The sequence below is a fragment of the Fundulus heteroclitus genome, chromosome 17 (assembly GCF_011125445.2).
Source record: "Fundulus heteroclitus isolate FHET01 chromosome 17, MU-UCD_Fhet_4.1, whole genome shotgun sequence".
NCBI lineage: Eukaryota > Metazoa > Chordata > Actinopteri > Cyprinodontiformes > Fundulidae > Fundulus > Fundulus heteroclitus.
In genome coordinates, this window is record NC_046377.1 from 22,194,515 (window position 1) to 22,312,651 (window position 118,137).

At 41.4% G+C, this 118,137-nt stretch overlaps 1 protein-coding gene and 1 long non-coding RNA gene across 2 annotated transcripts; both read right to left on the bottom strand.

Annotated features, from left to right (window-relative positions):
- Nucleotides 1-12,023: 12,023 nt before the first annotated feature.
- Nucleotides 12,024-86,485, bottom strand: LOC105937130 (23 kDa integral membrane protein). The gene is made up of 9 exons (XM_036149105.1): nt 86,301-86,485; nt 85,388-85,444; nt 79,781-79,900; nt 79,563-79,637; nt 76,253-76,333; nt 75,973-76,083; nt 15,484-15,513; nt 15,232-15,315; nt 12,024-12,772 (listed from the first exon to the last, which is right to left on the bottom strand). Exons 1-9 carry the CDS (start codon nt 86,358-86,360, stop codon nt 12,680-12,682), a joined length of 711 nt encoding a protein of 236 aa, XP_036004998.1. The 5' UTR covers nt 86,361-86,485; the 3' UTR covers nt 12,024-12,679.
- Nucleotides 57,436-58,406, bottom strand: LOC110367788. The gene is made up of 2 exons (XR_002427712.2): nt 58,321-58,406; nt 57,436-57,773 (listed from the first exon to the last, which is right to left on the bottom strand). It is a non-coding gene; the product is annotated as an uncharacterized LOC110367788 (long non-coding RNA).
- Nucleotides 86,486-118,137: the final 31,652 nt, after the last annotated feature.

Sequence of the window (118,137 nt, forward strand, 5' to 3'; positions counted from 1 at the left end):
TTCACTTACACAGAATCAGCAGCATGGATGCTGTGACTGTTTTTCTTTTACTCTACTACATTCACTAGTGCAGTATTTGCTTTGTAAGCATTTAATCTCTTCCCAAAGAGGTGGTCTGATCTGGTCAGTGCCGTTGGTCCGTTATTTTGAGCCCAACTTTATAATTGACACAGATTGGGCCTAGAGCAGAGCGTTGAGGAACTACAGATGTAGGCAGTGGCACTAATTCCTTTTAAAACAAGAACAGGAAGCAATATTAAGAACATTATTATAGGAACATGGTTCGTTATCTGAACTTTGCTCCAGATTTTACACTGACCATGTCCAGGTAAGCTGATAATGCTTCGTTCATTGTAACTCTTCTTCCAGCGCTGTTATTTGTGGGGTACGGTATTTTATGAACAGTGAACACAGAAAAATGTGAATATAAACTAAGGTTTAAAAGTTGACCCTAAATTAAATGAAGTTGGACAACAGACAGAAAAACCTTACACTGGTTTTATTCTCCGTTACTGTTAAGCCGACCTGAAACTACCTGACAAAATCCAACCGTAATAAAATTTGATACGTCACAATTTCAAACATAATAATATAATTATACTTCTTAACCTCTGTGCACCCATTTCACCTGAGAAGTCAGTCTTCTGGTGTTTAGGAAGAGTTCTCTACAACTTTCCATTAAAAAACTCAATCATGACTTATCAGGGTGGGAGGAAAGCCACACAAAGATTAAAACTTTAGTCCACCTCAACAAATAACACCACATTTCCCTCTCAAGTTAAAGAAAAGACAACAATAAGAGCTCCACCAGACTTGAAGTGAGTTTTGCATAATTCTTCAGATCTCCACGCTTACCAGCTGATTGCTCAGTAAAACAGCATGAAATTAATTTAAAATTTAAACTCATTTTACCTCTTGTTAAGGTTTGATAGTTTGCAGTGAGATTAATGAGACCTCAATCTAACCTAAACTGAGAAAACAACATTTCTGCAACATGGCTCCTGTTCGCTTTGAGGACACAAATTCAGATCGACATTCATTAACGGCACGCCAGGGATTAGTCAACGTCTGACCCTAACTGGCAATGAAATTTCATGCATTCTTGATATTTGGCATGTTTTCCTGGCAGACATTTTGACTCCATATGCATGTGGATTCATTAACACTAATCAGGCCTTTTGGCTCGATTACATGGCTTGGAATCTGCCGTCAGTGAAAAAAAATGGGATTTTTTTTTTTCCCCCCAGGAATCTATTGAACGCAGCATTCACCCTGAATGTGCACCATGTCAGAACAACCAGGAGAGTGAAGGCAGGACTGGGGGATGGAAGGTGGACCGGGGCTCCGGCTCCTTTAATGAGGACTGACCGGGGTTGATTTGGTGAAGAATGACGTTGGGTTTCTAGTCCACCTCTGTTCCAGCGTCACTTGTTGTCATGTGATATGGATCATAGGTAAAAGAGCGAGAACCTCGGATACAAGGGCCTGAAATTAGCTTTGTCTGCAGAGTTGAGCAAGATGCTTCCCTTTGGAGGGTTTTTGTGTACACTCCTAACAGGACAGGGTTGTCCTGCATGTTTTAGATCCAACACAGGTGAATTTAATGCAGAACGAGTCAGCATGTCACCAGGATCTGGAGAGGACCGTTAATGATCCCGTCATTTGACTCGGGTGTGTTGAAATGTTGGACACCTCTGCATTAGGACTTTACGTCTCTTCCAGCCAGAGAACACACTGGGACTCCTCAGAAAGAGCAGGAGAAGGATGTATTGGTTTAAATGCAATAAATATACAACAGAAATATCCATAGAAGGAACACAGTAAGAGACAAACTGAGAAAGCAGTAGCTCCGTACATGCATCATGGAGCTTTTAGCTAATTTGCACCAATTCTCCCTTAATGGGCTTTTATGCACAATACTGTATCTAAAAATATGACAGTAAATGGAGTAATGATTAAAGATTTAACAGTGATGCTAACATTCAGATACAGCAGAGGGACTAAAACGGAACGTGATTACAGCGTTTTTGACACGGCCATAATTTGGTTTGTTCTTTTAAAAATGCTGAACATGATCAGAGACTTTAAATTGGTAGGCAGTGATTTCTCTGTACGTCCATCAGAGAAATCACTTTGAACCTACAAGGTTTCACAGAAAGGAGCCTCACCTCCCAGAGTGGTGAGTCTGTGACCAGACGGTGCGACGGACTTTAAGAACATTTCTGCACAAACCTCAAGCAGTTTTGGTTCTTAAATATTTAGAGTTTGATCCAGTTTTGCAGATTTTATTTAAATCACTTTCAAAATGTAACTGTGTAAAATTGTTCCTTAACATTTTCCCCTAATAATTTGCTCAGAAAACTAAATGACAAAAAAATGGGAAAATGGGAAATCGGCACAAAAATTAAAGCCATTAGGAAGATGAATAAAAGGGGAGATTAAAAAAAGATGTTAAATATTTAAGGGAGATGCAGCAGCAGGTTTATTTTTGCTTGTTTGCTCCAACATCTGCTTTGTTTTTCGTTAATTCTTCCGCACCTGTAAACTGTAAACTTTATGAAATGGCTCTCATGCATCTCTGCAGACTTGTGATAGCATCATTTGTTGTTACTCCTTTAAACCAACTTTAAGAGCAGCGAGGACCTTTGTGTGGATGCTGCTCAGCTGAAACTCAGTCCAAGCATCCCTCCCACAGAGCCTGATCAGGTTGGAGGAGCTGTTGTATAGCAGGAGCAGGTTAGACAGAGCATGTCAACCCAAAAAAAAAACAAAGAAGCATTCACTGAACACTGGCGCTTCCAGCTAAGCTGCCAGCAGTGGGGAGGAGGAGGAGGATTAGACAGGACGTGACTCCTGAGCTGCTGCGTTCAGATGGTCCATCAAAACCCTGGCAGCAGACAGGAAGCCCGACAGAGTGATCAGCGTCACAGAAACATCAGCTCTGATTCCTCCTAAAATATGCCACGTTAAATCTGACAGCTGAAAAACAAAAGACCCCCGGTCAGATCCTCTGATGTCTTTAAAGTCAGTTTGCCTGGTTTTTACTGCCATCTAGCGGAGGGAGAAAGGTTTCCTCATAATTTCACTCTGCTGTGTGTTATATATATCAAAGCTGCCTTTGGTTTGTTAATATTTTTTTATTTCCTTCAAGCATAACTTTGGCCTTGATTATGCAAGCCATCCATAATGTGAGGTTTTAATTATTTTTCCCCTTCAAAGCTTTTGTATTTGTCTTTTATTTATTTACTTTTAGTGTGATTGCCTCCCATTCCATATTATTTTTGTATGTTATTTTTGTTTCACATTAAAAAAAATAAAAAAATAAATTTAAAACAAAAAAGGAGGAAGACTCCCAGCCTGAAGGCAGCAATCCAACCTTCTCCAGCTCAGAAGCATTTCCTCTGAGTCAGAAGAACTCACTCTAACTCCTACTGCTAATTTTTCTGGATCATACTGAATGTCGTGGCTTTAAGATGCCAAAAGAACCACGTGATCACGCATTGGTTCAGAGAAGCTGTGGGAGTCCAACCCTGAGCTGGGAATAGGCCTGTCTAAGTGCTGAGGCTGCATCCACAGCTCCTTGTTTGGTTACGCAGAGACAGAAGAGCCTTGAAGGTTTTTAAAAAAAGGGTTTAACCTTGATTTAAAGGAACTCAGGTTTTCAGCATTTCTACAGTTTTCTTGAAGTTTGTTCCAGATCAGTGGAGCATAGGAACTAAATGCTGCTTCTCCAGAAGACCTGAGTGGTCTGGAGGGTTGATGCCCTGATAACAAGTCTGTGATGTATTTAGGTGCTAATTCAGGGATTTATAGACTAACAGAAGGATTTTAAAGTCTATTCTCTGAGATACAGGGAGCCATGGAAGGACTTCAGAACCGGGTCCATGTTCTCTACGTTCTTAGTCTTAGTGAGGACGCGGGCACCAGCTGCAACTGTCTGATCCACTTTTTAGGCAGACCTGTGAAAACACCGTTGCAGTGATCAGTTCGACTAAAATGACTGTAGTTCTGCAAAGGTAGTCTTTTTCCAACAGATGTTTGATAATAGCCGTTTTTAGAGAAAAGTCCTGACAGAAGGGACGTGTTTATTATCCAAGTCAAATCAGACGCTATGACAGTCAAAACCGTCTCTACCGAATCAGAACTCCTGAGCCTCTGCTTGTGCAGGGATGCTGAGAAATCTTTAATCTGCAGGTCCACGCCTGCCTGCTAATCAGCAGCGAGAGAGACACACTAACCGGCGCTAACCGCAGAACCCTGAAAAGATGGAAATGAACTTAAATTACATTTCATTGTAACAATATTTGAATCCTATATGATTGGTCTTGTTTATAATGAGATTTATTCACATAGAACAATTTAATCCTGCTTTAACAAAACTTATATGAAGCACTTTGTCTTCTCCAAAAACATAAATAAAAAAGGCAAAATTTACTCAAAAATACAGTACTTCCAAAATTCACAGAAAAATAAAAACTTTTTATGGACCCGAATGCACGTCTAAAAAGTGAGATCATAGAAGTCAAAGTCAACAACTCTGCAGAAACACATTGAAACATCACAGCAGTGCAAGGTGAACTCCTGCAAGGAGACTTGGACATGAAGAACAACATGGAGCCCCCTGTGATGAAAAGCAGCGACTGGCAGGGTGAACGAGGGCTAAATTACCATCGAGCCTCTCCAGACCAAACAGCCAAGGGGTAAACAACACCGAAATAGAAGTTTAATTCTCACTCACTTTACCTTCAGAAGACCAACTGCTGTCCTGCATCAGCTCCAGATGCACAAATTTAGGCCCAAAAGTACCACATTGTCCAGGGATCAAAGTAAAACCAGCATAATCAGTAAAGCCAAAACTCTACAAAAACACCTCAAAAGACCTATAGGTACATGGCTCAACGCCAGAAAAACAATCATATTTCATCACACTGCAAAAAACATCAGTTTCAGCACCCAGAGCAAACAATCAGTCACAGCTTGTGAGATCAAAAGTACCTAAAATATCCTCAGATAACAACTGTGTGAAGGCATTAAAGGGTTTACTCACATTACAAGGTCCCTGGTTTTCCAGAAAGCTGCTCTTCCAGCTCAGCAGTTGTCCTGAGTCATTCCTGCCTTCAGCCATCGCCTGACCTGATGGGAACACCTGTTCCCAATCCTCTAATTATCCTCCCATCATGCACCTTGCCTCTTCCCCCTCACTGTCTGGCTAATTTCACCAGCAGCTGCTTCTTCTCCATTCTTCTCACAGATCTGCTGTTTTCTGCCAGTCTTCACATAGTTTGGCTAATTTTTTTAATCAACTTTTAAAAACTGTAAAACACAGAAAATAAATCCACAATGTTTTGAATAAAAGTGTAAATTTAGCTAAATCTCTTCCATTTATCCTTCAAATAGTCGTGCAGTTTCAATGTATTTTACTTACAAATTTACCACAAGGCACTTTAGACAGGGCAAACAGATCCAATTGAACTCAGTTATATTTTCTTTATTCAGTCCACTTAATTCAATTCAGCAAACAGATGTTGGTTCAGTTCTTTCTGAAAATGTTTTGGCGCCTCTGCAGGAGTTTTTGTTAGTTCTGGTGGCTCGCACTTGAGTGAATAAACTGGAAAAACAGAGAGCGATCATCGCTCCTGCTACTATCATCTGTACCGAGGCGAGGCCATTCCATGCATGTATGGACCTCTCAGACCCATCATCAGCAGCATTAACTCGGTCACATACAACTCTAAAAAACATCTTGCAACAATTTTGGCTCCGCTGGTTGGAAACAATCCACACCACAAACAAACTTAATTTCCAAAGTCTGACACCTGAGACTGGCACCGGGGGAAAACCATTGTTTCCTTTGACGTCAGCAGTTGTCCTGAGTCATTTCTGCCTCTCTGTTCACTTCTATTCTGACATCAGAGGCAGCGAACATGTCAGGACTCAGCTGGAACACCAGGAATCACTAAAAGATAGAACCAGTTTAACACCAAACCAGATCTGTGACTTGTTGGGCCACTGTCTCTCCACCACATATTTCAAATACAGAGAGTTTACCGACAGAATCAGGGGTCTGTCATGGACTCTCCACTGTCACCCATCATGGCCAATTTACCAGAAGCACCGCCCACACTCCTACATTAGAGAAACTAAACTGTAGCTACATCAATGCATGGAGCAGCACAGGAGGGCCAGATTCAGCAATCCACCTCCAGAACAAAGAGCACTCTTTAGATGACAATGATGTCCAGAGATGACAGAGAGAACAGAAAGAAGCCGTCTTGGTCCAAACAGAAAAGCTTCCAGCTCCCCAGTGTTTACAGCTCGGTTCCTCCAACATTAGAGAAATTACATCAGCATCTCATCATGGTTCAGGTGACAGAGTCCTCCACTCACACCAAGCAGCAGCCTCTAATGACCCGGGACAGAGGTGGTGGGTCATTGATTAGCGTCTGACTGAGAATGCTCCTAGGAGGATGGGCCTCCATGTTTTTAAAAACAGCAGCGCTCCATCTGCAGGTTGCTCAGAGCGAACCAACAGAACTGACAGAGACTCCTGGAACGGTGTCCAAACATCTTCAGGAAGACCTGAACAAAGGTCCGGTTGCCTCCGATGTAAGCCTGTTAATACAGCTTCATCGTCCCTCCATCCGTCCGTCCGTCCGTCTTCTTCCGCTTATCCGGGGTCGGGTCGCGGGGGTAGCAGCTTCAGTAGGGAGGCCCAGACGTCCCTCTCCCCAGCCACTTGGGCCAGCTCCTCTGGGGGAATCCCAAGGCGTTCCCAGACCAGCAGAGAGACATAGTCCCTCCAGCGGCTCTACTCTGAGTCCTCCTCGGATGACTGAGCTCCTCACCCTATCTCTCAGGGAGAGCCCAAACACACTACGGAGAAAACTCATTTCAGCCGCTTGTATCCAGGATCTCTTTCTTTCGGTCACGACCCAAAGCTCATGACCAAAGTGGAGTATCTTCAATGATCACATGAGCTCATTGCTAACAATCACTAATGTTGCATTTCATTTGCAGTTGAAACTCAGAAGCTTCTGATTGGCCGAGATTGCTCTAAAGGCCCATTCATACCTCACGTAAAAGACGGATACGGATACGTGTGGAGTGTTTCATACGTTCTAACCGTCGATTTCGTCCGTACTTTGACACGAAAATTGGGAGCTTACGCTTACGGACGAAACGGATCAATACGGAGCAATACTACCGGAAACGGTGGGGGCGCTATTGAGTTTGTAGTACAAAATGTCAACAAAATCACGAAGAAGGTTGTAATTCTGGGCTTTAAACAATGGCGGGATTCGAGGAACAACTTGCGGAGCTTGTCCGCAACTACCCACACATATGATGTGTCGGGTTCCGGGGCACAGGGACAAACAAAAAGTTTACTTACGGAGCAAATACAACAAAATCACGTATTGGACCGTCGCCGTGTTTGATCAGTGACGAATCATTGGAGCTCAGCACTGCCACCTAGAGGGAATATTGGTTATTGCGCACCTCAACGGAAGGAGGTATGAAGGACTCAACGGATAGAACGTACGGACAGAAATACGGACGTGCAGGCCAAACGTAGGGTATGAATGGGCCTTCATGGCCGCTGTAGTCGGACTTTCCCCTCGGGTAGTCAGAGAGGAAGACTGATTGTGGGATCCAACATGGCTGCTCCTGTCATCAACAACAGGAAGCTGTGATAAAACGTGTTTATTTTACGAGACATCTAAAATCTATGTTGCATGTAGCGGCTGCAACTCTGAACCAAACAGATTAAAAGTGGTGTCTGCATGTGGAAATTCCAGCTTTAATTGATGTTTATAAGAGGCACTATGAACTCCACATCATCTTTCCTGGCTGTTACCTTATTAGAATCCTAACCTATTTGGGTTTTTTTTGCTTTTATTTTGGATTCCTGACTTCTCTGGCTGTGTTAACTGGAACACTTTTTACTCGGGTTTATTCCATTCCCAGTTCCTACTTTGAGTTTCCACGGCAAATGTGATGCAACATAAACACCAATCAATTAGCTCACAATCAATCTTCTTAAATCCGCTGAAGCAGGGGACACTTCTTGATTTTTTAAATTTATTTAGTGATTGGATGAAGCAAAACGAGGGAGTCCCCAGGAGTCGTTTTGCTGGGGGACTTCAACGCTCACGTGGGCAATGACAGTGGGACCTGGAGGGGCGTGGTTGGGAGGAATGGCCCACCTGATCTGAACTCGAGTGGTGTTTTGTTGTTGGACTTCTGTGCTCGTCATGGATTGTCCATCACAAGCACCATGTTCAAGCATAAGGGTGTCCATATGTGCTCTTGGCACCAGGACACCCTAGGTCGCAGTTCAATGATCGACTTTTTTGTCGTTTCATCTGATCTGCTGCCGTATGTCTTGGACACTCGGGTGAAGAGAGGGGCGGAGCTCTCCACCGACCACTACCTGGTGGTGAGTTGGCTCCGATGGCGGGGGAGGAAGCCGGTAAGACCGGGCAGGCCCAAACGCACTGTGAGGGTGTGCTGGGAACGTCTGGCAGAGTCCCCTGTGAGGCGGAGCTTTAACTCCCACCTCCGGGAGAACTTTAAACACGTCCCGAGGGAGGCGGGGGACATTGAATCTGAATAGACAATGTTCCACACCTCTATTGTTGAGGTGGCTAGTCGGAGCTGTGGCCGCAAGGTTGTCGTGCATGTCGCGGCGGCAACCCTCGAACCCGCTGGTGGACACCAGAGGTGAGGGAAGCAGTCAAGCTGAAGAAGGAGTCCTATCGGGCTTTTTTGGCCTGTGGGACTCCGGAAGCAGCTGATGTGTACCGGCAGTCGAAGTGGCAGGCGGCTCGGCTGGTCGCCGAGGCAAAAACTCGGGCGTGGGAAGAGTTCGGAGAGGCCATGGAGAAAGACTTCCGTACGGCTTCGAAGCGATTCTGGTCCACCATCCGGCGTCTCAGAAGGGGGAAGCAGTGCAGTACCAACACTGTTTACAGTGGGGGTGGTGTGCTGCTGACCTCGACTCGGGACGTCGTGCGTCGGTGGGCAGAATACTTCGAAGACCTCCTTAATCCCACCAACACGTCTTCCATTGAGGAAGCAGAGCCTGAGGACTCTGGGTCGGGTTCTCCCATCTCTGGTGCTGAGGTTGCCGAGGTTGTTAAAAAGCTCCTCGGTGGCAAGGCCCCGGGGGTGGAATGAGATTCGCCCTGAGTACCTTAAGGCTCTGGATGTTGTGGGGCTGTGTTGGTTAACGCGGCTCTGCAACATTGCGTGGACATCGGGGGCAGTTCCTCTGGATTGGCAGACTGGGGTGGTGGTCCCCCTATTTAAAAAGGGGGACCGGAGGGTGTGTTCCAACTACAGAGGAATCACACTCTTAAGCCTCCCTGGTAAGGTCTATTAGGGGTTCTGGAAAGGAGGGTCCAGTCGGATAGTCGAATCTCGGATTCAGGAAGAGCAGTGTGGTTTTCGTCCTGGCCGTGGAACACTGGACCAGCTCTATACCCTCAGCAGGATTCTGGAGGGGCATGGGAGTTTGCCCAACCAGTCTACATGTGCTTTGTGGATCTGGAGAAGGCATTCGACCGTGTCCCCCGGGGGATCCTGTGGGGGGTACTCCGGGAATATGGAGTACCGGACCCTTTAATAAGGGCTGTCAGGTCTCTGTACGACCGGTGTCAGAGTCTGGTCCGCATTGCCGGCAGTAAGTCGGACTCGTTTCCGGTGAGAGTTGGACTCCGCCAAGGTTGCCCTTTGTCACCGATTCTGTTCATAACTTTTATGGACAGAATTTCTAGGCGCAGCCAAGGTGTTGAGGGGATCCGTTTTGGTGGCCTTAGGATTGCGTCTCTGCTATTCGCGGATGACGTGGTCCTATTGGCTTCATCAGGGCGTGATCTACAGCTCTCACTGGAGCGGTTCGCAGCCGAGTGCGAAGCGGCCGGGATGAAAATCAGTGCCTCCAAATCCGAGACCATGGTCTTGAACCGGAAAAGGGTAGAGTGCCTTCTCCGGGTTGGGGAGGATGTGCTGCCCCTAGTGGAGGAGTTCAAGTATCTTGGGGTCTTGTTCACGAATGAGGGGAAGATGGAGCGGGAGATCGACAGGCGGATTGGTGCAGCGTCTGCTGTGAAGCGGGCGCTGTACCGATCCGTTGTGGTGAAGAGAGAGCTGAGCCAAAAGGTGAAGCTCTCGATTTACCGGTCGATCTACGTTCCTACCCTCATCCATGGTCACGAGCTTTGGGTCGTGACCGAAAGAACGAGATCCCGGATACAAGCGGCTGAAATGAGTTTTCTTCGTAGTGTGTTTGGGCTCTCCCTTAGAGATAGGGTGAGGAGCTCAGTCATCCGGGGAGGACTCAGAGTAGAGCCGCTGCTCCTCCACGTAGAGAGGAGCCAGTTGAGGTGGCTCAGGCATCTGGTTAGGATGCCTCCAGGACGCCTCCCTGGAGAGGTGTTCTGGGCATGTCCCACCAGGAGGAGACCCAGGGGAAGACCCAGGACACGCTGGAGGGACTATGTCTCTCTGCTGGTCTGGGAACGCCTTGGGATTCCTCCTGAGGAGCTGGCCCAAGTGGCTGGGGAGAGGGACGTCTGGGCCTCCCTACTGAAGCTGCTACCCCCGACCCGACCCCGGATAAGCGGAAGAAGACGGACGGACGGACGGACGGATTGGATGAAGACTGTGTCTGAGTCCGCAGTGTTTGGGGTCAACCGGCCCGGCCTGCAGCGCAGTGCATTAAACAAGTTTGGACTTCTTTTAGGCTAATCTAAGAGAGGCTGGGACACAACATCCGCTCTTCTCCGTACATCCTGAGTCAGGAAGTCCGGTCTGATGGATCCTGAGGTGGCTGGACACCATGAGAAGGAAATCTACGAAAAACTCCGCCTCGACAAGTGGAAATAAAACTGTTCTAAATCTTAATGCTCCTCTGCTTCAGGATTTCTGGCCTTTAATTAACCAGCATAACGAACATACAGTAAGAAGAACTTCTCTGCGGTGATTTGAATAGGTTAGAGCATCTCAGCAATAACCCCTCTAATGATTGAATAGTTCATTTATGGATTCTGCATGTAATGTTTGACAAAGAAACTCTACAAGCTCTAAATCTCTGTGAAAACTGGAAGAGCTGGGAAAAATGCAAAAAGGTCTTCAAAAATAGAACATATCCCTAAAAAGGCTGACTTCCTGTAGCTGTAGGATAGGGTTTCTGGGTACTTTTTGTGGGTTTGATGGAGGTAAATTATTTATCTGCACATTAAAGCTAATTGCAAAGGGATAACCTAACAACCGTCCCAGATTATTAAACATCTCCTCTGGTAAACATTTGATCCTCCTCCTGTTTCAGTTTTTGTGAAGGAAAAAGTTCAAAGAGACAGTCTAGCTACTCATCACATTATTTATTTTGATATTCCTGCAAACAGATGCTCAAATGTCCCCATCTGTATTAATTAACACTGTTTTAGTTTAAAACAGTGGTGAAGGATTATCACACCTAATCAACTAACCTCTGATCTGACTGTAACCAGCAATAAGAGCCCAAACGCTGCCTTGTGTGAGCTCTAAATCTGCTTTGCTTCTTTCAGTCTAAAATGACCATCTTTATTTTGTGTGTTTATGGTCACCTTGTTGCTGTAGGTTCTGGATTTCACTGCCACATAAATGCTGAGAATAATGCTGAGAGTCTGAAAAAACAAAACAAAATGTGGTATGGAAAATGCAGCTCATAAAACCTTATTTAAGCGCTTTCATGTGAAATTTGGAGTTTGGGTGTAAAATAGGATTTTTATTTTGCATAGCAAATAATTTCTGACTCTATATAGACCATTTTAGGCTTTTGAAAGGGTTTTATTCTTAGTATTCCCTGGTTTAACGTGTGCAATTTGGCTGATGTAATTTCAACAGAAGGACAGTAGAGGGAGACAAAGAGCCGAAAAAGACTAGATTCATCAACATTATAAATGAAACCAACAAATAAAAAAGAAGATCTTGAAAGACAATTAAACAAAAAAAAACTGTTGGAGACCAGATAGGGGGAAAAAAGTAGGCATTGACCATTTTACTTAATAAAAAAACGTATATCAAAATTAAATATTTACGAAAACTTCAAGTCAGTTAAAAATCAGAAGGACATGTTGTAAAATATAATAGAATAAAATAAAATCAAACATAATCTGCTTCGCCATCATGTGAAAGTTAATCAAAAAGGTTCACAAAATGGCTTCTTAAAATGCTCCAGGGCAAGAGCTGGGCACCATCTGGATTCAGCTGCATTAAATCATAATAAAATACATAGATATTTAATGATAATTATCAAATTTATTGTCATTGCCACACTACAATCCAATGAAATTCATCCGCTTTATTTAACCCATCCCTCAGGGAGCAACAGACTGCCAGGGAGCATTCTGGGGCTCAGGGACCCAGAGTGGTAGCCTGTGGGATTCAAACCCAGAACCTTGCAGCCTCTCCAGGATGCAAGCATCTCCTCTCTGACCATTAGGCCACCACTCCCACAGAGCATTTATGGTTGCAACATGAGAAAATGTGGAAAAATTCAAAGAGCACACTCTGGAAAGCATTTTTATGACAGTTTTACGAATACAAAGAGAGAAAAAAAGAAAAACGCCAAACTTTAAAAGACAAATCATGTTTTTGCATCAATCCACATAACCCTCTCTAGACATGAAGGTTAACCTCAATAAGCCCTCATTTCCATAGGAGTTCCTCCAAAGCTGTCGTGGAGACTGATCTGATTTATCATCTTGATGGCGATGATCAGTCCCATCAGCTGCAAGTACAAGAGGACAGACAGGTGGTCAGAAGACACTGGAGACATTAGGCAAGAACAAAAAGAAAGGTTTCTATTCTTACATCTGTAGGGCCTGCTGCCACAGATGGTGTACCACTGTTACTTCTCTTCTAAGAGGCTAATTATTTACTAAACCCCCCACTGAACTGATTTTCAGAGACCTGGAGCAGCTCTACAGTGCTACTAACGCACCGCTGCTTAAGGAAACATTATGCCGCCATGTTTTTGTCAGTTCCTGAGATGGGAAGTAAACAATAATGGGGTACAAACGTCAATGCACCCCTTCACCAGCCCCATACACCTGTACACATGCAGCGCCATTTCACAGATATTTATTTCTATTTCATACCTGCAAACAAAGCATTTTACATACAAGTGCTTAAACCAAGGCATATCAGTTTATTTCATGATTTTATACTTAAATGTTTTCAATTTATGGAGACTTATGGTCAATGAAATTTGTCCTATAAGTCTTTTTATTAGAGGCCAATCAACAACATTAACAGAGTTATCAGGGTCACGGCAACAGAGAGAAAGTTCAAAGCTGATAGTCTGGTAGGCCCAGTAGGACTGCAAGACCCGTCCAATGAACTGGACCTTTAAACTTTTTCCATCTGAGCTTTTAAGTCTTCCTTCCTCCACAGGTCCCGCTTCTCCTCGTCATTTGCTTTGGTTCTGTTTACCCACAATGCCCAGCGTTGAGGTCCGCTTCCAGTGCGGGACACACTGAAGCTCACCAACGCCTGTTTTTAGGCGGACCAGTGTTTGATTACACTTTAAAACTGAACTGGGCCTTTTAAGCAAGAGAACTAGAGTTGGATTCAGCCAGGCTGGTGTAGGTGCGCCATAATTACTGATGCCTGCGTGTAATGATTCTGTATGCAGAGAACCCGATATTTGGGCCAGAATCCAAAAAACCAAAACAACCCAAACAGGGCGCACGGAGGGAGACCTTGGATGGAGGGCAAGAGTCCATAAAAACCCAAAGATCCCCAAAAACAAGAGTACAGGAGGTCGACCCGGGGGCAGACCTCAGCTTGGCAGTGCTGTGCAATCAAGCCACGAGGAATAAAATCAGACTAAAGTTTAAAGCCAATGAAATGTGACACTTTTACAGACCCACAGGGGACACTTCTCACAGCAGGGACCCACTGTATAAAATCTCCTGGCCACAGACAAACGCGCTTTTTTGCCCATTCCAAAAAAAGTAAAAAATAAAACAACTGGACTTGTTTTCCGTAGTTGAAGACGTTTCGCTTCCTCTCCAGGAAGCTTTCTCAATTCAAAAAGTCTGGAGTAATGTGCAGTACCAAGCTTTATACTACTGCCTAACAAAGGCTTTGTAATGGCTTAGACAACATGCAAACTGAACCGAAACTGGTCCACTCCTCTGTAACGAGGAGTTGTTAGGGTTGTTATTGGCTTGGCTTAAAGGAACAATGTTTTGATCACCCGAATGATGGTGAGAACTTAGGTGATGATTGGCCGGAATTAATTCTATAGCTGTATTGTAAGTTTTTGAGAGTTGGAACCTAAGGCTTCTTAGGTCAGGTGTGATGATTCAGGAATCATCACACCTGATTGGTTTGGAGGGAATCTGCTGATTCTCAGTGAGAATGAAAGCGTCCCTTGAATCATTTACATGCATTTAATGCGCCTCAGCACACAGACCGGTGTGCACTCACATCTACACGTGACAAAAAGAGGAAGATTTACAGTTTATGTCTGATTGAGGTTGTTTACATCATTTTTTTAGGCGTGTAATATTGCTGTCTGAGACTTATGTGTTTAAATCATAAAAGCTCAAACTGATGAAAAAAAATATTGAGTTTGATGCTCCTTGAGTTAAATAAAGGGGGACCAAGTTATATTTAAGTGTTTATGGCTGAGCTCTTTTGGATTGTTATCTTCAGTTGGAAAGGTTTGCCTACACTGCTGCACATTTTATTGAAACGTTCTTTTTTGTACATCCCAGGCTGCGCCTCATGTTGTTTGGGTTTATCCATGAAGACCTAGGACCGGGGAGTCTCCACTCACTGTCGTTATGCTTTCATAAGGACAACGAAGACTCTTGATTATTTATCGTCACTATATTGACAATAAAGGTAGTTCTTATCTTATTTCATATAGTATAACCAAATTTGTTTTTTATATGATTTGTAACAAATTAATTATTGTCTCTGATTTTATCTGCCTCTTTAACAGAAATGGTGGCGCTGAGGATTCCTCTTTCTCCCAAGTTAATGAGGGAGTCATTGGAGCAACCAGTGACAGTATTTTCTGCATCCAAAACAGATATGCGATTTTAAATTTTACATGATGAGAGTAAAAAAAAAAACTCAGGCCCAAAACAGTTTTTGTCCTATTTCTCATGTTTTTCAGTCTTAGTGAGAATTATTTAGAAATTATGATAAAAAGAGAATATGAGCAAAACTTACAGCGATGAAAAAGAATCCAAAAAGAATGCCCAAGGTGATCGTGAAGCCTAATTCAGCATAATACCAAACGACGTCACGGCAGGACTGCAGAAGGGAATAAGGGGAATTAGGGATTGGTTTCAGAGTGAAAATGTGAAAGAACGGTACAGTAAAAGGTCTTAGCTAGCCTGGCGCCTTTACACCCCGTGGAAGTCATTCTGGCTGGCCAGGCTAGGTGTTAGCATAGATTCAAAAGGTAGCTGCACTGAATACCTTGGAGTAGATAGTTGATGGTTCCAATCCCTGTGAGAAAACAAGAATGTATTCAGAAATGGACAGATAGTTAATTTTTCATATACTTTTTTAAAGTAATTATAAAACTTTTGGAAACTCACCGAAGGTGCGGGTTTACATTTGTCTTGTTGTTCATATGAAGCGTAGCAGCTACAAGAGGAAGGGATGTTAATACCCCAGTCCTCAACACCATTCCATCCACAGCACTGGAGCTGCAACACGTAAGACTTTAGAATTAGCATTGCTGTCGGGTTTTTACACATCGCATCAACAAACAGCAGATCCTTTAATTTTAACACAATTATTTGTCCAGAACTGTCTTTTCACAAAAAGTTTATTTTCTGTGCTTCTTTAAAAAAAACACCAGGGGGAGCCCCTTGTTCTTACATGTTTTTGCAGGTTCTCAAGTTCTGATTTATGTTTCATAAACTTCTGGGTAACTTCAGCACTGTCAAGGGTTTCTTTGGCCTAAACGGTAAGAAAGAACACAATTAGCAATATCTCAGTTAACACACATAAACGTTTAAACCAAAAAGATACTTGGACATTTTATATTTTGTCATGGCAGATTCCCTGATAAGTACTGGAATCAGTGCAGACTGTTTATTTATTTCATGCCTCATTTTATACATTTTTATAAATAAAAGTATGACAGCATTTAGGTTTCATTGCACTTAAAGATATTTTGTATGTATTGAGTTAGAGACACTGTTGCAATGACCGATTGACAATGCAACCAAAAGATGAATAAAAACATTCTAAGCAAACATTAAGCAGCACCTTTGATTCCTATTATATTTCTAACACATCAAGTTAATCGTATTCAAAAAAAGTGTCTTCAAACTCCACAGGCGTGAAGGAGTGAATGCTCAACATCCTTGCTGAATATCTAGCAATCAAAACAAAGCAACTTAGTTGACTAGAGTAATAATTCTTAGTCTGATCAATGTTATTTTATAAAATTGTGAAGTGACTGTTAAATATTACCATGGCAAAGATAACAAAAAGCGTGGTTGGTCTAATCAGACTTTTTGGTAAATGAGCTTAAATAGTTCAAATCCTATTTAATAGACGGGGATTTATTTTTATCTGCCGTCAAAAACAAATCCTGAGCAAGGAGATCCAATGTGGGATTCCTCAAGAATCCATTCTCAGACCACTTTGATCAATTATCTATATTCTTTTTTCAGATTGTGGTGCGTTGAACCATATCTTGATATAGCTCTACTGATAATAAATGGTTTTATTTCTCAGTCCTATCATACCCCAGACCCTGAATACAGCTGTCCATAATGTTAATGATTCAACGATGCCCTGCGTAAGCTGGTCACAGCCCCGTATCAGCTGACTTGTAGAGGGGCAAGCCGGCTTCAGCCTAGATGCAAAATGTTAACCCTTGGTTTGTGCAACAGGCCAGCTGCTTTTGCATAGTCAAGGAAGACTCAGAAATAATTTAGGTCAAGATGAGTAAGAAGAACACCACCGTTCATCCACCGTTTCAATTTTAAGAAGAATGTTGTGGGGAGACCTCGAACACAAACTTCGTGCCCCGTATCAGCTGACTTGTAAAGAAGCAAGTCGGCTTGAGCCTAGATGCAAAATGTTAACCCTTCATGTTTGTTACACGCCAGCTTGTTTTACATCGTAACCAAGACTAATTTCAGTCCTGGTGAGTAAGAGGAAGAGAGGAAGGATTTAAACTTGAACCATTAGCTTGGCCAAGAACAGGATTGCTAAACTGAGTTCATCCACCGTCCCTGTTTTAGCAACAATGGTGTAAGGAGACCTCGATCACTGATGTCAAAGGCGCATCAAACCCCCTGTTGTTCCACACCGCCAGCTTCTTTTGTGAAAGCTCACAGCTGTGCAGGATATCAGCATCTTGACTTTTTTGATGTATGTGTGAGCAGAGGGAGCTCAATGCCAGTTTGCCTCAACGGGCTCACGACGGAAATGATTGCGAAAAATGCTACTACTGTGTTTGGTCTGTTCTTGGTTTGAGATCAGCAGATCAAAGATTTCTACACTGCTATGGTGTGAAGGACTTTGACTAGGGTGTCCCTATTCATATTCATATTTTAGCATTAAAAAGATTGGTTTCTTTGAAGGTGATGATTACTAGGGAATTAGTCTATTGTCTATTGATTGGATGTAAAAGAGGGTGAGGTCATCGTTTAGTGTGGTATGAGCCATGTGCCGTCCCAGGCTGAGTTGTAGTCTCAGCTCTGTCCATGTTCTTGTACCCTACAAAGCGTGTGGCAGATTACCTTGCTTTTAGAGACAGCAGCAACAATTCCACAGATCAGCATGAGGACCATTGCAATCCCCATAAAACCTGCAAACTGCACAGAAAACAACACGAGTAATTATTGAATTGTCAGACTACTTAATTTGGATCAGACTGCTTTTTTATTTATCTGTGTGTACTACGTTAACTCTAAAATCTTATGTTACATAACATGAAGTCTTGCACTGTACATACAACTTTGAGACAGGCTTTATTCTCGGTGCGTGCAGCCTGGCTTCCCAGCAAGGAGATCCCAAGCATGCCGATGGCAAACACCCAAGCCCAGACCACGCTCGGGGCATCCACTGTTCCCATCTGCGTGGTAAAGAGAGTAAAAACACCAGTTTTACTGCAGAGCTGAAACTGATTATTACAAAACATGACCAGTGTTTATCCGTCCCTCCAGCTGTGAAATTGAATCGGTTTTTAAAGCAGGGTTATGTGACGGAGAGATTGGAAGTTTATATCTCACCTTGGCACCTCGTATTGGGACAAAGGGATTCTGGGTACAAGTACCGATAATCAAATTTAAATATTGGGTTGACAGGAAAGATCTCCTGAAAACTACTGAGGGATAGCAACGACACAGTCCATGCTGTGGTTTGGTCAGACAGATTGACCAAGAAGTTAACATGGAGACCACCATGATGTCTGCTGTTTATTTATTTGTTTTGTTTGTTGTCTATAACCATAGAGTTAAACAGATAAATAAATGCTTTCTTTCACAGATAGTTACATGCTATTGCCCTATTTTTCTCAGTGTGTGAGCCAAATGTAGAGAGAATTGAACCGCCAATGCCATTGGAGTATTTTGACTTCTTTTTCATCGCAGCAGGGCCGTCACACTTTACATGTGGAACAATCGCTTGAATTGACTTTTTAGGACTTAACAACATTTTGCTGTGGTAAAACAAACTGTGAATGCACTGATAGTTTGGGTGGTGTAACACATGGTGTCAACGTGGTCAGTCCATGGACTAAGATTGACATGGATTGACTATGACTGCTTGAATATTTACAGCCAAACTCATTAATTTGAGTCAAAATGGAGACAGATGTTTGGAGAAATGGGAGTGAGTAACAATAAGTAATGATACTGGTCAGAACAGGAGCAGTAAAGGCAATATGTGTCTGAATGTTGTCTGTGTTTTAATTTCTTCCACTTCCTGTTTATTTCTCAAGGGTTCATTCTCCATTGTAGTGAACTACTGGTTGCTTGAGCTGGTTACAGAGATTCACTGTAAAGATACTAAGAGAGTTACCTACTGCAGCTTACATAATGACCACTGATAACAACCCTACCGGATCCTGCTTTAAACATATCTAAACCGTCTCCTCTGGAAAAATATTCAACTGACACAGTGAGTCACAAACCTTCAGGACATGTCAAACATGAAGCAGATCCAACAGTAATGTTTTTTGTATTTTACCTGTAGCTCTTCTCTGCTGGTCTTTACTAAACCAAAGATCAAAAGGCACCCAATGACCTGAAGAAAGAATGATGCATTGGTTTAATTCCACAAAAAACAAGGAATAGACAAAAAAAAAAACATTTTTGATTTGCAAAAAAAAAAGTACAAAAAAAAGCCAAACAATGTATAATACAGTCATAATAGTCTTTTCAGACTGCATTTTTTGTAAATGAGAGCCACAGCGTGGGTTTGCATGATGCTGCGTGGGTGTATGGTGAATTGTCACGCACTTCAAAATTTTAAGCAGCCGTTTTCTCTGCTTATGTTATCAAATATTTGTCATTTCTGTGTTAAAACACCAGAGAGCTAGAAACTCAACTTCAATGCAGCTCAACAATATTGAATATTGATAGATTTGATACAGGAAAAATAAATATTCCAATTACTTAAACAAGAGTCTGTCACTTTAAATCACAAGTAGGAGAAAAGTGATAATTAACTGAGGAATGTCTGAATAAAACTGCTGTAGTTGAAAAGTTATTATGCTTTAAATAGGACATACAGTAACTTCTTCAATTGACATGAAAAATTTAATTTCTTTATGATTACATAAATAGATAGGAGAACTTATATCGTCTCTCTATCGGAAAACAAAATCATAGCAGAATGTGTTTTCAGGCATTAGAGAATGGCATAAAATTGCTAAAGTATTTTTTTTTTTATTTCTACTTAGCTCTCTTTTTTCATGTTTTCTAAGTAGAACTCAAATAAATTTCTTATTCTCCCTATAGACATGTTACTTTTCTCTCTTAATAATCAACATTAAAAAATCTATTTGTGCTTTGGAAAAATGTTAGCTCATAATGTGTAAAAATAATCAATTTGTAGTATAGTATGAAATTAAACAAAATCATTTTACTTACCGTAAACAAGCCATTGAAAGAGATAAAAACAGCCTTCAGGCATCCGTTGATTTTCCCCATATTTTCTGTTTTACTTTGATAGATGAGAGACAGAGAAAACTTCACAGTAGAAACGAAACTTCAGTGAGCTTTTCAACCCTCTGCAGACAATCTGAACAATGAGGGGAACAGTTTCAACGCAGAGAGAGAGTCTGCAGCCAGTCAGCAATGATTAGCATACGGCGGTCTCAAATTAAGCGCATTACAATTCCATAAATAAATAAAACTGATAGATAAATCGTTACTGTCATTACTTTGATACTATGATGTTTTTCTGTCAAACTTTTAAGCAGGAGTTAAGAAATACTTCTTTACAATGCTACACAGAATCAATCGAAAAATAAAACCAAGGAAGAAACTGTGAATTTATGGGGAAATACAACTTGAAGCAGTTCTGTTTGAGTTCTCGTGGTTTTTCTAACTTTTAACTACAGGTTAACCACAAAATGTCTCTTAGCCATTTCCTGCTGTTTAAATTCTGCTTTTATTATTTTGTAATTAAACAAAATGTTGTTCTGTTTTTAATTTAAAATTTTTATTAACAAATGCCAGGTTCTATTTAACCTTCTCGCTAATCAGTGTAGTCTCTTTTACATTAAATCAATCAAACACTTGAGCAGCTTTTTGCAGGTTGTCTTCTGGTATCTTGGTAATTTCTTTATTGAGGAGCTCCGAGTCGTTCAGGCTGAAAGGCCTCCTTGCCATCACCCTAATCCTTAGCTAAAGTGTTGATTTGCGCTACAGTTCATTATTACTTCAACAATTGGTAACAGATTACAAATCATTCAATACTTTTGTTATTAGGGTATAAATTAGGACGTTGGGGAAAGCTGACATGCTAATGACATAGAAGAAGAAAAAAATAATTTAAATGTGAAGACTTACCATTAACAGTCCACATCTACCTGTATGTTAAATAAAGTCGGTAAAAAACAGGTTGATTTGATTGGGAACAGCTGAGACTGACTTGAAACACCAAGAAAAAGTACAGGGATGAATGCAGAAGATAAACTAAAAACTAAACAACCACTAAACACCAAATATAAGAACACAAATTATAAAGCTTACGAGAATAAATGTAATCCAGAAACAATACTGATGAAATATTGCTATAAATACCTTCAGATTGAACTAGATCAGGAGTGGTAAACCTACAGCCTCCAGGCCATATACGCCCCTCGTTACCCTTTCAAGTGAATAAATTGAACAATTAACAATTTGGTCACGTAGAAAGGAGAAAAAGAAATGGTATGATATATAAGCATCAGCAATGCACTTGTCCGAGTTAGGATTGGGGTCAGTGAACACAACATCGTTGAGATGGACAGCTGTCAATCATGGCGATGGAAAAAAAAAAGACAAATATTTTTTCATTGACGTGAAAAGCAAACCCGTGTTTAGTTTGTGGGGAGGCGCTGGCAGTGATGAAAAAGTCCAATCTGGAGTAACATTACAGGAAAACAGGAATAAGCATGTTAAACCGGAGGAGCTGAGAGGGCAGCCGCAAACTTATAAAGTTACTCCGCTTCATCAAAGTTTGGATGCACATCAATCTGCGTTTAAAAGATCACAGTGCGAAACAGAAAATATTGCAAAAGCAAGTTTTATGGTGAATGAATTAACAGCTAAGAAGCCAAAACCTCCTGCAGAGGGAGAATTTATGAAGGAATGCATCGTTGCTGCTGCAGAGCTGCTAGTTCCTGACAAAGTAAAAATATTTCAAAGCATCAGTTGGTCCTGAAGAACATTTGCAGACAGAATCACTGATGTGGCAGATGATATTCAGAAAACGCTTAAGGACACTGCAAGAGATTCTGAATATTTTTGTCTTGCCTGTGATGAGACAACAGATGTCACCAATACTGCTATGCTAGCGTTTTTTGTACGAGGGGCCACAGCAAGCGTTGGCACAAAGGAGCTGCCATCTTTGCAAGCCATGCATGGAACAACCAAAGGTGAAGATCTGTTTCATCAAGTTGTCCTGGCCATAAACAAATTTGATCTGCCTTTTCGGAAGCTGAGTGAGCTTGTCACAGATGGAGCACCAGAGATGGCCAGTTAACAAAAGTCTTTGACAGCATTATTGAAAAATTAAACGAGTGATCCTGGTCTCGATCCTGGTAACTTAGTTGTATGACACTGCCTTGTGCATCAAGAGAGACTGTGTGCTCATTCCCAGAAGATGAACCGTGTGATGAAAACTGTTGTCTCCATTGTGAACTTCATTAAAAGTAGAGGGCTAAATAGCCATCAGTTCAGGGAGCTGCTCAGTGAACTGGAGTCAGAAGATGGAGATCTGGTGTTTTATTGTGAAGTGTGATGCATGCTTGAATGATTCTATTGTCTGTGGGATGAAGTTAAAAAGTTCATGGAGATGAAGGGGAAACCTGCAGTGGAGCTCAGTGATGACCACTGGCTCTGGGATATGGCCTTCATGGTGGACATGACCAAGCACCTGTCAGAGCTAAACATCAAGCTGCAAGGTTTGTTGGAGAGAAATGAACTTGAAAAAAGACTCAGATAAGTCGAGATGAGACAAAGCTGCTCCTTCTATCGGCCACCAAGGGAGACCTTATATTCGTACAAACACGAGTGTCACATTCACATTTCCATTCAACAGAGTCAACACATTACAAGTCTTAATCATCCCTAGATGGAATGCTTATATAACGGTTGTACTGTGTATAACAGAAAATAGATAAACATTAATCACTCTTGACATTGTTAAGAGGATGTTCAAAAAAACAAATTTAATTTAATTCTTAATGCCACATTGCCAGACAGGACAAAAAAAGTCTGTTGTTTGGTGTGAGTTGTGTACTTGTTCACCTGAATCCTGATGAGACTGCTTATTACTTTAGAATCAGTTTCCAAGCTGGGTTTTAGATGTTTGGACGCTGAACCTCCCCCCATGTTCAGTGTTGAGTTTTCTCTTTTTACACACCATCCCTCAAACCATCTGTTCTCTCTGTCCGAAATCTGAACATCATTGTCATCAAAAGTGTTTCTGGTGTTTCTGTGTCTGACCTGGAAAGTGTCTAGGAGGATGGGCCTGCATTCGCTTAAAATGGCAGCACTTCAACTGAACTTTGCTCAAGTGTGAGCAACTAGAACTGACAAATGCTACATTTACACTGCAGGTCTTGGTACTCAATTCCAATTTTTTGCTGAAATAAAAAAAATTTGATAGCCGTTTTTTGGTAGCCGTTGACTGTTACTCACCTTTTTGATATCCAGCTGAATACTTCCTAGCGTATTTAAGTTTCTGTTTTCTGTTCATTCGTGGCTGGATTCTCTGTTGATGCTACCTGACATTCTGCCCTGTTTGTCAACCTGTCACTGTCCTCTAATTTTTCAGTTATTAAATATATTATTCTTCATGATTGCTCGGCGTCACTCTTGCTGGACTTTGGGTCCACAACCTCCGCAAATCATGGCAATATGTCAGGACAAGGTCCAATGTATGAAGGCAAGAGTGTGTCGGTTTATGCACATTTTGAACAAAACAGTTGAATCTAGGATAGTATTAAAGGGTACACTGAGGTTATCCCATTCAGTGTTAACATGAATGTTAAAATCCCCCACTACAATAACCTTGTCAGTTTTTAACACCTGATCAGAGAAGTCTGACAACTGGTCCAAAAACTGAGAGTAGAGGTCTGGTGGACGATGCAAAACAACAAAGAGAAGAGGTTTTATTGCTTTGAAGTCTGGATGAGGGAAACGGAGGGCTAAATGTTGAAAAGAATTCAAGTTATTAATTGGACTGGGACTAATTAATAAATCAGACTGAAAGATGGTTGCTGCTCCTCCTCCTAGGTTGTAGTTAGGTTTCTAAGACAAAATAAATCAATCTGATTATCAGAATTAACTAACAAAGTCTTTGTAGGGAGAGATTTATATCTAACGAACCACACTTAATTGTTTTATTTTTTGGTTTAAGTTGAGTTGTATTGGTTTTATGAGTGTCACAAGTTGAGGTTGGCGAACCCGAATTCAGTCATACACAGAGTTTCGTCTTAAGAAGTTTGTTGAAGAAGGTGGATTGTGGAAGTAGAGACCGGAGGACTGTACCAGACAGAGCATGAGCAGGCGGTCAGGGATGAGCAGATGGCCGAAGGGTGCAGCTCAGAGCGGCAAGCCACCCGAGCCCCACAACAACCCCCCGCCAGGACCCCGGACCTGGTGGCCCACTCCTCCTCCAGGCCCCAGACTCCGGGCGGCAATGGGAGAACGGGTGTGTTGGAAAGACCCCGATCCTCCCTATGCCTGCTCAGATGTTGTGTTGTTGCATGTTGTTTTCAAGTGTGTTTAAAACTGGGAGTACAGAAGGGGGTGCCTGGCACAGTCCACCCCCCTCCAGAAGGTAGCTGGTGCCAGCGCACCCCCTCCAAGCCACTGCCCAGAACCCTCAATGTCTAAATGCGAGAGGGGGTGGAGGGAGCCACCTGAGGCGAGGCTCACACAACATAAGCCCCCCCCCCCCCCCCCCCCCCCCCAGATGTCTTTACCCCCCAGCCCCCCTGCAATGGCCTACATGTATGTGCATTGTGAAAATGTTTTGAGTGAAAGTGTCTAAAATGCATAATAAAATTGGGGTGAGAGACGTCATCAGAAAGTGACAACCTCCAGTAACGCCCCCCTCCCCAAGGTCCTACATGTGTGGCAGCGTGATGGAGCAGGCAGAGGAAGGAGTCCGGGGATGGGGAGAAAAGGACTGGGAAGCCTATTGCACTCCCAGGGAGCCAGCTCACCTACCGACTCTAATAGGCAGCCCCGCTCCCCGAGAGCCCACCCGGAGAACGGGGCCCCGCCAGCGGCACCACCGTTGCCCGGGGGCCAGGGATAGGCTGTAGGGGCCGCGAGCCAACCACCCACCAGTACCAACACCTCCACAACCCCCCAACCCACCCACCAAACCTCCTGGAGGTAAATTGAAAAAAAAGGGGGTGGGGGCTGACTTGCCTGCCCGCACAAACCATCCAGGACCCCTCCCCCCAGACAAACCCGCACCGGGAGACGGCATGAACCAGGACCGAGACAGGGGTCCGGACACGGAGCCCTCCAAACGTCCATATCCGTCCATATCTGACCAAAGGCAGTTCACCTCAGATTTCACCTTAAAGCATAAAAATAAGGCAAAACTTTCATTGTTCTACCCTTCCGTCATAACCATGTTTTTCAAGGATAGTTAAAAAGTATTTAACAGGATATTTTCCCTGGACTTTGGGTCCGCCTTAATGTGGGCAGTGGCAATATCAACCACAGATATATTGCTTTGCACTGATCTGTGCTTTCTTAGGGGAATTTAGCCACAGACTTACCAGCACCAGACAAAAGAGGTTTCATAAAAGGTTTGTTGCTCAATTTAAAAATATCAAATATCAACTAGTTTCCTATTTTAGAAAAATCTGTTATATTTATTATCCTCAATTCTGCAGACAAATGCACATATTAAAATCAGTTGAGATTTAAACACTGTTAACCCAAAATTGGCTAAATTATTTCACAGGAGAGACGCTTTTCCGGAATAGAAAATGTTACATTTGGTCTGTCTTCTATCAAATGATTTTCAGGCTGGGGTCTTTTCCGTGTGGAGTTTGCATGTTTGCATGTTCTCCCTGTGTGCAGCTAACAGCATTAATCACTAACATGAAAACCAAGGATAGTGGTTAAATATGGGGTCGACTTCTAAAGTAAATATTAAAAAAGCGTTTACTTTCTGTTACATTCTTGTTCTGAAATGGTAATCTGATTTGCCTGAAACTGGTTTAAGGTCAAAGATTTACCAAACCCAGACATTGGAGGTAAGCCCCAAATCTCTGATTAGTGCACCTCTAAAAGCTCTTATCCTATTTGATTTGAGCCTATCTTCTAGTGTTAAAGGTTATGCACATTAAACAATACATTACAGAATTATTAAGAGTAATGAATCCGCTTTATAATGTACCAGAGCTCATTGTGTCCTCATGTTGTCCTGCAGGGATCAGGACAGCCATGGAAACAAACACCTCCATCCATCACAACACCACTGTAAATTCCATCCCCTCCACAGACAACTTAGCCAAACTGAAATATTCTCTACACATCATGTCACTTTGTGTTTACGGCGTGGCCTATGTCCTCGGCATGCTCGGGAACGGGGCTGTTATCTGGGCGACAGGCTTCAGGATGAAGAACACCGTTAACATACTTTGGTTTCTCCACCTGGCTGTAGCTGACTTCCTCTTTACAGCCTTCCTTCCCTTTGTCATCACTTGCCAGGCTTTAAATTACAATTGGGTGCTTGGGAAATTCATGTGCAAGCTGAACAGCACAGTAAACTTTCTGAACTTGTTTGCCAGCGTCTACACCCTTGTCTCAAACCTTGTCTACACCCTTTATCTCTCAGCCTTCCGTATTTTGTCTTCAGAGATACTGAAGACTTCCAAAGCAATATCATCTGCTACAACAATTTAGCTCTCTCTAATAACTACAGCAATCCATCTGTGATTCAGTTAGTCCATTTTCGACACTGTAGGGGTTCATCTTCCTCCCTACAGTGTAATCATTACCTGTTACGGCATCATCATCCACTGCCTCAGGAGCAACCCCATACTGGCCAAACAATCAAGCCGCTCTTTTAACATAATTGCTGCCATCATCATCACATTTTTCCTGTGCTGGGTTCCCTTTCACATCTTCAGTATAATTGAATTGCTGAGGTTTCATCCCAACAACCAAGGCGATGCACTGTTACATGTCATCACCATAGGGATGCCGTTCACCACAAGCCTGGCCTTTGTTAACAGCTGCCTGAACCCAATCCTGTACGTATTCATGGGCCAAGATTTCAAGGATAAAGTCTGCAGTTCCATCCTGAAGGTGTTGGAGACCGCATTTCATGAAGAAGATACCAAAACTCACACAAAGTCTGTCTGCACCAGCAAGAGGAACAAGTCTGATCAGGGCACTGCAGTGTAGAAGCAGTAGTGAATTTTTTAAACAGCTTAACTGCAAAGAGTATATCAATTCTGCATTTTCCTTCTGATGTATTTCTATATTGGTATATCGTACTGTAATGACATAAATATGTGTTCCAGACCATTGTGCAACAGCTTTTAGAAATAGCTTAAAAGGGTGCTGTTTTGTTGTTGTCAGCACATTTATGTTTGATAAAACAACAGGAATTAAAAAGCCATTACCATACAATTTCCAAGAGAAATTAATTTTAGCCCCATTAACTTAACATTTCTATTTATGTATTTATTGTATTATGAAGCTAAGCGAAAATTCAAACTGAAGAAACTCTATTGCCTATCTCCATCAATCAGAGACTCATCCGCCTCTGACACAAGCCAATCAGCTTTGAACTGCTCCTTCTCGAAGCCAATCAGCATCCTGGGTTCATCTTAAAAGAACTCCACATCATCGTCTCGGCCTTCTGCTCAGCGAACAAGCGGTGGCTGGGCGTGTCCGGTTTAGACTCTGTTGACCGGTTTCAACCCACCTCCATCCCCTTCTCCACCATCGTAGCAAGCTTCGCCTGGCTTTCCTACGGTCCTCCTTCAACATCGTCCCTATCAGAGTGTAATTCCTCCTGGACTCTTATGGAATTCCCAGTCACTCCTTAAAACGGTCCGGCAGAAGACCGCCATGTTGAGCCTGGTTCTGCCAGAGGTTTCTTCCCAATGGGGAGTTTTTCCTCTCCACAGTCGCTTCATGCTTGCTCATCATGGACAGTTCATGCAAACCTGTGTTTATCAAGTTGGACATCAAGCTCAAACAGATCATCATATGGACTGAACAAACTTTATTTATCTCCACTCCACCACCAGTTTCAGACCTGTGGGGGAAATATCCCTATTCTCATACGCCTGCTTATGCATATTGAAGAATAATTCAGCGTGAATTTTTCCTGCCGAGGTCTGAGCGCCAAACTCTTAAAATATTGTATCAATAAAATTCTTCTAATTGCCTTTTCTTTCTCTGTGAGTTTTTCAGATTGAATTAGCTTGTGCTGTATTTTACTTTTTGATGTAATGTATTGTAATGTATTGTATGTGGATATGAATGACACAAAGTACAATAATAGTATAAAGTAAAAATAAGATGAAATAGGCTTACCAAAATATTTTTTCATTAAAGAAAAATATATGGATTTTGTATTCATCCCCTGGTACTCTAATAACCCCAAACACAATCCTGTCATCTGAAATATGTGCAAAGAATAACATTTTATTTGTACCCTGACCCTTACATTTAGTTCTGAAGAATTGGACATATATTCACAATACGTATGAAGAACACATTCTAGATTACAAGATCTAGCAACGTTTTATTTTCATACTTTTCTAATTAGCTCTTTTAATGTTGTCATTTCTGATGATCCTGGAAACTTTGTCCCGCAAGGTCTACCAATACATGCACAAAAAGAAAAAAACAGGGGTTGTCTTTTATGACAGCAGGAAACAGTCGAAACCACATCAGAATTTGTTTCTGGACTGTTACACTTTCACTAAATTAAAGCTTACTTTTCCCCAAATGTACCCTTTTTGTTTACGACAAAGTTGTACGAAATAATAAAATAATAGGAGAGGCTGAAGCTGTGACGAGCAAAATGAAAATTGACTTTCGTTCAACAACAGACTTGAACTATTCAAGGATGCTGCTAAAATGTTAGGGTTTGCACTTGACCAGTTTGAATGTGGTTTTCAACACAGGCCCTTAAAGGAAATATGCAAACATTGAAATGAAAATAGAGCTGAGTGCTCTGTATAAAAAAACAGTTGTTGCTGATGCAGCACAGCAAGATCATGCACGGAGGATTCTACACGTAGATTTGTGGTATAAGTGCCCTCATTTTGGTCCACTCCTCTGTAACGAGAAGTTGTTAGGGTTGTTATTGGATTGTCTTAAAGGAGCGATGATTTGATCACTCGTATGAGGGTGAGAATTGAGGTGAAGGTTGTAAGTTTTTGAGAGTTGGAACCTAAGGCCTCCTCCTCTGTTTAAGGTTGGTTTCTCTCTTAACGTAGATAGCTTCCTTCACTCCCCTTTCAAACCTTCTGTCTTCTTTGTCCAAAATGTGAACATTTTGGTCCTCAAAAGAGTGTCCTTTGTCTTTAAGGTGTAGGTGGACAGCAGAGTCTTGACCTGAGGAGGTAGCTCTCCTGTGCTGAGCCATGCGTCTGTGGAGCGGTTGTTTGGTTTCTCCAATATAAAGATCAGAACATTCCTCACTGACTGAACCGCATACACCACTCCGCTCATCTTAGGTTTGGGGGTTTTGTCCTTGGGATGCACCAGCCTCTGTCTGAGGGTCCTATTTGGTTTGAAATGTACTGGGATTTTGTGTTTGGAGAAAATTCTTTTGAGTTTTTCAGAGACTCCAGCAACATATGGGATGATGATGTATCTAAGCCATTACAAGGCCTTTGTTTGGCAATGGTATAAAGCTTGTTACTCCACATTACTCCAGACTTTTTGAATAGAGAAAGCTTCCTGGAGAGGAAGCGAAACGTCTTCAACTACGAAAAACAAGTCCAGTTGCTTTATTTTTTACTTTTTTTTGGAATGACCATGACCTGGATGACTGAGAATCTTCACCAGCACTTTACGATCTGAATAAAAGCTTAAAGCTGTGTAGTTAATGAAAGGAGTTTCTAGGAGATTTTTAACTATCTACACTTTGAGTGGTTTGTTCAAGACCTGTTAAAATAGTTTCTATTATCAAAATAATATGTGCCGAATACTTGTAGCAAGGTTTAGGTGGAATATTGAGCCAGAGCAAAGCAGACAGGCAACGGGCAGAGTAAAAAAAAAAAAAAAACAATAAATATCTAACAAGACGTTCAGCTCCATCATGTGTATCAATTCATTCAGTTTAACATTTTGGTCTCTGCCCCATCACAGGAGTTAAAGTATCTTAGTGTTTTGCTCATGAGGTGATGGTACGGGAGAGTGAGAGATTATTACTGCAGACTTCATTTGCAGCAATATACATCAGTCCCTTATTGAGAAGAAAGAGCTTAGCTAAAGATTGTTGATCCATGTGCCCATTTATCTTAGCCGCTATGATGCTTGACAGGACCTTCCATGTTGTGGAGAGCAGCGTTGTATAAAGTACTGAAATCTCAGAGTCAAGTAAAAGTATTTCTCCAAAATATGACTTTGGTAAAAGTCCAAGTAACTAACTGAAATGTTACTTGAGTAAAAGTCTTAAAGTATCTGAAATGTCTTGTACTTAAGTATGAAAATTACTGTAAAAATAGATGTACTCTAGTAATGTAATAAAAAGTATAAGTAAAAAGTAAAACAAAGCAAATGCAGTTTGAATGACATTTTTTAGATTTTGGTAAACTTTGAAAGTCAAATTCACTTAAAATAATATGAACAACTAAGTGCGGGAGAAATTTAGACCAAGTTTAGACAGACCTTTTTGTAAGCTTTCAGTTGTCCTTCTTCAAATAAGGTCAGTGCTATATACTTTAAAATTGTACAAAACCAAGTGCAGGCAAATGGGGTGCATACTAAGAACACGGTTAAGTGATAAACCAGGCTTAGTTAACCTACAGGAAGTGTTAAACCTGCTAATAGATATACCTGCAGGCAGGCCAGCTGACAGCTTTGCTAGGGCCTGGGACAACACAGTCTTTTTGTGCCCCCCCTCTACACCTGCCGCCAACACACCACGCACACAAATCTCTGTATTTTATACTGGATATTTTCAACCCAGCTATTGAATTTAGTGCACTAGTTGATCTTTTCTTCATAAGAGAACAGCAAGCACTGCAGCCTAAATATGGCCTTTTTTGACCTGCTGTATATCAGCCAGCCCATAACATTTTTTCCCTTCCATTGCAGAAGGTAGAATATGTTAGATCATTTTGAAATTCTCTGCCCTCTGAATCTGCTAGCTCCGACCATGGTTTATACTATTTTGTTAATGGACAGTGTGGAAATCTATGAACAATAAAACCAATGTAAATTGTATTCCTTTGTTTTATTTGTCTTTATCCTAATTCTAGTAGAAGAATTAGGATAAAGTAGAAAGTAGAAGTAGAAATAGTCAAATGAATAACACTATTATTTTGTGGAACCCTAATCATACTATTATAACTACGCAAAGGTCTAAACAAGAGTAGCAACTGCCTCAAATGGTCGAAAATAAATGAAAGCAACAATAACAACAAAATAATGGTAAAAGTGACACTCTCACCTTTTTCAGACGGCTGTGGCTAAGAATCTGAATTTTTATGACCTACAGTCTTTGCTTTTCCATCTTTCCAGCAGTCTTCAGAACTCCTGCCTGGCACAGAAAATGTAAAATTTTAAAAGAGATTAGGGTTTTGTTGATAAAATGTGTTATATTTCAGAATTAAATGCTATTTTGAGATATTAACGTTGGTTACTTACATTTCTCAAGTTCAACAATTCAAAACTCTATCCTGCTTCTGTTCAGAACTGTGCTCAGCAGCTTAGTGCAGATAATATTTAGTTTCTTAACTGGGACTAGTTTCGTAGTCTGGTATTAATTGTGGTAACAGCTGTATGCTAGTTAAAATCAAAACTGAAATCTCGAAACACCACTTACGCTTTTAGAACTTAAAGAGGCATTGGGCTCAATGCAAAAAGGGAAATCGCCTGGCCTTGACGGACTACCCCCAGAGTTGTTTTTAGAACTCTGGGATATTATTGGGCCACTGCTTTTAAATTCTCTTAACCATGCTTTGGTCACTGGCTCCTTCCATCGTGACCAAAATACATCTCTCATATCGGTCATACTAAAGAAAGATAAACCGTCTTTAAAATGCAGCAGTTACAGGCCAATATCACTTATCACAACAGAACTGAAGCTGTTTGCCAAGGTGTTAGTCAGAAGACTGGAACCATATGTAGATAAATTAATCCATTGTGACCAAACAGGTTTCGTAAAGGGTAGACTAGCATCTGACAACATCCGACGACTTTGCCATATATTACATGCTTCAGAGTCAGTTACACACCCTGCAGCTGTTTTCAGCTTAGATGCACTTAAAGCGTTTGATCGGGTCAGTTGGCAATATCTGTGGCAGGTTTTGGAGAATTTTGGATTTGGCAAAACATTCATATCAATGATCAAAACACTTTATGCTAACCCTTATGCAGTAGTACAGACAAATAATCTTTTGTCCAAGACATTCTTATTACAGCGTGGAACTCGGCAAGGCTGCCCACTATCTCCTCTTCTTTTTGCTTTGTCACTCGAACCGTTAGCCCAGACAATCAGATTAGACGTGCACATTTCACCCATTATTGTACAAGGAACACAGCATAAAATTTCACTTTACGCTGATGACATATTACTTTTTTTTACTGAAATTTCTAAATCTCTACCTCAAATAATCAAAGTCTTCACACGGTTCAACCTATTTTCCGGTTTACAAATTAACTGGGATAAATCCCTCCTCATCCCCCTAAATGCCCCTGCAAAACAACTGACTTTACCGGCCGTTCAACATGTTCAATGGCATAACTCCTCATTTACATATCTAGGCATAATTATAACCAATTTCTCAGCTATATCACATGTAAATTACAATAAACTTAAAACAGAGATTGCATTGGACACTCAGAGATGGTCCGGTCTCAAGATGTCATTGCAAGGCAGAATTGCGATACTAAAAATGAATGTACTTGGCCGTCTGAATTTCTTGTTCTCTATGATCCCTATCTCTCCACCAATTAACTATTTTGATGAGCTGAAGTCCTTGACTACAAAATTCTTGTGGAATGATAAAAGAGCTTGTATACGCCTTTCCACATTACAACGACCAAAACGCTCTGGAGGTTTGGCAGTGCCTGATTTTAAATTATATTATTGGTCTTTTCAAATAAAGCATTTGACAGTTTGGTGTAACAGAAATGTTGTCACTCCCTGGAGACAGATAGAGGAAGAACTGGTAAAAACCACATAGGCTGATGGACATATTATTTTGCGGGCTGAAACCTAGGTCTGTGTGCAAAAAATTTGGGCCAATCGTAGGTAACTCCTTGAAAATTTGGTCGTCTGTCCAGAAACATATGGGATGTAATTTAAAGCTTTGTAACCGTTCTCCTGTTTGGTATAATTACAATTTACTGCAGCATTCTGGCCCCTACTTTAATGGCAGTTGGGCTTCCGGAGGAATTCACACTCTCCAGGATCTGTATGACAGAAATGGTCTGATCTCACTTCAAGAGCTTAAAGAGCGCTATTCTCTACCTGGGTTTCCCTGGTTTCTGTATCTCCAGTTGAGATCTGCAATACGTGCCCATGGAGTCCCGTGGAATTCACCTTTACCCTCCCATCCGTTAGAAGTTTGGATTTCCTCTCAAACGTCCTCTACTAGATTAGTGTCAACTATTTACAACGAAATGCTATCTAAGGGCGTTAAACCATTGGGAGTCATCAGTTCTTGGAATCGTGAATTTGAAGGTCAGGGTTTTAATCTGGACTGGGACAATATTTGGATCAACATACCCATCACGTCTAGGAATCCAGCACATCAACTTATTCATTACAAGTTTGTGCACAAATTTTATCTCACACCATTAAGACGTTTTATCATGAAACTGACAGATGATCCCCACTGTCCAAAATGCGATCAGAACACTATTGGTACATATCTTCATGTATTCTGGGAGTGCCCCCCTGTGTATAGCCTGTGGTCCAAGGTGCATAGTTGCCTTGAAAATATTGTAGGATTTCCCATTCCTATGCATCTCCCACTGCTTCTGTTCAATGATGACTCCGTTCTTAGTGACAATATCAGATTGACTCAGAGGAAAATTGTTTTCGCAGGACTAACTGCTGCTAAAAAGACTATAATACACTCATGGTTTTCCCCGGACATCCCATCAGCAAAAGAATGGATAAATCACTTTAGGGACATTGCCATTTTAGAAAGGTCATTGGCGGTTGTACACAAAGCACGAACATCTACTGTGCAGGCATGGGACACTCTTATCGGTTCTTTGGCTGACATAACATTGTTTGCCTGTGTATAAGGGATTTTCTGCCTGTGTGATGTTAGAAGTTCGGATCATCTCTTATCCTCTACCTCTCCTCACGGTTTATTGGTGTACATAATGTGTACATGCTGGACTGTGTGTTGATAATTATGTGGATTGATGTGTATGTACATGCAGTTAATATTTCCCTTTTCTCCAGTGGAAAGGCAATGGCACTGTTTTTGTAATATGTTTAAATTGTTCAATAAAAATAAAAAGTCAAAAAAGTCAAAAAAAAAAAAAAAAAAAAAAAAAAACTGAAATCTCGTGCTCCAAGCACGTACGCACATGCACGCACACATAAACATCATATACGTAGACGCCCCATTGGATGCCGCTAGGCCGACGTGCCTACAGGGCGGCCATCTTGGGTCAGACCACAGATCAGACAGCTGCTATCAAAATGAATAGGAGGCAGCTCAGATCTTATTTTAATCATATGTTCACAATGCTCGTGACCTTTCAGACAGATTACATATATTTATTCAGAACCAAAACTATTTAAACTGTAGTCAAACTGGATGAAAAATTTACATGCACTTACATATTTTGCATATACATGTTAATCTAATATACACACAAATTATACACATGTAAATCTCTCTCTCTTTCTTCCAATATATATATATATATATATATATATATATATATATATATATATATATATATATATATATATATATATATATATATATGAGCAAAACTATATACAGACAAGTGAGAGCAAAGGTGCTCATAACAGCATTTAAAAATGATATAATACAAACCGCTATCTTTAATGTGGCAAATCTGCAGTTACTCAGTCACTTAAACAGTATCAGAGGGACTTTAATCTCTGAATATACTTATATATTCGTAGTATTTTTGTTTTTGTAATATTACACGTTTATTTTCGTATCCCTTTAGCTTCATTCTCCTAAATTTATTCTTCTAAAGAATATTTAAAATAATCTAACCTGGCCATATTACTCCAGGAGTGAAATAATTCTGCAAACTGTGACTATTCTAGAAATGTTCCCCCTTAATTCTCATAATATGATGGTTTTCTGATAACATTATCACTTTTGTGTTTGTTTGTTTGTTTGTTTTTTTTCTTTATTGACCTAGGACTTTTTTATATATATTATTAATTTTACCTCTTTAATACTCCTCCAAAAAGTCTGTTCCTAAAGGTTCACATGTGACATGGTTTTATTAATTAATGAAGACCACAATGTTTAGATTTAACAAATTGATCCTTATATTCATAACACATACACACACACGATTAAATAAATTGTACTTCTTCCCACTCCCTTAAAATATATGAATTACACATCATACATTTGAGGAATTAATTTGATTCTCTTCTTTTCTTTAAATGTTTGAAATAAACTTCCCTAAACTTTAACTGTTGACCTAGAATAGGAATAAAGTCATTTCCAGTCATTGTGAAGTCTGCGTCTATGTGGTTATAAAAAAGATGGAGGTGAGGAAGTGAACTGTAGAGGAAATGCTACAACTGCAATATATGCGGTTGAACAGACAACTGCGCGTGAATAAATAATGTCAGTATTAAGAGTAAAATGTAAGTAATGAAGAATGGAGAGAAACATCTTGCCCCCCCCCCCCCCCTCCACACACGCACACACACACACACACACACACACACATATACATATATATATATATTAGGGCTGGGCAACGATTAAAATGTTTAGTTTAGTAGTGTAAAGAGCACTTTTATTTTAATGTTCTGCTGCCATATGAACAAAAGTGTTGTAACATTTGTAGCACTTATTAGTAACACATATTTAGTGTAAAGCTCAATTTAAACATGTAAAACAAAAATTAGCAATAATAGTAAATTAAATCTTATTGCCACTGACTGGAAATTCTCTTTATGGGGAAAAAAAATCTACCAAAAACAGGCAATTTCTGAGGTAACAGCAGAAAGCAGCATTACCATTTTATGTTCAATACCAAAGTGTGAAGCACAAAAAAAGGTCTACAGTAGCTATCCACTTCGCCATTACATTGGTTAGCTTCTCTGAGTCATTGAATTGTTTGGTGATGTCTGCAGTGTGTTTGGCATTTAAGTGATATGTTAAGCTGAAGGTGCTCCGGTGATAGGAAAGTTTAACTTGGCAGTGGTTACAACTAACTTGTTTGTGTCATATTCGTTGCTGGAAGAACTTTAAACTGAAATGCTTGCTAACTCGATATGCTTGCATGTTTATTTGATGTTAACACGTGTTTTTTTGTTGTTGCTTTTCACGACGTCGATGCAGACCCCACCGCTCCTCGCAAAACTTGTTCCGGCCGTCAACTCACCGCCTCGCCTAAGCAAATTCCTGCGGGAAACACCGCCTTCCGCATGTGGATCATATCCGGGCCTGGTACTGTCCAGTTCTTCATACCTGAGAGTCTTTGTTTGATGCATGCTATAGAGATGTTCACTGGACTTTGTTCAGGGAGATTACAGTGGTCTGCTCTTAGATCTATTAGCCACCGTGCATCATTGTTATATGATGCTTCTTTCTCCCATAATCCCTTTCCTGTATTGCTCAGTGTCTTGCCTTGATGGCTTGGATCATGTGTTATTGCCCTACCACATCTCACTAGTAGTGTACTGTATATCAGGTCATTGGTCTCTGTGATGGTCATGGTAGGCACTATACTTAGTGCTTTATTCACATCATCTAGTAGATCCTGTGGAGGCATTTCACTCAGTTTAACAAGTTCATATCGGGGGTGACAGGCTCTTAATTTAGGCATGATCTTATCTCTTATGTCAGACGCTCGCATGTTCAGTTGTTCCTGCACCATATATATATATATATATATATATATATATATATATATATATATATATATATATATAGTTATGTATATATATATGTATGTAGTGTATGTATGTATGTGTGTGTGTGTGTGTGTGTGTGTGTGGAGGGGGGGGGGGTGCAATGTGTTTCTCTCCATTCTTCATTACTTACATTTTACTCTTAATACTGACATTATTTATTCACGCGCAGTTGTCTGTTCAACCGCATATATTGCAGTTGTATCATTTCCTCTACAGTTCACTTCCTCACCTCCATCTTGTTTATAACCACATAGACGCAGACTTCACAATGACTGGAAATGACTTTATTACTATTCTAGGTCAACAGTTTAAGTTTAGGGAAGTTTATTTCAAACATTTAAAGAAAAGAAGAGAATCAAATTAATTCCTCAAATGTATGATGTGTAATTCATATATTTTAAGGGAGTGGGAAAAAGTACAATTTATTTAATCCCACCCCTTTTGCAAAACTTAACTGTAGTGTATTACTCCATTTCCATATTTTAAATGTTAAGTTCAATAGGACTTAAAGTATTATCAATTTGCTGACTCAGTTTTATATCTATATCAATAACAAATAAAATGTTCCATTGATATATATTATTGTAAAGAATCATTATCAAATATGAAAATGTTATAAAATCGTGTTTTATTGTTGTTCAATCTATGCCTGATTTGTCTTGTTTTTTATTATTTTGTCTTTTGTTCATTTTATATCTCGGTCCGTGAACTAACACAGTTTTGTTGCAATGGTGACAACTGTGTCTTATCTTAGGCATTTCCTCTCAACACCACATTACTGTAAAGGAAGCCCTGATCCACTTGTCCTCCCATCACTTGTTAAAAGGGGAAGATTGTTCCACAGCGATTCAAAAAAAAGTTCCCCCTCTAACCCAAAAAGGGCAACCCAACCTTTTCTTTTTCACACCAACTGACAACTGTGAAACACTTTGGAAAGTGTTGTGTGAACTTTTCTTAACGAAACAGGTTTGTGGGCAGCTTAGAGCAGCAGCTTAGAGCAGCAGGTGCTGCGCTGGTGGGTGTTGGATGATAGACAGTAGTAGTGACACTGTTGATGTGTTTGGCCCTCTTAGTGCAGCTGGCCCATTCTGATTCTGCCCTGAACCGCTCCAGGTCACACTGTTTATGTCTTCAAGAACCCAGTGGAACAAAATCACCACCAAAAAGCTCACATCCTAAGTTTACCTAAGCAGGTACCTCCCCCAATAAGCTCAAAATCAAAAGGTGTGAAAAAGAAGATGAGGGGAAACTACGAGTATGGCACTGCAAAAAGTACAGTGTGTGAATTGTGGCTTCTGAAAACAGGTCAAGGGGTTCTTGAGCAAACCCTGTGGCTGACATGTCTTTGACCACCTTCAGCTACCATAGAAAAACTGGGACATTATTTGGTTGGTAGAAAGTTTATACTCGCTTGTTAAATGCAAATGCGTATGCATCAATGAATCTAGACCGTTACATTAAGGTAATTCAAGCAGAATCTCACTGCAGCTTTTAAATCTTCTGACAGACTTAAGCAGTCACTAAACGTCAGAGACATTAATAGTATCTGCTGTTATATGAATTAAAAGCCAAGCAGTGATGCATCAAAATCTTCCTTCTTGGTTTTACTGAATCTAACGTCTTCATTTGATAAACTGGAATATAAAGTCTAAAAGACATTTTTTATTGAAGAGGATCATGAAAGCTCCATTCTATACAATAATATACACATACTGATGTTTTTTAAGCCTATTTGTCTATTGATTAGGATTTTTCTGCTGGCAGTTACTGACAAAACAACATTTACATTTGAATATTGCATCACATCAAAATAAAGAAATTTAATTCAGAAATGTGTGTTTATTACCTGCTTAAATGCAAGGCAGATTTATTTATATAGATCATTTCAGGACAAAGAAAACACAAAGGACTTTACATGATTAAAACATAGGAAAATTAAAACCGAATAAAAGCAAGTTGAAATAAAATGTAAAAAATTTAAACAAAATAAAACAGAGGAAAATGGACAACAGCAAATTTTAAAAACAGTTGGACTACAAACTTAAACTAATGATGTTAAACTAACAGTTTAACAAGAACAGTCAAAGGCAATCCTAAACAAATGTATTTTTAATCTTGATTTAAAGGAACTCAGGCTTTCAGCACTTTTCCAGTTTTCTGGAGGTTTGTTCCAGATCAGTGGAGCATAGGAACTAAATGCTGCTTCTCCATGTCTGGTTCTGGTTCTGGTTCTGCAGAGCAGGCTGGAGCCAGAAGACCTGAGTGGTCTGAAGGGTTGATGTCCTGATAACAAGTCTGTGATGTATTTAGGTGCTAATTCAGGGATTTATAGACTAACAGAAGGATTTTAAAGTCTATTCTCTGAGATACAGGGAGCCATGGAAGGACTTTAGAACCGGGTCCATGTTCTCTACGTTCTTAGTCTTAGTGAGGACTTCAGAACCGGGTCCATGTTCTCTACGTTCTTAGTCTTAGTGAGGACTTCAGAACGGGGTCCATGTTCTCTACGTTCTTATTCTTAGTGAGGACTTCAGAACCGGGTCCATGTTCTCTACTTTAAGAACACGGAGGGAGCATGTTGTCAGAAATCCCACTGACCTGTTGGCATATTATGATGAGTGACTTATTGGCTGGTTCAGATTGCTCAGGGCAGTTATTGTGGAACTGGTCCCACCGTTACTGAGGGAAACCAGAAAGAACCATCTATGTGGGGTCACGAGGGGTGACCCCACAATGTTTTCTACAACTGGAAACGTGTTTTGACTGTCCAGAAGTCCCAGACCTCAAAGGTGCAAATCCAAGCCTGTTTCCAACTGTGTTGCAGCACACTGAAGAAAACCATGACACACATGTAAAACATCTGACTGAACCTATTGGTGTGGATTCAGAATCCCTTTGCCTTTGAAAGTCCAGGATCTCTGTTGGATTTAGGACTAACGCTTGGAGAAGAAACAGAGATGTCACAACTGATTCAGTGCTAAAGGGAAGACATGGATGCATGAAATTATCCTCGTTTTGGACAAACGTCTCATCTGAACATCCTCTCTTAAGTATCCAATTCAATTCAATTCAATAAAATTGTATTTATATAGCGCCAATTCATGAAACATGTCATCTCAAGGCACTTTACAAAGTCAAATTCAATCATATTATACAGATTGGTCAAAAGTTTCCTATATAAGGAAACCAGTTGATTGCATCAAAGTCCCGACAAGCAGCATTCACTCCTCCTGAAAGAGCGTAGAGCTACAGGGAGAGTTGTCTGCATTGTACTTGGCTTTGCAGCAATCCCTCATACTGAGCAAGCATGAAGCGACAGTGGGAAGAAAAACTCCCCATTAACGGAAAGGAAAACCTCCAGCAGAACCGGGCTCAGTATGAACGGTCATCTGCCTCGACCGACTGGGGGTTACAGAAGACAGAGCAGAGACACAACAAGAGAGACAAAAAAGCACAGAAGCACACATTGATCCAGTAATCTGTTCTACATTAGATGGTAATAGCGGGTGATCTGTCTTCTCTGGATGATGTCACAACTAACAGGAAGTCAGATCAGGTGTACCTTCTATGAAGAAAAAAGAGAGAACAAAAAGTTAAAAGCTGAAATGACTACAGTTATTTCAATGTAATGCAAAACTGGAGAACAGTAGAAATCAGTAGAGTGAGAGAAATAGACCCTGATGTCCTCCAGCAGCCTAAGTCTATAGCAGCATAACTATAGAGGTAGCTCAGGGTAACATGAGCCACTCTAACTATAAACTTTGTCACAAAGGAAAATGTTAAGATTAGTCTTAAAAGTAGACGGGGTGTCTGCCTCACGGACCAAAATGTCGATTCATGGCAAGTATTCTGCTTGTCATTTCTCTCACAACTACAGACAAAGGTGAAGCTGGATTCTCAGTTCTCGCAAAAATAAAGACAAAACACTGAAACAGACTTAATGCTGCACCAGACATGCCTGTTGTACACCTGTCAAATTAGCAAATAAAACTGAAAATCTTTAGTTATTTGTATTTTTTCCTTCATCAATGTTTATGTGCCAGTCCTTTTCTGTGTTCAAAACATATTTTTAATGTACGTAAACATGTTTTGTTTACATTGTTCTGGGCAATACTGAGATCATCCAAGGTTAAATGTATTTATTGTTATTCAAGAGAGAAAAACTAAGAGCTTATTGCCAGAGGTGGGTAGAGTAGCCAGAAATGTTACTCAAGTAAGAACAGCACTACTTCAACATATTTTTACTCGAGTCAAAGTAAAAAATACCCAACCAAGAAATTACTCAATTAAGAGTAAAAAAAGTGTTTGGTAAGAAGGCTACTGAGTAAATATGTATAACAACTGATTTAATAAATATAAAAAGATGTAGTCGGTCAGGCAAAAATATAAAATTATGTATACATTCTGGTATTTTAATGACTACTGGTAACATAAAAATTTACAAACAATAACAATTACAAATTAACAAATTTAGGCAGAAGCACTTTTCTAAACAATGTTTTTCAACATAAATCCAAGCAGGTAATGTAAATGCAGTAAGTTAGGACAGTGCAAAGTACTTCCAATAACAATATCTACCATTTACTGTATGGTTACTCGGCCTAGAAATGGCTCCATGAGCTCAGCAGGTAAAAAATACCATCAAAACAACAACTTGTGTACAAACAGGAAGTCTCACCATAATATAAAACTCTAGATGAGTCTCTGGTGCATTTTTGGTTAAAACAAGTTTTTCTTTATTGAGTAAAGTTACACATAGTGGATAGAGTAGACATTTTACTTAAGTAAGAGTAACAATACTTTTTCATGATGGTTACTCAAGTAAAAGTAAGAAGTACAGTGCAGTAAAAGTACTCCTAGAAGTACATTTTGTTCAAAAAGTTACTTGAGTAAATGTAACTAGTTACTACCTCCTCTGCTGATTGCTTATCTGTCTTGTTCTGAATTTTTTCGTTCACTTAGATTTAATGTGTACATTGTTTCCAAGAAGTGCATTTAAACTGAAGGTAAATTCTGAGATTACGGCTTTATTTTCAGTAAATAAAGCCTCATGCAAATGGGGTCACAATGTTTTGTATTTTTCAAAATGGTCGCTCAAGTAAAAGTTTGGTCAAGAGCTCCGATATCCTCTCCTGGACGGATGTTGTCTCTGTGGCCATAAAGAAGGCTCGGCAGCTTCTTCACCTCCTGAAAGTTCTCAGGAAAAACAAGCTGGACAGGAAGCTACTGCTGACCTTTCACCACACTTGCAATGAGAGCCTGCTGACGTGTCCACATGAAACGGGAGCTGCACGAGGCAGGCGGAGGGAGGCTAGATAGGACGGCCAAAGCAGCACAAAGCATCGTTAGCTAAACCTCGCCCCTCCCTGGTGGACATCTACACCACAGACATTTATACATAGACGGCTCATTTTGGCGCAGGTTTGCACGTCGACGTCACCGTCATATTGTATGTAGCAGAAAGTAGCGAACGTCTATGTTCCCTGTATATAAGTTATATATAGATGGAGCTTATATATATACTTGTAAAGAAATATATATAAGTCCAGGCCTAAATCTGTGCCTGTCCTGAATGCATTACATATTGCTACGCACCCGTCATATTCTGCATCCTCACTGACAGGTTCAGGACCATCCACTGCTGGTTGCCGGGACAGAGCATCAGCTGCGGTATTACATCGACCAGGACGATATTTCACATCGAAATCAAATACAGCTAACTGAGCGACCCATCACTGCTGAATGGCTCCTAAATTGGCGGTGGAGAGGTGACAACAGAGGTTGTTATCTGTGATGACAGTAAACTTAGAACCCAGGAGATAACTGCTAAATTTTTCTGTGACCGCCCACTTTAGCGCAAGGAGTTCCAGCTTCATGCTGCTGTTGTTTCTATCATTTTCTCAGCCCCTCTAAGTCTCCGACTTGCATAGGCTGTGACTTTCTTCCTACCCCTCTTCTCTTGGTAGAGAACTGCACCCAAACTTAAGTCGCTAGCATCTGTCTCTAGGCTTGTTGGCTCTGTTGCGTCCAGGCTGACCTGAACTTCTGATTAACCATAGCCTTGCTACATTCCTTGATACAGGCATTTACCACATCATGAAGAGGCCCTTCAATTTGGGAGAAACCCTCAATAAACCTCCTATAGTAACTGCAAAAGCCTAAAAATGACCTAAGCTGTTTTACAATAGCAGGGGTGGGCCATGACTTCACTGCACTGATTTTATCAGGATCGGTGCCTATGCCTTGGGATGAGACTTGGTGACCCAGAAATCTGACCTCAGACTGAAGAAAGTGACACTTTTCCACTTTTACTTTTAGACCCGTTTCCCTCAGCCTCTTAAGGACAGTCTCTAGTCTCACTAGGTGATCCTGAAAGGTTGGTGAAAAAACCAGTAAGTCATCCAAATAGATTAACACAATCTGGAAAACTAGATCACTCATGGTGGCTTGCATTAGACGTTGAAATGTGGCAGGCACGTTACACAACCCGCAAGGCATCCTCAGATATTCATAGAGGCCAAATGGCGTAGTGAATGCTGTTTTGTTCCGGTCTTTCTCATGTACTGCAACCTGGTGGTAGCTGCTTGCAAGATCGATTGTTGAGAAGAATTTGGCCCCACTCAGAGCATCTAGACTTTCATCGATGTGTGGGAGTGGAAATGCATCAAGCCTGGTCTTTGCATTCAGCCGTCTGTAGTCTATGCATAGTCTTAGAGTCCCATCAGACTTGCGCACTAAAACAATAGGTGAAGCATAGGAGATTGAACTGTCTTGAATCACTCCCTTTCTCAACAGTTCAGAAATTTGTTCCCTGATCTCTTGGTAGGGTATACGCCGGTAGGGTTGTAAGAAAGGTGTCTCATCCACCAGAGGGGTCTCATGTTTCACCTGACGCATATATCCTAGGTCTTTGTCCTGAGCTGCAAACACATCTGCATATCTCATCAAGAGCACTCCTAGCTCTGCCTGTTGCTCTGGGCTACCCCCTACGTGTAGACAGTCCAGTAAATTCTGCATGCCACTGTCACATTCTTTACCATCTTTTCGGTTAACTGTCACCTCCTCATGGTTAGAGGAAATACGTTGAAACTTCACTTCATAGGGGTCACCCTCGATACACTGACAATGGCTAAGAATACCTAGTCTAGCCTTAGGGGACAACCAGACATCCTCCTGGGAGAGGTTAATTGCTTGGACTGGGAACAAATGGAGCTAAAGCAGAAATTCAGACTGAAGAAACTCATTGCTTACCTCCATCAATCAGGGACTCATTCGTCTCCGACGCAAGCCAATCAGCTTTGAACTGCTCCTCCTCGAAGCCAATCAGTGTCCTGGATCCATCTTAAAAGAACTTCAAATCCAGCTCAACTTCTACCCAGCAAGCAAGCAGTCGCTGTGCGATGTCTGATCTGGACACTGATGACTGAATTCAAGACGATAACAACTTATCCTCAGATCCTCCTGCTCCTAGGAACGCATCCATCATCTCCAACCACTGTGTTCGCTCCAGCATATCTTAACCAGCGCTGACCTGGACTTGCTCTCTTAGCTGGCCTTCTTCCGCCTGTGGCATTTCATTCCGTCACCCAACCTCTGTTTTCCGTCATATCCGATTCCTGGCGCAGACGCCGTCTCATCTCTGCTTCAGCTCTGGTCCCGCTCCGCTTCGTAGCACGCTGGGGTATTTCTCAAGCTGATTCATGGCACTGGCTCTCAGTCGAGGGCTCCGCGTCACCGTGGGACCTTCTCTGGTTTCGATCGGCTTTGCGAGGCCCACCTTTCCATATCGTCCTGCCGCAACTTTCAGCCGGATCTCCTCTCTCATTCCGCTCCGAGCAGCTCAGGGTAACATGTATCCACTCATGTTTTCATTCATATTGCACGCGTTTCACTCATTACGCTTCTGGATGTCCGTCTATTTAGGCAGAACGTATCCCATCCATTCTAATGTTTGTTGTCGTTTTCCTTCTTCTTCTGGTTTTGGCGGTTGGCAACAGGCTTGTAGTAGCATTACTGCCACCTACTGGTTGGAGTATGGTTCATGATGGACTCTATATATCTTCTCTTATTTTATAATTATATCATTCTAATTTAACTCATTGTTCATATTTTCTACAGTAATTTCTTGCCCATAGTATGCTTTGATTTTAAGTGTAAATTAAGTTTTGTAGGCTTAAATCTTAACCTTGTTATCACTCTCCTCTTTTCTACTTAATTTTCCCATTATGTGTTCTCTTACTACATTTTGATATGGTAACGTTCTTCACGTCTCCCCTTTATCATCAACCTGCAGGCTGTATTAGCAAATGTCTCAGCATTTTCAAACCTCTGATTTGTCATTTAAAGACTAACTATTGGCAATCCTTCCGCAAGCAACTTCAATGTCATTTATGTTCTGTTTAACCGGACAGTAGGGTTGAGTTGATACTAACCCCATTTTATTTCAGAAGTGCATTTTAAATCCAGCAATTAATACCAATTGTTAAAACCGCTGCAACTCTGGTGCAATTCGGCGTCCGTTTGGACCAGTCTGTACTGGATTTAGACCTTTTATTTATGCTGACCAGGCCACTTTTGTCACTCTTGTCATTTGAGTGGTGATTTCAATGTTTTGCCAATCAATTACTTAAGGTGTTGTGAAATTATTCATGTTAAAGTTATTTAATGCTTTTGTTTGTAGGTATTGTCTGACCGTCAGCTGGGAGCTGACGTCATGTTGGCTGTTGGGGAATGATTTGAGTATTGGCGATTTTTTAACAGCCATTTGCTCATGTTTTAGGGATTGACAATTTTCTATTTCAGGTTCAAGAATTTATTTTAAGATGAACATCCGGAGAGCATCACTGTGGGTGCTGTTGTCTGGTGATAGTATTTCAATTACGGAGCTTGTCTGCAGGCTGGTGAGGATAATCAAGCTAATAAACATTGAAGATCATCAGTTTTGTCAGAATGCGGTGCAGAATCTGAGTTAAAGTATTAAATTAATTTCAAACACCATGGAATGAGCTAAATAAGCTTAATCGATTCATGACAGCATTTAGTCTGCGTTAGGCATTCTACGCATTCATGAGTTAAGCAAATATTATTTGATAAATTATGTCTTAAGAAGTTGCCCGTCTTCATCCATTTATCTTATGGTCTCTTTCCTCTCATAGATCTTCTTTCACTATTCCCAGTTGTCCTTTCTCAAATTAAACCTGTCAACCTGCAAATTGAGTTCTAGGTACAGATCTCAACCTAGTTTCATCATGGCTTCCTGCCTGCAGTTAAGCTCTCGAATTCACATGACATCAGTCTCATTCCATATCAGTGTTTCTATTAGCTGCCCTCCTTGCTCAGTCAGCTCATTCTCGCAGATGCATCATTGCCAGAGGCACGCTTTATTTCCAGGCAGCTCAAGTTAACTAATTTTGTTTCTTTCCTTCTTGAACAGGATACAGATTGAGAGCTGTGTTCTGAACTTCTAGTCTGGTCTGCTTCTCGCCTGGATCAGAAATATATATTTCTATAATGCGTTCTGTCGTAGATATGTTTAAAGATTTTACGGATGCTGCCATCCGTAGGTTTTGGGGGAGTTCTTTATAATTGTTGGTTCTCAGATTCCTGATCACTCCAACAAATGGGCATGGTCACTATCATGCCTCGCATATCATTCTGAGCATCCATTCATTTTAGCTGCTCAATGCCCTCTAAGTTTTAAGTAATTCAACTACAAATACTGGTGGTGGTTCAAAACTCATTCATGTTATTTGCATACCTGTGTTCTTTCTATCATGCATTCTGTCACGTACCCTTTCATACATTCTTTTCGTATTTGTAATGCATTCTGTCATGCATTTCTTGTGCGTCTGGTCGTGTCTGGTCCTGCATCATGTCATGCGTCCTTTCATGCATTCTGTCATGCATCCTGTTATGCATCCCGTTGCATCCTGTCATGTGTCCTGTCATTTGTCTTGCATCTCGTCATGATCACTCGGTGTCGCGTCTGGTCCTGCGTTTGTTGCGTCCTTTCAAGCATACCGATATGCTTGCTGTTATGCATCCCGTTGCATCCTGTCCTGTGTCCTGTCACTTGTCTTGCACCTCGTCATGATCACTCGGTGTCGCATCTGGTCCTGTGTCTTGTCATGCGTCCCTTCATGCATTCGGCATGCATTCTCTCATGCATCCTGTCATGCATTTTGTCATGTGTCCCGTCACCTGTCTTGCATCTTGTCATGACCACTCGTTTATCTATGTGCATCATCTGCGAGAAAGCATCCGCAAGAAAGCATCCGCATGAGCGCATCAGCAAGAACGCATCAGCAAGAACGCATCCGCAAGAAATCATCATAAACATTCCATTCATCTCACAGAACTTTGGTAAGCCTTCGTGGCAATGGCCCTGTTTTGAACTTTGGTAAGTCTTTGTGGCAACGGCCCAGTTTTGGTAAGTCTTTGTGGCAACAGCCCTGTTTTGTTATCAATTCAAGTTTTCTGCTTTCTGGGCATAGATGGGTCCTTTCATGCTCAATGCTCTATCAGCTTTAAGGTAATTCAACTTCAATTACTGGTGGTGGTTCAAAACTCACTCATATTATTTGCTGACCTGTGTTCTTCCTATCATGCACCCTGTCACGTACCTTTCATGCATACCGACAGGCATCCTGTTATGCATTTCGTTGCATCCTGTCATGTGTCCTGTCACCTGTCTCGCATCTCTTCATGATCACTCATTTATCTATGTGCATCATCCGCAAGAAAGCATCCGCAAGAAATCATTCATCAAGCATCCCTGATAAATTCACCTTTTACCTTATCATTCACCTAATCATCATCTCCCATTCATCTCTCTGTACTTTGGGTAAGCCTTTACTGCAACGGCCTGCTCGCAGGCCTTCATAACCACGGCCTGTGTTGGTAAGCTGTTTGCAAACCTTCTTGGCAGTTCAATTACTCATCCTGTTATCCTTTGCTATTAGTCACCCTGCCTTATGAGCATACAGATGGTCAGACCTCTGCAATTTTTGGGGGATCATTCCTATTCTCATACACCTGCTTATGCATATTGAAGTATAATTCAGCGTGAATGTTTCCTGCCGAGGTCTGAGCGCCAAAGTCTTAAAATATAGTATCAATAAATTCTTCTAATTGTCTCTTCTTTCCGTGTGAGTTTTTCAGATTGAAATGGAGCTAAAGCAGAAATTCAGACTGAAGAAACTCATTGCTTACCTCCATCAATCAGGGACTCATTCGCCTCCGACGCAAGCCAATCAGCTTTGAACTGCTCCTCCTCGAAGCCAATCAGTGTCCTGGATCCGTCTTAAAAGAACTTCAAATCCAGCTCAACTTCTACCCAGCAAGCAAGCAGTCACTGTGAGATGTCTGATCTGGACTCTGATGACTGGATTCAACCCACCTCCATCCCCTTCTCCACCATCATAGCAGCTCCATCTGGCTTCCTATTAGAGTGTAATTCCTCCTGGACTCTGCAGAATTCACTGTCATATCTCAATCGGTCCGGCAGAAGACCGCCATGTTGAGCCTGGTTCTGCCAGAGGTTTCTTCCCAAAGGGGAGTTTTTCCTCTCCACAATTGCTTCAAGCTTGCTCATCATGGACAGTCATGCAAACCTGTGTTTATCAAATTGGACATCTAGCTCAAACAGATCATCATATGGACTGAACAAACTTCTTCTATCTCCATTCCACCACCAGTTTTAGGCCTGGGGGATCATTCCTATTCTCATACACCTGCTTATGCATATTGAAGTATAATTCAGCGTGAAAGTTTCCTGCCGAGGTCTGAGTGCCAAAGTCTTAAAATATTGTATCAATAAATTCTTCTAATTGTCTCTTCTTTCCGTGTGAGTTTTTCAGATTGAAATGACTGCTGCCCTACCACAGTAGGGACAACCATCAACCCGCCAGGCAGGGGAGTGTTCCCTGACTCAAAAAGTATGCTGGAGTTACCAGGATGAATCCGGTTCTTTGGTGCCATCGTCTTTGATTATTAGGAAACCACACTCTGGGATGGCGAGCCCCATTACTTCCATATCCAGCTCAACATAGCCCAAGTAGGGTAGTGGTAACTTGTTAGCTGCGGTTATTTTAAGCCACTTAGCTGTAAAATGCATATCTTCATCTTCTCCATGGAGATGGTCTCGAAAGAAGCTTTCTGTCAAGGTGCTTACATTATTCCCTGTGTACAACAAACACCTAAGGCTGACACCACCTATCTGGACATCTACCTCGGGACACTGGCCCACAGCCTTTTTCCAGAAAATGTTCTTTAGTTAGAATGCACTTTGAGCCTTCAGACTTGCCTCGCATTGCCCGGCTCATAGCAATGGAGGGCCCCTGTTTCCCTGAACCCCAGGACTGGGTGTAGCGGGAGGCTGACTTCCTGATTTGCGCGATGCAGTGCACTGTCTGGCCATATGCCCCACCCCTTCACACCGGAGATAGATTGGCTGGCCGTCATTAGTGTACTTGGGCTGGATTTTAGGTGGACCACCCCTACTACCACCTTCCGTGCTGACGTTCTGCTTAGTGAGTTCTTTAACAGCATTGGTTAGTTCACCAATAGCTTTTCCCTGTTGGGCAATTATCTTTACTACTTCTTGCAGAGTCACAGTCAGGTCTGTCTGTATGGTACTGGTCAAGTTAGCCTGTTCTGAATTCTCATCTGTGCTGACGCTCACTAGGTTTCAGTTTCTTGCCACATTAGTGTTCCATGGATGGTCTTCGAGAGCCCAGATCATAGCCTCTTCCCGTACATCAAACAGATTAGAGTCGGGCTTCTCTCTGATAAGCCTACACAGCTCACGGCAAAGAGTGGAGTCACGTACCCCTTCAATTAACTGATCTCTAAGTGCTAGCTGTGCATCGGCAACTGCATTATGAGACTGTTGGAGAGCGGAATTGAGCAGCTGTGAGAGAACATGTGAATAATCACGCATGTCCTCCCCCCTCTACTTGCCTGCCGGCATAAAACACATGTAACAGTTGTGGAGTAGTGCGCTTCTCCCTAAAGGCTCCCCTTAAGTATGAGAACAGATCACTGGGCTGTCCAACCTGTCCCCCCATATGTAGTTTCACCTCCTCTAGGGCCGAACCTTTTAGCAATGAGAGAATAAACTCTACTTGTTCCTCTCTACGCAAGCTCCTTTCTCTCATCACCCGCTCCACCTCTTCTATAAACTCGTCCACAGTGTGAGCATCTTTCCCTGGTTCACTACTAAAAGGTACAATCTGTTTTTCTCTTGGAATGTAGACAATAGACCTTGTTTGCACATCACCCAAATTAGTAATACTTGACATTACTGCATCGTGTTTTTACTCATTTCCAAAATCTGTGACTGCAGCTGTGCCAAAGGATTACCTTCATCTGCGTTTGAGGAAGCAGCAGGGTTATCTTCATCCCGGCTGGTTCCTGGCCTTGGAGCAGCTGCCCCCTCTTCTCCATCCGACATTCTGAAGTGTCTCGTGCACTGTCTTTATTGCAGGAAAATAACACAGTCTCGATCAGTTCAATGTTCTTCTGTCCCGCAGTGTCACAGAATGTGACATCGAGCAGTCCTCTTCTCCCGCAGCCTGCAGACACCTCCCGTCCTGGCCCACCAGCCACCGATCGCAGACAGCCACATACCACACTGCCGACTGGTACCGGATCCGGACTGTTTTTCACCACTACTGTTGTCTAGGTGCTCACTGTCCCTATCCAAACTAAAACCTCAAAACCTAACAGGGACCCCACTCCTGGTACCAAAATGTGTGGCCTGGTCAAGAATGATGAGACCGTACACAAATACAATTTTTTTAGTTTGTGGGTGTTTATTCCCCGACTGAGCTTAATAAAGAACAGCGTTAATATTGTTTTTGTTTGTTGGTTTTTCTGGAGGATTTAGGACAGTTTTAATTACAAGAAAACAAAATGATTCATAATGACTCAGACTGCTCAACTGTATTAAACTGAACTTCAGTCCTTAGCTAACACTAGACAACAGTAGTGGCACTTTCTTAAAAAAGGAAATAAAAATTTTTTTAAGCCACATCCCTCGTAGTCACTTTCAAAACAAAATAATTGTAAAATGTAAAAGTACATTCATAACAAAACATCCTCTTAACAATACAGAAACAATTCTCAGAGAAAAATATAAATATCTATATCTATATCTATATATACCTATATCTATCTATATCTATATATATATCTATATCTATCTATATATATATATATCTTTTTTTTTTTTTTTTTTTTTTTTTTTTCTTTTCCCAGTGTCCTGTCTAGCACTATGGCAATAGGAATTGATATCTCAATGCCAGATGGAGCTCGACAGATTTTGCTTTTACAAGTGGAGCAAACAGCTTTCGCCATAGTGCTCCACTTGATTTATGCTTGTAAATAGCTTTATTATGATTCCTGCAAGGAGAATTTCAAATTATATGGACATGACAATGGGAGAGTAAAGGAAGAACAAAAAGTGAAAGAAAAGAAAAAAAAAAAGAGTAGAGGTGAAAGAAAGAGGAGATAAGAGGAAGAGAATGATAAAATGTCCTCTGTCTGCTCCATCACCTGGAAAGAGACACAAAAAGAACAGCACAACCAACAGACATAAAGCAACAGATACACTCGAATAACACCTAGATGCCATTGCTAAATCATATATATTATTATGTAAGCTGACATGTGTAATGTGATATTTGAAAAAAGAAAGTGACACAACATAAATAAATAAATAAATAAATAAATTATAAGATTACTGTATATAAGTGAACACTTAATACCTGGGACCCAGCACCAGTGGGAGATGTGAAAGTGCACTAGTTTAGGTGAAGATTATCCAGAAATAGCTTGATAGTGATTGTGGAGAACCAAAGACCCACCTTCCCCGAGCACAGAGGCAGGCGTCAGGGGACCCGTAGCCCCGGACTCCCAAAGGGGTCCCTAAAGCAGGTCGCCCAGGAGGGGCCGACACAGGATATCTGCAACCCCCCCCCCAAGGAAGGAGCAGAGACGACCCCGAGGAAATCCCCCAGCCACCGCAATGCCGACGCCCTCAAGAGCCGCGGAGACGAGCCCGTGGGCTCCGCCGGCAGCCAGCCCCGCTGAAGTGGTCCCGGCCATGGGCCCTGAGGGCCAGAGGCCCCAGGGGCGCCCCGCCCCCGCGACGAGGGCCCCGGCCGCCCCCCGGGGGGCCAGGCCCCGCGAAGAGGCCGCCAGGAGCGGGCCGGCGCACGCCCGGGAACCCGCCCCAAACCCGAAGCCAACTAATGCGCCAGGGGGCCAAGGCGCCCGCCAACGAAGTGGAGGAGGGCAGGACGTGGGGGGATGGGCTCCGCACCTATCGGAGACTTGAGATGTTCTTGGGAGAGGGAGCGGACCACACCCATACCTGAAAAAAAAAAAAAAAAAAAAAAAAAAAAACTCATTCACCCCATCCCTCCCTTGTGCCCCACTCGCCACACACACAAAAAAAAAAAAAAAAGACGCTGTACACACATTCCCACATAACATTCACATCCAACACTGACCAAAGGGGGGGGGGGGGGTCACCCCAAATCGACTATACGACTGCTTGTGCCCGACCCCCGGCCCCGGCCCCCGACCAGACGCCCCCCGGACCGGGCCCCCCCAAGAGGGCGGGCCAACACGACCCGCACGAGCCACCCGGCCAGAGCCCCCCCCTCCCCCTAAATACCTAATAAACCCACTCCCTCCCCCCACCTTACCCTTGCCATCCCTGCCCCCCGTCCCCTGGGGGGAGCGGAGGCATCAGCCCCAGACCTGGTAGGCCGCTGACTGCACACCGCAGCCCCCCGCCAAGACCCCGGACACAGTGGCCCGCACCTCCTCCAGGCCCCAGACTCCTTGCCTCCATCGGAGAACGGGGGTGTGCAGAAGACCCCGACCCTCCCTACGCCTGCTCAAATGTTGTGTTGTTGCATGTTGTTCTCAAGTGCGTTTAAAAACTGGGAGCGCCGAAGGGGATGCACGGCACAGCCCACCCCCCTTTCGGAAGGTAGCTGTTGCCAGCGCACCCCCTCCGTGTGACTGCCCAGAACCCTCAATGTCTAAGTGGGAGAGGAGGTGAGGGGAGCCGTCCGAGGTGAGGCCCACACAACATAAGCCCCCTCCCAGACGTCATCCCCCCACCCCCCCCTACCATGGCCTATATGAGTGTGTGATGTGAAAAATGTTTGAAGTGAAAGTGTCTAAGATGCAAAATAAAATTGGGGAGAGGGGCGTCACCAGAAAGTGGCAACCTCCAGTAACGCCCCCTCCCTCATGACCTACATGTGTGGCGGCGTGATGGAGCAGGCAGAGGGAGGAGTCCGGGGATGGGGAGCAAATGACTGGGAAGCCAACCCAGGGAGCCAGCTCCCCTACTGACTCCAATAGGCACCCCCGCTCCCTGAAAGCCCCACCTAGAGAAGGGGGCCTCGCCAGCGGCACCACCGTAGCCCGGGGGCCAGGGAGAGGCCGCAGAGCCCGCCAGCCAACCACCCACCAGGACCAACACCTAAGCCCCCCCCAGCCCACCCACCAAGCCTACTTAAACTAAATAAATAAATTAATAAATAAATAAATAAATAAATACATAAATAAATAATAATAATAATAATAATAATAATAATAATAATAATAATAATAGGGGGGGACCCTGGCCAGCCGGCCCGCACGAGCCACCCCAACCCCACCCCCCAGGTGAAACCCGCACCGGAAGACGACACGGACCAGGACCGGGACAGGGGGCCGGACACAAGCCCACCAGAACGTCAACCCCCCCCCCCCCCCCCCCCCACCCGTGGATTTAATCCCTCCCCAACATTAACGTTCAAACAACTCACCATACATTCGACAGTAGACATCCAGGCTGGGTAGATCCCTACTCCCCCTCCTTTCCCCCTCCCCCCACTGGCAGAGTGCCTTCCCAATAAAGGAGAAGAGCATCTGCCCAGAGGTGTTAATGACCATGCCCCCCTACCAGCTCAACGGGCCCCGAGGCCCCCCAGCGCACCAGAGGCCCCGTGCAGGGGCGGACACCCGGGCGCCCGCCGGCCCACACCAAAAGCGGCACACCCCCCGGAACCGGAACCCCCGAGGCCCCGCCGGGGCCCGCGCCCGAGGGCGGCGCGCCCCAGGGACCCCAGACCCCCAGACCCACCCCGGCCCCACCCAGCGGCAGCACAGCTACCAGGTCAGTAACCCACGTCCGTCAACACGCAGCTCCCAAAGAGCGCCGCAAGCGGCTGCTGTAGGCCACCCGTAGGCCTCCCAAACTCCTCCCAGATGGGGGCAACAGACCCCGGAGCCGGATCCACCAGGCGCCCTACTCCAAGTGCCCCCAGGGCCCCAGGAACCCCTCCATCCAGCCACTGCGCCCTGCAGGAAGCAACCCACCGCCCCCTATTCCACTAAGTGATGGTGTTGATCAGAGGAGCCCAAAAAGACCAATCAGATGTGGAAGCAGATGCTGTCTCTAGATTAATATGATCCAACAAAAGGTCTCTATACTGATTGATACTGAGATTTTGTTTACTTTTCCAATTCATGAGGATAGTTTTCTTTGCGATGCATAAAGCAGTAAAAACCATGTAAACTATTTCTTTTTTCAGAGGACTTTCCTCAAAATTACCGAGCAGGCAAACTGATGGGGATGGTGTAATCTTACAGCTCAAGCACCTTGATAAGTCCTTACATATCTGTGTCCAGAACCTCTGGACTGGTGTGCATAACCATAACGCATGAAAATAATTATCAGGATGATTGCCTGTGCAGTGTGGGCAGATATTAGATTGTGCCAGACCCATCTTGAATAATCTTTGTCCTGTGTAATGTACTCTGTGAAGGATTTTGTATTGTATTAGTTGTAAGTTGGTGTTTCTAGTCAATTTGAAAGTTCTTAGACATGTCTGAGCCCAGAAATTTTGTTCAAAGGTGCCTGATAAATCTTTTTCCCACTTCATTATAGGAAGAGATATCGAATCATCTATTTTAGTCAGTGTCCTGTATGATTTAGACAGTAGTTTGGGGGGGGGTTAAATCTAAGAACTCTATTATATTAGTTGGGACTTGTAAACCACCATTAATATGCTTATATTTATTTTTAATTATAGATTTAAGTTGTTCATATTCCAAGAATTTATTTTTACTAATGCCATATTGCATATTTAGTTTAGCAAAATTGATGAACTCGGTTCCGTCAAGTAGATGTTCCAGATATTTAATACCTTTATTCTTCCAGTATGTAAAGTTTATCATTTTATTATTTTGTAGGATATCAGGGTTATTCCAGATAGGTGTACGACTGCATGGGATAAGGGATGACTTTGTCATTTTGAGGAACTCCCACCATGCTGTCAGAGTAGAACTAATGTTGATATATTTGAAGCATGTATGCCGTTTTATATTTGAGCTTATAAACGGCAGATCTGAAATCATGATATTATTGCACATTTCCTGTTCTATATCTAACCAATGCTCATCTAAAAGACTATTTTTTTTCCATTTAGAGATGTATTGTAGCCTATTTGCTAAGTAATAGTTATGGAAGTTAGGCAGATCTAATCCTCCCCTGTCTTTAGTCTTCTGTCTATCTATATATATATCTATATATCTATCTATCTATCTATCTATATATATATATATATATATAGATATATATATAGATATATATATATATAGATATATATATATATATAAATATCTATATATATATATATCTATATATATATATATAATATCTATATATATATATATATATATATATATATATATATATATATATATATATATATATATATATATATACAGCCTTTGGTGAGTTAAGTTATAATAAATAAGGTGGAAAATCGAGTACATGTAAATAAGCAATATCACTGATTATTTTTACATGAATTTGAGTCCAGGTAATTGTCAAAGTTTCATGCATTTGCTGGATTTCTTTGTTAAATGAACTTAATGAATGTTAAACAACACTTAGTTTTATTTCCATTTTTTGATTATTAATAGCTGATATATGTTTTATATGTTTTATCTAAGTAAATGCTATGCTGCTGGACGAGGAGCAAACTGTCAGTTGTTGTGTGCTGATCAGAATGCAGAAGAGCGGCGAGACGAAGTGGTTTAATGAAGAGGAACCAACGTACTATAAACCCAAAAAGGAGCATAGCAGGAACTCAACATCTAGTAGGCTTCCCAAGGACAGAACAGTGGGTAGCCTGGTAGAGGATCTGACAATTAGTGAAGGGAAACAGGTGGCTTTAAAGAGGGAAAGAACAAAGGAGAAATCAGAAAAGCAGGTGGAAGGAATTAAGTAACAAGCTGAAGGAGAGAGTTTAATGAAAACAGAGGCAAGGAGGAAACACTGGAACTAAGAATACAAACACCTCAAAGAATAAACAGAATCTTCTTAAGTGAACACGATAACTTCACTTTTAATGACTTTTAATGTCATGATGCCGAAGTGGCTCAGTACAGAAATGAGTTTGACGTCACTGATCTGGAGGATTCAAACAACCCCAAGCAGCCGGGTGGAGGATGCATCAGAAGGAGTTTCTCTTTTCTTTTAACTTAAACATCTTATATTTTTTCATCCGAATATGCCTTATTATTTATTACCGCACATTTTTTTGCGGTATGATCTTTCTGTTAACTTTTAAATTTTAGTTATTTTAATATTATTGGATCTTAAGTGTAAGCTTTGTGTCTTCTACTTTTTTTGGTCACTGTTACACCTGAATTTCCCCACTCTGGGACAATAAAGTTATTTCTCTTGTACTGTTTCAATTGTAAGCAAAAAATACAAATAAAACATAGTTCAGGGGAGCAACTGGGGAGGTCCAATGTTCGGATTCTGTATTTCTGCATGGAGTTTGCATGTTCTCCCTGTGCATGCATGGGCTTTTTGCTGGTACTCCGGCTTCCTCCCAAAGTGTGTGATTAATTGATTTGTGTAAATTGTTCTGCACATGCTTTTGTGTTGCACTTTTGATCTATTTCCTCACTTTCAGGTAGAGCTTAGGAAGAGAAAATGACCAAAGGCCTATAAATAATGCAGTCATATGCATATCTATGCTTAATGTACTTTTGAGGAAATTCTTAGATCGCCCAAAAATCACTTTTAGGAAGAACACAGGAAAATAATCTGAAAACAATATTAGGAGCAGCAATCAACTTTTTTTTACCATTTTTAAAGAACCACAGTAAAGAAAAAGAAAAAACCTTTTGCAAGATGAATACATTTTCTCTTATTGGATGTTCATATTTTTATGTTAAAAATGAGAAGTGCATGTTATTTCTAACTTGATAACAAGAAAAAAATGTTATTATATATGTTTTTTTTCCCTTATGACTTCATCATGATTGCTGATGTTTCACATCTGCACAACGGGGTCGTCTACCATCTCCTCACGTGTGACCAAGCTGTTGCTGAAGAGAAGATGCTGAATGTTCTTTATTTCACATCTTACAGATCATTACTGCATCCAAGGACAGATTAAAGCATACATAAGTACAAAAATAGATGTTTTTATATAGGAAAGGTTCTGGATACAAACACAGTAGCAAACAGGAGCATCACAGAAGACGTCTCACAGTTTTGCCAAAAAAATCACCCTGAGTTAAATGCTAAAAACTTAGATAATGAGACATCCGGTTACATCCAGAGGTGCAGGTTAACTTCGTTAACCAATGCACAGTACCCCCATGCCATCGTGACGTTTAACCTGATGGATCATGAGGAGGGAGATGAGCAGGCCCATCAGCTGGAAGGACAGGTAGACACACAGGTGGTCAGTGAAGGAGACGACTTTAGGCGACAACAAGGAACATCGTTAGATACTATCTACAAGATGTGGTCATAACCCATTAGGTGAAGGCCTGCATAGGCTGGCAGGTTCTTATTTTGGTATATTAATGTAAATATACACCAATCAGGCTTAACATTATGACCACGTGCTTAGTAATTCTCCAACCTTTTTTTTCTGCCAGAACAGCCCTTTAAGTCCTGGATGTTAGAACCTAGGACCTCCAGGGATTGTCTGAAGGTTGCTAACAACATATTTATGCTATATTTTGTACGTATATACAAGTACACAATCATTTATACTATGGTAGATACAAAAACATTCCTGACATTAAAAAAATGTTTAAATCCTTATAAATGGTAAAACTTTGCCATCTGTTGGTAGCAGGGTGACCTACAGCTTAACATGGAAATTACATGATTTAATAAGGGATTTTAAAGTTTTACTGTACAGTCATATGCTAATAAGCAATGGAAACATAAAGGAGAGTATTGTTGGGACTCACTGCAATGACACTGAATCCAAAAAGGATGCCTATGACAACCTTGAAGTTATAGTTATATAACCTGACAAAAGCCAGACGTATGTTGCTCCACCTAGCTCCACTCACATATGTCTGGGACATCACTCGTAGAAAGTGATTTCTCCAACCAATTTTATGGTCTGGCCAATCAGGACGCAGGGCTGGCATTTCATAGATGTGACGTAGTGGAGACGCGACCATGACGTGAGACTTTTTTGATAGCAATGGCGGCTCGCATCGAAGAAGCAAGCGTTAACATTGATGCTGCTATTTCTTCCGTGTTGTCCAATCTACCTAATGGTTCATTAAAAGAACATCAGAGAACGCCTCTGAAGGCTTTTGTTGGTGGAAACGATGTTTTCGCCCTTCTCCCGACCGGATTTGGCAAGTTTTGTTTTCCGGGGGGGCGTCTGCGTCTGCAGTGGACGCGCAGACTCGGATGCGCCCCGGAGCGGTTAGCGGTTAGCGCAAACCATATTAGGAGGCCTTTAGTCCTCAACGCGGTCGGCCCGGAATCGACTCCGACCCGCGGCGCTTTGCCGCCTGTCTTTCCCCCTCTTCCTGTCAGCTCACTGTCAATAAAACGCGTGCCACTAGAGCCGCAAACACATTATTTTTATTTTTTTTTTCCTGCTTCGCTATCATCAGCGTCACAGGTTGGCTTAGGTGTGAGTGGTTGAAATAGCACATCGATAAAGATGACAGACAAGTGGCTTATCCAATCATATGCAAGGAGTTTTGATAAGGCCCAGCCTTCAGTAAAGGCAATTCCTATGGCGATGTCCCAGATGTATGTGAGTGGAGCTAGGCGGAGCAACATACGTCTGGCTTTTGTCAGGTTAATAGTTATATGCTCTAACGATGATATCCTTGCAAGGCTGCAGAGGAGACAAGTAGGAAATAAAACAAGGGTCATGAAGTGAAACATATCCAGAACATGAAGGCAAACTTGTTTACACTGAATGAAACTCTAATTCAATACCTTGGCATAGATTTGATCCGGTCCAATGGATCCCTGTAAGAAAACAAGAGCATAAGGTTCTAATAGTGATGTTCTGAGAGTCACAGATAAAGCAGCTGGTGGGTTTAAAAAACAGAAGAGCTGCACAAAATCCAAAAATGAAATAAAACCAGAGATTTAAGTTTGCTCATGAAATCTGACTTTGGCATAAAAAGCTGAAAAGCTGTTCAGTTAGCCAAGATTAGAGAAACCTGAAGTCTGAAGACATGCGGTTCTGGTCCAAAGTTTCCGTCGACTCATCTTAGACACGAAAATCCTATTAATTGAGCTCTTTTGGGGATTGCAATTAGTTAACATCTATATGGATTACAAATCTGAATGAATGCACAACTTTGAATTTATTTGGTATTTTCTTGAATTCATATCAGCTCAGAATTATGCATACAGACTCAAACCCAGCTGATGGCAGCTTGATCCTCAGCACCAACAAACCCCCTGCATCATTCTGGCTGAACCGACAGATTTCAGCCAGAATGAATTGGTTTTGTGACAATGCGGTATTTTACACGCTGACCTTTGTTAAAGTGAATCCAGAACTTTTGGACATTTTTATCCCACTCCAAACCCACTCCAAACCCAGTTCAGTGTGTTTGGAAACTCTCCCCGAACTGGAACATCCAATCAAACAAGCTGTTATTTGCAGGTGAAGCAGGAAGAAAAGAAGTGTTCCCCTACTTCATTATTCCATTCGCTGTGTGTGATACAGCAGCACCACATCATGATGCCGCCTCCACCGTGCTTCACAGCTGATACAAGCATTTAGTCATTGTGACCAAACGTCTTTTCTCCAGCAGACATCTGACTTGTTTATATGAGCAGCACTGGGTTCCCTGTCTCTTTCATTACAGATGAATGCTTATCTTTGGGTCTAGACCCATAATCTTAACCCTGTGGATTAGAGAAAATACTAACCTTGTCCTAACCTTGAAAGAAAATGGTTCAAATAAATCGCTAAAAGCCCAGGATTGAAAATGAGAGTCATGGCTAAGATGAGTGGAGGGAAACATCTGTTCAGAATTGAATATCCGGTCACCAAATGGCTCTGTGTGTTGATATAATCAAGACTTTTTGTGCTTAATGTACCGCGGGCCTGGCTTTACACGTAGGCTTTCCCAAAGGTCCGTTGGCATTAGTGCATTTTCAGCTTTGGGGTATTTTTGTGCCCCAGTCATCGGCACTAATGAATCCACAGCACTGAAGCTGCAATGATAGACTGATGTTAGGAGACTTCTACAAAACATGAAGGTAGGATGTGCCACAAAGTAAATGCATTCCGTTAACGTGTTCCCAACAATGTTCAAGTCCTACACTTTGTTGTAGAATCTCAAACCCGGCCCTTAATTGATCAGTTTTCATGATGATGTCAGCAATTTCATTGGCGTGTTGCTCAAACTGGTTGTTGAACTAGAAGGTAAAAAGAAAGCCCTATAAGCAAAGAAACCAGACTGTTGCATGTACAGCATCGCTACACATTTGCAGCAGATTACCGTGTTTCTGGAAACAACCGTAACTATTCCCAAGATCAGCATGATGATCATTCCATTCTCCTACGTACGAGGCTGAGGAAAAGGCTCTTCTCGGAGCAGGCAGCGTAGATTCCCAGAGAAGAGATGGCAAAGAAGCTGATGGCAATCACCCAGAGCCAGCCCACTCCCAGACCTCCAAATGCCGACATCTGATTGGACACAAATAAAGAGTTACAGCAAAGATGCAAATTGAGGAACATCACTGGAAAAATGGTGGAAACTAGGTTGAGGTGAGGACTTTATCTGAGCTGTTGCCAGAAGATGTATTGAGTTTTGTTTATTGGTTTTCAAACTTGCTGTTGTGAATTATGTGAATTATACATTTCTACTCTGATTCATCTGTTCAAAGAACATTCTTGAAGTTTATCCAGCACTGAAAACCTGTCCAGAGAGAAGAGTTTCTCTCCCTCGATGTCCCGAATGGTGCCGTGCCAGTTCAGTCTTTTTCTAATCGTCACACACATCATGGTGGCTGAGGCCTGGTGAGTCTGTGACAGAGCTGTAAGTGTTTGGGTTTTATTTCTGAGGATTGCATGCTCTAAATTTGCTTAGACGTCCACTCCTGAGAACACAGGCAGACGTCCTAAATGTCTGTTTTTGAGTAAAAAGTGCAGAAATTTGTGTTTTTACAAAGAGAAAGAAAAAGCATGATTATTAAAGATAAATACTGGCTCTTGTAAGAAGCTTTGTTTATTTATTTATTTTTTTTAAAGTTTGCATCTGCTTCCTATGTCACCTTAACTAGTAACTGTGTAACAGGTCTTGGTGCCCCCTGTTGGTTCAGAGCTTAAATGACGATCCACCATTCCATGCAGGCTACAGAGAAAAATTAACCTAACAATCATGCTTTTGTGATGTGGGAGGAAGCCGGAGTACCCAGAGACAATCCACACATGCAGGGAGAACATAAACACTCCACGCAGAAAGACCCCAGGCCGGGATTCAAACTCAGGACCTTCTTGCTGCATTTAGCACATTTTCAATTTCATCAAGGAAGTGTTTGTTGTTTTCAGATGACTGTAAACACAATGAATCTAATGATTCTGTTATTGTTTACCTGGATTAGGGAATCAGTGACCCACACCGCCACAGCTATGATCACACATCTGAGGATCTGAGGGCAGAGAAGAAAAACAAATCAAACCAAAGTAACGTTGCTTTGAGTCAAATCCACATAGGATAGTTCATGCTGAGTCCAAAATAGTTTTATCTCACGACAATTCTATCACTGTAAGCAATGAAAAAGGAAATAGACATTTTATTTACATCAATTTCCTTTTGATTTGAATTTTTTTTTATCAATAAACATATTTTTTTGTAAAATGACACTAGAGGGAGGCAGAGAGCCGTAACTGGACTGATGTGACACTGCAGAAAAATGGTGCAAAAAAAGAAAAAAAAAACTGTTGTTTTAAAAACAGTCTGGATAATATAATCTACAAGTGTAAGTAAAAACTCTTCACACAGTTCCAAATAATCTTATTTCATTCATTTCTATATTTTTCATGTTATGTTGTTCATTCTTGTTTAAAATTAAAATTGATAATGACCTGCTTTTTTTATTCGCTGTCCTCTTTGTGGTACATTTTATTAAATAAAACATAGGGGCAGACAGGATCAAATAATATGTGAGCATTTAATGTATATAAAAATATGATTAAAACGATGGTAATTCACTTTTAACCATTTGTCTTACATTTTTGTACCAAATAACTAAAATTTAATTTCTCAAACTGCCTCTTCAAACTTTTTTTCTTGTTTCACCGGAGTGGGGAACAAAAAAGCCCGAAATCTTCAGTAGAAAGCAGTAAAATCTCATTAAAGAGAAAAAAACAGCAGGAGGGGTCAGTGGGTGGACTGTAACAGACCCCCAGCCCACACACTGTCTGTTACTCACAGAACAAAGTTTTGTTTAAAAACATCAAGAAAATTTTTCATTCCCTTGATAGTAATTAACTGATTATATCCATAAAAAACACATTAAACGTTTAAAAAGATCATCTACAATTATTGTCAATTGACAGTATTTGGTGACTAAGTTAGAAATTAATTTCAATTATTGTTAGGCAGCTTACAGAAAAAAGAAAAACTTTTTCTTTCATTTACTTATCGAAAACAGGATGTTAAAAATGATAAAAACCCACTTGAGGAACCCGTTAATTTTACCCATCGTTTCTTTTCTTCTTGACCTGAAGGATCAGTGCAGGGATGCTGTTTGGGTGTCATGTGAAAAACCAGCAGTGGAGAGTTTATATGGTGATGGTGGTTGGGGGAGGGAGCAGGGTGGGCACAGAGCGGCATCAAGTAAACGCAACTTGTTGATAATTTACATTTTAAGTAAGACTCGTCACAGTGAGAAGAAATCACAGTAATAGGATGGTGGGGAAATCTTTTGTTCTCCATTTTTTTATGAATTGTGGATTTTTGTTTAAACTGTTTATAATGTTATATGTGAGAGAGAGAGAGACATAGGGTCCACCTTATGTCAAAAGTTAATTTATTACCCTTATGACCTGTATATGACCTATTGATTTATGACATCTGTCACCCCCCTCCCCCTGTCACCCCCCGCCTGAAGTCCCACCCCGGAAGTCCCCGATTGCATGTCTCGTAATATAAGCTCCATTTCTCCAGCCTCTGTAGTGATTGAATCCTTTTCAACATTGCATCTGGAAGAACCCAGATTAAACCCGTCATTGCCATGATCAGAGAGATTTTTGGCGAGCTCTGCATACCCCTCACAAGGCTACGCTGTTTTTATGCAGAACTCAGATGCCTCCAAGCCTGCCTCTGCAAGAACAATGGTCTTTGGAACCCTATGGAGCCCGCGGTAAATGGGGGTACGTTTTCAAATATGAATCCGGTGAAATGTATCTCTATCAATTGTATTGTGAAGGTGACGAGCTGCAAACTATCCACTCCTTGGGCATGCTGACGTTAAACGATTGGGCTGTTCTGAGACTCATCATGCTTCGCAGACTAGGCCCTGAAGAAGCGAATGCAGCAGCTGGCCGCTCGGTGAGACGAGAAACTAGCTTCATTCGGCTAAACCCCCAAGAGCCTATTCCTGCAGGCCCCTCTGTGAGACAAGAAGCCGAGGAAGGAATCATGGATTCACCCCCCACTAAACGGGGTAATCGATTTAGCCGAGCCTATTAATTTACAAGGTCAGTGGCAAGTGTCTTTGACGGAGGTTTCGTACCCTCACACATGGCATAACATCCCCTCTGAAAATGCTTATTTTGAATGGCGGAAAGCGGGTGAGGAAAAAGTCCAGCGAGTACAGATTGGAAGAGGATACTACACTAATTTGAATCATCTTATCACATAGATTGAAGCCCATCTAAGAAAGATAGATTCAGATATTTATTTCAAAGTTAACCACACCGCAAACATACCCACATTCCAAGCCGGAGCTCAGAACCACCTACGTTTTCCCATTTCAATAGCATATATGCTAGGAATGGAACCCGGAAAATGGGTCAAATTCGACCACTGGCACGCCCCTCATCCTATAGATTTTAAAGTGGGCTTCTACCATCTCTATTTCTACAGCGACATTGTTGCCTCACAGATGGTGGGTGACATTCATGCACCACTATTGCGAACAGTTCAGGTCCAGGGTATATTTGGGGATGTTATCACGGAAACCCTCCATAAACCTTACTATCTTCCTACACATTGAAAATATACAAGTTGAAATAAAAATGGATCAGAACACCCAGATGAAATTTACATACGGAAAGTGCATTGTGAAGCTGCATTTCAGACCTGCGGCCTCACACCGAACGTTTTGATGAAAAAAAAAAAAGATTATGCATATAAAAAACACGACATAGCTGTGCAACCAGTCGCACCAGCAACACTGCAGCCTGGTATAACGTGAGAAGGAAAAAGAGTAAAAAAAAACAACAACATGGTGTTCCTGAGAGAGGACCCACACCATTTCGTCTCCTTTTACCAAAGCCAGGTGGGCACGGCCTTACCCTGTTTCTATGGCGCACCTGTTATGTACGGTCGAGGAACAGGATCGATATTTTCAAAATTATTTCGTTTCGTATCACCCCTAGTTAAATCCGGCTTCGCTATAGCAAAACCGCATCTGAAAAAGGCTGCCACAAACATTGCCTCGGACGTCATAGGTAAAGCTATGACCAAGATAACCGGTGTGAATAACCAGGAGGGATCAGGGGTTATGGTATTGTTAAGAAGAGCTAGAAAGAGACCTCCTGGGCAATGTGTTTGGCGTTCACAAATACTCGTGCCGCGGAAAAAGAACAAGCCAGTTTGCAAGAGCAAGCCTAGAAGTAGGAAGCCTGCTGCGAGCAACGATATATTTAACTGAATTAGTATTATCAGTAAAAATCAATCATGGCTCTTTTACATCAGAAATCATCAGAATGTACCCTGGCTGAACTCGACCTGTTCACCGTTCCCATGACTCAGCTATCTATCGAAGATAAGGTCTAAGCCGAAATATTACCAGTGTCAGCTATTACAGACATGGGCCCTATTGAGTTCTTTATCCCTGGAGATGGAGAAAAATACCTGGATTTGAACGACACCTTGCTGCACATCCGTCTAAAGATCACCAACGCAGACGGGAGCGACCTGGCTAATAATGCAGCCCTCGGACTCATAAATTACCCACTGATTACAATGTTCAGTCAATGCAACGTTATTCTGGGAGATAGGTTAATTTCATAGAGTAGCGCGACTCACCCGTACAGAGCAATGATTGAAACTTTGCTCAATTATTCGGAAGTCAATTTAGTGCAGGTCTCTTTTACAAAGATACCGCAGGAGCTATTGACTCAATTGTTATGACAGATGGTCCTAACTGGGGTATGAACCGCAGAGCCTCATTCACCACTAATTCAAGGGATTTACACCTGATGGGGCCGATCCACGCTGACATATTCTTTTGCGAAAGACTTCTTCTGAATTCTGTCGACATGAGGATTAAATTGACCAGAGCTAGCGATGCATTCTTTTTAATGGGACCTCATGATTCAACCTTCCGACTGAAAATTCTAGGGGCGTCTCTTTTTGTAAAAAAAGTTTCTGTCTCCCCTGCTATCCGGCTCGGGCATGCTTCAGCATTAATGAGGTGAAATGCCCTCTATCCTCTTTCGCGTGTGAATGTGAAAACATATTCTATCCCAGAAAATTCCAGGATATGTACACAGAAGAATCTGTTTTTAGGAACCATACCTAAATATGTCGTTTTAGGTATGGTCAACCACGAGGCGTTCACAGGCAGGAGAAGCATGTCCCCTTTCAACTTTAAGCATATGGATGTGGAATATTTAGCTCTCTGCAAAGACGGCAGACAGGTCCCAGCCAAAGCGTTTCAACCTCAATTCAATGATGGTATTTCAGTCAGGGAATATTACAACATGTTCACCGCTACAGGTTGTCATTTAAAAGACATTCCTTTAAGCATCGTTCGTGAGGAATTTAACAACGGTTATTCCCTGTTTGTCTTTAATCTCAATCTGAGTGAGGACGCTGACGCTCTGTCACCAGTGTGTAATAGGAATTTGAGGCTGGAAATGAGGTTCAGAGTTCCTCTGCCTCACACGACCACCCTGATGTGTACGCATGTTACTATTCAATTTTGGAAATCGACTCAAAAAGGCAGGTCCGAGATTGAGAGTTGGATTCATCATCTGCTGGGGAACTTATTTCACGGCGTCTGGGCATGACTTGATAGAGAGCTCTGAATAATTCAATTCAATTAAATTTTATTTATATAGCGCCAATTCATGAAACATGTCATTTCGAGGCACTTTACAAAGTCAAAATCAATCATATTATACAGATTGGTCAAAAATTTCCTATATAAGGGAACCAGTTGATTGCTTCAATGTCCCGGCAAGCAGCATTCACTCCTGGAGAAGCGTAGAGCCACAGGGAGAGTCGTCTGCATTGTACATGGCTTTGCAGCAATTCCTCATACTGAGCAAGCATGAAGTGACAGTGGGAAGAAAAACTCCCCATTAGCGAGAAGGAAAAACCTCCAGCAGTACCAGGCTCAGTGTGAACGGTCATCTGCCTCGACCGACTGGGGGTTACAGAAGACAGAGCAGAGACACAACAACAGAGACAAAAAAGCACAGAAGCACACATTGATCTAGTAATCTGTTCTACATTAGATGGTAGTAGCGGGTGAGCCGTCTTCTCTGGATGATGTCACAGTTAACAGAACGCCAGACCAGGTGTACCTACTATGAAGAAAAAAGAGAGAGAACAAAAGGTTTAAAGCTGAAATGACAACAGTCATTTCAATGCAATACAAAACTAGAGAACAGACTGGAGAACAGTAGAAGTCAGTAGAGTGAGAAAAATAGGCCCTGATCTCCTCCAGTAGGCTACTGGAGGACACCAAGCAGCCTAAGCCTAACTATACCATAACTATAATGGTAGCTCAGGGTAACATGAGCCACTCTAACTAGAAGCTTTGTCAAAAAGGAAAGTTTTAAGAGTAGTCTTAAAAGTAGACGGGGTGTCTGCCTCGCGGACCAAAACTGGGAATTGGTTCCACAGGAGAGGAGCTAAAGGATCTGCCTCCCATTCTACTTTTAGAGACTCTATAGGAACCACCAGCAGACCTGCAGTCTGAGAGCGAAGTGCTCTGTTAGGAACATACGGGGTAATCAGAGTTCTGATATATGATGGAGCTTGATTATTAAGGGCTTTATACATTAGAAGAAGAATTTTAAATTCTATTCTTGATTTAACAGGAAGCCAATGAAGGGAAGCTAAAATTGTAGAAATATATTCCCGCTTGTTGATTTTCATCAGAACTCTTGCTGCAGCATTTTGAATCAGCTGAAGACATTGAACTGCATTTTGTGGACTTCCTGATAGTAAAGAATTACAATAGTCCAGCCTTGAAGTAAAAAATGCATGGACTAGTTTTTCAGCATCACCCCTGGACAGAATGTTTCTAATTTTGGCGATATCCCTCCGGTGAAAAAAGGATCCAAAAACTGAGTGTAAGGGCCTGGTGGACGATACAAAACAAACAAGAGGTTTGTTGTCCAGATTCCCATTATTAAACATCTCCTGGAAAACATTTGATACTCTTCCTGTTTCACTTTTTGTGAAGGATTGTAGTACAAGGAGACAGCTACTCATCACATTATTTATTTTAATATTCCTGCAAACAGATGCTCAAATGTCCCCATCTGTATTAATTAACACTGTTTTAGTTTAAAACAGTGATGAAGGATTCTCACACCTAATAAACTAACCTCTGATCTGACTGAAACCAGCCATAAGAGCCCAAATGCTGCCTTGTGTGAGAAAAATACTCAAAATTTGCTTTGCTTCTTTCAGTATAAAATGACCGTCTTTATTTTGTGTGTTTATGGTCACCTTGTTGACAAAGTTTCTGGAATTCACCGGCACATAAATTCTGAGATAAATGCTGAGAGCCAGTTCAAAAGTAAAAAAAAAAACTACAACATGTATGTAAAATACAGATCAGAAAAGCTTATTTAAGCGCTTTCATGTGAAATTTGGAGTTTGGGTGTAAAATATGATTTTTATTTTGCGTACAAAGTAATTTTTGGCTCTATAAAGACCATTTCAGGCTTTAAGAGGTGGATTTTGAAGGGGCTTTATTCCTAGTAATCTTTGGTTTTACGTGTGCAATTTGGCTGATGTAATTTCAACAAAAGGACAGAGGAGGGAAACAAAGAGCCGAAAAAGACTGTAGTGTCCAGCTCCAGCCCTCGAGGTCCGGTGTCCTAAACCTTTTAGATGTTTCCCTGGTCCCACACACCTGCATCAAATGGCACAATTAGCTCCTCAGTATGCAGTCAGGTTCTTCAGAGTCCTGCTAATTACCTGATTATTTGACTAAGGCATGTCGAACCAGGGACACATCTAAAAGTTGCAGGACAGCGGCCCATGACGAATGGACTTTGACAGCTGTGATGAACATTATAAATGAAACCAAGAAATAAAAACTATTCATCTGATATTATGATCTAGGTTTTTGATCATGAAAGACAATTAAAAAGAACTGTTGGAGACCAGATAGGAGAAGAAAAGTCATTAAAATTTTTACTTAATAAAAAAAACATATCAATATGAAATATTAACAAAACTTCAGGTCAGTTAAACATCAGAAGGACATGTAAAAATAAAATAGAATAAAATAAAATCAAACACAATCTGCTTCGCCATCAGGTGAAAGTAAATCAAAGAGGTTCACAAAATGGCTTCTTAAAATGCTCCAAGGCTAGAGCTGGGCACCATCTGTATTCAGCTGCATGAAATCATAATAAATTATCAAATTTATTGTCATTGCAACAAATAGGCCGTGGGCCAGAATCTGTAGGATGACTTTTCGTATTAACTGTCAGGGGGCAACTTTCTTCCACCAGGATAAGTTGCTACACATAGCAGTGATCTTAAAACACCAATGTTCCCTCGTTTTCACTTCCACATTAACAAGTTATAGCCAATAAAATATCTAATATCTGTTCTAGTTAAACCGTTTTATTGTTTTTAATGTTCTTCTTTGTTTCTACATTCTATCCCAACTTGCTTTTATTCTATTTTCTATCTGCAACTTGCTTTTATTTTTCTATATTTTAATCATGTAAAGCACTTTGCATTGTCTTTGTACTGAATTGTACTATATAAATAAATTTGCCTTGCCTTGACTTGCCTTGCCTAAACTGTGGCATTTCAGTTCAAGAGGTCACGTGATTCGATTTTTGCGGCTCAGCCAATCAAGTTGCTGTATTGTCAGGTGAGCAAGTTCATCAGTTCATCATGGCTGCGCCCGTAAAGGGTTGTAAACATTTGTTTCCAGATGAAGAAAGCCCAATAATAGCATTTTCTGGCGCCAGCTGGTAAAGATCTTTATGGCGAGGAAAAATAAATAACCCAGTCGATCCATCATCCATTTTCTAACAAGCTTATCCCCGCTGGGTTCACAAGGTGCCGGTGCCGATCTCCAGCTGTCAATGGGCGAGAGGAGTTGTATAAACTGGACAGGTAGCCAGTCCATCACAGGGCAGAAATAGTCCAGACCTTTGCCCAATTTACTGTGATATCACCAAGACCTGCTGCGCTAGGATAGCACAGGCGACAGGTGTCGTGCCAAAAGAGTTATCCCCGCCACAATTTGTAGAATTTTGTATTGTATATTTGAAATCAATAAAACTTTTAACCTCCAGCTTTGTGAAGTCTAAATATTTTTAAACATCACATTCTTATAAAATGAAATTGACTTTTTTAAACTCCTAATACATTGTTCTATTTTTAAAAGTGGCATATCTCGTTTTCTTAATATGGTTCTTGGTTGAATTAAAATCTTATTAAATCTGATCATTTTATCTGTACCTTTATTCAGTGTTCATTTGATCTCAGGTGAAATCCGCTTTATATGATCCATTCATGTGTGTCAGAAAAAGAAAAAGAAAAAAGACGAACAAGCAGACAGCTGTGATGAACTCAGGAAGGTGGAGTTTTGGTTTCAGCAGACAGACATGTGACAATCTAATAACATAAAGCTAATATTTTCGTGACACATGTGGAAATGACCACAGAGGCGTTTACTTTCTAAAAACGTGTTATATTGAGTGATCAATCGAGTTTTAACCGACATAGCAATCCTTTATGATAGCACTAACAAGTGTTACATTTTCAGTTTTTTCACACTAACAGAACGATAATGTAACAACATCATTGCTATATTTCATTAAGAAAAGTAAAACATCTTCATTTTCACGCATAATAGGTTGGAAATGAGGCGGAGTTGACTGGATTCATTCTTCCAGCTGAATCCACTCCCGACGCAGGGGATACAAATTCTGCCGGGGATAAGTCGTTTGGCACAACGACACCTGTCGCCTGTGGTATCTAAGTGCAGCAGGTCTTGGTGCGATGGACTGGTATTTCTGCCCTGCGATGGACTGCTGACCTGTCCAGTTTATACAACGCGTCTCGCCCATTGACAGCTGGATATAGACACCGGCACCTCGTGAACCCTGCGGGGATAAGCGTGTTAGAAAATGGATGATGGATGGATGGACTGGGCCATAAAGATCTTTGCCAACTGGCACCAGAAAATGTTATTATTGGGCTTTCTTCGTCTGGAAACAAATGTTTACAACCCTTTATGGACACAGCCATGTTGAACTCGTTGAATTCGCTCAGCTGACAATACAGCGATCTGATTGGCTGAGCAGCAAAAATCGAATCACGTGACCTCTTGGACCAGAGCGCAACAGTTTAGATATTTCATCGGCTATAACTTATTAATGTGCAAGTGAAAACGTGGGAACATTGGTGTTTTGAGATCACTGCTATGTGTAGCAACTTATCCCGGTGGGAGAAAGTTGCCCCCTGACAGTTCATACGAAAGTTCTTAAGGAGACGTCCTACAGATTCTGGCCCACGGACTAATACAATCCAATGAAATTCATCCGCTGCATTTCACCCCTCAGGGAGCAACAGGCTGTCAGGGAGCATTCTGCTCTCTAATTACTAGGCTACCACTCTCACAGAGCATTTTTGGTTGCAACAAGAGAAATGTGGAAAAATTCAAAGGGCAAAGTCTGGAAAGCATTTTTATGACAACTGTTTTACGAACACAAAGAGAGAAAAAAAGGAAAAACGCCAAACTTTAAAAGACAAATCATGTTTTTGCATCAATTCACATAACCCTTTCTAGACATGAAGGTTAACCTCACATGGCCCTCATTTCCATAGGAGTTCCTTCAAAGCTGTCATGGCGACTGATCTGATTTATCATGATGACGGCGATGATCAATCCCATCAGCTGCAAGTGCAAGAGGACAGACAGGTGGTCAGAAGACACTGGAGACATTAGGCAAGAACAAAACGAAAGGTTTCTGTTTTTACATCTGTAGGGCCTGCTGCCACAGATGGTTTTCCACTGTTACTTTTCTTCTAAGAGGCTACATATTTACCAAACCCCCACCCCACTGAACTGATTTTCAGAGACCTGGAACAGCTCTATAGTGCTACTAACACACCTCTGTTTAAGGAAACATTATGCTGCCATGTTTTTGTCAGTTCCTGAAATGGGAAATAAACAATATGGGTTACAAACATTTTTCAAAGGGATCTGAGTCAATGCCCCCCTTCACAAGCCCCATACATGAAGTGAAAAAAGGGAGTGTTGAAAAGCTGAAGGCAGGTGGAGAAAGAACAGACTCCAGGTTCACTATGATATCTATAAAGAGAGACTTTACAGATATAACTTACAACTGAAAAATGCAAGAGACTCTTTCTTCTCTGAGATCATTAAGAAAAACATTAATAATGCTCGTGTCTTATTCGCCACAGTCGACAGGTTAACAAACCCTCCTGTATCCGTGGCTCCCGAACTCCACTCCACCAGGGCCTGCAATGAATTTGCTAACTTTTTACTCAGAAAATCCAAAAGATTAGAGGATCAGTTTGTACATCCATACCAAGTTCCGTACCAAAGTTGTCTCCAACAAGAATTGATCTTGACCAAATGTCTCAATTCAGCCAAATAAACTACAAAAGTTTAATGACATCCATATAAATACAGACTGACGCCCAATCGCTACAACCAGAGACAACGGCAGAGGTTTGGCAGAGAATAAATAGGGATGTTTAGAATGGGTTTATTTATTTTTTTTGATGTGTTTGAGTATGTTTTCATGGTTATAACAAACTTTATTTCCATAAGTGTTTAATTAATCGATGGAAGATTAATATTTGTGTTTTCCAGTCCGCTCAATACGACCAAATGGAGCTTAAAAGTCTTTTAAAGTTAACACCAAATATCTGATAGCATAGCGCTGTTAGCTTCCTGCATAACATCAGTGCTACCACCGAGTCAGTTTCGTTTCAAACATTAGGTCTGCTTTCGTTTCACTCCGACATCGTTCAATAGTGCTATCAGAGTTAGTACATCCTTTAATAGGGAAGATTAATGTCAATTTAATGGGGTTTTGTATAACTTTTAATGAGCAAATCATTCTTTAAAATGTTATTTTTTCTAATAATGTTTTCTTTAACTCAGGATTTGCATTGTGAATGAGTTGAAACACCTACCAGATGTTGTTCTCATTCCACTTTCTTCAAGATGAACTTTGGTTCTTTAACTCACATCTGCAGTGAACCAGGATTCACTGAATCATTCTGATGATGATGATCAACCGTTTTATCTTGTCTTTTTGCTTCCTTAATGTGTACATAGTTCATTAGCTTCTTTTATCTACATTTTGGTTATTAGTTTTAGTTAAGTTTCACTAGCCTAGTAGAGAGGATTTGTTGATTGAAATATAGTGTTAATTCAAATAAACAACGTTGTATAGTGATGTTCTCTGGATGTTCCTTTTATTTCTGTTAATAAATTCTTAAACTTGAAGAGAAGGTGTCCCTCATTGATTCTCAAATCTTTCCTATCAACTATTGTCCTGACATCAGCTGTTTGGGCTGATATTCCCCGGACAATACCTGACGGACCAAGAGTTATTTATTAAACATTAAATAACTTAAAACTGTTTGTAATGGCACAACGGCAGGATCTCTGGCGGTCGGCCCATAGGCAGACCTCCGCGTGGCAGGGCTCTTGGCGGCTGTCGGCTGAGTGACCCAGGCCTGGTCTGGGACTGGGTGCCTGACCTGACCTGAAGCTCGGTCCTGTTAGACAGAAACTGTCTACACGCCTTGAGTCAACCACAGAGCCTGCCCTTCCATTGTTCCCAACACAACCATTTCTATGAGAATAATAATTATTATTATTTTAATAAAGCAGAATCCTGAGTTTAGCAGGCCAATGTAACTACATTTGTGATACGTGTGTGATATGTTGTGATTTATCACAAATAGTTTGAGCGAATATTAAATGAAAATATTTTCTTTTCAGAAAAGTAAATTTATTTAGAGTTGGAGCTCTTAGCAACATCAGTGCAGCTCTGATTACATTTAAAAATTTGCTCCTCACTGCATGAAAGCCACAGTTAAGAGGACTTTATGTATGTGAACAACATGGATGAGGCCTGATCTGTCACTCAGCTCCCCCTGAGAAGCTCAGCTTGTAAAGATCGCACCAGAGATCAGAGAACCTGAAACAGCGCCAGCGACGAACGGTTCCTCCTGGCTTCTCTTTAACGTGGGGACCACTTCAACAATAACTGCCCTGGGCAAAGTGAACCAGCAATAAGCCACTCATCATTATGTGCCAGCAGGTCAGTAGGGTCTCTGACAACACGCTGAGTCGACATTTTTCCATCAGCGATGTCCTCCAGCACCACCAACATCGCCTTCATCCTACAATGAAGTGCAACTTTATGCAGCTATTTATGGCCAAATGTCTGACTGCCTGCACCTCAGGAATCATCACAGCTGACTGGTTAGGAGTAAATCTGCTGATACGACAATATTTTGTTCTCAGTGAGAATGAGAGCGCCCCTTGAATCATTTACATGCATTTAATGCGCCTCATCACACAGACCGGTGTGCATTTACATCTACACGTGACAAAAACAGGAAGATTTACAGTTTATGTCTGATTGAGGTTGTTTCCATAATTTTTTTAGGTGTATAATATTGCTGTCTGAGACTTTTTATGTGTTTAAATCATAAAAGCTCAAACTCATGAAAAAAAACATTAAGTTTGATGCTCCTTGAGTTAAATAAGGGGGACCAGTTATATTTTAGAGTTTATGGCTGAGCGCTTTTGGATTGTTATCTTCAGTTGGAAAAGTTTGCCTAGACTGCTGCACATTTCAACAAAACGTTCATATTTGTACATCCCAGGTTTTGCCTCATGTTGTTTGTCCATAGGGTTTATCCATGAGGACCCTGGACCCGGGAGTCTCCACTGTCGTTATGCTTTCATAAGGACAATAAAGACTCTTAATTCTCTATCGTCACTATATTGCTGTGCTGTGGAATCAGAAGTACACTGGGAGCCAGGAATAGCCAACAACACAGCAGAGAGAGTTCATGGAGTGCTGGGGTAGCAGGAGAACCAGCAGCACAGCAGAGAGAGAACTTGCAGGCGGGCAGGCAGGCATCGACAAAGGGAACTCTGGCAGGCAGACGTGGGAAGCTCTGGCTAGCAGGTGTGAGAAGCACGAGGCAGGACGAAGTTTGGATGAAGAATGATGAAAACAATCCGGCAGGGAAGTGCAGACCAAGGAGGGCTTTTATAGAGAGGTGAGCAAGTGGAATGAGTCTGTCTTGATTGGAGCATGACAGGTGGAACTAACAAGGAGACGGAGTGAGAGCTGGGCTGCATGAGAGGTGGAAAATGCTGACAAGTTCATGGGGAAACAGGCAGGTCAAAAACTGCTTCATGACAATAACCACATTTGTTTTTAATGTGATTTGTAATTTTTGTTAACAGTGCCTGTTTATCTAACAAATTAATTATTGTCTCTGATTTTATCTGCCTGTTTAACAGAAATGGTGGCGCTGGGGATTTCTCTTTCTCCCAAGTTAATGAGGGAGTCACTGGAGCAACCAGTGACAGTATTTTCTGCATCCAAAACAGAAATGCGATTTAAAATTTTACGTGAGAGTCAAAACAACAACAAATTAATAACAAACTCAGGCCTGACACAGTTTTTGTTCTGCTTCTCATGTTTTTCAGTCTTAGTGATAATTATTTAGAAATGATGATAAAAAGAGAATATGAGCAAAACTTACAGGGATGAAAAGTAATCCAAAAAGGATGGCCAAGGTAATGTTCAAGAGTAATTCAACCTTATACCAAATGACGTCACGGCAGGACTGCAGAAGGGAATAAGGGGAATTAGGGGTTGGTTTCAGAGTGAAAATGTGACAGAACGGTGAAGTGAAAGGTCTTAGCTAGCCTAGCGCCTTTAAGCCCCGTGGAAGTCATTCTGGCTGGCCAGGCTAGGTGTTAGCATAGATTCAAAGGTAGCTGCGCTGAATACCTTGGAGTAGATAGTTGATGGTCCATTTAATACCTGTGAGAAACGTCCATTTAATCCCTGTGAGAAAACAAGAACAACGTCTTCAGAAATGTGCAGGTAGGTTTATTTTTCATAGACTTTCTTTAAAGTAATTATAAAACTTTTAGAAACTCACCGAAGGTGCGGATTTACATTCGTCTTCTTGTCCATTTGAAGCGTCGCAGCTACAAGAGGAAGGGATCTCGCTACTCCAGTCCTCAACACCAGTCCATCCACAGCAATGGAGCTGCAACACATAAGACTTTAGAATTAGCATTGCTGTCGGGTTTTTACACATTGCAACAACAAACAGCAGATCCTTTAATTTTAACACAATTATTTAACTGTCTTTTCACAAAAAGTTTTTTTTTCTGTACATCTTTAAAAAAAAACCAGGGGGAGCCCCTTATTCTTACATATTCTTGCAGCATCTCAAGCACTACTTGATTTTCCATAACCCACTGGGTAACTTCCACTCTGTCAAAGGTTTCTTTGGGCTAAACGGTAAGAAAGAACACAATTAGCAATCTCTCAGTTAAAACACATAAAAGTTTAAACCAAAAAAATACTGTGACGTTATGAACCGGAAAGCTCTTGAACTCCAATACCCAGCATGCAATAGGGTGCGTGGCATCACTGGTTGGAGGCTAGAGCAAGGGGGGAGTTCTGAATGTAGCTTGCTACTGGAAAGTGCTGTAGAAGCTGAGAAATAAATATACAGAACTAGTTTACACGCCTCGTCTGTTCTATATAAAATGTAAAAACAACACAGATACCTGGACATTTAATATTTTGTCTTGGCAGATTCCCTGACGAGTACCGGAATCAGTGCCGATTGTTTATTCATTTCATGCCTCACTGTTTCAAGTTTTATAATTAAAAGTATGACAAAATTTCACTTAAAGATATTTTGTATGTATAGAGTAAGAGACACTGTTGCCATGACCGATTGACAATGCAACCAAAAGATAAATAAGAAAAAATTCTAAGCAAACATTAAGCAGCACCTTTGATTCCTATTATAGTTCTAACCCATCAAGTTAATCGCATTCACAAAAAGTGTCTTCAAACTCCACAGGAGTGAAGGAGTGAATGCTCAACATCCTTGCTGAATATCTAGCAATAAAAACAAAGCAACTCATTTGACTAGAGTAATAATTCTTAGTCTAATCAAACCTATTTTAGAAAATTGTGAAGTGACTGTTAAATATTACCATGGCAAAGATAACAAAAAGCATGGTTGGTCTAGTCAGACTTTCTGGTAAATGAGCTTAAATAGTTCAAATCCTATTTAATAGACGGGGATTTGTTTTTGTCTGTCGTCAAAAACCAATCCTGAGCAAGGAGATCCAATGTGGGATTCCTCAAGAATCCATTCTCAGACCACTTTTATCAATTATTCTTTTCCAGATGTATATTCCAGATTTTCTTGATATAGCTCTACTGATAATAAATGGTTTTATTTCTCAGTCATCTCATAGCACAGACCCTGAATACAGCTGTCCATAATGTTAATGATTTAAAGATGCACAGCGTAAGCTGGTCACGGCCCCGTATCAGCTGACTTGTAGAGGGGCAAGCCAGCTTCAGCCTAGATGCTAAATGTGAACCTTTGGTTTGTGCAACAGGCCAGCTGGCTTTGCATAGTCAAGGAAAACTCAGAAATAATTTAGGTCAAAATGAGTAAGAAGAACAGCACCGTTCATCCACCGTTTCAATTTTAAGAAGAATGTTGTGGGGAGACCTCTAACACAAACTTTGTGCCCCGAATCAGCTGACTTGTAAAGAAGCAAGTCAGCTTCAGCCTAGATGCAAAATGTTAACCCTTGATTTGTGTTACACGCCAGCTTGTCTTACATCGTAAACAAGACTCAGAAATAATTTCAGTCCAGATGAGTAAGAGTAAGAGAGATATGATTTAAACTTGAACCATTTGCTTGGCCAAGAACAGGATTGCTAAACTGAGTTCATCCACCGTGCCTGTTTTAGAAACAATGTGTGGGGAGACAGTGTGGTTTTCGTCCTGGCTGTGGAACACTGGATCAGCTCTACACCCTCAGCAGGATCCTGGAGGGGGCATGGGAGTTTGCCCAACCAGTCTACATGTGCTTTGTGGATCTGGAGAAGGCATTCGACCGTGTCCCCCGAGGGATCCTGTGGGGGGTATTTCGGGAGTATGGAGTACCGGACCCTTTAATAAGGGCTGTCAGGTCTCTGTATGACCGGTGTCAGAGTCTGGTCCGCATTGCCGGCAGTAAGTCGGACTCATTTCCGGTGAGAGTTGGACTCCGCCAAGGCTGCCCTTTGTCACCGATTCTGTTCATAACTTTTATGGACAGAATTTCTAGGCGCAGCCAAGGTGTTGAGGGGATCCGTTTTGGTGGCCTTAGGATTGCGTCTCTGCTATTCGCGGATGACGTGGTCCTATTGGCTTCATCAGGGCGTGATCTACAGCTCTCACTAGAGCGGTTCGCAGCCGAGTGTGAAGCGGCCGGGATGAAAATCAGTGCCTCCAAATCCGAGACCATGGTCTTGAACCGGAAAAGGGTAGAGTGCCTTCTCCGGGTTGGGGAGGATGTGCTGCCCCTAGTGGAGGAGTTCAAGTATCTTGGGGTCTTGTTCACGAATGAGGGGAAGATGGAGCGGGAGATCGACAGGCGGATTGGTGCAGCGTCTGCTGTGAAGCGGGCGCTGTACCGTTCCGTTGTGGTGAAGAGAGAGCTGAGCTAAAAGGCAGAAGCTCTCGATTTACTGGTCGATCTACGTTCCTACCCTCATCTATGGTCACGAGCTTTGGGTCGTGACCGAAAGAACGAGATCCCGGATACAAGCGGCTGAAATGAGTTTTCTCCGTAGTGTGTCTGGGCTCTCCCTTAGAGATAGGGTGAGGAGCTCATGTCATCCGGGGAGGACTCAGAGTAGAGCCGCTGCTCCTCCACATGGAGAGGAGCCAGTTGAGGTGGCTCGGGCATCTGGTCAGGATGCCTCCCGGACGCCTCCCTGGTGAGGTGTTCCGGGCACGTCCCACCGGGAGGAGGCCCAGGGGAAGACCCAGGACACGCTGGAGGGACTATGTCTCCCGGCAGGCCTGGGAACGCCTTGGGATTCCCCCAGAGGAGCTGGCCCAAGTGGCTGGGGAGAGTGACGTCTGGGCCTCCCTACTGAAGCTGCTACCCCCGCGACCCGACCCCGGATAAGCGGAAGAAAACGGACGGCGGACGGTGTGGGGAGACCTTGATCACTGATGTCAAAGGCGCATCAAACCCCCTGTTGTTCTGCACTGCCAGCTTCTTTTCTGAAAGCTCACAGCTGTGCAGGAAATCAGCATCTCCACTTGTGATGTATGTGTGAGCAGAGGGAGCTCAAGGCCAGTTTGCCTCAAAGGGTTCATGATGAAAATAATGAAAAATGTTACAACTGCTTTTGGTCCCTCCAATATTCAATAGGTTTGAGATCAGCAGATCAAAGATTCTTACACTGCTTTGGTGTGAAGGACTTTGGCGGGGGTGTCCCTACTGATTGTATTTTCGTATTTTAGCATTAAAAAGATTGATGGTTTCTTTGAAGGTGATGATTACTAGGGACTTAGTTTATTGTCTATTGATTGGATGTATAAGAGGGTGAGGTCATCGTTTAGTGTGGTATGAGCCATGTGCCGTCCCAGGCTGAGCTGTAGTCTCAGCTCTGTCCATGTTCTTGTACCCTACAAAGCGTGTGGCAGATTACCTTGCTTTTAAAAAAGACAGCAACAATTCCACAGATCAGCATGAGGACCATTGCAATCACCATGAAACCTGCAAACTGCACAGAAAACAACACCAGTAGTTATTGAATTGTCAGTCTGCTTTATTTGGATGAGACTTTTTTATTTATCTGTGTGTACAACGTTAACTCTTAAAATCTTTTGTTACATCACAGTACATGAAGTCTTGCACTGTACATACAACTTTGAGACGGGCTTTATTCTCGGTGAGTGCAGCCTGGCTTCCCAGACCGGAGATCCCATACATGCTGGCGGCAAGCACCCAAGCCCCGGTCCTGCTCTGGGCATACATTGGTACCCCCTGCGTGGTAAAGAGAGTAAAAACACCTGTTTTACTGCAGAGCTGAAACCGTTCATTACACAACATGACCAGCATTTATCCGTCCCTACAGCCTTGAAATTTAGTTTTAAAGCAGGGTTATGAGAGGGATAGATTGGAAGTTTATTTCTCACCTTGGCACCTCGAATTGGGACAAAGGGATTCTGGGTACAAGTACTGATAATCGAATTGAAATATTGGGTTGACAGGAAAGATCTACTGAAAACTACTGAGGGATAGCGACGACACAGTCCATGCTGTGGTTTGGTCAGTCAGATTGACCAAGAAGTTAACATGGAGACCACCATGGTGCCTGCTGTTTATTCATTTGTTTTGTTTGTTGTCTATAAGCATAGAGTTAAACAGATAAATAAATGCTTTCTCTCACAGATAGTTACATGCTATTGCCCTATTTTTCTCAGTGTGTGAGCCAAATATAGAGAAAATTGGACTGCCAATGCCATTGGAGTATTTTGACTTCTTTTTCATCCTTCACATGTGGAAAAATAGCTTGAATTGAATGTTTAGGGCTTAACATCATTTTGCTGTGGTAAAACAAACTGTGTATGCACTGATAGTTTGTTTGGTGTAACACATGGTGTCCACGTGGTCAGTCCATGGACTAAAAAAAGGTTAGCGCATGCACGAAAGCAGCATTTTGCAGTTATACTTCGCTCCGTTTCACTTTTTAACTTTCTTACTTTTATGTTTTTTTGATTGCTCTTGTTTCTTCACGGTAACTCTGTGAAGTAGTGTCCTCTCTAACGAGGTCATTTTCAGAGAGTTTCTGTGCTTTTTTCTTGTTGTTTTTATCATGCCGCCCTCACTGGGAAACGCTGCCTTTGTTTACTCCAGAGAACAGCTGATCGCGCTAATGCCGACCGGAGTAGTAGCTAGGCTAGCTGATATTCGACCCGAACTCTGGAGGAAAACACGCCGAGGTTGCAGAGGAGGAAAGCAACATCGGGGGATGAAAGGAGGGTTGAGACAGGACGGGCTTATTGAAAGGAGAAGATTTAAGCGGTGTCTCCCCTCTGTTATTATGGGAAACGTACACTCTTTATACAACAAGATGGATGAGCTAACGGCGCTAACGCGGAACCAACCAGAATATCGGGAGTGCAGTCTGATGTTTTTCACCGAGACATGGCTGCACAAGGACATTACGGACCAGATTGTCTCCGTGGATGGCTTTCACACCATCCGGGCCGACCGGACCACTAAGAGCGGTAAGCAGAAAGGAGGGGGGCTTGCCATTCTAGTAAACAGCAGATGGTGTTACCCTGGTCACATAACCATTAAAGAACAGCTCTGTAGCCCGGATGTTGAACTGCTGGCCGTATGGACTCCGTCCATATCAGCTGCCTAGAGAGATCCTACATGTCATTGCTGCTGTCCTGTACATCCCTCCCTCTGCAAACCCAACATCTGTCTGCAGCATCATACACTCCTCCATCTCCAAACTACAGACCCAACATCCTAATGCCCTCATCATCATGTCGGGAGACTTTAACCATGTCACCATGAACAAAGTTCTGCCGACCTTCAAACAGTATGTGAGCTGCCCTACCAGAGAGAAGAGGACCCTGGACCTGATGTATGCTAACATTAAAGATGCATACATCTCCACTTCTCTCCCCCCTCTGGGCAGGTCAGATCACAACCTGGTTCACCTCAAACCATGTTATGTGCCTCTAGTGAAGAGGAAGCCTACGACCACAATGACTGTGAGGAGGTAGTCGGAGGAGGCTTATGAGGCACTGCAGGCTTGCTTTGAGGTGACTGACTGGCCTGCACTCTGTGAGCCCCACGGAGAGGACATCGATGGTGTCACAGAGTGCATCACGGACTACATCAACTTCTGTGTGGACTGCAATGTTCCAGCTCGAACTGTCACCTGTTACGCCAACAATAAATCGTGGATCACCAAGGACATAAAGGCCATTCTGAATGAAAAGAAGAGTGCGTTCAGAGATGGCAACTGTGAGGAGGTGAGGAGAGTGCAGGGGGTACTAAAACTTAAAATCAAGGAGGCTAAGGACAAATACAGGAGAAAGCTGGAGAATAAACTCCAGACCAACAACACGAGGGATGTGTGGAGTGGGATGAGAGCCATCACAGGGTTCCAGAAGTCCACTGGCATGGGGTTGGAAGGTCGCGTGGACGGGGCCAATGAACTGAACTTTTTTTAATAGGTTTGATACTGCGGCCCATACCCCACAACTCTCTGCTGCTGGCGTCCATACAACCACCACTCCACCTTCCCCCACTCCTCCTCCTTACAGACCCCCTGTCTGCTCCTCACCACCTCAATCCGCAACCACCGACTCCCCCTACTGATACCTCTACAGTGTCCTTCACTCCTAACATGGTGAGAAGACAGCTAACCAGACTGCACTCTGGCAAAGCTGCAGGCCCTGATGATGTATTCCCCAGGGTGCTCAAAGCTTGTGCCTACCAGCTGTGTGAAGTACTTAGCCTAGTCTTCAGCCTGAGCATGCACCTCCAGAGAGTCCCCGTGCTGTGGAAAACGTCGTGCCTCGTTCCTGTGCCAAAGACGCGGCGTCCTAGCGGCCCTCTGGACTATAGACCGGTAGCACTGACGTCCCACATCATAAAGACCTTTGAGAGGCTAGTCCCGGAGCAGCTAAGGCCCATGGTCAGGCCCTTCACTAATCCACTACAGTTCGGCTACCAGCCCCGCCTGGGAGTTGAGGACAGCATCATCTTCCTGCTGAACAGAGTCTACACTCATCTGGACAAGCCGGCGAGCACTGTGAGAATCATGTTCTTTGATTTCTCCAGTGCCTTCAACACCATCCGTCTGGCTCTACTGGGTGAAAAGACGACTGCGATGCTGGTGGAGGCCCCCATCGTGTCCTGGATTGTTGATTACCTGACGGGCAGACCACAGTATGTACGTTTACAGAACTGTGTGTCTGACAGGGTGGTCAGCCACACTGGGGCTCCTCAGGGGACTGTCCTCTCCCCCTTCCTCTTCGCCCTTTTCACCTCAGACTTCAACTATTGCACTGAGTCCTGCCACCTTCAGAAGTTTTCTGATGACTCAGCAATAGTTGGCTGCATTGAAAAGGGTGATGAGAGTGAATTCAGGACAGTGGTGGGCAACTTTGTCACTTGGAGTGAGCTGAACCATCTGCAGCTCAACGTGACAAAGACTAAGGAGCTAATAGTGGATCTGAGGAGGACAAAAACACCTGTGACCCCTGTTTCCATCCAGGGGGTCCCTGTAGACACTGTGGAGGAGTATAAGTACCTGGGAGTGTACTTTAACAATAAGCTGGACTGGACTAGAAACACAGAGGCGGTCTACAAAAAGGGCCAAAGCCGACTCTTTTTCCTGAGGAGGCTGAGGTCCTTTAACATCCGTGGGACGATGCTGAGGATGTTTTATGAGTCTGTTGTTGCCGGCACGCTCTTCTTTGCTGTCACATGCTGGGCAGTGGGCTGAGGATCGCTGATGTTAGGATATCAACAAGGTCAAGTGGAACGAGCTGTTTATCCCAGAACTGCATGGCACACTTAGATGGCACTGACCCAAAAGATTGGCACATATCTATCAGATACCACCCCGGAGGTGACACAGTTTCCCTGCTGATGTCACAGTTTGGATGTGTACCGCCCTTGTATGGGTGTGTCCCGAGATCCCTATATAATGTTTGTGTGATGAGCAATCGAGGCCTCCTGCCGATCAGGGGCCCGTCAGCGCTGGTGTGACTGTAACTATTTCTCTGTCTTTACGTAGATAAAATATAACTAAAAACATACTTGTCTGTTTTATGCGTCCTACATTCAAGGCAATAAGTAAGTGGGGGTCGCCTGACTGGGTAAAACGAGCTGGGTCCACCGAGGGTGCTTCACCGTAGACAGGACACGGTGAAACAGTAACACTGACAACAACAGACTGAACAAACTGATCAAACTGATCAGGAGGGCCGGTGAAGTTGTGGGGGAGGAGCTGGACACTCTGACGACCGTAGCAGAGTGGAGGATGCTGTCCAGGCTTCAATCCATCTTAGATAATGTCTCACACCCTCTCCATGACTCACTGGCCCAGCAGAGGAGCTCCTTCAGCAGAAGGCTCCTCTCACCCAGATGCACCACAGAGCGCCACAGGAAATCATTCTTGCCTGTGGCCATCAATCTTTACAATGCTTCCCTCAGTGATTGTAACACCCCCCCCCCCTCTGTAACTGACATTTATGCATTCTATGCACTGTTCTTTTTTGCACAAGTCATTATCACTACTTGGTTTGCACAAGTCACTATTATAGTTATATATATATAAATATATATATATATATATATATATATATATATATATATATATATATATGCGTACGTCTCAACTTTTGACGACTGTTGAGAGTGAGATTGTTGTCGGGGGGGGTGCTGTTGGTCGATTGAAGACGGTCAAACGGGGGGGGGGGGGTTGGGGGGGCGGTTGGTCGATTGAAGACGGTCAGACGGGGGGGGGGGTGCTGTTGTTTGATTCAAGACGGTCACTATTTTAAACGGACTTTGCTTTCATGTTACAGTTTCTAATAACACATGACGACTTACCATTTAATTCGCACACAACACGGACCGTACAAGTGTTTCACTTTGGATGAGGGAAACTTGTTTGCGCGGCGGCGGTCCTTGCAGCTGTGTTACCTCTACTAATGGACGTGCGGAAACCATTGTACCACAAATTGGTTCCGCCATGACGCGAAGCGCCCGTACGCTTGCGTTTCAAGAGTGCGATTTTCATTGTAAGATTGAGATTTTCAAAGTAATGCATGTGAGCGTGTGCAATTGATGAAATGCGTGTGTCACACGGTCAATGCGTGAGAGTTGAGAGCTATGTATATGTATATATCATATTACCTTGTGTGGAATGTTGTAAATATATATATAAAAATGTGTGTATTTCTGGAGCGTGTAACAAAAGTAATTTCCCCCATGGGATTATTAAAGTATGTCTGATTTTGATTCTGATTTTGATAAGATTGACATGGATTGACTATGAATACTTGAGTAATTACAGCAAAACTCATTAATTTCAGTCAAAATGGAGACAGATGTTTGGAGAAATGGGAGTGAGAAACAATAAGTAATGATGCTGGTCAGAACAGGAGCAGTAAAGGCAATATCTGTCTGAATGTTGTCTGTGTTTCAATTTCTTCCACTTCCTGTTTATTTCTTAAGGGTTCATTCTGCATTGTAGCCAACTACTGGCTGCTTGAGCTGGTTACAGAGATTCCCTTTAAAGATACTAAGAGAGTTACCTACTGCAGCTTACATAATGACCACTTATAACACCCCCCCCCCCCCCCCCGCATCCTGCTTTAAACATATCTAAACCATCTCCTCAGGGGAAAAATATTGAACTGACACAGTGAGTCACAAACCTTCAGGACATGTCGAACATAAAGCAGATCCAACAGTAATGTTTTTGTATTTTACCTGCAGCTTCAAATTCTCGGTCTTTTTTAAACCATAAACCAAAGAGGACGCCATGCTCTGAAGAAAGAAGGATGCATTGGTTTAATTCCACAAAAACAAGGATTAGACAACAAAAAAACATTTCAGATTTGCAAAAAAAAAGTAAAAAAAAAAAGAAAAGCAAAACAAAGTATAATTCAGTCATAATAGTCTTTTCAGAGTGGATTTTTTGTAAATAATGAAGTTTGGTAAAAGCCACATTGTGGGTTTGCATGACGCTGCGTGGGTGCATGGTGAATTGTCACACATTTTAAAATTTTAAACAGACATTTTCTCTGCTTGTGTTATCAAATATTTGTCCTGTGTTAAAATACCAGAGAGCGCACAGAGCTAGAAACTCAACTCCAATGCAGCTGAACAATATTGAATATTGACATATTTGATACAGGAAAAATGAATATTCCCATTATTTAAACAAGAGTCTGTCACTTTAAATCACAAGTAGGAGAAAAGTGATATTTTACTGAGGAATGTCTGAACAAAACTGCTGTAGTTGAAAAGGTATTAATCTTTAAATAGGATATACAGTAACTTGTTCAATTGACATGAAAATTTTAATTTCTTTATGATTACATAAATTGATAGGAGAAATTATATTGTCTATTGCAAAGAAATTCATTAATATAGCAGAATGTGTTTTCAGGCATCATAAAATGGCATATAATTGCTAAGAAAACTCTACTTAGCTCTCTTTTTTCATTTTTTCTAAGTAGAAATAAAAAAATAATTTTTCTCCCTATAGATATGTTACGTTTCTCTCTTATTAATCAACTTTAAATAAATCTGTTTGTGCTTTGGAAAAAATGTTAGCTCATAAAGTGTGAAAATAATCCATTTCCTATAGTATGAAATTAAACAAAATAATTTTACTTACTGCAAATTTGACATTGAAGGAGATAAAAACAGCCTTCAGGCGTCCGTTGATTTTCCCCATATTTTCTGTTTTACTTTGATCGATGAGAGACAGAGAAAACTTCACTGTAGAAAGGAAACTTGAATGAGCTTTTTAACCCTCTGCAGACAATCTGAACAATGAGGGGAACAGTTTCACCTTCAGAGAGAGAGTCTGCAGCCAGTCAGCAATGATGAGCATACGGGGGTCTTAAATTAAGTGCTTTACCAGCCCAGAAATAAACAAAACTGACAGGTAAATCATTACTGGGATACTATGATGTTTTTCTGTCAAAATTTTAAGTAGGATTTAAGAAATATATCTTTAAAATGCTACACAGAATCAATCGAAAAATAAAACCAAGGCAGAAACTGTGATGTCATGGGAAAAAAGAACTTTAAACAGTTCTGTTTGAGTTCTCGTGGTTTTTCTAATGTTTAGCTACAGGTTAACCACAAAATGTGCTTACTCTAGTTTCACTTGACTCTCTCAGCCATTTCCTGCTGTTTAACTTCTGCTTTTTTTGTTTTCTAACTAAACAAAATGTTGTTCTGTTTTTAATTAGAATTTTTATTAACAAATGCCAGGTTCTATTTAACCTACTCACTAATCAGTGTAGTCTTTTTTACATTAAATCAATCAAACACTTGAGCAGCTTTTTGCAGGTTGTCTTCTGGTATCTTGGTAATTTATATTTGTTGAGGAGCTCTGAGTCGTTCAGGCTGAAAGGCCTTCGTGCCATCATCCTAATCCTTAGCTAAAATGTTGATTTGCGCTACAGTTCACTATTACTTCACCAATTGGTAACGATTTACAAATCATTCAATGCTTTTGTTATTAGGGTATAGATTAGGACATTGGGGATAGATAACAGGCTAATGACATAGAAGAAGAAAAAATAATCAAAATGTGAAGACTCACTATGAACAGTCCACATCTAACTAAAATGGCATGTTAAATAAATTTGGAAAAAAACAGGGTTATTAGATTGGTAACAGCTGAGACTGACTTGAAACACCAAGGAAAAGTACAGGGATGAATGCAGAAGATAAACTAGAAACTAAACAACCACTAAACAGAACAGCACCACAAATTATAAAACTTTTAAAAATAAAATCTAGAAACAATACCAGGGGCGGATCCAGGATTTTTCAAAGGGGGGTGCGCACTGTTACTGTTTCACCGTGCTGTGTCTACGGTGAAGCACCCTCGGTGGACCCAGCTCGTTTTACCCAGTCAGGCGACCCCCACTTACTTATTACCTTGAATGTAGGACGCATAAAACAGACAAGTATGCTTTTAGTTATATTTTATCTAGGTAAAGACAGAGAAATAGTTACAGTCACACCAGCGCTGATGGGCCCCTGATCGGCAGGAGGCCTCGAGTGCTCATCACGCAAACATTATAAAGGGATCTCGGGACACACCCATACAAGGGCGGTACACATCCAAACTGTGACATCAGCAGGGAAGCTGCGTCACCTCCAGGGTGGTATCTGATAGATATGTGCCAATCTTTTGGGTCAGTGCCATCTAAGTGTGCCGGTTCTGGGATAAACAGCTCGTTCCACTTGACCTTGTTGATATCCTAACAGTCCCCCTGATGATGTGTCATTATGGCACATCACCAAAGATGATCAACCAGTGGAACGACAACTCTCAGTCTGTCCCTCTCCCAGAACAGTCGGTCATTCCGTCCAGTCCAAGCAATCCAATCACGTCAGCTTCCGGCTTCCAGAGTCCATCCATCTGTGATCTCCATGGCAGTCGATAGTGCGGTTCAGTCTCTGGGGTCACACAATCTCTGCTGGTGTGACTGAAAAGCACTTTGTAAAAACAGTCCAATTGTCCGTTGTGTCAGTGCCATCTAAGTGTGCAGTTCTGGGATAAACAGCTCGTTCCACTTGACCTTGTTGATATCCTAACAGTCCCCCTGATGATGTGTCATTATGGCACATCACCAAAGATGATCAACCAGTGGAACGACAACTCTCAGTCTGTCCCTCTCCCAGAACAGTCGGTCATTCCGTCCAGTCCAAGCAATCCAATCACGTCAGCTTCCGGCTTCCAGAGTCCATCCATCTGTGATCTCCATGGCAGTCGATAGTGCGGTTCAGTCTCTGGGGTCACACAATCTCTGCTGGTGTGACTGAAAAGCACTTTGTAAAAACAGTCCAATTGTCCGTTAGCCCCCCCTGTTGGTGTGCCCCAAAGGCACATCACAACGAAAACAGTTCCAAAAAAAATGGGCCGGACAAACCACAATGGAAACATCTTAGCATCAATCAGCATGAATACTTCATAATTCAGCCTTTTTTACTCAACACCACAGTCCAAGCATTTTAACTACAATTTAGGGTTCAGCTATTTGAGCTAGGCCTGTTTTAGGTTCCTATGCGCACATTATTTTAAGTTTACTTTAGACTAGATAAGCTAAAGATGTACATTAATCAAGGCCAAATTTGTCTACTCTACCTCCACCCCGAAAAACCTCCTACTTGGTCCTCCACTCTCCATTCCTATGGACAACGATCCATCACCTTCACACCTCACAAATCCAAGAGTACCAGTAGGGGGCATCATAGGGCAGGCTGAGTCTTCATCACAAAAAACCATCTCTAAGAAATGGCAAAAAAGTGATGGAGCCCCAGTCAAGGGCACTCCCACTCTGGGCCAATCTGAGCGAGAAGACACCCTGTATTGAATCTAGAAATTAGCCTTACCGAGTAACTTATGGATCTGTGATAGCCATCAGATCCTGGTTCTCTATATTACAAAGCAAAAAGATTGCAAGAACTGTAGGTCTTGGTGTGTGTGTCTGTAACAGAGAGTTTCCATTCTTAGTCATAAAGCCATAGCGATCAACATAATGCAACATCACAGTATAAACATCATAACACATAAGATCAAACATGGTGATGGAAGTCAGTGGAGAAGAGAAAGGAAAAAATCAGTTTTGTGATATAAAAAGAGTCTGTACGTCAATAACGCAAGTAAAAAACGTCAGGCCAGTCTGAGCACGTGGCAGACAGGAATCTATTCGCGCATAAGTGGTCAGCTCAGTGTTCTCAGGCAACTGCTCCTTCATGGCAAATCCATAGGTCTCTGGCATGTACTCCCAAACTTCTTAAGTCCTCTTCTTATTCCTCAGCATGGACAAAAACGATTTAGTTGGATGGTAATGAGTGTCCTGTCCTTTTTCAGGCAATAAGCATTTTATCCCCAGGAAAATGCTCTGTTGAGATGGTTGGCAGACACCAGGCCTTGTTTACTGTTGGATAACAGAAACAAGGTGTAATTAGTGTTCTTATCAAGACTCCCAATCCTTCTTTCATTTACCTTCTTCAAACACTTTCACATCCAGATATTTCCGTTCACAATTATTATGCTCTTAGCTTAACCTCCTTTACTGTAATCATTAGATCTTGCATTACTCTTATATAAAAGGAGAAATCTGAAAGTTCAACATTATCTGCAGCAGCATTTCTCTATAATTCTTAATCAAAATTTCCCCCTGTGTGTCTCACCTTACAGTGTCCAACAGCTGAAAATTCTCTGCAACAGAAATTTATCATCATATGTTTCATGGCTACTGTGACACGGTTCATCTCAATTTATCTAGCACACAAGGAATTGTATTAAAACCTTTCAGAAACTTCTTACTGAACCAGCTCCGAAATACTTCACATTTTTCTAAAAGGTCCAACAGAAAAACCCTTAAGTTTGTAAAAGAAAGCTCCACTATATATATTTGCAGAATAATGTTGTGATGTTAATAAGAAGCAGCCCTATGTACTTCTTGTCTTATTTTGAAAAGCTCAGCTAAGAGAAAGGAAGTGTGTGCATGCCCCTCGCCCACACGGAGTTGTGATTGGTTGCTATTCAGGAAGTGGGTGTAGCCCAGGGCGGAGACAGGAAGTAGTTCTGTGAATCACTTTCAGCTTGACATGCATCAACCCAAAAGACTTGTAATTGAATGCGCCCTCCACCTGAAGCGAAGAGCAATTCTAACCCCATTAATTCTTGATTTTTTAATCCCTTCTGCTTGTTTTAACAGACAGCTTTTGTAAGCGACCTTGGTTTTTATCTTATGTCCCCCTGTTTGAATCTTGTTTGAAACAAACCTTTAAACTGTAGTATGCTGTGAGCAGTAACTCATTGTTGCTTATTAAACACATCGCCCCCTGACCATGTAAGTAGCTCCATACTGCTCTAGGTCTTTAAACCTTTTTCAGTCATTCAACATTAGTTTAATTGATAATACATCCAAGCATAATTATATCCCCAAGTAAATCAACCCTTTAACAAGTATCTAGTTCTTGTTCTCATGTGTTTAGTTTATCCTTGAAAAACCTTAAGCAGACATTACTCCGAGTGATTTTCTTACATTCTCATACATTTATTATTATTACCTTTGTGATCTTATATCACCCCGTGATCTATAAATCCTTATTTTATGTTTACACCGTCTTGTCCCAGCAGATTAAAAATTCCCATTCTAGAATTTGCTTTTTTGTTTCATCAATCACTGTCTGTTGTGATTATTGAAGAAATTGTGCAGTTCCTTTAAACCCTCTTAAATATTGACCACCCGTTGGTAAATGATCAGCTTTAAGTTTTGCCCTTCTTCTAATTCTTTGTTTAGCCTTAGTATCTGCACCTTAAAATGACGAATAGTGGAATTCTTTGTATAAACACTTCTCTATGTCCGTAGTTGTTTTTGCCTCTATAATTTTGTTCTTTGCAATTTAAGTGTGAACCTGGTCAGGATAGAGAAAGTCATCTCCGATGCTCCTTCTGGCAACCCCAGCAACCCCAAACATAAAATTGTTCACAGTCAGTGTTAGGTTATAGGTAATCCCTGTGGGAACACGACGTCGTCTCCTTTGTTCAACCTGGTTCCAAGCGCCTGGGTCATCGAAACACTCCACCACCTGCGACAAATCTCTGACATTTTCAAACCACAGCAGCAATTCCTGGGTGTCCCACACCCCCTGTCTGTGAAATGTCCCCTTGTCGTAAGCCCAGGCTTTCAGTTTCTCTCCTGTTAAGTGTCCCCCTTTAGAGCCCATTTACCCCAAAGAGTCCAAGAGTGTGTTTTAGGTGCGTTTCCTGAACGCCAACCTCTCCATGTCATGTTCGTGAAACCTTGTAGTTGAATTCCATCACCTGTGAAGCAAAGCAGTCATGCATAGTTCTTTTCAAGATTTTCTTTATCACAGCAGGAGTGTCACTGTCTGATGCCATTGCAGCTCTGATGTTCCTCAGAGCCAACCTTCATGCATCGATATCATGTTGAAGCTGTTATCCTCATCTTGTGTCCAGGAGTGCTTCTGCTGTCCTGACCAGATACCAAACGTCCAACTAATCTAATTGACCTCATTACTTTTCTGCATGTACAAGAGGACGATCGTTAGATTATCCTGGTCTAAAAGACCACTAGGTTAGTAGATGGCTAAACTATGTTTATGTGTTCTTTTCTTCTGGATGTTTTAACATTTAGTTAAAGAACAACTATTGTGCTATTTTGTGTTCAAACAGATAGTTGTTAAGTCTCCTCACACCTTTTAGGTAACTGCGTACAATTCCAAACTATTTGCACTGGTGCTTTAATCCTAATTTACCCAAGGTATTTACTAGAATAAGGCATTATTCTAAACTTGCAGTTTTACCCATTCAAGTCCTTAACCTTTGTGTTGCTTTACATCCTAATAATTAATTTCTTAGTTGTGCCTCTGCTTACTTTAGGATACCCAGTAAATGTTGTGCTCACAATTTCCCCTTCGCTTGAACAAGGTTAAAAGGTTTAGAGTTCATTCTGCTCATATTGAAAAATTAGCTTGCTCACTCGTTCGTTCATTCGTTTATGCTATTAACTGTTGCTGTAATGCCTACTTTAACTTTTTCGCCCACTAGTTTTTTCATGATCATAATTATCGCCCATTGATGTAATAGCATACATTGTTCTTATCCACTTTCCTTTTACGTTTAAACGGCCCCTCTATGTAATCCCCAATATAAGTTGTCAAACCTTTTAGGTTTAGCATAATTACTTAAGCTGCTCTATGCTCTCATCCCGTAACTTAATATTTTGGTGCAAAATGGATGTCTTTTAGCGGTTCCCCCTATTTCTTCTAATGCATGATGTATTTTATGAAGCTTATTGTATCTTAAAGGTGCCTCTTTGAATCTTATTCAAAACCCCCTGTGGGGTTAATAAAATTCCAAAACATATCTATATGTACTTTAAATGATTTAAATAAAAACTTTGTTAGAAAAGTAGAAGAAAATCCTTCTTATCAGCGGCCCAAAATCTCTACCAGCTTTGTTTCCAGACCAGTACCACTTGTCCGAATGCGTTTGACCCTCTTATCGCTCGCTAATAACAGCTCTGACTTAAAACAATTAACATCCTAGGGGTTTAATAATAATCCTGATTGCTTTTAATCTGAAAGTTTTTTCTAAGCGCCTCCGCCAATGTGTATGTTTCTAATGCGTGTTTTGTGTTTTAATTATGTGCAGGAAAATCTGATGTGAAATGCAGAAGGGGTGTCTGCCAACTCATCTTTGTTTCGTGTTGCGGTCCACTGAAGGTTATCCGATGCCTCTGTCTTTGCCCCCGCAATTAGTTGTCCATTTTCAGTCCTCATGTCTCAGTTCAGTACCACAACATCGTTCCAGGACGAGCATTGTCCATGAATCTTCTTTCTCCAACCGTTGTGTCTGAAACCGCAAGGAATTCTGCCAGCATTTTGCCAATATGGATTTTGTCCAAAATCAAATTGTCTAATAAAAGAATTGTCTATCTTCATCCGTAGTGTAGTGTAAATAAGTTGAAAAGAAAAAATCAAAACAAAAATTACAAGAAAACTGTCTCAAAACAAAATCAACCACATCGTTCCCTCTGAAACAAAATTATTCTTGAAGTTTTTCACCTTTACCCCAGATCTTGATCCCTTAAAAATTTATCCAAGCAAAATATTTTACAGACAGTTCAACCTCTTTGTATAAGTTCATTAATAAAAAACATTTCTCTTAACCTTGTAGCATCACATTCCCCATTAAACCTCTATGCAGCTTCTGCAAAAATTACTGATTTTTTATTTATTTTTTTCTAAATTTGATTAAAAACTGGATTAGGCAGGAGTCAAGTACATCACCTTTTTCTCCGTCCTCTGGACCACTGTGGCACCGCTTGGTACTAACTTGTCTCTGAGAATGCCTAAAAAGAGACTAAAATCTCTCCGTTAGCACATTCCAATTATATATGACCAGGTTTCCTTGCAAGAAAAAGCAGAGAACAGGATAGAAATGTTAATGTGAGTCAGTGGAGAGTGGAACAGTTGGAAGAGGTACATGAACAATTTCCAAAGCCACCTTCTTACCGCTAGAAGGATACTGAATACTGAATTGTACTTTATAACTAAATTTGCCTTGCCTTGCCAAGAAGGTCTCAATATTACCTGTCATAAGTTTGTTAAACTTAGCATAATTTAGTCACTTTTGTCAATCCCTGCACGTCCATTTTAGATCATGACTTCTTACCATACGGCCTGAAAGAGCTCACTTTCCAGAGTCTTCTGTCGGAACAAAAGGTGGCTCTACAGTTTCATCTCACATCATCTAAAAGAAGTAACTCAGAGAAAAACAATTCTGTTAGTGTATTAGGTGACAAAAGAAAACCTGGTCTTTTTTAGTGTCTTGGTTCTTAACGTGATGTGTCTAAGTTCTTGGTTGGTCCAGGGGAGGTAGGAATCTCTTGTTCCTTTTCTTTCAGCGTTTTTGTATTAATACTTCTCCTTTTCTTAAATTATCTGCCTAACAACCTTAAATGTTGTCACTCTTTTGCCCCTGGTGATGTAAAAATTAAAGCAAAGGAATCATTTAACAAAGGAATAATCAAAAATGCACAAAACAATAAAAACCCGAAAGTAAAAAGTCTCCCAAAGCGTGCATTATGTGTGTTCCAATATCTTATAGCATTCTTTTTGATTTCTTTCTAGCTCTTTCGATCATGCAAACTTAGTTATTAATGCTTTTCAATCTTAAATGGTCAAGGGTGAAACTTTAAAGCAACCATTTTCTCTTTCAGGCTTTTGAGCTTCTAGTGTTTTTCTATACATGATAAGAGCACATTGAGAAAGCTACCCAAAAACAAAGAGATTAGAAGTAGAATCTAACTCTTCACAAGCTGGCTTTATTTTATTTTTTTCCTCTGACATAGTTTTCGTGCCCCCAGGCCAGAACACACAGACCCAGCCTTGCCATAACATTCAGATGTTTACATCATGGTCAGATTTGTTTATCATATCTTTTGTCCTGTTTCAGATTAAACTGACCCTCTGAGGCTTGCCTCTGCTCAGCATAACTAATAACATCAGATGCTTTTGTAACCGATGACATGCTTAATGTGGCCTTGTGATATCTTAACACTTCTCAAAATTTCTCATTAGCTGCATTCAAATCCCCAGTAAAAAGAAATAAAATAAATTAATACAGAACCCTTAGAAAAGCAACCATATTTAGTCCCATACAGTTTGTTTAAAGCACAGTTTGTCTCATCTATTTAAATCAAAAATCATGTATATCTTAATGCTCTTAAATTCTTCTTTTTAGGCAGCTGTAAAATCCTTAGTTAAAAATCTCCCAAACATTCTCCCATATGCTCCCCATATGCTGTTTGCCATTTTATTAATGTTCTAAAATTACAATATAAAAGCTTTTACTCTGTTATTATTTCAGCTGTCATGAATTCATTGACAAACACAAGCCAAACGCAATCTAATAGCATAACTGAATACAGCCCTAACGCCTCTGGTTGCTGTACTGCATATTTAAGCTCCAAACAACAAAAAACTTTATCCCCAGTCCCAAGTATTTCCTACAGCCCTGGGATATTTTCTGTTTAAGACACGTTAACATCTCTCAGTGTAACAATTTAATTTGGCCGGATGTTTAATGTGGGAAGAAAAACAAACTGTTATTGAAATCTCTCTTTACCTTTCTTCAGCTTTTAGTTAACGTAGTTCATGATTAAAAACGTCATTTGAATTACGGAGCTGCAGTTCTCCCAAAACAAATGAACATTCTGAAACCATGAACATCACACAGACGAACGTTTAGTTACATACGATACACAAATACATACATTTACATACAAAGATGACATTCAGACAGACAAACACGTGCAGGCCTGCTTTTTCTGACTGTCTTAAATAGTTCTATGTTTTTCATAGTTTTTAAACGTCTATAGCAACGCCGAAAGATGTATTTTCAACGTGTTAAGTTCCCGCTTAGTTTAGAAGTGGAGAGCTTGCGCTGGCTACGACCCCCGAATGTTTCGTCCAAACACGGTTTTACGCTTCAGCCCCGCAAGGATACAACTCTGTGTCTCGCAGACACCTGGACGCTTACCCCTTTTTGAAAGTTATACGTTGCATTTAATAGTTACGAACAATTTTATCCACAACGGAAGTCCCAGTCGGTCCCCACGTAAACGCTTCCCCGGTGCAACGCCCTTTTAGTTCCGTTTCCTTTTTATTTTTTATTTTATTAAAAACTTTCGCTTTTCTTTTTCTTATTAATCCAACTGCCCCGACCAACTGGTTGCACTTTGAACACCCCCCTGCGCCAAAAACCCCCAAAACAAAACAAAACACAAATACATTTATCTGTAACCTCACTTACACACAAAGACCCATTTGCACACACACACACAGACACACTCAATATCCGCGGATCCAAGCAGTCTCTCCCCCACTCACTCTGACTCAATAATCTCATTTCAACAGACACAATATATTGTACAAGACATGACGAAGGCAACAATATCAGACAGACAGCTTGCACGCAAACTTTCAACATTCTGTTCACATATGCTGAAGCCGTCTCCCCTGCCCAACGTGTAGTGTCATTTAAAAAGGCCAGAATCCGTACTTACTGGATAAAAATGTCCTCAATGTGCTCCAAAGTTGCCATGCCACTGGGGCCAAAGGAGCAGCTGTTCCTAGTACGTCAGTTCCAGCAGAGACTTCAACCGCATGTACCTCTTGTGGTTCCAGGTATGCTGATAAGCCAGTCCTCACATCACCAATAGCCAATACATACCCGCTTAAAGTCTCCACGAATGCTTTGATCCAAAGGTGCGCCCCTTTTCTGGGATCAGGGAACATGTGCCTCAGATGAACGTTGTCAGCACATGAAAGAGGGCTGTAACCAGCTGCATTCACCTGTCCTGTAGCACTGTGAGTCTGAAACAATGGCAGTTGCACACTTTGTTTTGTTGCAGGTAAAGAAAGATCAGTTTCGCTAGAATGCAGGTTACATCTGGGTCTTACGTCACCGCTTATGTGTCCCCCACATAACACCATACCAGGCACCTGCACCGAAGGGTCTGATGAAGTCACCACACTCCTGGCCTTGGATAACAGTTCTCCCTTATCACCATGCAGATTGTTTTGCATAGTTGTGTACTTACCTTCTTGTTTGAAAGAAGATGATTCCCTTACCCCCTGCAGATTTTCACTCTCTTGTTGTTTGTCGAGGCCTGAGAAGGACATGCTGAAATACAGTTCAGTTAGTTTTATCAAGCCTGCTATTTTGATGTCCTCTTTTTGGTATTTTTCTCGAGCAAACTCACCTGCATCACCCGTTTCTACTTGTGCTAGGGCTAATCTATTTTTTAACATCTGCAAATAGTAAGTGCACATTTTGGCCTCTGGTGGTGACCCTTCTGTATCACCAAAAACCCCGTCTCTCCTCATTTTTTCACACCACTCCTCAAATTGTTTTAAATGGTTTTCAGCATCTTTGTGTGGGAAGTTTGCCATTATGCTCCTTTTTCCTGTCTCCAGCAGTGTTCCTAAAGAACCCCCCTGGAGCTCATTTTCTGCCTGATTCTCAGTCATTCCAGCACTCACACGTCTTGGCCAACCTGCTGGGACAGCGTCCTGACCCCGGTCCAATGAGAGCTTATTTTTTATCTCTCAGACACCAAAACTTATTATGTTCCTATATGCCTTATTATTGTGTTTTTACACGGCAGTTTCAATGAGCCAGTGTACTCAGGATGAGAAGGCCCTTACCCTTCACTTCCACGGCTCAAAGATAGTAACGTGTCTCACACACACACACACACACACCCACACACTTTCTGGCCAAGCTTTAGTTAACTCTGTACGTACTTTTTTCAAATACCTTTGGATTGGCTGCTTTTAAAGTTCTTTAAGAGAACTTTTTTGGAACCATTGAAACCAAAAATCCAACTCTTATGCGCTCTGTAGGTACCCTTTAACTTACCTTTTTCAAATATCTTTGGATTAGCTGCTTTTAAAGTTCTTTAAGAGAACTTCTGGAACTATCGAAACCAAAAATCCAACTCTTACGCGTTCTATAGGCACATATAATTGGATTAGCTGCTTTTAAAGTTCTTTAAGAGAACTTCTGGAACTATCGAAACCAAAAATCCAACGGCTTTTTGATCTTTTAAAAGCCACGCGTAATGGCGTGTCTGTCAGAATGGCTGCTTTTATGCTAAACACAGAGGAACACGTATTTTCCTCTGTGTCTAACAAGGGGACCTTTTAAACCCTAAATTCTCAAGGTGCACAGTATTTTCGGAACCCTGGCCAAGGGTTCCCGGACTCTCACCTCTGTGACCGCACGCAAATCCCAAGTTCTTATCGACACGTTTGCAAACAATTATCCTCAAACCTTTCTCTCTGCCTTTAGTAGTACAAAAAGTCGGCCCTCCAGGAAGAAAAAGACACTAGGAGATGAATGAAATCTCCTTACCTTTTGTGCGGCCGCACGCTGTGTGTTTTTCTTCCGGAATGGCGTCCTGACCGGAAAACGGAAGGTGGTACGTCGTCCTTTGGGTCCGGGCGGAAACACCATTTTGTTACTGTTTCACCGTGCTGTGTCTACGGTGAAGCACCCTCGGTGGACCCAGCTCGTTTTACCCAGTCAGGCGACCCCCACTTACTTATTACCTTGAATGTAGGACGCATAAAACAGACAAGTATGCTTTTAGTTATATTTTATCTAGGTAAAGACAGAGAAATAGTTACAGTCACACCAGCGCTGATGGGCCCCTGATCGGCAGGAGGCCTCGAGTGCTCATCACGCAAACATTATAAAGGGATCTCGGGACACACCCATACAAGGGCGGTACACATCCAAACTGTGACATCAGCAGGGAAGCTGCGTCACCTCCAGGGTGGTATCTGATAGATATGTGCCAATCTTTTGGGTCAGTGCCATCTAAGTGTGCCATGCAGTTCTGGGATAAACAGCTCGTTCCACTTGACCTTGTTGATATCCTAACAGCACCTAGGGGTTAAGGGTCAAGGGTCATGTTATGACAATGTGAGGCTAAATGAACAAAAAATGCTATCTTTACTCTTTCACACTACCCTAATTATTCATGTAAAGGGTTTTTAATTGATAATCATAATGGATGATCCATCCATTAATGATAATCCATTAATGATAATGGATGAAAATAAGAGGAATTAGCAAGATTACATTATTGTAATTGAAAAAGGATTTTTAAGCCAAAATCTCTTGGTCTTTACAGCATGCACAAGGTTAAAAAGTAGTTTCAAGAAAAAAGTATCCTTAACATTTAATCAAACAAAGATTTTGTTTATCTCCAGAAATGATATTTATTTAGTAGAATGAAATAAAAAAGACCCAAGGACTTAAAAACAGTTTGGTTGGTTGGTATGGTTCAAGTGATAAAGGATTTTTTTAATGTACATGTATTTTAACAATATATTTCATCCAGATAAACTATATTAAGAAAAAAATAGCTTAAAAAGACCCAAGGACTTAGAACAGGTTGGTATGGTTCAACTGATAAAGGAGTTTTGAATATATTGTAACGAGATGAACTTTGTTGAGGAAAAAAACCTTTGAAGTAAGTTAAACCAATGAACATGTATGGTGAAGTTAAGCCATAAGCCTATAATAGAACTGTAAGACTTGACAAAGAATATTGTTCTCTTCTACAACACCTTCAACTTTATGATGACGATGATAATGGGTTTACAAATGTCAACTTCCTGGGATGCTTCTGGGCAAATATGTCTATGATTTTGTTGATGTCTAAATGAATGTCCTTGTGGACATACATAAGTATCAAAGCCACAAACCTTTCTTGTCCCATAGTCAACCTTAGCAAAGTTTTTACTGCTTTACAGCCTGAGTTAGAACGTTCCACAGAAGCACTTGTAACAGGTATAACTGACAGAAGGTGATCATAGAAATGTTTGGGTAGTACTTCATATTTGTTATCCTTAGAATTTCAGGGAGAGAGCTGGGTTTTTCCACTGATGATGACCACTTTGTGTGCCACAACTTCATTTCCTGCTTGAATGTTGATCCTGATGGTAGATCATCTTTATATGATGTAAATCTGGAACAATTAATCCATGCGTTTATATTTAGTAGAACTGATTACTGCAACGGTGTTTTCACAGGTCTGCCTAAAAAGTGGGTCAGACAGCTGCCCGCGTGGGTCAGACTGCTGCCCGCGTCCTCACTAAGACTAAGAAAGTAGAGCACATAACCCCAGTTCTAAAGTCCTTACACTGGCTCCCTGTATCTCAGAGAATCAACTTTAAAATCCTTCTGTTAGTCTATAAATCCCTAAATGGCTCAGCACCTAAATACATCACAGACTTGTTATCATTGTATCAACCATCCAGACCACTCTGGTCTTCTTGCTCTAGCCTGCTCTGCATACTTAGAACCAGAACTAAACAAGGAGAAGCAGCATTTAGTTCCTATGCTCCACTTATCTGGAACAAACTTCCAGAAAACTGTAAAAGTGCAGAAAGCCTGAGTTCTTTTAAATCAAGATTAAAAACACATCTGTTTAAAATTGCCTTTGACTGTTCTAGTTAACCTGTTTTACTGTTTTTAATGTTTTTGTTTCTACATTCTATCCCTACTTGCTTTTATTCTATTTTCTATCTACATGTTATTCCTACTTGCTTTTATTTTGCTAAATTTTAATCATGTAAATCACTTTGTATTGTCTTTGTACTGAATTGTGCTATATAAATAAATTTGCCTTGCCTTGCCTAAAGATCTCTTTCTCACTCTCATCGTTCATTATATGCAAGTCGCTTGGCAATAGTTTTAAGCCTAGTATGTTTTCATAAAGGAGACCATTCTTAGTTTTAACAATAAAATGCATGTGGCACCAACAGATTTAGACCAGACAATACACACTAAACAATAACTTTTGTATGCGTGTCAATGTCCAAGAACTGTGCAACAAAAAAATAATTTTTCACAACTTTCCTATTACTTTAAAAAGTTTTCCTAAAATTGGATTAATTAACAACTTTACACAACTTGTGAGAACCCCATGTTTTCTCATTATCAACATTTTCTAGCGACCATCGTACCTTTTTTCCGTGGGGAGAATTAAAAGATTAAGGTTGATCCATACTCTAATCTGGAAGGTGGCGGTAATGCACCTAAAAGTTTTTGGCCAACCACCATAAAAAAGAGAAGAAGAAAAAGAAGAAGAAGAAGAATCCAAGATGGCGACGACCGGTGCGGCAGAGCTGTGAGCAGTTAGAATTTGTGCTCGGATAGCCGGAGTCTCGACCGCCGCGCCGGGGTCACAGTGCGTCCTTTCTCCAAAAGGGGGGTGCGCGCGCCCCCCGCGCCCCTGCCTGAATCCGCGCCTGTTTGATGAAATATTTACATAAATACCTTCAGATTTAACTAGATCAGGAGTGGCAAACCTACGGCCTTCAGGCCATATACACCCCTTGTTACCCTTTCAAGTGAATAAATTGAACAATTAACAATTTGGTTACGAAAAAATAAGTAAAAAAAAGAAATGGTATGATATATAAGCATCAGTAATGCATTTATCCGAGCTAGAATTGGGGTCAGTGAAAACAACATCGTTGAGATGGACAGCTGTCAATCATGGCAATGGAAAAAAAAGACAAATATTTTTTCATTGACGTGAAAAGCAAACCCGTGTTTAGTTCGTGCGGAGGTGCTGGCAGTGATGAAAAAGTCCAATCTGAAGTAACATTACAAGACAACAGGAATAAGCATGTTAAGGAACTGAAGGAGGAACTGAAAGCAGAGGCGCAAACTGATAAAGTTACTGCACTTCCTTAATGTTTGGATGCTCAACAATCAGCGTTTAAAAGACCACAGCGCGGAACAGAACATTTTGTAAAAGCAGGTTTTGTGGTGAGAGAATTAACAGCGGAGAAGCCAAAAATCTCATGCAGAGGGAGAATTTGTGAAAAGCTAAAATTATTTGAAAGTATCAGTCTGTCTCGAAGAACAGTTGCAGACATAATCACTGATGTGGCAGATGATATTCAGAAAACGCTTAAGGACACTGCAAGAGATTCTGAATATTTTCGTCTTGCCTGTGACGAGACAACAGATGTCACCAATACTGCACAGCTAGCTGTTTTGTATGAGGGGCCACAGCAGACGTTGGCACAAAGAAGCTGCCGTCGTGGCAAGCCATGCATAGAACAACCAAAGGTGAGGATCTATTTTATCAAGTTGTCCTGGCCAGGAACAAATTTGGTCTGTCGTTTCAGAAGCTGAGTGAGCTTGTCACTTAACGCCACATTGCCACACAGGACAAAAAAAGGGTCGATTTAGTGTGAGTTGTGTACTTGTTCACCTGAATCCTGATGAGACTGTGTCAGGTTCAAACACCTAAAACATTCATTAAACAAATACAAGGGGGAGAGTAAACAGAAGAGTTAATTTTCAAAACTTGCAAGGAGAGCTAAACGGAGATGCTTAATACAGATTTCCAAATTCGCTCATACTTTAAAAAAAAATCCACTCACCACTGTTGTCAATGTGTTTTAGACGCTGAACTGCAATCCCCATGCTCAGTGTTGGAATTTCTCTTTTTACACACCCTCCCTCAGATCATCTATTCTCTCTGTCCGAAATCTGAACATCATTGTCCTCAAAAGTGTTTCTGTTGTTTCTGTGTCTGACCTGGAAAGCATCTAGTAGGATGGGGCTGCATTCGCTTAAAATGGCAGCACATCACGGACAACCTCACCTGGTCTGTGAACACCACGTCACTGGTGAAGAAGGCGCAGAAAAGACTGTACTTCCTGCGGAGGATGAGAAGAGCCCGCCTGCCACCGCCCATCCTCAAGACCTTCTACAGAAGCACCAAAGAGAGCCGACTGGAAGAACATGAGGAGAGTGGTGAAGACAGCAGAAGGGATCATCCGGGCACCTCTCCCCTCCATCAAGGACATCTCATCACAGCACTGTGTGTCCCGAGCCCGTAACATCATCAGGGACCCCCCACACCCCCACCATGGACTGTTCGCCCTGCTGCCTTCAGGGAAGAGGTTCCGCAGCATCCGCTGCAGGACCACCAGGTTCTGCAAAAGCTTTTTCCCTGCTGCCATCAGACTGTTGAACTGCTAGTGACTCTGAGCTATCGAGGCCGAAAAACGGACTCTGTACCACATTCACATAACTGTACATTTACACATTTACACATATGCTTCAGAATGCTGGACTGCTGAAGCCACTAAATGGGCCGTGAACTGCTGAAACCCAAAATGGACGATGCACCACACTCGCATAACTGTACATTTACACATTTAGTAAATGGACTCTGAAATGCTGAAGCCACAAATGGACTCTGTACCACACGTGAATAGCACACCGTCTATTTCCCCTGCATTGTCTACATTGTTACATTGGTTTTAATTTCAATTGTTTACACAAATTGCTGCTGCATCTTTATCCTGAAAAATAGTGCAATCTATTGGGATTTTTAGAGTTATTTCTAGAGTGACTTTTTTCAAGCTGTATGCAAACGAAATTTCGTTCTGTACGCACTTTGTGCATCCAAAATGACAATAAAGATATCTATCTATCTATCTATCTACTTCAACTGAATGTTGCTCAAGTGTGAGCCACTAGAACTGACAAAGGCTACGTTTACACTGCAGGTCTTGGTGCTCAAGTCTAATTTTTTGCTGAAATTCGAATTTTTTGATAGCCATATTTTAGTTCCTGTTTTCTGTTCATTCATGCCTGGATTCTCTGTTGACGCTACCTGAAATTCTGCCCTCTTTGTCAACCTGTCTTTGTCCTCTAATTTTTCAGTTATTAAATATATTACTTAGGGCTGGGCAAGTTAACGCGTTAATTTCGCGTTAATTCATTAGACTATTAACGGCGATATTTATTTTATCGCGCATTAACGCATGTTGCTCACATCATGCTTTCAGTCAGTGTCAGTCAGCACGCGCGCTGACTGCAGCGCGCTGTCACGGCAGCACTCTCCCCCTCCCCTCTTGTACATGGCTCAGCGGCGCCAGCCAATCAGCACGCAGGCTCAGCCTGGCCCGCGCACTCAGCTCTCACACAAACTTAATACACAAACAGCTGAGAGAGAACGCAGCAGCGAAAAAACATGAACAGAGGAAGTAGCACCGTTCGGCTTTATTTTAATACCGTAAATGAAATCAAGCTGTATGTTTTGTAAAAAGCCGGTTCATTTAAGTGGAAACACAACAAATTTATCTAAGCACGTGAAAAAACATGAAAACGTCGAGCCCCAGAAACGGAGAGAGGAGACGAAACTTCTCTCATTGCCCAGACAGACCCACAGACTGACGTCACTGACTGAGGCGTTTCAGTCCTCCAGGCAACATCCAGGTAGATCAGTGGATGGATGGATGGATGGATGGATGTTACTGGAGCCCACACATAACATGTAATTAAGACCTTGAAAGAACCTAGTACATATATTAAAAAGTGTTATTTAAGATAAGATAACATTAGCTAATCCTTTTTTTATCCCACGACGGGGAAATTTATAGGATTAAAGCAACAGGCAGGTGCACACAACACAGACAAAATTACATAAGGATTGAAATATATAAGAGGTGGATTAGCGAAAAAAACACTGAACATAACATTATTATTATTATTATTATTATTATTATTATTATTATTATTATTAAATTGTAATAATAAAATAAAAACCACAAAACCCAAAAGGTCAACAGTTTCATGATACATCAAGCTTAGGGACTGGCTAATATACAGCAGGTCAAAAAAGGCCATATTCTGGCTGCAGTGCTGCTGTTCTCTTATGAAGAAAAGATCAACTAGTGCACTAAATGCAATAGATGGGTTGAAAATATCCAGTATAAAATAAGTGCTACAAATGTTACAACACTTTTGTTCATATGGCAGCAGAACATTAAAATAAAAGTGCTCTTTACACTACTTTTGAATTCATTCTTGGAGTTTGTAAATACAATGCGATTAATCGCGATTAATCGCGATTAATCAGGGCGATTAATCGCGATTAAATATTTTAATCGTTGCCCAGCCCTAATATTACTCTTCATTATTGCTCGTCGTCACTCTTGCTGGACTTTGGGTCCACAACCTCCACAAATCATGTCAATATGTCAGAACAAGGCCCAATGTATGAAGGCAAGAGTGCGTCGGTTTATGCACATTTTGAGCAAAAACAATTGAATCTAGGATAGTTTAAAAGGCTACACTAAGGTTATCACATTCTGTGTCAACATGAATGTTAAAATCACCCACTATAATAACCTTGTCAGTGTTTAACACCAAATCAGATAAGAAGTCTGAAAACTGATCCAAAAACTGAGCGTAAGGGTGGATGATACAAAACACGAAGAGAAGAGGTTTTATTGCTTTGAAATTTAGATGAGGCAAACTGAGGGTTAAATGTTCAAAAGAATTCAAGTTATTAATTTGAGTGAGACTAATTAATAAATCAGACTGAAAGATGGTTGCTGCTCTTCCTCCTCCTAGGTTGTAGCCAGGTTTCTGAGATAAAATAAATCAATCTAATTTCCGGAAATTAATTAATTAACCAACAGTCTTTGGAGGGAGAGATTTATATCTAACAAACCACACTTAATTGTTTTATATTTTGGTTCAAGATGAGTCGTATTGGTTTTATGAGTGTCACAAGTTGAGGTTGGCTAACTCGTCTTAAGAAGTTTATTGAAGGAGATGGATTGTGGAAGTAGAGACCGGAGGACTGTACCAGACAGAGCAGGAGCATGCGGTCAGGGATGAGCAGATTGCCTAAGGGGTGCAGCTCAGAGGGGAGCCAAGTCAGGTGGAGGGAACCAGGAAGCCTCCAGGGCAGGCAGAGGAGGTGTTGGGGCTGAGTGGGAACCGGTAGCTCTGCAGCGAGGAGACATGGGGACTTGGAGAGTAAGCAGGCAGGACACGCTGAGCGAGGCAGAATGCAAGAGCGAGAGTGAGAAGACGTTTAGGCGGAGATTGGTTAACTCAATAGGTTTTATGTTGGCTGGTGGACAGGTGGACCGGGTCAATTTAATTAGGAGCAACAGGTGGAGGTGATCAAGGATGGAAGATGACTGAAGGTAATTGGGTTGGATGAATAGTGGAAAAGTCCGGAAAATGTCCAAAGTAAAACAAGCCAAAACTGAACCCTGACAATGAGATTTTTATGATTTCCTTCTTTTAGATGAGTTTTTGATCTGTTCAGTTTTGGCCGTGGGAAAAACACCGTCTCAATAGGATAATGGATGGGTAACAGTACAGAAGCTGCAGAGAGGTGTGTTAAACTACGGCTCTGCTTCCTGGTCTGGACCCTTGGTTGTCAGCATTTAGGAGAACTAATGAATCCGGCCAGATTCCTAGAAAGTAGAGCTGCACCATCCAAAGTGGGATGGATGCCGTCTCTCTGGATCAAACCAGGCTTTCCCCAGAAAGTTCGGCAGTTATCAATGTAGCCCACGTCATTTTCAGGACACCACCTAGACAACCAGCGGTTAAATGATGACATGCGGCTAAACATGTCATCACTGGTCAGATCAGGCAGGGGACCAGAGAAAATTACAGAGTCTGACATTGTTTTAGCAAACTTACACACCAAAGCAACACTAAATTCAGTGACCTCTATACAGCGTAACCGGGTATCATTACCGCCAGCGTGAATAAAAATCTTACTGTATTTACACCTATCCTTAGCCAGCAGTTTCAGGTAGGATTCGATGTCGCCCCTTCTGGCCCCTGGCAGGTAGTTCACAATGGTCCCTGGTGTCTATAATGACACGTTTCTGACTATGGAGAGATGTTACAGCAAAGAGATTTAAGATAAAATCGATTGTCTTGAACACCAAACCACAATCCACACATTCAGGTAGGATTTGATGTCGCCCGTTCTGGCCCCTGGCAGTCATTTGACTATGGTCCCAGGTACCCCTTGGAGCGCAGAGAGCTGGTCCCCAAGGAAAATCTTAAGGCAACATCCTTACAAAGTCAAATTCAATCATATTATACAGATTGGTCAAAAATAATTCCTATATAAGGGAACCAGTTGATTGCATCAAAGTCACAAGCATAAACCATCAAATTATTGGTTTATGCTTGTGTAAATGGGAACTCGTGTCTCAGTGAGGTTACGCATATATGTAAAGGTTTATTAATAATAATAATGAGACATCTACTCATTTATTGTTAAAAAAAGGGGGTTGTCTGTTACGACAGCAGAAAAGAGTCAAAACCACATCAGAATTTGTTTTAATTGTTACATTTTCACTAAATTCAAGCTTATTTTCTCCCAAATTTACGCTTTTTGTTTATGACAAAGTTGTACAAAATAATAAAATAATAGGAGAGACTGAAGCTGTGATGAGCAAAATGAAAATTGACTTTTGTTCAACAACAGACTTGAACTATTCAAGGAGGCTGCTCAAACGTTAGGGTTTGCCCTTTACCTGTTTGAATGTGGTTTTCAAAACAGGCCCTTAAAGGAAATATGCAAACTGCGCCACTGAGTGCTCTGTCTAAAAAAAACATCAGTTGTTGATGCAGCACAGCAAGATCATGCACGGAGGATTCTGCAAGTAGATTTGTGCCCTCATTTTGTGGTTCCTTGTAAGGGAACTTCACAAAGAAACAGAAAGACAAACTTAAAATAAATGGAATCCATCAGCTTCGCAGAAAGAGATTTCCAATAATAAGAAAGTTCAGAGAACAACAAAAAGAGGACTAAATACTCCTTTCTGCTGGGTGACTTGCTAAAAGTACCTTTACGGTCTGAATAAAAGCTTAAAGCTGTACAGTGATGTTAACTTTCTGGTTAATGAAAGAAGTTTCTAGGAGATTTAAAACTATCTGCACTTGGAGCGGCTTGTTCGAGACCTGCTAAAATAGTTTCTATTATCAAAATAAGATGTGCCGAATACTTGTAGCATGGTTGAGGTGGAATATTGAGCCAAAGCAAAGAAGACGGCAACGGGGGGAAGTAAAAATATAAAAAAATATCCAACAAAGCTGTGATCTTATCTCTTACGTCAGACGTTCTCACGTTCAGTTGTTCCTGCACCAAAATATATATATATATATATATATATATATATATATATATATATATATATATATATATATATATATATATATATATATATATATATAGCTCAGTGTCTGAATCAGATTAATTCTTCAAACAAAATCAGAACACTATGTTGTGTAATTCATATATTTTAAAGGGAGTGGGAAGAAGTACAACTCGATCTGTGGGCAGCTTTGAGCAGCACCTCCCCCAATAAGCTCAAGATAAAAAAGGTGTGAAAAAGAAGATTCTGCGAAACTGCGAGTATGCCACTGCAAAGAGTACCACGTGTGAATTGTGGCTGCTGAGAACAGGTCACATGCTGACATGCTGACTTTGACCACCTGCAGCTACCATAGAAAAAGTCTGACATTATTTGGTTGGTAAAAGGTTTATACTCCTTTGTTAAATGCAAATGTGTATGCATCAATGAATCTAGACTGTTACATTAAGGTAGTTTAAGCAGAATCTTACTGGAGCTTTTAAATCTTCTGACAGACTTAAGCAGTCACTAAACGTCAGAGACATTAATAGTATCTACTGTTATATGAATTAAAAGCCAAGCAGTGATGCATCAAAATCTTCCTTTTTGGTTTGACTGAATCTAATGTCTTCATTTGAAGAACTGGAAAATAAAGTCTAAAAAACATTTTTTATTGAAGAGGATCATCAAGGCTCCACTCTATACAGTAATTATACACAGACTGATGTTTTTAAGCCTCTATGTCTATTGATTAGGAGTTTTCTGTTTGCAGTCACTGACAAAACAACATTTACATTAGAATATTGCATCACATCAATAAAAAGAAATTTTATTCAGAAGTGTGTGTTTATTACCTGCTTAAAGGCAAGGCAAATGTATTTATATAGACCATTTCAGGACAAAGAAAACACAAAGAACTTTACATGATTAAAACATAGGAAAATAAAAACAGAATAAAAGCAAGTTAAAATGTAAAAAAAGTAAACAAAATAAAACACAGGAAAATGGAAACTAACAGCAAATATTAAAAAACAGCTGGACTGCAAACTTAAACTAATGATGTTTCAGTAAAACAGTTTAACTAGAACAGTTGAAGGCAATCCTAAACAAATGTGTTTTTAATCTTGATTTAAAGGAACTCAGGCTTTCAGAACTTTTACAGTTTTCTGGGAGTTTGTTCTAGATCAGTGGAGCATAGGAACTAAATGCTGCTTCTCCATGTCTGGTTCTGGTTCTGGTTCTGCAGAGCAGGCTGGAGCCAGAAGACCTGAGTGGTCTGGAGGGTTGATGCCCTGATAACAAGTCTGTGATGTATTTAGGTGCTAATTCAGGGATTTATAGACTAACAGAAGGATTTTAAAGTCTATTCTCTGAGATACAGGGAGCCATGGAAGGACTTCAGAACCGGGTCCATGTTCTCTACGTTCTTAGTCTTAGTGGAAGGACTTCAGAACCGGGTCCATGTTCTCTACGTTCTTAGTCTTAGTGAGGACTTCAGAACCGGGTCCATGTTCTCTACGTTCTTAGTCTTAGTGAGGACTTCAGAACCGGGTCCATGTTCTCTACGTTCTTAGTCTTAGTGAGGACTTCAGAACCGGGTCCATGTTCTCTACGTTCTTAGTCTTAGTGGAAGGACTTCAGAACCGGGTCCATGTTCTCTACGTTCTTAGTCTTAGTGAGGACTTCAGAACCGGGTCCATGTTCTCTACGTTCTTAGTCTTAGTGAGGACGCGGGCAGCAACGTTCTGGATCAGCTGCAGCTGTCTGATCCACTTTTTAGGCAGACCTGTGAAAACACCATTGCAGTGATCAGTTCTACTAAAGATAAACGCATAGATTAGTTTTTCCAGATCCTGCTGAGACATCAGTCCTTTAATCCTGGAAATGTTCTTCAGGTGATAGAAGGTCCACTTTGTAATTGTCTGTAGATGCTTTTGGAGGTTCAGGTCTGAGTCCATCACTACTCCCAGGTTTCAGGCCTGATCAGTGGTTCCTAGCTGAAGCAGCTGAAATTGTGAGCTAACTCTTGATCTCTCCTCTATTGGTCCAAAAATTATTACTTCAGTTTTGTTTATATTGAATTTAAGAAAATGATGGCACATCCATGCATTGATTTCTTCTAGGCATTTAACTCAGTGCCTGAACTAGTTCATAGTCACCTGGTGACATGGTGATGTAGAGCTGTGTGTCGTCTGCATAGTGATGGTAGCTTATGTTCTTTTTTATGATCTGAGCTAAAGGGAGCATGTAGATATTGAATAGGAGGGGACCCAGGTTGGACCCTTAGGGAACCCCACATGTAATTTGTGTCGTCTGGGATGTAAAGTTACCTACTGATCAGTGGCGGCTGGTGAAAAAAATCTTGGTGGGGCTGGCCAATAGATTTCCCTGCCTAACCCAGTACATGCATTTAAATTAAAAGTCGGAAAATTACTACTATTCCACATAAGCATTTAATTAATAAAAAAAACATTGTTCACAAAGGATTATTTTGGTGTTTTTGTCTTATTAATCCTTTTCACAGACTCATGCCAGAGGGTTTGCATACATTGTACATGTACGTATATTATTACGAAACGAATGTTTACGTCTTGACTTGAAAATATATCCTATTTTTTTATTTATATAATGATTTAAGTAGAACAATGACTAGTGCAAAATTAAGTTGTATTTACCGGAGATGAAGTGTAGACTGCAAATTCTGTTGTGGTATGATGGCTCCCACAGTCGATTGGGATTGTCTGCCTGCATCTTTTTCATTGAAATTATCCATTTCTTTCTTCTTTCTTCGTCCTTCGGTAAACGAAAGAAACGTACATCCGACGATTTGGAATGCCTCTGTGTGCAACCAGGAGCACAACAAGTCATAGGCATTGTTTAGATTTCAAAAATAAACTAAAAGTACGCTCTAATTCACCCATTTTGTCACGCTGGTAAGCAAAAACAGTTCTGTTTTTGCAGACCACCGTTACCCGGATGTAGCGCGGATGTAGCTCGTGACGTCACGCGTGAAGTGCACCTATCACTGTGTAGCGGGGGCAAAGACTCCAGGAGCCCCAAAGCCATTCATTTTGGCGATGCTGATTGGCCAAATATTTATAAATTTTCCCTAGCAACAGTATACGATTGGTTATTTCGCTACACTTGTGGGGCTCCTTGTGTGACAGCCCCAAAAGTGTAGAAGAAGAAAAATTCTACGTTCTGTTGGTGGAAATGCACTGTTAAATGGGAGTCAATTGGTAGAGTCAATTAGTAGAAGTGTTTTAATAATTCTTATTACATGTAGCCATGTACCATTAAGTAAAAACTGACATTAATAATATTAAAATCTATGTATATTTTGACTTTTCCCCTACACATCTAGGGAGGGCAGCGCCTGAGCGCCCCCTATGGGCTGGCCGCCAGTGCTACTGATACAAAAAAGTCTCTGTCCTTTAAGTAGGATTTAAACCAGTTGAGAGCTGTACCAGAAAGGCCGACCCAGTTTTCCAGGCGTTCTAACAGAATGGAGTGATCAACAGTATCGAATGCTGCACTGAGATCCAATAGTACCAGCACTGTGGTTCTTCCACAATCTGCATTTATATGGATGTCATTAAACACCTTGACAAGGGCGGTCTCTGTACTGTGGTGAGGAAACCTGACTGGAAAAAAACAAAGCGGCTGGTCATAGGGGTGGGCGATATGAAGAAAATCTAATAATATCCCAATATCTTTGGGCTATATCACGATACACGATATATATCGCGATATGTTCAAATAACCTTGAATAACAAATGTTTTTAGCCGAATAGTGCCTAAAGTTGCATTGGTATATCTCATATTAAAGTGTCATTTTTTTTTTTGTTTAAAAAATTGATTGCAAAATAAAAATGAATTTAAAATGTTTTATTTTAGCAATTTTTTTAACCACAGCTGCACAAGCTTTTCACAAATTACAATATTGTCACATTAAAGCTCTTTTGTGATCAACACTGGACCTTAAAAAAAAGAACATCCCAGCAGCCAAAAGGAACACCAAGGAAAAATCTGACACAAAATAAAACTAAATTAAAAAGTGCTCTTTTGTGCTTAAGACATAAAAATTGATATAATAAAAATGTGACAATCCCAAAAACAAAAGCTTGTATAGTGACCATAAAATCAACTGACCAGTCGCAGCTACATATTCAGAGCATCTCAAAAATATTTCCATTGCTCTTTAGGTGCTGGGAAATAAAATAAAAAAAAGTTTTTTTTCTGTCATATGGGATTTACTTTACATAAGTAAGCGCACGGGTTCTTTGTTGTGTGTGCTTGTGGGACAGAGCACTTTCTGGATTGGAGAAGGAGCAAGTGATGCGTTCACAGCATGTGGGAAAAACTAAACTCACACTGAATTAAATACAGCGGCTCAATCTTGCCATGAAAATTTACACTCGATGGTCGCAATAAAGTCATTTTAAAACTTGAGATACATCGAGTATACTCGATATGTCGCCCACCCCTAGCTGGTCATTGTTAAGAAGGTGTTTAATTGTTGAAACACAGATTTTTTATTAATGTTATTGATAAAGGAGGTTTGAGATGGGCCTATAGTTCTGCAGAAGTACTTTTAAACCAGTCAAGAGCAGTCATTTGACTATATTCTTTGGTGTTTCTAGTGCCAATTTTCTGACTATAGAGCTGCCAATCACCAGAGTAAGCTTCTTGAATTGAATTGAATTTCTTTATTTGTCCCCGGTGGGGGAAAACTCATTTCAGTACAGCCCATCAAGAAAAGGTGGACATGGGAAGACTGGAGAATGTGGCAGAAGCCTAGCCAGGCGCCGCCTTCTTGCAAAGTGGAGAAAGGATTCTAATAGGATGGGTAACAGAAAAAAAGAGTACGTTAGTGGCACTTCGATCAATGCAAGAAAAAAAAAACTCAGCACAAAACAAAAGCAAACATACAGACAACATCATAGGCAGACCTATTTTGGGTGGGAGGGTTTTCAGGTGGGGGGCATTTGAATCCAGTACCCCAAGTGAGCAGCGTGTACACACGCATCAAACCTAGGATCCTGTCCCAGGGGGGCTTCTCAGCGGATGTGGCGCTGAGTGGGGAAAATCGCAGACGGGTTGGTGGTGACCTTCGGGCTGGAATCTAGAGCTGTGCTTCCTGTGTATTGTCACCTAGCCGGCCTGGTTACCCGGCTGCTCAGGTGCTGCTGGAGCTACAAAAGCTACAAAACACTACATTTATTACATGTACCATTATCACTAAAGCAGGCAGAGGAATAACTAAACATCAGACAAAGAGAGCAGGAGAGACTTAGACAGATAAAGAAGCTAACAGAAGGATAGGGGAGGAAGCCATTGTGAGGCTAGAGCTAGGCTAGGCTAAAGCCAGGCTAAAGCTAGGCTAACAACCTTTTACCACGCCGAGAAAAGCAAACCGTGTAAAACACGAGAAGTTCCCAAATTCAGAGAATGTGTTTTAAATGTGCTTGTGTTAGAAACAGAAAGATTTAAGATAGCATCTAGAGAGTCTGAAACCACAATCCACATCGCTGCAACTGAAAACAGGAAGTGACGCAATACACCTTACCGCTATCTCAGAGCTCAACAGCGCCTCAATCTTAAACTGTAAATATTCCTGTTTTTGTCACATTTAGATGTCTATCAGTGTCAGAAGCATAAAACACCTGTAAATTATTTAAGTGGGTCTTTCACCCTCAACGAGAATAAAATGATGTGGGATCAGCAAATTATTTTATAACAAGTCCTGAGGTGAAGGCAATCACACAAGTCCTGTTGGCATATTATGATGAGTGGCTTATTAGCTGGTTCATTTTTCCCAGGGCAGTTATTGTTGAACTGGTCCCACCGTTACTGAGGGAAACCAGGAAGAACCGTCTATCACCGGTTCAATTTCTGAGTATACTGTGGTCTGTGCAATCAGAGCTTTTCAGGTGGAGCTGACTGACAGGATCAGGTAGCGTAATTCACAGTCATCCCTGAGCCGTACCAAGCCTGCCCCCTGGGCCCGCCTCATCCATGATATTCAAATACATAAAAGTCCCCTAAACTGTGGCTCTCATGCAAGAAGGGGCCGATTTTCAAACAAAATCAGAGCTAAGACTGGACTCCAGATCATGGATTTTTTTATGCAACATCTTGTATTAAAGGTATACTATGCAACCGGGGTTGATTTTCCAGCGAGGCTCCCCCCAGAGGGCGAAAGTAAAGGTGCACTGTTGTAAAGATGCTCAGCTGTTCTGGTTTCTCCGTCAAGCCAGGCGCGGTTGTTTTGAGCTTAGCAGACAGGCGAACGCAACGAAAAGTCAAAAAAACGTCAGTACAAACAATGACTAACACAGTGAAAGTATGAACATCAGGGTTTCCCACAGCGCTATCTTGGCGAGGCGGCCGCCTCGCCAAACTCACGCTACCGCCTCGCCAACATTCAAAAAAATAAAATAAAATAATAATAATAAAAGTAAAAAAATAAAAACCTTGCGGTTCTTTGTTGTTGCTTTCGCGCGTGCATATAGTGAATGGCAGAGCAAAAACACATGGAGTTCTCGCCGTAGAGCGAGACTTCTGAGCCTGTGAGTGCGGGCCGAGGGCTCCTGCAATTGCAAGTACGGTATTTCCCCCACAGACCACCAGGGCAGCCGAGAAAACCTTTGTTCGACCTGAAATGACTCATTTAATCATCCAAAACGGTATGGAACACATTAATTAACTGAAAAATGTTGCATAGATATTGCTCAGATATTGTGTGTGGTGACAGAGTTCCTCGTCAAAGTATAGAAGGCATATTTATGCCATTATAATGATTTGCTCTACATTACAATGATCAGTGTAAAGCTATAATCACGCTCAATAAAGCAGCCATTATAGCACCTCTGTCATCTGATAAACATTGTAGAACAAAACAGAAAAACTTTACATTTTTAGTCTCTTTAATGAGTCACTGATGTCATTCAAGAAGCTGCTAACTTGCGGTAGTATACTACAGATATGTTCCTGTGAATAATTCCCTTCCTTGCCTCGTCGGGACGACCTAACATCCACCTTCCTGCTCTGTGTTTCTTTGGTTTTTGTTTAGCTTCCTACGGCTCTGTTTCTCCATGCCTGTTTTATTCAGTTCCTGTGCAGCGCCTGTACGTTTCTGTATTTATTTTTAAACATCATCATCATAATCGGCATATGCATTTGGTTCCTTAAACAAACTCATCGTGGCATTATTCTTCAAAGCCTTCAGACAGGAGGTCTGGAAGCTAACATCCTGGTATTCAGACAACAGCCTGGCACTGAACAATATAAAAATAAAATAAATCATTATGGTAGAAATGTGACATTAAATGATAAAAATCCGTCTGCCTGCCATGACAGACATCCATCCATTCATCCATCCATTTTCTAACACGCCCATTGACAGCTGTCAATGGGTGAGAGGTGTGGTACATCCTGGACAGGTCGCCAGTCTATCCCAGGGCAACACAGACGTGGTTAGTACAATTTTCGATGACTGCAGATGAATTAAAACTCATCCCTGACAACACAGTTTCAGAAGGATCATTGATATTTCAAACAACTTTGAGGAGCAACTTATTTCAAGACTAAAGATTTTTCAATCCAGCTGGATGAAAGCACAGATGTCTCAGCAACTCTGTGGGCCTATGAGAGGGTACATCTGTGGAAAGAAGTTTAGAGAGGCCTTCTTATGCTTGACTAGTCCTACCGGGACTGCAGGAGAGCAGATATTTTGTGTATTAACTATCTCGCACCAAATTGCGGCCTGTACTGGAGCTGTTGTAAAGGCATTACTACAGAGGAGCTGCAAATATCCCAAAAAACAGTGGAATTGTAAATGAAAGAGGAAGCTGATGAGAACTTATCACTGCTTTATTCATCAACATGTGTTGGAATGAAAAGGAATGCCTGCTGTTCTCACTAAAACAACACAGGAAGTCATCTGCGTTGTAAACTTTATCAAGAGCAGTTCTGACCACAGTATGTGTTCAGTGCTCAATGAGCTGAGCTTAAAACTGCAAAAGGAGCATAATGTCTTTTTCCACAACTGGAAACATGTTTCAACTGTCCAGAAGTCCCTGATGTTGTAGCATTCTGGCCTCAAAGGCGCAAATCCAAGCCTGTTTCCAACTGAAGAAAACCATGTCACTGACACACGTAAAACATCTGACGTTACCTATTGTAACACTCATTGATAGTTTTCACCATCGCTATCTAAAAGAAATATGACTTGTTGAGTTGTAAAGGGTGGATTCAAAATCCCTTTACTTTGAAAGTCCAGAATCTCTTCTGGACTTAGGACTAACTCTTGTGTAAGTTTTTTGCAAAAACCCATTGAGATACTATCTGTTGGAAAATGGCACCATTGAAATTAACACAAATATATCTTGTTCGTACTTATTTTGCAGGTTTTCAGTCTGAATAACTTATTTCTAAACAAACTGTCAAGACGGCTGTTTAATACAGAAATGTTTCTAGGGGTTATGTGAGTTAAGTTATAATGAATAACGGAGAATTCTTACATGAATTTGAGTCCAGGTAATTGTCAAAGTTTCATATATTTGCTAGATTTCTTTGTTAAATGAACTTAATGAATCTGTCCATTGTTGTGTATTGGTCAGAATGCAGAAGAGCGGCGAGACGCAGCATGATGCAGTCGATGGTGGTTTAATGAAGAGGAACCAACGTAAAATAAACCCAAAAAGGAGCAGAGCAGGAACTCAACATCTGTTAGGCTTCCCACAGACAGAACGGTGGGTAGCCTGGTAGAGGATCTGACAACTAGTGAAGGGAAACAGGTGGCTTTAAATAGAAGGAAAGAACAAAGGAGAAATCAGGAAAGCAGGTGGAAGGAATTAGGTAATAAGCGGAAGAAATGACGCTTTAATAGTCAAGAAAAAGGAGTAGACGGACATAGGAACTAGGCGAATCCAATTAAAAGGTCCTCTGCTCAGCTGAAACATTGAGCAGAGGACCTGAGAAATGGAGACTGATTTACACAGATAACACACAGGGGGCTCAACTTAGAGCTAAAGGATATACATATAAAAAGATAAAAATCAACGCAAAAGAATAAATTAAAATACACAGGGGAAAGAATGCAAGAAATAATTAAGAAACCTTTATGGTAAGATGCTGATAACAATAAGGAACAACACAGGGAAATAAACTCACTGGCGATAATAAAACCCTGAAGGAAATGAAACAAGGACAAAAGAAAACCAAAACACAAACACCCATGAATGGCAACATGAACCTTCCACTCTACCAATAGGCCGGCTACCAAACAGCACTCAAGAGCCAAAAAAAGGCATATCACGTCATAAAAGAGAGGCATATATGTTTTTAAATTGTATAAAGCAGCTAAAACTGTGCCTCCTGTAGAGAATGTTGATTTTATTTATTGTGTAGTAACAGCATCCTGCCACTAGATGTCAGTTTTTCCCTCAACACATTAAAACAACCCAGAAATGTCCAAAAAGAGAAAAAGTTTATCTTACCCGAACATCAACTTTTTTGCAGATAAACTGTATAATCTGGGCCTAAGGGTGCCACTTTTATATTTCTATGTGAAATGAACTCATGAAATCAAAAGTATCATCTATACAGGTGCAACCGGCCCTTTAATGACTTCATGATGCCAAAGTGGCTCAATGTGGAAATGAGTTTGACGGCCCTGATCTGGAGGATTCACACAACCCCAACCAGCCGGGTGGAGGATGCATCAGAAGGAGTTTATCTTTTCTTTTAACTTAAACATCTTATATTTTTTCATCTAAATATGCCTTATTATTTATTACTACACATTTTTTGCGGTATGTTCTTTCTCTTCTGCTGTACAGCTTAACTTTTACAATTTAGTTATTTTAATATTATTGGATCTTAAGTGTAAGTTTTGTGTCTTCTACTTTTTTTGGTTACTGTCATGCCTGAATTTCCCCACTCTGGGACAATAAAGTTATTTCTCTTCTGCTTTTTCAATTCTAAGCAAAACATACAAATAAAACAGAGTTCAGGGGAGCAACTGGGGAGGTCCAATGTTCAGATTCTGTATTTCTGCATGGAGTTTGCCTGTTCTCCCTGTGCATGCATGGGCTCTCTGCAGGTACTCCGGCTTCCTCCCAAAGGGTGTGATTAATTGATCTTTGTAAATTGTTCTTCACTTGCTTTTGTGTTGCACTTTTGATCTATTTCCTCACTTTCAAATAGAGTTTAGGAAGAGAAAATGACCACAGGCCTATAAATAATGCAGTCGTATGCATATCTATGCTTAATGTACTTTTGAGGAAATTCTTAGATCGCCCATAAATCACTTTTAGGAAGAACACAGGAAAATAATCTGAAGACAATTAGGAGCAGCAATCACACATGTAATTCGCTTGTGAGTAAATCTGTTAAGCATCCAAAACGGCTAGTTTCCTTAGATTTCCTAC

Excerpts from the sequence above, each read along its gene's own strand:
- LOC105937130 (XM_036149105.1), bottom strand. The coding sequence starts at position 86,360 with ATGGGGAAAATCAACGGACGCCTGAAGGCTGTTTTTATCTCCTTCAAT. Across the intron at positions 15,514-75,972 it reads AATGTAAATCCGCACCTTCG|GGATTGGAACCATCAACTAT; the intron begins GTGAGTTTCTAA and ends GTTTTCTCACAG. Across the intron at positions 15,316-15,483 it reads CATCAACTATCTACTCCAAG|TCCTGCCGTGACGTCGTTTG; the intron begins GTATTCAGTGCA and ends TCCCTTCTGCAG.